General features: G+C 48.8%; 1 protein-coding gene across 3 annotated transcripts; it reads left to right on the top strand.

Moving 5' to 3' along the window:
* Window positions 1-14,243: 14,243 nt before the first annotated feature.
* Window positions 14,244-98,768, top strand: SYT6 (synaptotagmin 6). 3 transcript variants are annotated; one of them, XM_054024635.1, is made up of 7 exons: window positions 14,244-14,626; window positions 50,861-51,191; window positions 55,645-56,203; window positions 86,159-86,279; window positions 88,792-88,963; window positions 89,679-89,829; window positions 96,470-98,768. In XM_054024635.1, the coding sequence occupies exons 1-7, from the start codon at window positions 14,473-14,475 to the stop codon at window positions 96,539-96,541; spliced, it is 1,560 nt and encodes a 519-aa protein (XP_053880610.1). In that variant the 5' UTR covers window positions 14,244-14,472; the 3' UTR covers window positions 96,542-98,768. The 3 variants fall into 3 exon arrangements, with proteins under 3 accessions (XP_053880610.1, XP_053880612.1, XP_053880613.1); XM_054024637.1 differs by having other exon boundaries at window positions 14,557-14,626; window positions 50,944-51,191; XM_054024638.1 differs by lacking the exon at window positions 14,244-14,626 and adding an exon at window positions 15,674-15,704 and having other exon boundaries at window positions 50,944-51,191.
* The last annotated feature ends 44,652 nt before the right edge of the window (window positions 98,769-143,420 follow it).

Raw genomic sequence — 143,420 nt, forward strand, 5'->3', positions numbered from 1 at the left:
AAACTGTCATGTGCCATGAGTGCCCAGGCCCATGGGAAGCTAATGAGGCACTTAATGGCCATGGATGCCTTTTAGAATCTCCCTCTTTTTCTCCATCGACCCAGTCACCTTCCTGTCCAAGAACAGAGTCTAGCTTTGTGGGCCCCAGCCTGCTTGGAGCCCTCAGCACTTCTATCACCCAGATAATAAATGCTGCTAATCACCGGGGAAAGGCTGGAGTTTTGCCACTATCAGCTCCACGGGACACCAGCAGAAATTCTGAAATAGAGAAGAAGGGGGATTTCTAGCCTAAATAAATGAATGGCGCTGAATTCCCTTTTGGAAGGACAGCATCCCGGACAGCGGGCGACTGAGTCAATGAGGTCAAGGCGTTTCAGTTATTCCTTTGACCGTTAATTGGAGCCCTAGAAGTCCTCTTGGAAGCCTGTGCTTCCTGCAGCCATTGCCGAGTGTCTCTGATTCATAGCCTGGGTGGGGCTCCTTTCTCCTCTGCTGAACACCTGATTCATCAGAATGTGTCCCCAGCACCTTTCCTTGGAAAGTGTTTTCTCCCCCAGACTGGTGCCCTGAGCAGTGGAAAGATTTTTATGTTGACCCAGGATCTGCCAGCCCCATTCTGCATCAAAGGATACAATATTCACCACGCTGCCTGCTGGCCATGGACATGTCAAATTAACTTACTCTTCCACCCAGTTACAGCCAATCTAATCCTCCTCCGATACATGCAGCACTGACATCCTTTTAATGTCTGAGCAGAGCCTGGATGTGACAGGCCACCTTATTTGCTGCTGGCTATTGGAAACTAGGGTCTGTGGAGAAGAATTCAGTAATGTTACTGCTGGAGCTGGAGATGTGGTCATCCTGCGCCCCTGCAGTGAGCCTTCCCCATCCTGCCCTGCCTGTGTGAGGGACACAGCGACTGGCCCCTCATGGAGGAATATCTCCATGTATCTGTCTGAGACAATGATTCGGCCGCGCCCAATTGTAGGCGGTGGAACAACGTACTTGGATTGACACCTGCTGAAGGTCTGCCCCTTGATCAGTTATTGAATGAGCTGCTGCTTCCTTGAGAAATGATCGTCCTGCTCTGTTGAAACCAAACCTATTGCTATGTATTCTCGGAGTTCAGTAAAAGTCCCTTTTGCTGCAGTGTGTTTCTGACAGGGATGGGTTTGGTGGCGCAGACCTGAGGTGGGCAGCACAGTGTTCTCCACGGGGAGGTTACCCACATAGTTGGCCGTGCCTGAGGAGAATGCCCCTGCAGTGACAGAGATTATCCTCTGGTTGGCTGGGGTGACAAGGGAGAGGATAAGGCACTTCTGTTTGGCCAGTTCCTGAGTCCATCTCCTCCTTCATAACTATGTGCCAGCAATTGCCCCCTCTGCTTCCCTCCTTGCACCAACTTTTCTCTCCTTAGTTAAATGGTTTGATATTGGGGCAGTTCCCCGGCACTGAACTGCCGCGGTGATGGACAGCAGAACAAAACGATCAACAAGAAGATCCTTTCCCCCACTCTGCTAGCGGCACCTCCCCCAGCTCAGGTTAAGCCAGGGGTTCTCAAACTGGGGGTCATGAGGTTATTATGGGGGGAGGGGTCGTGAGCTGTCAGCCTCCCCCCCCAACCCTGCTTTGCATCCAGCATTTATAATAATGTTAAATGTAAAAAAAATGTGTTTTTAATTTATAGGGGGGGTCGCACTCAGCAGTTTGAGAACCACTGGGTTAAGCTCACGCCAGGCTGCTGAAGACTCTGGGACATCAAAGGTGCTGAAATGAACACATGACTTTTTCTCAGCTCTTTGGCCCCTGTGATCCATAGGCTGCCTGCTAGAACGCGCCCTTCCAGTGCTCAGCCTGGAGCTGACGTTAACAGCGGGCCAGGCTGCCAGTCTCCATGGGGCAGAGTGTCAGATTGGCAGAAAGACGGTAAGAAACATTTTTACACAGGGAGCTTTTCCAACACTGGTCCTTGGTTTTGGTCAATCCTACACTACAGCCATTTCCATGGAAACAGGAATTTGCAGCCCGCAAACCGAGCCTAACAAGAGTTGCTGGCAACAAAGGGAGAGATGCGAGCAGCTGTAACTCCTGCATCTGCCCAAGGATTCGGTGGGTGGCTGGAGTAGTGGATGGAAGCTGGCAAATTGCCAGACTGTGCTGTGTGGGGCCTGCGAGCCACGCCCAGGTGTGTGAAATCTCTTTTGCATTTCCTTGTGGTTGGCAGTCGAAAGGCTGTGGTCTGGCAGAATGAAGTGTTGTCATGTGGGGTCTACGTTGGTGCCCAAGCTGCTCTACGGAACGGGCATTCGTGGTGTTTTGTGGCTGGATGGAGAGTTCTGCCTATGGACTGGCACCTTCCCCTGTGCCGATTTGTAGAGAAATTCCTTTTCCATCTTGGCTAAAGTCAGTGAATGAAAGATGGCTGCGCTGGATTGTACAACTGAGTATAGCTAAGTGACGCATAGCATTAGTGGTGGCTTCAACTGCCATTCCTTCACTCAGCTTGATTCTGATCTCACGTGCACGGGTCTTACACAAACTCCATTGACTTCAGTGTGGCTACTCCTGATTTACACAGTCAGAACCAGGTCTGGCCTCTCTCTTTCTCTCCCCATCATATGTGCACATCCTGGAGGAGTACTAACTCCTAGTCTAAGTGCATCTTCACTGGTATTGATTAATTTTCACCTGCTTACACTAGGCCCAAAATTTGGCCCACCGCTGTGTGCTAGGACTATTCATGATGTATTTGGTTCTGGTATCACTCGCAGTGGGCTAGGCACTTTCCAAGCAGAAAGGAAAGCGCAAGACCCTGCCTCCAAGAGTTCACAGTCTAACAGACATACACACAAAGGACGCGGGGAAGGGCGCAACGGGCATGTGGCCAAGGTGGCAGTTGCCACATTAGGTATTTTTTAAAAACTTTTTTTTTTTTCCCCGCAGAGATTATGCCCAAGTACACTCAGCCATAGTCATGGGATCATGATAATGTTGACGGTGTGACAACAATAATGCAGACAGTGGGTCTATTCCGAGTTTTCCCAGCACTTTGCAAGGATAGGACGTATCAGTGTCCCCATTGGAGAGAGGGGAAATGAGGCACAGAGAAGCTGAGTGACTTGCTCCAGGTCAGCCAGACAGTGGCAGAATCCTCTCTCCCTCTAGAGAAGGCACGTACAGTGCCACAAGAACATGTACACTACTGCATAGTTAATACAATGGACCCAAAGGTAGGAACCTCAATTCAGTAACGTTTATCTTAACTCCATAAGGTTTGGTCAGGTTAGTGCGGACATTGTCAATCCCTCGCCCTGCTTGTCGGGCTGGGGGCGTTCTGCTCCAACTGCTTCTGGCCACTGTCAGAGACAGGAGATTGGGCTAGACGGACTTAGGGTGCAGTCTGGCCTGACAGTTTCTACATTCCTAACCCTGGGATGGAACTAAACCCCAGACCCGAGCGCGTGGCTGCCGGGGTTTGAAATCTTTCCTAGAGCTCACAGGGCTTGCTGGGGCTGGGCAATGGGGACATGCAATAACTGTGAGCTACAGCTCCGGGCTTCCCAAAGGAATCGTTATGTCTGGAAATTGCTCCCAGCGTGATGCAGTGCTCGGATCAAAGGCTCTGGTTTCATCACTTCTTGAAAATGCAACTCCTGAAAGCTGCTCTGGCGAACTTCCATTAGAGAGTTTGAAAATGTTCCCGTTCCTTTGAAAGTTGGCAGTGAGGCTTCCAAAGAGTTTACTCTGGATGTACGTTCTGGGGGGTGAACAGCCAGGGGTGGAGTTGCTGCCTTCCCAGCTCTTCTAGTCCTGTCTAGTCAAGGAGTTCATGATCTAAATTCAGATCTCTCCACGGCAATATTGTTATGTGTCCACCAACCTGCCAGGAATAGAGATGTGCATACAAATGCTGGTGAATAGTCGTCCGAGGAATGTTCTCAGCTGTAAACTTTTCATATATACTAAAGCTTGTCTTTTCATCTCCCACAGGGACAGGTGGGGGCAGAGGATCTGATGGTAAATCTGTCCTAGGTGCTTCCAAGGAGAAGTCACCTTAAATAAAATTATGCCAGATTTACTTAGGAGTGACCTTTTCTTCAAGGGGAAATAAAGATGACTCTTGATTAGATGGTGGAATCTCCTTCCTTAGAGGTTTTTAAGGCCAGTCTTGACAAAGCCCTGGCTGGGATGATTTAGTTGGGGATTGGTCCTGTTTTGAGCAGGGGTTGGACTAGATGACCTTCTGAGGTCCCTTCCAACCCTGATCTTCTATGATTCTCTGTATATTAGTAAAACACAGGCATCTTAACTGAACTGGCACAAAGCCAGAGCCCAGTTGTTTTTGAAGAATATCATGCAACTGAACATAGAGTTTATCGTAAATCCTCTCTTTGTGGGAGGGAGGGATGGATAGAGGCAGGATGTGAGCCCAGAAAATGCCTTTTGCTTGGAATCTGACATGTTCCTATCTGCTGGGGTGCTGCTCTCCCCATGGGCCCCCAGGATGGGTGGAGGACCCCACAAGGAACATAGGGCCTTAGAGGGAATGAATGCTGGGGTGCGGGGAACATTAAACATTATGGTGACAGTGAGGCTGCTGTCCTGTGGAGCAGCTATTTGTGCTGGGATATGCGGGTTAGGTAGGGGAGTAGAATAGATGGGGCAAGGGGGACCTGCATGGGAGCTGGAATTCCAAGGTACCTGCCCTTCAGGTGAGCTCTCCTGCCTATAGTGACCCTGGTGAGGCGATCACTAAGTGAGATTATTACATTTGAGTGAGATAATTATTTTGAATGTTGCTTTGTGCTCATAGGAGAGATCTTCACACATGGAGCCATGCTAAACGCTAGAGACCAGCTAGCTAGAGATGCATTCTCTCTCTCACACACACACACACACACACACACACACACACACACACACACACACACACACCTCTGCTGGTCTTCTCTGCCGTGCTGAAAATTTTGTAGTGTGAGGTCCAAATGCTCCCCTCTGGGGTGCGTCAGCTCCGTCCTCCTGTGTGCCCTACCTGGTACTATTACCCATATCTGCTGGATGAAATATGGAAGGTGCAGATGGACCTGATCTGCCTGGCTACCCAACAATGTGAAGAGACACCTGTGCCTGAGCAAGTGCCCAGGTTTGTTGTGTGGCGCTACAGCTGGTCGTTCAGCACCATGGACAAAGCCCAAGGCAGGCAGGAAAGCTGGGAAGTCTCAAACCCAGCAGAGAGGGGAGAGAACAGTGACAACAAACTACCCATTGGGGCAACAGGGTGGAGGGTCAGGCCCGAGTCTGAACACCTTGGCCCTTGTCAGTTTTCTTAGCAGTCTTTGAGGAAAACCCTCTCTAATCTTACTCACAAGTAACACAGAGGCACAGGCATTGCCCGGCTGGCCAGGCTGTTATCCAGCTCACCTTCTCTGAAGCAGCTGACAAACAGGAAGGGGCAAGAATCCTCAATTAGGTAATTGTGGAATAACTTGCTCATGGGGCACCTTTTGGCCTAACTCTGACCGTTTGTGGCTCGCATATGCCCTGAAGCAGGGAGGGTTTATAGCCCTTGTACACTTGTATAAGGTCTCACCTAACTCTGCATATTTTGATTAGCCATAGAAATGTCTAATCTTTTTCTGAATCCTACTCACCTCTTGGCTGTAGGTCTATCTAGTGGCAATGAGTTCCACAGGTTATTTGTCCTTTGTGCACAAAAGAATTTCCTTCAATAAGTTTAAAGTTTTGCTGCCTTTCACTTTCATCCCTAATCCCCTTCTCCTTGTGCTGTGAGAGTGGGCAAGCAGCAGTGCCTGGCTCACCATCTCTCTCCCACTCACTATTCAGTATGCCTCCATCACATGCCATTTTCTCCCCTCCTTGCTGAACTATCCCAAAATATCCCAAATCTTTTCAGTTGAGCTTTCTCTGGAAGTCTCTCCAGGCCCATAATCATTTTCATCACCTATCTTTGAATCCCTTCTATTTCTGCTATATCTTCTTAAAGACAGAACTGAACATAGCATCAGAGGTGAGGGCATCCCATCCACTTAGCTATATTGGCATTCTAATGCCCATATTATTGTATCCCATTTTTCATGCAGCAAATATTCTCTTTGCTCATGTGACTTGCTGCACTTTGAGCAGAGGTTTTCACTGAAATGTGGCCTGGAACCAGGCAATGCAGGGCCGAAGCAGAACTGCTGATTACCTCGCCTCACGTGTTAGTGGAGCTGCGTGCGGGCGTGAGTTTAATGGTGGGGTTAACACATAAGACATCGATGGAATCATTGGCTAAAACTCGTGCTGCTCTGGAAACGTTTACTGCCACTGGAGAAAGTCAGAGGACTTGCCACACTTTGCTCCTCCTGAGTTATAGTGATTGAAGGAGACTCACAAACCAAGGTTTACAATTTGTATTTAGTAATAAAGTAATAATCTATCTTCCATGTTCTGACGGCCATGTTTTATTGGCTGTAGAGAAGAGTGGTACCTTGGTAAAACAAATTATACTGCAATACTGGTAATGTCTGCTGGCTGTGAGAGAGGCAGATGAAATGAGACCATCAAAGCAGCAGCGTGGCAATACGTTTTCAGAACAAGGGAACCATTAGTGTGTTGCATTAATATTTATGTAAGGCTGGCTTGGCCCTTCCGAGGGCGACACATCAACCTTTGGGCCTTTTACAGCCTCGTGGAAGCAGGGTTTAGACCCAGAAGAGGCCCAGGCTGATTTGATTAATTCAATTAAAGAATGTAAATTGCTCGGCACTAACCCACTTTTCCTGTTCTCCAGGAAGCAGCCCTGGGACTGGGTAACTGACCTGCTGCCACAGTCTGCCAAAACTCTCATTCCCAAATGACTCTGGCCAGTCGATCCTCCAAGTGTCCCTCTGCCTCTGGGATGTGGGGGGAGCCGAAGTGCGTTTTGGGTGATACTTTTTTCAGGGCACCGACCTGAATTCTGTGTGCGCTCATTGAGCCAAAGCACTAAGGGCTGAATAGCCTCCTCTCCCCATACTAGGGAGTGGAGCTGGGCAGAGGGGCCTCCCTCACCGCTCTGGCCTTTCCAGCTGCAGCCCTTCCACACCTGCTGTGCAGAGGAAATAAATGTGCTGTTTATCTGCAAACAGCACATCTAGCCAGTTGCTCACAGCACAATCCAGATGCTGTCACTTTGGGCTACAGCTGTTAGGAGTATATTGAGCGTCTTTTTCTCCCCATCGGTTTTTATGTTGCCACAAGCCACAGTGTCCAAGCGGAGGAGATTCTGGAATAGAAAGAGAACAGCTGTCACTGAAATCAATATGGAGACAGTGGGTGACCAGGTGAGAATGTTCCCCAGCATGGAGGTTGGGGGCATGTCATTTCCTTTGTGTGTTTTAGCATAGCATTGTTTTGTGTAGTAAGTGGAGCCTTCATAAGGCTTTTGTAAGCTGACAACACAAGGGACCTGGCTCCAGGAGATCCTTCCTTCTATAAAAGGCTCCTGCACAGACAGGTCTTGGACTTTTTCACCTGTGGTCAGTGGGAAAAGGCGAGCCACTTGTGTATGTACCCGGCGAAGAAGGTGAATCCTGGCTTGAAGCGCAAAACTCAAGCGTGAGCAGTGCTTCCATGACAAGAGGTGTTTAATTCCGTTCCATTGTTCCCAGGGAATACGCAGCAGAGACTTACGCTCCAGTCCGGCCTCCTGTGCCTTGGGAATCAGAGAAACATCACTCTCCATCTGCTCTCCACTGCAACCCCAGCCTGGAGCAGAGAACAGGGACGCTGATTTAAACACTCTGTTTTACCATGTTAGCTTGGACTCCAACTTCCACTGCATCTACTGGATTGAGACTCTTTCCTGGCTTCAAGTTCTGGGGCTAGTGTGCAGTAATTTCCTCCCCCTTGCTGAGTGCTGGTATTAAGTGAGGATGTTGGTTTCACGTCTGTTTTGAGTCAGACAGGGGTGATCCCAGCACATCTGCATAGCCAAGTGGTATCTGTTGGTGCACAGAAATACATGTTCCGTTTATACACAGATGGCACATTGATGTTGCCAAAGGACCCAGATCAGAGTAGTTTTTCACTATCAGAAGCTATGAATCATTTTGGAGCCATTTCCAATTATCATTTCAATGGAGAGAATAAACAATATTACACTACTAGTGAGAACTGGCATAAACAAATCCTGCTATTCCCTCTCCAGACTCCGTTAGTTTAGAAATTCAGTTTCAAAGAAATTGTAATTCAAAGGCAAACAAAATGTGATATTTTCCTGAAGAAGCTAAGCGCCGAGGTGGACAAGCATACATCATGAATGGCTTCCCACGAAGGACACAATTCCTTTCCCATGTCAGTGACCAGACCCGTTACACATAAAGTGTACTGACTCATACCGAACACAGCTCGTGCCAGTGTGTCCTGTAAACAACATAGCATGGCATTAGATCGATTGGAAATATATTGTGTGGTGATGGGACTCATAAGAGTGAAATACACACAGGAAAGAAACTCCCTGCCATTCCCCATGTTTGTACTCTCTGGAACCTGGAGAACGGTGACTCTGTGACACTTGGAATGGGCAGCGGTGCCAGTGTGGTGTCCTAGAGCATCTCAGAGAAGGACGTTGCTTACCCATTTGCTAAGGTTATCTCTGACTCATTGGTATGCCCCAGGCGTCTTTTCCCAGTCTCCCTAGCCCTTTGGGTCTTTGCTCTGATGCATGAGTCATGCTTTGTCCTGTCACTTTGAACTCCGGACCTGTTTGGTCAAAGGCCTGTTATGTACAAACAAGCATTGCAGGGAAGCTCAGAGCCTCAAGAGACAGCACCAGGGGCTGAGTCAGTGGTGGTGCCACATGCAGCTTTCTGGGTAAGAGGAGATGATCCCCCAGTCAACTGAGAGTGCCAGCTGCCAGCAGCATGCTCGTTAAAATTGCTCATTCATTAATATTCAAAACATAAAGACTCAGTGGTTAGGGTGAGGGAGAACAACTGTGCCAATTGTTTCTGATGGATTTTGTATCTAGTGCTCTGTTTTTCCTCAGTTGTTTATAGAGATGTAGATTGCAAGATATAGATGTCAATGAGCTCAAGGTACAAGAACTGGCTTTGACTGCCACAATGTATGGTTGCTGATTCTCTGTTGCCCGTATACGCTTTCAAATGTTCATTGTAATGATTTGTGCTTTGGTTTTCATGTATTACTTTAAGGATGAAAAACTCTAGTCCTTCTGTGAGCCTGTTCTCTCTGGCTGCATTATGAATATGGCTGTCTTTAATCTTGGTTGCTGGAGATTGTGTGCAGCCCTATATCCAATGCAAATTACATCCGGAGCTTTCTGTTCATTAGTTCACCTTTCGGTCCTGCTGAAGGGATTATTTACAAGTGATCTGAAGATCTGCATTGTTGCATACAAAGCATTTCTCTAGGTTACCCAGGTCTACTAGGCAGTTTTCACCTTACGTTTTAGAGACTTGTTAAATCCTCAAGTCTGAGCTCAGTTGGACTAGCTGGAAATGCAGTGCTGAGCGTGGACACTTCTGTTTAATGCTCTCTAAACGTAACATTGAGGCACTTGGCAATAAAGGGGTGAGAAAGAGGTGCTGTGCTCCCCCAAACACTGTGAGCACATCTGCGCGGAGATGCTTGCCAGAGTGCAAGGGCAGACATTTGCTGGGCATATAGGTCGGATCAGGGAGGGAGTCTGAGATTGCGTCATGGTTCCTGCCTGGGGGAGATGGAGGCACCAGACGCCTTCACTGGTCACCTCGAGGAATGGATGTTTGGCTGTGGGGACCACGTCTGGGTTCTGCTGTAGTGACAGTAAGGGCCTGTGGGAGTTTGTGGGCATAGACAGCGTCTCTAGACGCTCTTCCTGGTGCTCAAGGGAATGTCTGGATGTCTCTTTCAGAGAGTTGTTTTGGTGTTCTTGCTGCCTTCAGCCCTTGCACACAGCTGGAGGCAGACTGGATCCTGGGGGCAGCAGGGAAGGAGCTGGGATAGATGCAGAGGTGAGCTAGGGACGCAGAGGTTTGGAAGAAGAGGGCAGGATCTTCCAGTGTTTTCACCAAGCAGCTGATTCTCACTTTCCCACATGGGCATAACCTCTCCTTTCCCAGAAACAAACTGAGAAAAGGACAAGTGTGACCCTCATGCCTTTCAGTAGGAAGGGCCCCAATTGGCTTGGGCTGCTTTTCGCTCTTCACAAGAGGAGATTATATATAACTGATTGTTTGGACAGAGTCTGCCACTCTGTATGCATTTCCCAGACCTTTGACTAAGGCACAGTCTGCCTCTCTTCCCCGCTCCTCAACTGCACAGGAGTTCATGAATTGCAGAAGACGTAACTTAAGGCTGGATCCTGCAGCTCTTTTTTAAAAATGGCTTAAACCCTCCTTCTGCAGAGCAGAATCTAGCCCTAGGCCTAAAACCCCTAGATCTGGATCATTGCTGACAAGGCCAACAGTTGCACATGTTCCATCTCTGCCCTGCCGAGCGGCTCCAGGATATTACGTGTTTAGATCTAATCAGCCTGGAGAGTGTGTTGTTCTCCTGGAAGCCCAGGAGGATGTTCCCCAACCCTTGTCCTAATTACTTGTCTGCATGCTGCTCCTGATTCTGGAGTTGCTAGCACTAATAACTGACGCAAAGGCCACAGACCCGCGTGCTGAGGAGCACTGAGAGTAGAAGGTGCCAGCCCACTAATGGAAAGAGATCAAGTGTATAGAAACCGTTGACTCAGAAGAGAGAGACAAGAGGCGCTAATGGAGAGGGATCAAGTACTGAGTGCAGTTTGGTTATAACCAGTATATACCGTCTCTTGTTTCCTTCTTTTACAGCCAGCGATATGGTCACACATCTACACTCTGTCCACTGCAGCTCAGCTGATGGCACAGCCAGTAAAGAAAACCAAGCTTGTGTTTTTTTAAAACCGGGAGGGCTGAGTCCGGCACACCCTGGGGGCATAGCTGCTGTGCATTGAGGGGAGACAGCTCTGAGCCACAGACTTGCATACATCCCCCTGCGGTGTGCGTGTGTGTCTTGTGGAGGCTTTGAAGGCCAGCGAGCCCCTGGCTGGTTGCAATGGCGAACCTCCTTCCAAGCTCCTGTCCCACCCTGCATTTTTCTCAGTCACAGACCGGGAGAACAGAAAGTGGGTTGCAGTTGTTCTGAACCTTTCCTGACACAGTGTATTTGGTTTCACTTTCTTGACCCTCTTCACTTACACCAGTGTAAACACAGGAATATGCCCTCTACTATGGGAGGCAGCAGTACCCCCCCTGCCCATGCAACGTCGAGAGCATCCCATGCCCAGTGGGCAGCCCTGCAGGGAGAGAACTTTATTATAAATGTCCTGGTATTGTGGGGAGCCTAAAGCCCCTAATCAGGATCAGGCCCCCCTGTGCTTTGGGCTGTACAACTCGCCTAACAAAACAAGAGGTCCTGCCCTAAAGAGCGTCTAGTCTAACTAACGCCGAGATGCAAACAATGGGGAGGGGCGCGGGCGGTGGCTTGGTTACATGGATGAGCTCTGTGGATAATTTGCAGTTTTCAACATGCAAATAAAGACTGGGTGTAGTGAGGCTGTTATGTAAACTTTAATGCAAATTACACATGACTCTTATGCTCCTGGCAAATTGCCATGCGGCTTCCAGTGTTGCAAGTTTGGGCTCCCTGCATGGTTTGCAGAGTCCTGTGTGCTCTATACGAGACCCTAGTAGGTTGCTGGTGCTGAAAACGTTCTGTCTTACCCTTGTGTATGGCAAACTATTCCTGAAATGTCTCTGATCCTGCGCATATTCCTGGCTGTGCCGGCCAGGGTGGGGGAAACTCATTAGAAGTGTCTGTGTGTGGCTAGCCACAGGACACTGCTTCTCAATAAACAGATTCAATCATGTTGTCATGGCAACTGGAATTTTGACCTGAGAAGTGCTTGGTGTCTTGCTCCATGCGGTACACTAGCTGCTGAGCTCCATACCGCACTGTCATGGCAGCCTGCGCACAGGCAGGATGGTTGGAACACTGTATCACGTTGTCATGGTGAAACAGTACCTCTCGCACAGTTAGAATTGTACACGCAGTGTCGCCTGTTTTAGATGTGTAGCAAGGAACAATGCGCCCGTGACAATCCTGAGCACAGGATGTGAACCTCAGAGCCAGTGTCACTGACAGCACTCGATTGGCACATGCACCTCAGTCTGGGGCGGTTGTCACTGCCATTACAGAATCCGCACGGCATGTCTTGGAGGGAGTTGTTAACCTGCCATTCCAGGGATTTATTGTGCATTTTAATGGACTTGGTTATGCTCTGTGGCTGTCTGACTGACTGATTTTTGTGCGTCCTTTCACTCTGGGTATCTCGTTAACTCCCCGATGGCATTTATGATGTATGAAATAGTCAGGCATCCCTCCCAAAAGCGGCTCTTGAATTGGGAATAGATTGTTTTTATACATAACTAAATATTTGGAACCTCTTCCAGGGGGTTGCAAATACCTCCTATTCTGTGACGAGCAAGGATTTTTCTAGGCCTGGGAAGGCACAGACCATGGGCCTGACAGAGCATTGGATACTTCCTGCCTTTTTCTATTGGGGCCCCACAGCAAATAGCTCTGGTAGCAGTTGTCTCTGAACTCGCCGTCCATGTCCCCTGAGACAGAAGGTGAGAGAAGTTAGAGAAAGAAATGGCCACATCCAGGGGTCAGCGCAGGCCTGGCCCGTTTTCTAGTGTTCTATTCAGCCCAGTGAAAAAATACAATAAATATTCCAAGTGACAGAGCTTCCCTCAGAGTAGGGGCACCCCTCAACCTGGGGTCATGACCTCCAGCAGCATCACAAAGAAGGTCAGGGGATTGTGACCACCCTGCCCTCCCCTCACTGCTGGGTGGGGGCTCCTGGCTAGATGCAGAGGGGTAGTTCCCAGGTTACTGTATGGAAAAGAGTCAGAACTACTGCCCTAGGGACTGACCATTCTACAGTCTAGATCTCACCATCAGGGCAGCTTAAACTCCTGGTCAGCATCACTGTTACTGATCAGGGAGATGAGAGCATGAAGGCCAGTTAAAAACGTTACTATCTAGGGCTGTTGCACGTGTTACAAGATCTTGAGGCCTTGGCTACACAACAAGCTGCATTGTTTTAACTAACGATGTGATTTTTAACTGATTTTAGTTAATCCGAAGCAAACCAATGTGGACACTCTTATTTCAGATTAAACCAGGTCTATTTCAGTTTAAGTATTTGAGAATTATTCCACCCTAGCTATGCCAGGCAACCCATGTCGGTCCATCTGCAGTGCCATTTGGCAGAACAGTGCCAGTTTATTCTGTGCCCCCAGGAGTGGGCGTTGAAGGCCCTGATAGTTGGCTACAGCGTGTCTTTTAGTTTGTGCTGTGTGAGGAAACACGGCTGCAGAGGTGCCTGACGCTTTGTGTGGGCATTTGTGGAGCCCTGAGCTGAGGCTCCCATTGTGGTGTTGCTCGGAGAGCGGCAGCCAGTAATTACCGGACAGGACAAGTACAGTGGCATGGATCCAGACACACTTCCTATTCCGCCGTGAGATGGAGGCTTAGCACACCAGCCAGCTAACTCTCTGCTTTTCTCTCCAGCACCTTCATTTATATTTGCATTAGCTGCTCCTCTCCAGAAGCAGCAAGAAATGATTCCGCTGAGGATAATTGTAATTACCTCATTATGTGATCTGCTTCTTTGCTCATGCCTAACAAATGTGTTTTCTATTAGAGTAGCTCTGTCATGCTGCATGACCTATCTGTTAAATTACAATAGGCGTCCAAAAGTGACACCATCAGACATTTAAAAAAAATCGTCTAATTACACAACATAACAACGGCCGCACTCCCTATCGCTGTCCATAGCCTGGTACATTAGCACTGGCACAAGCCAGTAAATAAAACCTGTTTCTTTCTGTGTATTGCTCTCTGCAATTGGAAGCAGTGTGTAGCACACTCCCTGCTTTCCGCTAATTCTGGTGACAAGCTGTTCCTGGCTGGAGGATTCCAACGCTCATTTTTGTGCACAGAAGCTCTTAGGCTTGGATTTGAGCTATGCACCTGGGCAGGGGAAATGTCTCCTCACGTGCTGAGAGAGAAGGTGCAGCAAGTAAGAGGTTAAAAAAATGCTCTGGGCTGCAGCTTTAAAATGTAACATGGAAGGTATCAAACTGAATTTGGTAGGAGGTTCCTTGTCTGGCACACGCCTTGGCGGCACAGAGCTATCTGATCTCAGAGGCAATCAGACAATCAGACACTGGCTGGATCACAGGAAGCTGCCCTCTGGCAATCAAGTCCTAACTCTGAGAAGGGCTCAGCTCCCTGACGTCTCAGGGGCAGTGTGCAGCCAGGCACAGCACAGGAGCACCAGGAGGCAGAGTGGGTGGTGGTGCGCTCCTGGAGATAAATACGTTCTTTCCCTAGTTTGGTTTTCCTAGACAGTCAGCTAGGGGGAGAGTGAAGGATGCAGTTTGGGAGATGAGTGCCACCAAGGAGGACAACCGGTGTCAGAAGGCAGTTCGGATTGTCACCGACCTGTGCCGGAAGAAAAGCCTGCCCAGCCTGGATTTGGACACCTGCAGGGGATTCCTCCTCCTGCCTTCAGACCAGAGCCTGAGTATCTCGGAGCCAGGTACAGTAACCCTTGCCCTGCAGGGCTGAGCTCTTCCCGTAGGTAAGAGAGCTACTGCACACCAAGAGCCAAGGCAGACTGGCATAGGAGGTGACTTCTCCAAAGGGACTGGAGTTGGCACAGATGTGTAGCTAGCAGCACTGATAATCCCCTTGCCAGGAGCTGAGGGGCTGTGTCTCTGTCTCTGTGTATGTGTTGCCATTGACCCCCATCCCGTAGTTCTGCTGTCATGTTCTGTCTGGAAATTCCAAGGAACCTGTTGCAAGTTGGAAGTTCTGAAGCTAGCAGCTGCAAGGACAGCTAGAATGGGAATGGAGAGGGAGGGGATGTTACCAGTGCAAATAACAGAGGGACAATCCTGCTGCAGAGAAGTCTTGTCTGTTAAAGTTTCTGTGCAAGTCCCAGGTTGTACTGACAAGTTAGATACCTGTAGTAAACACAGCAGTGGTTTCAACGACCAGAGTAGCCTGTAGTGTTTGTCCATATCTCTATTTAAGGAGGACAGGAAGGGCTTGAATCGATTTGTTTAACTAATGAGGCGTTTAATAGACTTTTCTGTATGTGTTTGCTAGCAAAAGCAAGTGCAGTTGTAGTTTCACATCTGTCCCCAGTTCTTCCTTGCCAGCCGGCTAACACTAGAGGGACACCCGGGCATTTCAGAGACTAACTGAGTCTTGGGCGCTGCAGCAACAAAGGGGTATTTCACCCTTTAAGTGAGGTTAATTTCCTGCATCTCTCTGCCTATCAGCTGGTTATTCCAGGGGCTTCTAGATTAAATGTCTCATTGCAGAGGAATCCTTGCACCCCACCTCCACAGTTGGGCGAGATCAACCAGGCAACCTCTTTTGAGGTTATAACGCTGTATTTTAGCACTATCCTTTTTTGGAATGCGGCAGGTTGCCCACAAAGTGCAGAATCCGTATTCAGCAATATCTGTCAGCTGCTGAGCGTCTTTTAACATCTTTAAAGAGAACGTTCTGCCATCACCAGTACTCAGCCTGCGCAGATTGCGTTAGGCAGTTCTCACAGACTTCTTGGGCCAGATTCATTCAGTCCAGTGGCGTGATCCCTGGGAGGGGTAAGTATTTTGCTATATTGTTTCTTGTTCTTTTAAACAATTCATCTTATTTAAAAGCATCACTATTGTTATTATTTAACACTTACATGGTGGTGGTGCCTGGGCCCCCATTGTGTCCCAGAGCATCCCAAATCCTGCCAGTCTTGCAGGCTGGTCCAGGGGATGTGCTCAGAACAGGCTGGCAGGGCAGTCATTGTAGCCTTAGTAATGGGGCCTTTGGTGTTCAGCACAACCCGTGCAAGGCGCCAGCGTACAGGGCAGCGGAGAGTCGCGTGCTATCGCCTGTCTCCCGCTTTGTGTGTTTGCACAGTGCATGCCATGTGTAAAAGCTCTGCCAGATATCATGTCTGTCTACATCTTTCTGCTGCCCGCAGCACTACACTGTTAGCATGCCAGTCGGAACTGACGTCTCTATTTCACAGCTCCTTATTGGAGTGTCTGTGTATTTGTAGAGCATAGTATTAGGGATTGTTGGCTTAAAACAAGCCCTAGGCTAAACCTGCGCCGAAGGGGTGAAGTGAGTCTGTTAGGAGGTGGACAGGGTAACATTTCCCTGGTTTTGGCCATAAGTGGAATTACTGGAGTCTCACCCAGCCCGTGACACTGGTGGTGTCTCCAAGCAGAGCGGCACTGGGAAGTCCTGGAGAATGCTATTCCTACAAGCATTTCCACACCCAGGAGCCCTGGTTCAGAGACTGTTAGCGTGCGGACAGTTCTCTAACCCCACCTGGCACTTGGGACCCTTTGAGATTAGCCCAGCATTAATTTTCTCAGTTTGAGCTGCAGACTCTGGGGACTGCTACTGGTCTCTGCCAAGAGAGGGCCTGTATCCCCCTGCCGGAGCAGGGCAGCATGGAGCTAATGGGTTCTTCTGCCCGAGGCAAGATAACACATCTGTGTCCCCAGGGCAGTGCAATGAGTGGGCTTAGGGCTCTCGGACCTTGCTCTCAACAGTAGGAGATGCTGGGGTGGGGGTGTACAGAAGAGGGGAACCCTGCAGAGCCTGCAGGAGGATGGTGTCACCACCTTCCACTCAGCTGCTCCTGCTTCCCACTGCAGCCAGCACGCTCCCCATGTGCATAGGAGCAGTTTGTGCTGGCTCTGTGCCCTGCACTGGGCTGATCCTATCTGTGCGTGTTAAGCAAGGCAGCTGTGCTGCATTGGAGTTTCTATCCATTATGTATGTGTGTGTGTGTCTGTCTGTCGGTCTACCTACTGCTGTTTTGGGCTACGTACCTGTATGTTAATTCGAGTCACTAATGTTACAGTGGCACATTGCTACCCGGTGTTTATCCATCAGCCATTTAAAACCCCATTAGCCCCCCCACACACAGGGAGAACTGCAGGCAGTTTTTCCTTGCCGTGGCCTGTCCCATTTTAACCGTTCGCAGCATTATACCCCTTTGAGGGTTCAAAACTCTGTCTGATAATCACTGCAGTGTTCCTAGCTCAGACTGGAGCTACATCCTGTATGTGAACCTGGCTGTAGGAGAGGATCATGCTGAGCAGATTGAAACATGAGCAGAGGGCTTGTTAATAGCTGCTTCCACTGCCTCTGCTCACTGGTCCCTGCGTGGGGCAAGCCAGGGCCATGTGTATGCCTACAGAGCACTCAGCACACTGGTCAGTGCCCAGCTGAGCTGGCAGTGCTAATTCTAGAATGTCTGACTGCAGAACTTCTCCAGCCCAGCAAATGAGCATATTTGCATATTGACCTGAGTACAAGCAGCTGCAATCTGTCTGGGGCCTTCACTTTCATAAGAAACTTCTCCCAACTACTATTATTTATTATTTGTGGTATGCCTCAGTGCCTCTCTGAACAGTCTTAGCCTGCCTGCTACACGTTTTGAGTTAGAGACCTATGCTAAGCAAATCTGTTGGCAGCCACCTGGAATACTGGGCTCAGATCTGGTCACGTCTCCTGCATGAGGATGGAGCACCAGGCGAAAGGGTCCAGAGGTGGGCAATGAAAATGCTGTGTGCAGGGAGAGTGCGATATGAGGACAGGCTGAAGGAAGAGACTGTGCAGGTCAGAAGGAAGATGAATGGGGGGCCATTAGTGAGGTGTTTACACTAAGGAATGGTGTAGAGCAGGTAAACTGGGCCCTTCTCTTTACTCTCTCTCATTATGCGAGAACAAGGAACACCCAATGAAAAGAGAACCTTTGGTGGAAGGACGTATGTTTTTACACAATGTTTAACATTCTCCTGTGGAACTCCCCACTGCAAAGTGTCAATGAAGCTAAGGGCTTGGGAAGATTAAAAATAGATTAGACATTTATATGGATAATGAGAAGATCCAGTTCCATTAGAGAGCATCAAATGTTTATAGGGGATATTAACCTTCCTGATTCGAGGCATAACCCAGTCACTAACTGACGGGGGGGTTAGGAACACGCTGCCACATAATGGGCTATTCCATTAGCGGTGCTGGATGCTGTGGAGGGAGGATACTGAGCTAACCAGATGCCCAGTTGGACTTCTGGGTTCTAGATGCTCTTGTTTACATGTTGCACTTGGAACACACAACCCCTCTCCGGTGTACGTCCAGTTAACTCGGGTATTTAGCCCATCACTGACTTGGGGAATGGTAGTTCTGCTTATTCTGCACCACATAGGGTCATTTATCAATCCAGCACAGAACAGACTGAGCCAGACAATCTTGTGTGAAAAGTCGGATCCAAGCCCCAAGCAAAAGCCTGCAGATTGTATGGTAAAGACGATAAAGCCTTGAGTATAATTATAATGGTTGGTGCAGTAAAGGGAAGGCAGCAGCTGCAGGACTTTTCTTCTGCGTTACCTGTTGTCACCGAGACAAGACTGACTCTTTCTCTAATCAGATTATCTCTGGAGCCATTTCTCTATCAGAGTTTGATAGTTTGGGTCAATCTGTTAACCAAGGAATAAATCAAGCAGTGTTTGCAGTTTCTGTATCTGTTTATCTATCAGACTTTGATTTGCTACGTGCCCATCACCGATGTTTAGGTGCAGTTTGCACCTTTTGTGTAGACTCCAGAGACAACTGAACTAACGCTACAAGGCTAGGAGCCATGGCTGTTCTGCATGGCTGCTCCTGCTTGTCACCAGGCCTGTAGGAAAGAGTGGATTTGGGGATGGGCTTTCATAAGCCAATGGAGAGCAGTATGTGCTGGGCAAAACTGCAGTTACACAGCAAATGGCCAGCCTATACTAACCCTGTTCAACGGCTTCTGGTTGCCCTGGTCAGTGTCTAAAACTGTGAAGGCATAAACCTTTGCCAAACCGTTCGTGAGCTGGAATAAAATCGAGGATAAGCTGAGCAGGTTTTTATGCAGGGATCCTTTGCTAAAGTGCTTTGGGGGGTGTGCAAAAGGTGCTACAGTATATAAAAGCAGATGTTGTTCCATTGTATGCACTTAGGGTTATATATCAGGTATTTCTCCCCTAGTCAAAGTGCACGGGTAAATGCAGCTGCAGCGTGTTCCCAGTCCATTCTGCAGTGTTGTTTACACACCAAAGGCGTGCTGCCGGCTGCTGCTGGCTAATACTGCAAACAGATCATTAAGTCAGCTAGAAAAATCAAGGATCTGAATGGGAATTTAGCAGGGGAGAGAGCATCACTGTGCTTTGCCTGCCTCAAATCCCCCCTGCAGCTCCATCTGGAAATCCCGCTTCTCTTCAAGTCTGAAGCTGTTGTGCAGTGGTGCTGTGAGCTGTTAAACAGCTCATCTTGCTCCACCCCAGGGGCAGCTGCATTTAATGCTGGCAGAAGTGAACTCTGAAATATCAGTTCATCTTTATCATGGCACTTGGATACCCCGGTAATAGGCACCTTTGCTGATGGATAGATGGGTTACCTATCTCACTGTGGCAGTGTGAGGCTCAAAGTTAGCAGAGCACTTTGAGATACTGGGGAACAGGCTCCAGAGAAGTGCAGAATATCGATTGTTGTTTGTTTGTATGGCTCTGGAGTCAGGATTGATGCCCGTTGTGCTGAGTGCTGGACAGGCGTGCAGTGAGAGAGTCCCCGCACTGAGGAGCATACGGGCTGAGAATTGTGCCCTCTCCGCAAGACTGCAAGTGACAATGTTTAATAGAAACAGAGGAGCAAATGCAGTGTGACAGTGTTTTACTTCTGCCCATCGTCACAGTGGCTGAGCTGGGGATCTGGGAAGCCATAGCAGGTCTGCCAGCTAAGACAGCAACCCTCCAGGCTCTGCCATACCGATGTCTGAAGTGCTCTTTATTATTATTGTTTGTTTGTATTATTGTCGTGCCTCTCCAGAGCTGGCCGGAAGCTTTCTGCCAGTGAGAGGGCAGGAGGAGAGCTAAGTCCGGGGTGCATTTCTCATCAGGTGAGGGGTTGTAGGCTAAAGCTTCCTCATGCCTGCCATGGAGTGCAGCTTTCCATGGGGAAGGGTGTCTCATTCCTAACCCGCTTCCCCTGTGCCTCAGCGAAATGGACTGTCCAGCCGGGAGAAAGGGAGGGTTCTAGGGTCGCTTTGCTGCAGGTGGGTGTGCCTTATATTGTAGAAGTACAATGCCCCGCCTTCCTTTGGGCTGGTGTCTCGCAGTGACGTGAGAGCGGACCAATCAGCGCACACTCCCACTGTGACATCGCTCCCTGAAGTGCCCACCTGCAGGGGGCCATGCACACAAGCAGGATGGCCCTGGGGTGAGGCGGGTTTGGAGGCTGTTCTGTGGGCACCTATGTCAATACAGTATCTCACACCCAGGCTGCTCCCATCTGCAGCTCCAACATGCTGCTAGTCAGATTCCCCGTGACATGGCTGGCGTGAAGTGTGACACGCCGCTGGCCACACGTGCAAATCCCATCACGGGAGAGCAGATGTGCCATGCAGCAGGCAGGCCACGTAGCTCTCGACAAAGCCTGTCAGAGGCCAGCTGAACTGCAGCCAGGCATGAGCGTGTGGGACTGGGGGTACATTTCACCCAGGGGGGCACTTGCCTACCCCCCCCCCCAAGCTTCCTCCGGGAACTGCTCTGTCAGGGTTTGTCTGCAGGGGACGTGCACCCCTGGTTTGCCTGGCCTTTACGCGCCCTCCCGTGCTTTGTGTGACAGAGCCCAGGGGCCGGCCGGCCTCCTCACTTGTGTCCCTCCAGCTTTATGCTGCTTTCATGCCATTCACCCCAGGGAGTGACACAGCTCTGCTGGCATTAGATTGGAGAAATGCAGCTGGGACTGGGCCCCAGGTTTTTTACCTAGAGGGCATGCTGTGAGCCCCCTGGGGTCCCACTGCTGGGGACGGGGGCATGCATGGGGGCGCACGTAGTTCGTGATGCTGTGGCTCCGTCGTGTAGCCTGATCCCATGACACGTTTGGGGTGTGTTGGCTTGTGTCAAGAGCAGGCAGTGTTGGGTGCTGTTACATTCAATCGAAATCCCCCTCTGTAAGCTACACCCTCTGTTTGCCTTTCATAAAAGACCTGCCTGTGCCACGCCAGTGCCACCCACCCCCTGCCCCACCCCAGACAGCTGGGATCGCTCAGTCGCCTGCTTTCTTGCCAGTAAAAGCAGCTGTGCGCTGGTGTCTGATGCATTTGGTGCAGCAGCTCCCACAGCAGCCTGGGGACACTGGTTGGTTAGACTACCAGCTGCTGACTGTAGATTGCGTACCTGCACCGAGGCAGCTAACGAGCCCCTCCTGGGGGGTTGGTGTGTGCAGAAATGGCCCTGCCACAATGCAGTCTGAGCAGTGCTCCAGAATTGGTCTGTGGACAGTCAGGGTCCCTTGCCCTCCCATTGCTCTTAGCAGCTGAGCAAGCTGTTCTTGGACTGAGAGGTAGATTCTGTGCTCACAATAAATGTTTATTGATTTATGGTTTATTACTACATCCCTTTTTGCAAGCTAGACGCATCACATGATGCTGTAGTTGCGACAATGAACCAGTAGTGGGCCTGATCCTGTGTGGTGCTGCGCACCTGCAGTTCAGCATCTTTCAGGAGCTCTGCAGTGCCCTGAGGTGCTGCCCCTTAGTGGCACAGACTCAGGTTGTAAAATCCCGGCTGTTATATCTGTCTGTCTCTCAGTCACTGGGGACAATACCACCCTCCTGCCTGGTGTTCAGGCCTGTAACCTGGGCAGCATCTTCAACTCAGACCTCTCTGGATCCTCACCTCCAGGTTAGGTCTAAAACTTGCCGATTCTTCCTGCATAGACACAGCCTTTCCTATCCACCCTCCTAGCCAGAACTCTTGTCCATCATCTTGCATCTTGAGTACTGCAACGTCCTCGTCTCTGGCCTTGACAAATGGGCTCCGACACCTTTCCTAACCATCAGAATGCTACTGCAAAAGCCATTTTCCTAGCCTGTCACTTTGGCTACATCACCCCTCTCTTGTTATCCCTCCACTGACTCCTCCTTCTCTGTCACATCACTGCTGTCTTCCCTTGTGAGGTTTTTCACTGCCTATTCCCACCCTACTGATCTCTCCAGACCTGGGCTCCCACCTCCTACCAGCCCATGCTGGCAGCCTCCGTCACCCACCTGTTCAATAACATTCAAGTAAGCATCTTTGTGCTTTCTCCCATGCTGTCCCCCACGGGCTCCCATAAACACCTGCAACACTAAGGAATTCCTTCAAAGTACTCCTTAAAACTCTCTTTGGAGTGACTCACTGATACCACTGCCCGTCATGCTGACTAATACTGTGTCCCTGATCCCTTGTGCTCCCCCATCAGTCTGTGGCTTGTTTGATACTTAGATTGTTTTGTTCAGTGTTTGTACAGTGCTGAGCACAACCGGGGTCTGCTTCATAGCTGGGCTTCAGGACACCACAGTAACACAAATAATAACAACAACTCTACTTCTCTGTCAGCATTACTCAAGGGCCAGGGCTCTGGTACTCAGACGGGAGTTGGTACATGACTGAGAATCACAGTGAGCTCTCTCCAAAAGAAACCCCAACTCCTTCCTTTAGGGAATCTCTCCTGTCCGGTGCCTGGAGGCAGCAGGTCTGGCCTGAGGGAAGAGCGGAATTCAGCTAGTAATCTGACCAATGTGTTTGGAATTCCCCAGTCTGTGAAGTTGGTGGGTGCAGACTTGGGGTCTTTTTGCTTGGTGGCCCACTCTGGAGGTACCCCTGGCTTTATTGCCTGGAGACATAAAATTCCTTCTGTCAAATGAGCAGAAGCCCTTGGGGGAGAAGAGCAGAGGAATCGGTATAGTTAGAGTTGAAAGCGCAAAGTGAAATCCAATGATGGATCACACACACACCCCCAGCAATGGCCAAAGACAAATGTCATGGAGCTGTGGGGGAGCCCCAAGTGCCCAGGTTCTGGGCCACTGCTTAGAGATACTGCAGCATTGTGTGACATCTGAGAGACTGGGCAAAAGCCAGTGTGTGAGAGTGTGTGTGTGTGTGTGTGTGTGGGGGGGGGGGGGATGGTCAGTAGAGTCTTGAGAAACAGGAATCTGCAGTGGCAGGTTCTCAGTTCATTTAACTGAACCGTCCATCAGAAGGAAAAGATCTAGTTAGGTCACAGCCATCCTACCTCTCCCAGGGGCCAGTGCAGGATTCAGAGTCCTCATTGTCAGCTTCACAACATGTTATTTTTCTGTGGCACGAAAATGAGCTCCTCTGGCGGCCCGCAGACAAGTTTCCTTCAGAGTCTGACAGAAATCCGCTGGTCTGCAGAATTAGGCTGCCCCTCAGGGCTGAATTGTGTTACTGACTCACTCCTAATGTCCTGGGGGAGCAAGGCCCAGAGGCCTGGGGCATTCTGGGAGCAGGGCCGCCCCCTGGAAGGCAGGGTTACCAATAAGTCATGGGCAGGCAATCTGAATGGATGTGGTGGGTCAGAAGGGGTGTGAGAGACAAGCAAGATATTGAGAGCGTGAGTCCAAGGCGGGATGAGAATTATAAAATGGATCCAATACTGGACAGAGACCCAGTGGAATAAAATGGGAAATAGGTACTATGCTAGTGTCTTAGAGGCTGGCAGGAGGGTGTTCATGTGGGAAAAACATTGTCTGGTGGTTAGAGAGCTGAGACTCCTGGGTTCTGTGTCAGGCTCTGAGAGGGAATCTGGTGTAATGGTTAGAGAAACTGGCTGGGAGCCAGGATTCTGGGCTCTGGTCCCAACCGTGGCTCTGAGGCAGGGCGTGACCCTGTGTAAACCAATTAGCTGCTCTTTTACCTCAGTTTACCCATATGTTAAATGCATCCCTGCCTCATGGGGACGCACTGCAGCTTAAGGACTGAATGATTGCAAGGTACTGTTGAGATGTTCCCAGTAAGTCCCCACCACAGGTGCTGGGCGCTAGTCTCAGTAAAGCACATGGAACCTGCCTCAAAACTCACTTCTTCCATGCACCCACTCCTGCTGACTCACTGCTGTTAAAACGCTTCCCCGCCCCCTGGGATACCAACGTGGAGAGAGGAGGAAGGAAATGGCGGGCTTGGCAAAGCGTAAAAACAAGGAAAACAGAAGGCCCTAGGCTAAGCTCCCAGTTCCTGGCACACGTCGTCTGTCCGTATAGGCCCGGTCCTGTTTACCTGTAGCCCTGTGTGTAGTCCTGGGGGGTGCCCCGTGTAAGCTCCGGGGGCAGGCAGCGGGCCTTGGACAGTGGGGAACACCCTGTTGGCACTAAACAAACACTCATAAACAGTAACTATTCTAAACACCCGCACGTGAATGTCTCTGCTCTGTGGCTGGTCCCTGCATACAGACATGCGGGTGCCTCTTCATGCGCTACAGCTCTCCGCATTGCATAGACGTTGCTGGGCACGGACGTTGCTTGGGGTTTTTCTATGGAAAATTTGCCTCTGAAATTTGTTGGGAAAAAATTCCGCTTGAGATGGCGCATGTAGCAGGGAGACCTGACGGAAAAGCTGCATAGAATTGTGGCGTCACTCCTTGCTGACGCTGTGCTGCTACAAGCAGAGCTCTGAACGAGCAGGTGTGTGAATTACATTAGTGCACTGGGCATAATGGATTCATTCGAACCATCGTTAAAAATGTATTTTAAACAAAGACATTAATACAGTAACATGCCGTGCCATGCGAGTCCTAATCCTCCAAAGCAAAGATATTCCTTGCTTACACTTCCACCGCCAGCGGCCACGCAGGTGAGGAGGAGCATGTAGGGGAAAAGAGCAAACAGGGGAGACACAGGGACAGACACCTACTTTATCTACACATTGTGTAACACACTTGTAAGAATGTATGTTGCGTTCCCCTTTAGTGGCTGGTCCACATATAGACTAAGAGCCTACTGCTAGCTGATGGAGTTCTTCCTTTAGTTCAAATAATAGAGGGCTCCCTTTTGATGTTGAAGGTTCCAGGTTCAAATATAGGGTGTATTACATTTGCAGGTTACATCTTTAATCAAACGATATTAAAAGAATATTCAACCTACAAAACCAGAGACATGCAGATAGAGACAATAAATGGATCATCTATTCACACGTGAATGTTTGTATTTGTGTGTGTACCTATATATGTAGCTGTATTTGTGTAGTGTGTTTGCACATGTAAAGAACATGCACACACAGAGCCTTGTGGCGTGCGTGTGTTGGTAGCATCCCTCGGCACAGATGTGGGTTTAGGTTTAGCTGATTGTTGTTGGCTGAATCATTCCTGAAGCCGTACAGTGAGGCTGATCATGTTTGTAGACTTTTTTGTGTACCTCGGAGCCTATTCCAGTGCAGCTGCAGTAGCCTCATACATAGTCAGGAATCAGAATCTAAAACTCCATAGAAACAGCCAGCCAGATCTCTGCCAGTGTTAATTGTGTGTGTGGAGTGGGCTGCGGAAGGTGGCTAGGAATTGGGCTCAGGAACAGAAGCCTGGTTGGTAAGTCCACACTTCCAAAGTTGCTTTCTTAATTTTGGTTGCCTTTCTAAATGTAATGCTAACCCTTCCTCTGCATTAGCACAGTTTGCCTCAGCGGTTTTGTTTGAAACATTTTCTTGTGCTTTCAGATATTTTGCCTAGATTGTGTTGAGACCAAGCATGTGCTTTTAACTACTTCATATCAGAGCAAACCCTTTCTATCCTCTTCTCTGTTGTTGGGCAAAATGAAACTGGGAAGCGAGTGATTTTCTATTTGCAGATGTTTGTTGGTGCTTGACATCTTTTGCTTGTTAAACTAGTCTCAGCGTAGCGTATGCCGCACTTTCATGCCGGCTATGCACACATTCCAACATGTGTGTATGTATCAATGAGAGATACAGAAACCTCAACAAAACCAGCCCTGGATCTCATTGCCTGACACAATTCTTCATTTCACTTTATAGCGGAACCCCTGCTTGCTTTTTTATCCCTGCTCATTTTCTCACTGTTCACATATTTGGTGGAATTTCATCTTTTCCCTGAGAAACCCTTGTTTTCGTCTTACATTCCTTGTCCAGTTTGATATTTTCCCTCTTCCTTCTTGTCGGAGGCAATGACTGGTGCTCTTTCTACCTGGGAATTTTGTCTGCCATAGATGTCATCATTTCACTTTGATGAACTCACTAATCTAATAGTCACTACTAATGAATAGCAGTTGTTCGGGGGAGATAGGAATCCTCTCGGCACCATGCAGTGTCTTTAATTAGACTTACACATTGCAAAATGGCATCCGAGTGGGGCTGAGGAGGGGGGAGATTTGGAGCTGTTGTGAATGAAATTGTAGACAGGGGATGCAAAGACGAAGTTACTCTCTGGGGAGTGCTAAGCATTTGGAAGCTGTGGATGCTAATTAGGGCCACCTTGAAATTTAGTTCAATTTGTTATAGTACAGTATGCTAGTGTTTGACAACATCTGAGGAAACTGTGCAGCAAAGACTGCAGGCAGGCTGCCAGGAACTCAGTTCTTCACATACCCACCGGAAACCTCATTAGGACAGAAAATCCAGGTCCTGTCTGAATAGTAATTGCATAGAAATTCCAGTGTCCTGATGCCTGCTGTACTGTAAATCATCGTTCTGATGTTCCATCCATGTTTGCAGCTGATGCAAGGAAATGTATTTACTATTGAAACACAGTCTTAGGTCAACACCTCCAAACCCCACTTGAATGCACCTTTCTATGTGCAGTGTAGTTTGTCTGTCGGCCGTGGGCAAGCATCTGCCCGAGAATCATCTGGCCGAAGTGCTGCATCTGGTCTCTGGTTAAAAGGTTTATTTTGCTGGGAGGTTACGGTGCATGGCACAGAGCCACACAGCTCATTAGAAAAGGCAAAGGAAGCTTGGCATCTGCCTATAAATCTCCAGGATCAGACGGTCCTGCCTGCATGAGCTGCTGCTGTGTAGCACATCTAGGGGTTAAAGAGCTCTGCCTTTGCTACAAGCTAATAAAAACAACAGCAGCCTCTCACAATAGGAGCCAGCGGTGCAGAGCAGGAGTGGAGAGTTCTCAATCCCTCAGCTGAGCCTGAAGTCCGCTCTTGAGCCTTTCTACCAGAGATGGTTTCCGTAATTGCTGCATTACCAGGCCGGGCGATGCCGGGTGTCGGGAGCAGGGAGCTGGGGCCAAGAGAAGCACTGACCCTTGCACAGAGCTCGGCTGGGGTATCCTTCCCTGCAGCCTGCAAAGAGGCTGTGTCAGTCACGTGCTGGGGGGAGTCTTAGTGTAACCCACACACCTCCTGGGTGGGGTTTTTCTGTCCCATCTAGTGGCACCAAGACCACTTAGAGAGAGAGAAAATGAGTCTGCTCTACAGCCTTCGCTCAGAGCTAGTTGGCTTTTAACTCCTGCTGTAGAGGCTCATGCACTAAGCTCCAGCGGTCCCTGGTTCAATCCCGTCAGCTGACGACCGGGGTCTCTGTTGGCGTTACATTAGCACACCGCCACAGCTAGTGCCGTTGGGAAGTCACGTCTGATCATCGAAAGTGGGACTTCAGTGGTGACCTAAACCCACCTGGAGCCAAACTGCCCCCCTCCTGGATCCCCCACACCAGGGGAGGCACTGAGACCAGAAACAGCCACTTGTCCTTTGGAGCTGTGCCAAGAGAGGGCGCCCTCAGCACGTAGTTCCAGCCTTGCCCCGGCACGGAGGGGAGGTTTGAGCAGGCTGCCTCTCGGCTCGGCAGCGGGGCGGAACAGTACTGGTGACATGTATTGCTGTCCCAATGTGCTGTTCTATCCAAGCCAGAGCATTTAGCAGAGCGGCAGCGGTTTTGAACTAGCTTGCAATGGGAAGATTTCTGAGGTCCTGGGCTCTGCTCACTTCTGGAGAGAGAGAGAGCCAGAGAACAACTCTGCTTCACACAAACTTGTGAGGTTTTGAAATCTCTTTCCATTCCAATGTGGAACAAAAGCAAAACCTATTGAGCATTTTTGCAGAACGGGCACTTTTGGATCCACACGGTCAGATCGATCTATCTATCTATCGAGATCCGACCGTGTGGATCCAAAAGTGCCCGTTCTGCAAAAATGCTCAAAAGGTTTTGCTTTTGTTCCACACTGGAATGGAAAGAGATTTCAAAACCTCACAAGTTTGTGTGAAGCAGAGTTGTTCTCTGGCCACTTCTACTCAGGTCCCAGCAGCCAGGGCCGGCTCCAGGGTTTTGGCCGCCCCAAGCAGCAAAAAAAAAAGTCACGATCTGTGGCGGCAATTCGGCAGAAGGTCCTTCACTCCGAGCGGGAGGGGCCGTCCGCCGAATAGCTGGACCTGTCGCCCCTCTCCGGAGTGGCTGCCCCAAGCACCTGCTTGCCAAGCTGGTGCCTGGAGCCGGCCCTGCCAGCGGCCTCGGCAAAGAGACATGGTGTGCACGGATTATTTAGCCTTCACTCAGGGGACACCACTGTCTCTCTCTCCTCTTTATCCCAGCAGAGTTCACAGATCAAAGGGCCTCTGGCCTTCTCAAGGGAGTGAGCCTGCTAAAGTACGTGGGGCATTTTGCGGGAGGAAAGTTGTGAGGTTCAGTTGCAGCTATTTAACATGAGCCAGGGACAGAACAGCAGTCCTGTGTATTCAGTATTACTGAGTCATTTACAGATGTTGCTACAGCACATTATGATAAAATGTCATGGGGTTAGCACACAGCCCCATACTATAATTATACTCAGCATGGCTTATTATAGCTTATTAGATTGGCATCTGTTAGGCAAAAAGCATTGACAACTGTTACGACTACATTTATAACCCTCTGGAGAGCAGCTGATTAAGACAAGACACCCTAAATCACTGAGGAATTGTGTTCTCCCTGGATGCAGGAAGAAGGGTTTTTTACCTTTCATTTTTTATATTGGAAAATATATTTTGGAGCTTCTCTTAACTAGAGATGCTTCTACCGCTTCACTGTAGTAGCTGAGCACCTCCCAGGAATGAATTACACAACATTCCTCACACCTGTCACGTGTGGTTTGTCTCTTCATCCTCTCCGCAGGGGAGAAGTGTGCGCTCAGAGTGGCTTGGTTTGGTAAGGTGTGCTTTTCGGGGGCAGGGTTTGGTTGGTTCTTGTTTGGGTTTGTGGGGGCTTTGGGGGCACGGGGAGATTTTGTTTTGTTATTTGCATCTTGTAGCTGAAAACTATCCTTCTGCTTGCCCACCTCGGCCAAACGGCAAGCCGCGCATATGCAGGGTGCCAGGATTCCAGAGGCAGGGTTCTTACTGGGGCAGTAAACTTGTGTTCCTTGCATTGAACCATGACTCCTTGATTCTCACATGCCTTGTATCATCCGTGTAGGGGCCTTGCCTTTTTGCGAGCGTGGCTGCCCATTGAAATGGCTGCTTGATTCTCTAGATACTTGTCTGAGCCCCACTCCGTTAGTATCTGCTGCCTCTCAATGATTCAGGGATTTATCCTTGCGACACCGCTGTGTGACAGGGAAGGTCTCATCCCCACTTCACAGATGGGGAACTGAAGCACAGGGCAGATTAAGGCCGTGGCTAAGCTACGAGCAGGGAGTGAGTCCCAGCTCATGTAGACACACTTGCACTAGCTCTCATCCGAGCTAGCGGGCCAAACATAGTGGGGCAGCTGTGAACAGAGCATGGGCCAGCTGCCTCAAGTACAACTCCACCTGCCCTCCGCCCCTGGTGCAGCCTGGGATGTCACACAGGGTGGAAAGAGGAATTTGCAGAGATCTGCTACACTTGGAGCCCTTATGGTAAGAACAGCTCCGGATTTTAAAGGAATTTCATTGTACAGCAAGTGTGACCGTTTGCTTATTACTTGGCTTGTGACTTTTCTATAGCCCTTGATGCCAGATTAAGAAATTACACATTTCACTCCATCCTCAGTCTTGAACTTTCCATTTTCTTCTTTGTGGCCTGAAGCTTTCCAGTAGAACAGATTGCAGATTTCTTTCTATTGCTAATCTTTGGCTTGTCAGCCATGATCTGATTCAGGCCATATAAACATATCAGGGTTTTGTAACCTTTCAGTGTTTCAGTGTGCATCTAGTGAAGACGAGAGGAAGGGAACTTGCTGCTTTATGACAGACAGCCTGCCTGCCTAAGCTGGAAGCCAATTCCCCATCCCTTTGGGAGACAGGTGGGCCTGGCTCCAGATACCCCGGAATATTGGGGAAGTTTGCAGTTGGAACAAAGCTCTTCATCTTGGGCCTGTCTCAAAAGCTGTAAATTGTACTTTGTGTGTGTGTGTGTGTGTGTGTGTGTAACTATAAAGGGAAGCTATGATCAGTGGTGATGCACAACAGTGAGTCAGGGATGGCTGCAGAGTTTCTGAGGGGCAGAGCCCAGAGCCACCCCATATGGACAAAAATACAAAGCACTTACCAGCTGTGGCCTGGGTATTCCACTCACACCAGACACAGGTAGAATCCTGCAAATTAAAGATGGCTAAAGGCAGACTGATTTTATGCTTGTGATTCGATTTTCCCCATCCTGCTAGGTGAGGCACTGTACTTGCAACAATCTAGAGGAGCAAAAACTAACTATATCTCCTCTTGAACATTCAGTGTCGTCGTCCCCTCCCCCCCCCGAAGCTCTGTCGCTTATGTGTGGTATTGCTGCTTAGTAGAGATGTCTTGGAGAGAGCCAGGATTCATTAGCTGCGCTTTGCCTGGCTGGAGCCTGATAAGACGGAGGCTTTTCATACATGGAGCAGGCACACAGAATCCTTGTGCTCGTCAGTCATTTATGATCCTTTGCTCTTTGCTGGGCAATTAAATCCTTCCCTGCCTCACTCCACCGGGTGGGGCCCAAGAGCCAGACTAGAGACTTGAGTCAGTTCCCATTATAAATTAAGCTGCCTCTGCGTTTGAACCCTCCCCCCCCCCCCCCCCGGGTATTTCCCTGGGAGTTACTGCCTCTGGGGTTTGGTTTGGTTTTTAAAGCCAGAGCACAGTGAGCCAGCTGGCCACCCCCATGAGCTGGTTCGCTAGCTGTGCCTGAATGGCACTCGTCAGGGAGATTAGTGGGCTCGCTGTCCTGTTCTAAAAGCATCGAGCCACATGCTGAAAGGCGCTGGGTACGGGGGGAACGTCAGCCTTTCCCCCAGTTCTGGGGTTCATTTATTTCCCTAAAACACACCATTAAAAGACAAAGGCTATGTCTACACTACTACGAGGCTTTTAGCAACATGACTGTGCTGCTACAGCCGTGCCGCTAAAAGCCGTGCAGTGTAGCTGCTGTTTGTTGGCAGGAGAGAGCTCTCCTTCCACCCCCCATGAGCGGCTCTGGCTTTGTCGGCAGGAGAGCGCTTCTGTTCACACGGGCGCTTTTCGTCGATAAAACTATTGTCGTTCGGGGGAGGGAGGTGCCGACAAAGTGCCAGTGTAGACAAACCCAAAGAACGCAGGCTCCTGCTGACAGACCTGAGACTGGGAAACAGAAGAGGCAATTTCAAGGCCAGGTGTCACGTGGTAGCTACTCTGTGCTAGAGAAGAAGTGAGCGTGTAATAGCCAGCTAAGATGGCAAAGGGACCTGCAGCCCCTCCCCCTGCACAGCCTCCTGTACAATTTGCTCTGAACCAGGAGCTCAGCACCAACCGAGGCCTCAAGCTGCAGCCTGAAGGTGGAGATGAAAACCCCTGATCTCAGCAGCATCCAGAGATGGTGAGCTGTGGCTGCTGGGCCAGGCTCTGAGCCTTGCGATTGCCTTCTTTCCTCAGCAGAGAGTCGGGGGTGAGACAGGCGAGAGGGAAGCGATGGCATGTGCCGGAGACAGAGCATGGTGTACAGGTCCATTGCTGTGCAGCTCAGGAAGTGTCCCTTGGTTTGAGCATCCAGGCTGATAAGCTTTGCTGGTGCAAAGGGTTGTATTCACAACAAGGTTAATCCTTTCTCCCAAGGCTCTGCTCAGAGGCCTTTTAGAATGCCACTCGCTCACGTTCTCTGAGCGTCCCTGCTCCCAGCACGTTATAAATGACAGCAAAGCAAGCAAAGGGCCAGCCAATCCAAAATAAACATCGCTCCTGGAAGCCAGCGGCCAGGTCTCTCCTCTCCTGTGGTAGAGTCTGGCACTTTCGTTTCCAGTCAGAACTGAGAGGGGGCATTGTCCGAGCAGCAGCTCCCGAGGTGTTCTGGTGCCTCGCTCGGTAATCCTGTACTTTGGCTTTGCTGCCTTAAGCTAAGCCGTTCCCCCGTGCTAGAATCGAGCTCTGAAGGTAGAGTAACGGACTCAGGGAAAAGTTCACCTTCTGTCCCACTGACGGTTGTGTTCACAGAACGGATCCTTAGCAGGGATGGGAGAATTCCTAGTACTGGGGCGGTTATGGCCGTGCAAGTGCAGAGCTGTTGTGAGCAATTCCCCAAGGTTTAAATCCTGGCGCCTGGGCCCCAAGCCCCGGCCCACCTGGGGCTAATCCTGCCAGGCTAGTGGTGGGGCCCCCTCTTCTGTCGGGCTTCTGAAGAGAAAGCCACGCGGAATCTTTCCTTACATTTCTGTGCCTGCCTATGTTCCTCTGCGTCACCATGTCTCCAGCTGGAAACACAGCTTGTCCCCCTTGCGCCTGCCTCATTCGTCTTTCTCTCCTCCAGCATCCCCTCACTAACACGCAGGAGCCATGCTTTAATCCCCAGGCAGCATTCTGGCCCAGCCTGCATGAGACACAAGGGATCAAATAACGCTGGGTGGGGTTTGCTCCCATGTGGGCAAAGGGCTCGAATGCCTGGGTTGGGTGTTGATCTCTGAAACCTGATTCTCTGGCCTGTCAGACCTTTGATCCGGCTCTACGGTCGCTGCCTAGGTGGGAGAGCTGCTGCCAGCCAGAGCGGTGCTATCCAGAGGAGCCCACAGCAAGAACCTGCCATTGGGTCTGTTGGTCCCCAAGCCCCGTAACTGGAATTCCCCTTCTGCAGGTGAGGGAGAGCAGCTCCGACTGGGGGAGGAACCCAGAGGAACAGCTCATTTTCCAAAACCCCACATGAGCTCACTGCAGTAGAAAGCATGTGAGATAAAAGGGGGGTGACTGTGCTGGACAGCCAGGCTACGGTGCTGCTAAAAGCCTTCAGCACTTGAGAAATCACTTTAGTGCATCTCTCCCTATAGACTGTTACAATAAAATGGCAATAAACGGGTTTCAGACACATAGCAAAGCTGCAGCTGTCACCAGCCTCCCTCCCCCCAGAGCCTGAGGACATGGGGGGCATGTCGCCGTCCAGTGGCATAGGAAGAGAACCCTCATTCAGCTGGTTGGGTTGCATTCAGTTTAGTTTCTTTGCCATTTGCTGGGAAGAGCAGCCAGTGCCGAGGTGCTCTAGGAGATGGCCCGCAGTCCTGTACTGCCAGGTGGACGGTGTTCTTATTGAGATAGGTGGGGACTGATGCTGACGTAGTCACTGTGATAGTCTCCATATGGCTGGGCTGTAAGTGTCCTCCAAATGTTTGCTCATTTCCCCAGCGCACTGTAGCTCCACAGCTATCCAGACTTTCCTGCTGTTCTGGGATGGAATTTGTTGGAAGTCTCTGCTGCTGCTGAGAGGTGCTTAACTGAAGAGAGGACAAATGCTTCAGCGGGTCTGTTCCAGCTGCTTTTGAAGCGCCCATGTTCTTCACTATTACATGTGCTTGGAAGCAGAAGCTCCTTGGCTTCCATGTGAATTCCCTTCTGTAGTGCTGGGCATTGGCAGAACGTGGCCAGGGCCTGTCGCTTTTGTCCTTTGAAAAGCTCCAAACTTATGTCCTCGCTCTGATTGGCAAAAAAGATTTAATTCTTGCCCAAGCCCCCAGACTAAATTCAGAACAAAGTCTTGCGTAGAGTTAATAATCTCTGCAAATCCAGGCTTGTCTAGAAGACGTGGCCAATCGGGTCTCCGCCCCGGAAAGTGCAGGAAATAGGGTACCCTGCTGTTAGCATTCAGGCAGCTGAGACAAACTGAGGCAGGGACCAGCCAACCCTAGTTACTACGGAGGCCCACCTGAGCAGCGATCAACTGATTCCCCTATAAGAGCAGCAGGAAGCTCTCGAGAAGGGAAGATGCTCAGGGAGAGACGAGCAGAGGCCTGCCAAGGCAGGGAGTGATGAGATTCCAGCAGGGAACCGTGAGCGTCACGTGGGGATAGAGAGACTCCAGAGATTGTGGGGTGAATAGGCTCCAGCAGGGAATACTGAGGTGTCAGGGAAAAGGCTCCAGGCAGGGGAGGCCTGTCAGACTCCCAGCAGGAAAAGTGGGAGTCTGAACTTGGTGGAAATCTGAGAATTTCCTGTGGGAAATTTTGTTATTTTACTAAATCCAGCCCCACGGAGGGGAACCAGAGGAGAGTTTGTTTGGGAATTTGTTTGAGAAAGCCCTGAAAGAGGGGAAACTGAGACAGGTGCCGCAGAGCCACCCTGAGCCACGAGGGGCTGTTATAGAACTGCCCAGGAGTGGCATGCCTGTGACGCTCCCCTTTCTTTGCCCACTGCTCTGAAAAGTCCCAGGAGGAACACCCATGGTACAGGCACTGCCTGTAAGCAGCAGAGGAGAGGCACAGCAAAGCAGCCAGCACTGTGTGTATCAGCAAGGCAAGCAGTATGGGGCCCGTCCGCACAGGTTCCCCTGCCATATCTCTAATAAATGTTTGCTCCTAGTGAATTTCGTCTCAGTAAGTGGCGCTATGCATTTCACCTCCACAGAAAGACACCGAGCAAAGTATCAAGTTAATGAGCACTCCGGGCTCCCAGGCTGTGCTGAAGAACAGTTTCGTTTATGGCTAATATTGTCCTCTATTGATGAACATTAGAGGAGGTGCATTCTCTGCTCTGCCATGTGCTCCTCTTCAGCCTCCATAGGAGGGGAGATAGCCACACACACAGTCTCCCAGTCCACTAATGTGTGTAACTCCCCATTACCTTATCCTCCACCTGCAGCAATGGGTGCGCTGTGCATTGTCACTGTCTTAAACCTCGATATCCGTAAAGGCAGGGAGCATTCTCCATTACAGGTAAGTTCAAACCAGTGGGTTTATCTTGGTAGTGACTGTTCAGCATCCCCACTGATGCGGAACCCCAGAGGCAAGAGACCAGGGCCTAAATGGAGTTTATGCAACCTCCATCCCTTGTCCTCTGTGACTGTGGGAACTAATGCATTTCATAGCGCCTAAATACCACAGAGACGGGCTCACCAAGGCCCCCATCCAGCAACATACCAATGTAACAACGGCCAGACTGGTCAGACCAATGGTCCATCTAGCCCTGTTTCCGGTCTTCCAGCAGTGGCTGGTACCAGGTGCTCCAGAGGGAATGAACAAAACAGGGTAATTATCAAGTGAAAGCAAAGCACTTAAACTCATGCATAACTTTAAGCACATCGGTAATCCCATTGGATCTATGCACAGACTTAAGTGCTTCGCTGGACTGGGGCCTATAACATGGTAGAGACAGCTGGAGGCCTTCCGAAGCTCAGCTTTCTCCCATTTTCTGACTATGCTAGTGTTAGCCCTTCCTCTTCAAAATGAACCTCCAGCTACATATTGGAATACAGTACGGAGAACCCTGCTAATAATGCACTAATGTATGCGTATATACTGTCTGTACTGTGTTTATCATACAGCCTTTCATCTGAGGATCTCAGCACCCTTTACAAGGTTGAGTTAAGTCTCACATGCTCCTGTGAGGTTGGTATTATTTCAAGCTCGCAGAGAAACTGAAGCAGAAAGAAGTTAACTTCCTCAGTGTCAGGAAGTGAACCAGTGTCAGTTGGGAACAGGACCCTGAGCCTGGACCACTGCTCTGTCCAGCCAAACACATGGCCTGTCTTCCTAAATAAAGGCACTGCCCACTCTCTGTGAACAGCTGCCACCAACAGCTAAGCATAGTAGTTTTTCTTTTCTTTTTGCTTGCAAAGATCCAGTCTTCTCATGGAAAGACCCTGTACCTACTTGGCATTAATGATATGGGAGAACTTTCTTGGAGCTACCTGGTTAGATCATCTGTGTATTCAATCAGCTTTGATGTGAAGAAGATGGTACTTGAGTTTTGATATCCTATAGCTGTTACCAGATTTGGATCTTTCTGGCAGGGTGGATGATGTTGATACACTTTGTTGCTATATGTAAATACACTGCAGGAACTGAACCTGTTTTGCATTAGCCCCTTAATTATACAAATATGTGTTTTGATTACTGCTTTGTAATTAACAATAAATAATGGATTGGTTTAGTGCCTCTGTGGGCTTGGGGAATAGCACCATATGGTAGAGCAGAATTGTACTACTTGCTTAATTTTCTGCTAATGGCCAGTGGGGCTGAGTCACAAACGTGAGCAAAAAGGGTTGGCAGCTCATCAAAGAGATGGAAACCACATAAGCAAAGGAAGGGATCGGGGTCAAGTTGATCAAGTTCACATGTTGCATTAAAATCTGGTGCGGAGGTGGGGGCGGATCCATTGAGGACTTTGGACAGCTCTGCCTATCTGTTTTTCTGTTCTACCTCGGGTGTGAGCATTTTTCCATCTTTGCTTTTTATTGGCCCATGTCCTGTTTTGAAATTTCTACCCAGGTCACTAGGTAAACAGCTCTGTGGTTTTCTATCAAAGCAGCAGCTTCAGTTTGAGCTGCTAGGTCTCCAGCATATCTCCGTTTATCTTCCTTGTGTTGCTTTTCACAGCTTTTGTCTGTTTTCTTATATGCCTCCTTTGCCTTTTCCAGGAGTTCTTTGGTCTTAGCATTCTGGAGTTTTCTGTTCAGTACTTTTCTGTTCTCTATGAGAGGCCAGATTTCTTGGTTTATCCACTTCTTCCTTTGTCTATTTTGATATCCAGTTGTGACGGCTGCAGCTTGAATCACACTGTCTCTGAGCACTGACCATTCTCCCTCAGAACCAAGCTGTATCTCACCTTCCTCTGCCTCTGGCAGTGTCTCAGATCTGTCCCTTACTTCCCGTTGGGATTTCTCACAGTACTCCTCTGTTTTCAGTTTTATACTCTTAATGTTCTCTACCACCTTCTGTTTAAAGCTGATCGTCTCAATTTTAATTTCAGGTTAGCAGTGGAAAGGTTGTGGTCACTGCGGAATATCTACAGCGTAATAGGACCTCATTCTGGGACAGGTGACCTGATGCTCAAGCTAATGGAGATGCGCTCAATCTTGAGTGTTCATTTTGCCATCCGGTGAATTCCATGGTTCTTTGTGTGGGAACAGGTTACTTGCAGGAATGAGGTCAGAACCAAGTGCAGCTCACTGAGTCTTTCCCTGTTTTGGTTGATGGTCCCCAGCTGATCCATCCCCGTTGCTCTTTCCATGTCTTCGTTGTCACAGCCTACTTTAGCATTACAGTTGCCCATCACCATGCTGATGTGCCTAGGTCCCAAGTCTGGAATCCAGGGCATCAGTGAGATTAGATTGATAGGTGTGGATGAGAAATGCTGCAAGCAAGAAAAGAAATATCTCATTTACTCAGGTCATAGTGACAGCAAACCCTCAGCGGTAATACACTCATTGTGGAAAAATCACTCATTAATTGGGACCCTATTAACCAATGCATCATATACGCTTGACTCCAAACCAGAGTCCAAGAGATGTCAATCGTACAGCGCTGTGCACCAACCAAGGAACAGAGTAGTGGGGAAGAGATGAGTTCTGCAATTGTATCCAAAGTGTGATTGACAGAATATCTAAACTATTCATTGCCTGCTAATACTGTTCTGTGGTTTGTGATTGGTTATCTAGGCACATGGTATGATGTCTGTTTGCTGAATGAAACTTCTGAAGCAAAATAGTTACAAATAATGAATTATGCAATTGGATTAATCATAATTCAAGTTGAAATTCATTAACCGTAATAAACCAGTGTCCAGACTCATGAAGAAGGAATAATCTCACCCTCTGCATAACCAATCTAGAACTCAGAACAGAACTTTTTCACAAAGTTGTTAATGAGCCACTTTTCCAATTATTCTACCAGCTCTAGAACTCATGGAAAGGACCTCAGTGGCATTCAGGCACTGGAGTCTGTAAAACACCCCAAGAAATAATATATGGAGATATACCTATCTCATAGAACTGGAAGGGACCCTGAAAGGTCATTGAGTCCAGCCCCCTGCCTTCACTAGCAGGACCAAGTACTGATTTTTGCCCCAGATTCCTAAGTGGCCCCCTCAAGGATCGAACTCACAACCCTGGGATTAGCAGGCCAATGCTCAAACCACTGAGCTATCCCTCCCCCCATTACAGAGGGTGGGAAAAACTGTAGCTGCCTATGGAACAAGGGTGGTTTGGACTGAAAATGTGAGGTTGCCTCGTATGCTCTGGGCAACCAAACATAATTGGTTAGATCCAGCCACTAGCTCCCTCCAAGATCTCTGTAGAAAGCAGGTTGTCTCCACGCTTAGCTGGCAATAATTAGGTGGTTTTGATGCTTATAATCTTATATAATTACTCTCAAAATATCCTCTGATTCATCCCAGTCTTTGAAGTCGGCGCTTTGCATTCCAATAAGCCCTCTTGTTGAAGGAGCATCTTGTAGTGGTAAATTAAACTTTTCAGAAGTCATTTCTATGTAATTGAAACTTTGGTGTAGCTGACTCCAGGGCCTGGTGTCTCCATAGCAGTGTGGGACACTCTTTAGTAGGGACAAAGGGTGCTCTCTCTGTGTATGGAGCTCTGCATTCCTGCGCCAATGCCCTTCCACTGGGGCCCTGCATGGCTGGAGTCACTCTTCATGGTACTGCAGAGCCCCTGGATTGCCAAGTGAGAATCTGGGTGGGAGTTTAGAATCAGCCACAGGGAGCCAGGCTTCCAGGAAGGAGGGGTGGGGTCCATGCACAATGGCTCGTGGCTCCAGGCTGAAGGAAGGTTCCTTGCCGCATGGATCTCAGATCTGTAATGCTTGGAAGGGGCCCTTGAGCCTCTCCGAGCAGGATATCAGTGAAGTTTTCCTTGTGGAGATTTCTACCCCACCTCTTGGGAAGGGAGCTCCAGCCATTGGAAGATATGCACACAGCTAAACCTTGCAAGAATGCTTCATATAAAGCTATCCGGATCAAATTCTGCTCTCATTTACACTGGTATCGATCCAGTTGAACTGCATTGACTCCTGTGGAGATACTCTGGATTGACCCCAAGCGTAACTGAGAACGGGATTCAGCCCACATTCTATGATGGGGAGCCGCTGAAACCAAGACTCCCCTTCAGGCTGTGACAGTTTGAAAATGTGCCCTGCTCCTTTGAGACCATGCACGGTGCATCTGAAGCAGCCCCTCTGGGTTCCTGGGCTGCTGTCCCCAACAAGCCCGGCATTCATCCCTGGCACCTTTTGGTATCTCTGTGGCTACTGCTAACGCTGCCCTGCACTGGGCAGTGAAGTATCTGATTACACTCCTGGGGAAAGAAAATCATTGATTTCTTTTCTTTGCCTGGTCACACTGGCAAAGAACTCGGTAACTGGGGGGTCCCAACTGCCTTTTACTAAGGTCTGCCCTGTTGTCCATTCTGGGAATGGAAACACTTGCTCTTCGGCAAGCTTCTCAGATGGCTGGGCTGTGAAGTACCTCACCTTGCCTGGAGTCATAAACCTGTGCTAGTTCCAGTTGCTACCGTGGGAAAGATACAATGACTGGTGACATTTGCTCTTGTCATTCGAGTTACTGGTGTGAACAGAAGCTGTTCTGAAAACCAAGTGCACCCAGCTCAGCTGGGGACCGGTGGGGCTGTATCTCAGTTTGCATTGAATGCCCTTTGTTGGCGGAGTGGCTGCTACATGGAGGCTCCTTTCAGAGAGAGGCGGCTTTGCATTCCTTATTGCAGCACACAAGATGAGAGAATGTCTGAAGGAGGATAAAGCTCTGTCCAGCCCCTAATTGTTTTCTAACCTGTTTTGCTGCCGAGAACTTAATGAAATATCTCCCCATCGCTTGTGACCCTGAGTCGCCTCTATCTGATGGGGGCTTGTTTCTCCAGGAGCACAGATTTGGTGCTTAACAACACATTCACATCAGGCATCCAGCCTGTTCGGTAGCTTGTGGAAAGCAAATCAGCAGCAGTTAGACTTGGAAGCAACAGATGCAAATGACCTTTCTAGTTCAAGAATGTTTCAGGAGATATTTCCGTCGCTTACAGACACCAAGAGAACATGGCCGGTTAATTAGAATTAGAAGCGTGATTGAAGCACAGGACACCACCCAAATGGAAACAAGTAGCCGAAGGACACAGCCACAGAACTATCGGCTGGCTGACTGGCACCTGACGCTAATGCCAACAAACAGCTGCCATTAGAGAGCAGGTGGGGGATGCTTCTCACCCTGATTGGGCCCTATGCGGGCCTGAAGCTGGGACTCCACATTCATAATGGGGGCAAAGGTGACTAGATTTTCTTCTTAAATGCCCTGGTAAAAAAAGCTCTTCATTTCACATTGCTTTCGTCCCTCCCTCCCCTCCCCGAGCCTTCCAGAGCTTAGTCCAAGCTAGGTTCCTGCTTCCAAAGAGTCCATTCCCTATTTCCCAGGTGTTCTGGGATTGCTGTTCCTTGGGGTGCTCTTCTGTTCCTCTTGTTAAAATTATGCTTCTGTCCCATATTTTCCCTGCTTTCTTGGGTGTCTCTGCACAGGTCACAAGGCAGAGCTCTGATGGCCAATGTTTGTGTATAGCTGAGATTTAATGGAAGAAGCTAGTGTTTCACTTCCCAGATAAATGCAAGATGAGCTCTTCTCTTCCATTAGCCCATCTGTGCCTGAGATTTCCAGCAGCTCCTTGTGCGCAGATTACAAAGTCCAGCTTTTCAGATGTGTAGTGCTGGTGCTTCTTGGTGGAAAAAGAATTAAATCGCCTGTCGGTGTATGTCCCACAGGGGCTGCCATAGGCAGGGCCGACAAAAGGGGGGGGAAGCCGGTACAAATTACCAGGGCCCGGCGGTCCGGAAGGGGGCCCAGGGCCCGGCTTCCCCCCCGTCTTGACAGCCCTGTTTAGCCAGTCCGCCCTGGCTGGGGGGCCCAAAACAATTTTTTCACCTGGGCCCGAACCCGCTCTCGGCGGCCCTGGCCATAGGAACAGAGCGTCTTTGCCTCTCCCCTAGCCATAGACCCTCGTAGTAATCTGACAAAAACCCACAGTCTGATTGCCAAAAGCTCTGGAGATAGACCCATACATCTTCATAGCTGCTATTGTGACAGAGAGGCCCTCACATGACTCCGCCAGGCCCTGCCATGTCGGTAGTGGTGGTGGCTGGCTTGCTGTACTGGCATCCTTGCCCATGGACAGTGGGCACAGTGCAGCCAAGATTCTGTTTTGCTTTGTAAGGTTTTTGTAATGACTTGTGCCGTCCAAGGTCACTTGACAGGTTTTTGTGAAGACTAATTAGTTAACGTCTTAGCAGAGCTGGGAGGCTAAAAGGTGCTGTCTTATCCTAACTACTTTTATTGATCAGTCTCATTGACTTGAAAGCATCCAAATCCTTTGGAATCACATCAAGACAAAGGGCTCTGAGGTTATTTCTTAAAAGGAACCACCTGAGATATTCTGTCTCTTCCTACTCTTCCCTAGTGAAACAGTGGAGTTTGGTGTTCCTCAGCAGGTGGCTCTCACATCCCAGCATAGCTCCGAGCCAGTTCTTCGTCTGAAAGAAAATCTTAGCTGGGAATGCGCCAGCCACACCTGCTCCCGGTGCCAAGACTTCTCATTTCTCACTAGGCCATTTGCAAGGTTACCAGGTGAGAAGCATTCCCAAGAGAGATGTGCTCTCTCTCTCTCAACACACAGATGCAGGCCAACTAGAAAGTTGTACTGGCACAAGCTCGGTCAGTGTAGTACCACCAATGAAACTATTTCTGCAGCGTGCGTCACACTCAGTGCGTTGTGTCCACACAGAGTCCAGTTGTATTGGCAAAAGCATGTTGCACAGTTGGTAGGCATCCCACAGTTCCTTGGGAGGCATGCAGGCATTCCACAGTACACAGTGACCCTTTCCCACGTGGCTAGAATGACCCAGAGATGCTACAATGTGGTGTGAGCTACCAAATTTATTTTCTTTTCTCTCTCGGGGACAGGTGGGTGAAAAGCTAAATGATAGCTGGTGATATAGTCAGGAGAACTCGTCACATCAGACTAAGAATCATCTATGAATCTTGATGGTGAAAGCTACTTCAAAGTAATAGAAGTCAGTGTTGCCATAATTAGTCGAGCACTGTCTTGCGATAAATAGACTGGTGTAATTGGGGCTTTGTCCAGAGTGTTAATTCGTTTTCTGTTTGGACTCTGCTAATTATCTCCATTGGTAACTCAAGCCTGGGGAGCATAAAATCACCAGGGACATAAAAACTGCATTCTAATCACACCATCTTCTCCTAACATGTTTCCATCCAAGGTGAAACAAAACGGAGCATTTTATTGATGAACTGCTTTCAGGAGCTTCAGAAGGCATTGAGCCTGGGGAGGTGGGATGGGGGAGCAGGGAAGGGCTTTGACAAACCCAACAAAGACCCTGCCTTTGCCTCTGCAAATAGCACAGACTTGCTTTTTGATTGAAGGTGGAAATCTCCAAACTGTCCTATCTGCCCGCAGGGTTCATCCCATCTCCTGGGCACCCCTCCTGGAAAAGACCCACAAGATGGAATAGAGAATGGAAACCTTCCCACAGGTTGGTTGGTTGGTTTTCTTTCTTTTGAGTAAATCCTGTAGGGTTTACTAGAGAAATCAATCGCAGGAATGTAATTCTCTAGGATGGCTACAGATAACTAGAGAAGAGAGATCATTCTCGGTTCAGTTTGAACGATTCTAGCACCATTTCTCTAGATCCCTGTTACATTCCTCTAGGGCTCTATTGGTTTAAACTCATTAAATTCTATAGGCTGTTTCCATGACAAAGAGATTTCTTTATAGGACATTTTAGTGTGTGAGTCTCCAACCAAACATTATCCCAGTGTCGCGGAGGTTGGAGGTTGCGGTTGGGGGTGGCCTGCTCTCTGATGCACAGCTTCTAAGCCACGTTCCTGCTCCCTGTAGGGCGATCCCATGACATGGCCCCTGCGTGGCTCTCCCAGTCACCCCTGCTTCTGACTGTGCCAGGTGCCATGTTGTCGTGCAGGGCGTGCTGAGGCAACAGCTGATCACGTGCTCCGTTTCTCAGGAAGGAGAGAATACTCTGGGGCTCTGGACTTGCTGCTGTTTCCTTGGCTTTTTGGAGGTCATCTCAGCCTCCTCGTTTTTTACTGGCATCAGCCACCAGAATGGCTAAGCTCTGTCTCTGCCAAGGTCTCCAAACCAGCGTTCCCATTCCAGGACTGCGTGCCGCAGGTCAGGCCTGACCTCAGGGGCAGCCTTTGGACAGGGGGTGGCATGTGAATGTGATGAATTCTCCGCAGCCAGGAGCAGCCCTGGATCAGGAACCAGGGACATTGCTTGTAAGGGGGGCCAACCTGCCATATGTACTTCCCAGCAGAGTCACTGGCTGCACATGGGAGCAGGTAGGTGACATGACAGGCCACCTGGCAAGGCATTGGAGGAGCAGTTTGCACTGACTTTTGTATCAGGGTGCCGGCCCACGGACACTGTCGGGCAATCTGAGAGCTGCTTCATTTGGGCTGCCTCCTCGGCAGCAGACCCCAGGGAACTACGCCAGTTTCTGCAAAGAGCAACGCCTGAGTCATGATGCTGGTTTGGTTTGGGTCTGGCTGGGAAGTGACTTAGGGGAGATGGACGGTGCCCTCTGAGATCATTCGCTAGTGCAGGGAGCCCCTGGGGGCATCGGGTGGCTTGACGGCGGCGGTCTGCAGCGCAGTTAGAGCTTCTTAGCACCTGTACAGAAACCGGGTAGAAAGAGGGGCCAGCTCCTGCAGCGACCCCGCCTGCAAGAGGCTTACAGGGAGCTCTGTGCACCAGTCCCAGCAGGGTTCTGAGTGTGCTGTGTCCATTGGACAGAGGGAGCAAAAGGGACCCAGAGCTTCCTAGGGTGGCTCCAGCTGCCCTCACACAACATGCACTGCTCCTGAGCTGCACCCCTCTGGCCGCTGCTCTGTTAAAGTGACAGCTACTTCTGCAGGAAAACAAGAGCGCACAGTGGTGATTTGGCGATGCGCTGATCCAGATAGCTCTTTGTTGGCTCAGAGGACTCCTCTGATTCATTGTTTTCCTTAGCGTCAGGATGCAGGTGTGGGAGATCAGAAACAAAATTGACTCAATGTCTTTGATGTGTTAACTGTTCCTCCTACTGCATAAACAGTGATAAAAACACATTTAGCAGCAGCTTCCTCGGCACCACCTGCCCTCCTCCAGCCAGTGAACATCCCCTCACCCCCTTCTCAAAACCAAAGCACATAGTGCAGAGCGAGAGTGTGAGTGAGACTTTCCTTGTGCTCCCAGCAAACAGCTGAGGCAAACAACATTTCCAGTTAGCCAATTTTCACTCCTCTTGTACCATTTAACAGGGGGGGCTTTGTGCTCTGTAATCTTCAGCACCAGTATCTTACCATCATGGTGCCAAGCTGCTGCCGGCTGCCCCAGTGTGCAGTGTGCTATAGCCCCATCTAGTGGCTTATCCTGAAGCTCTACTCTGGGGTTACTGCTTTAGCTCAGGTGGTAGCAGCCTGTGCTCAGAGCTGAAGGTCCAGGGTTCTTTCCTGGTGCTCAGTCATCACAGCTTCAGGGTTCTGCAGGGTTCCTAAACAGTAAGGAAATGTGACCCTAAAGAGCCTGCACTACCATGGGTGGTCTCCAAGAGAGCTCTCCGTGTTCCAGCGGGGTAAGGCCCTGCGAACAGGAGGCCTTCTGCTTCGGGGTGATCCAGTCAGTCTGCCTCTCTTATGCACTTTTCCGCATCAGCATCTGTTATGGTTGGTTACTGGGACATTGTATATATTTGTAGGCCTGATTATGACAACCGTCCCACCACAGGGTCACAAGAGCCTCGTGATACATTGCCGATTTTGGAATTGTACATCCTGCTTCCCCAGTAATGAAGTGTCAATACGGCAGATAAGTAGTTTGCCTTAGTTAATAATTCACTGTCATGTCTAAGGGGAAAAGGTGAATTTCTCTGAGTAGCAGATTTCGCGGAAAGCTGTGAACTGCCCGTCTCCCCCATGCATACTTGGCAGCCAAGCAAATGCTGTAAGAGAGGGAAGACTCCAGGGAACTCCCACGTGTGGCTGGGGAAGTGTTTAAGCCAAAGCAAATGGCTGGACTATTTATGCTGTGCTTTGAGTCACGAGGAATCTGGCTTCGTTACTGTCAGACCTGGAAGCCCACGAAGGCAGCCCCGAAGTGCTGCGCGTGGAGGGCGATATGAGCACACAGGATGATCGTTTCCCCAAGCTAGAATTTCCTCTTGTCTCAAGGGCCTCTCAGGAGCAATCTTCATGCAGTTCCCATCGACTCTGATGGCAGGAATATCCTAGCAACCTCTGTCCACAGGGTCCTGACCAGGAGTTTCTGTTAGGCAAGGAATTTCTGATTTTTCGTTGTAGATGAAAGGATATTGAAGACGTACCTTGTTGAACACTAAATGTCTTTTAAGTAACTTGCAGTGTTGTAGCCGTGCTGATCTCAGGCTATTAGAGAGACAAGGTGGGGGAGATAATACCTTTTACTGGACCAACTTCTGTTGGTGAGAGAGACAAGCTTCCGAGATTACCCAGAGCTCTTCTTCACCTAGTGCTCCTCCTGCTTCAGGTGATTGGAAGAGGAGCTCTAGGTAAGTTCAGAAGCTTGTCTCTTTCACCAGCAGAAGTTGGTCCAATAACATTTTTAGAGGACCTGATCTTTTCACAGCCCCAGTTTAAGACTCATGGACTCAATTATGGTCCAACTCCATCAAATCAATCTTTGTTTGATAAATCTATTCTCAGATAATCCAATGTCATCTTCAAACAAGCCGATGTTTTTCTGAGGCTGGCTCTTTTTTTAACACCATCTGTAAACTCCTGGTTCCATCCTCCTTTGTTTTAGGTCAGCTGCTAGAGGAAGGATTTTGGAGCTCATGCATAAAAGCATCCCTAAATCCTGTCAATATCTTGTGAATGCCAGCTCAGCAAGGAGACGTGTGGAGCCCTCTCAAATAGGCAACAAGTTTTCAGAGTTGATTCATTATTTCTGAAGCTTTTCATTAACAGCTATGGCGCGTTAGCAGATTTGTGAGTCCTACATAATTCCATGGCATGAAAGAAATGTCTTAGGAGAAGTTTCCTGCAACACAGCCACTTCCATCGGTGATGACTTCTGCATTGCAGCTCTGCTTATTCCCTTATAGCAGCCTGCACTGTAGGTAGTTTCAATAATCAGAAGGAGGAATGCACATTAAGGGGAGGAATTAGGATTATTATTTTGGGTTTCTTGACGGTAAACCCAAAAAGCAGCTCGGTCCTGAATGCAGCCGTTGGATTTTGTAACTCTCTTTTCCTTTCAAAACTTCCTGTCACTATATTCACAAATCAAGTCTGACAGCTAAGCTGTCCGAGGATTTGCTCTCTCGTTTCTGCTGTCCCCTTGCAGGGTGGTAGGGATACTCCTGATTCAGCCCCAGGGGCTTAGCTCAGGGCCAGCAACAAATGTCCCGTATTATTTATCCTTCAAACCTTATTTTTGTTGCTAATCATAGGAATAATAATAAGGATAAAGATGCTTTCAGGGGATGCACCACATGGTAACTCCTTGTCGTTGATGCTAATATGCCATGTGTTCAGATTTATATCTCCAGGCTGAGGGCTAGAGACTTCTGACAAGGATTTGAAGGAACTGTAGTGGAAAACATTTCTTCATTTCAAAAACCATTTGCAAAGGAAAGTGCCAGAAAAGGAGCCACAGAGACACATTTTCAAACTTATGTTTTCGCACAGAACTGTGTTTGACACTGAGAACCCTGAGAAGAATTCTAGGACTTAGCTCAAAATACAGTAGAGCGGTGTCTCCGGAACCCTGCGATGTTGAGAACACGATTAGCCAAGTATCCTAGGAAGCTCCGCCATCTGTCTTGCAATTCTATTTATTATTAAATGAGACTAAACCCATTCACTCACCAGCCCATGACACGCCCTTTCTCTCAAGGCTCTGGTTGCAATGGCTTGAATAAGATAAACTGTACAGTCTGACTCAGACATGGCCTGTTCATGGGGCTGCCGAAGGAGAGCAGCTGGGTGCAGGAGGTTTCCAGTATTCAGAGATGTGACGTGGGTGCTTCTGCTCCTTCACTCTGCTGGCAGCTTTTACATGCCTCCTTCAAGGCAATTAACCTGAGGGCAGCTAAGAAGCTTTCCCCTGCTCTCCTAGATGGCCTGCCAACCTAGATAGTTAATACCATTGGGATGCAGCTCCTAGATGTTAACACAATTAAGATACATGGAACAATGGGAACCACAAAAAGCTGTGTCTCCTGAAGAGGTTTCTTTATCTCAGTGGCACTAGCTTATTGATATCCAGACGTCACATTGTGTATATATAACACTTGTTTGAGAGTTGTTTGTTTATTTCAATTGATGTTAAAAAATCTGGTAGATCCAATAGCACTTGTGTTCCCAAACAGCAAGCCAGCGACAGCTAACAATATGAACAGGTTCCCTCATTACGCCAACAAAGTGATTTTCTTTATTTCATTTTTAGATTCAGGTGTTTTGTCAAGATGAAAATTTAAATCCCCTTCATGTTTTATAGGGTTTTTTTCCAGGCTTTAACATCAAAGATCTAATTATGGCTAGATCTAAAGTAAAACAGAATCAAAGGAATAGAACTCATGGAAAGACCTTGTATTTTATGGTGAGACATAGTTGAAGGCTTATTTCGGTAACAGCTGCAATGAAGAACAGATGCGAGCTGCCTGGATTGTCTGATAAAGGCTCAGCTGCCTAATAACAGATTTTGAGTGATTTATTTTTAAACTGCAGTTTTGGGGTGAATTAAGAACCTTTTGGAGCTCAAGAAAGTGAGAAGTGGTTGGCATTATCTAGATTGAGGCATAGTGCAAACAGGTATTGTAAACTCATATACATTTATGCCGATTGTAAAAAATAGCAAATAAATTTCTGCCGGTGCACTTCAATCTCAACCAGCAATAAACAGGCTTCTTTATCAAAGGTACCATTTTGCTATGTGCTTCCTTCAGCACAGAGACCATCTGTTTCTTTACGTGTCCTAATCCTGTGATTAACTCAAGCAGTCAAAAAATCAGGAGTGAGGGCAGAAGGCAAAGAGCTGTGCATTCTCCTTCACACGGGCCTGATCCAAACTTCCACGGAGAGGCTTCCATTAACTTCAAGGTGAATCAGGCTGTGAGTGTGGGTCCTAATTCCAGTTGCTATTAATGGGATTTACACACACTAGTGACCGTCAGCCTCGTCCGCTTGCTGCGGAGATCCCCAGGGACCGCAGAGCGAGGAGCCAGCTGTGGCACCTTGATTCTGGCTCCAGTGCAGATTTGCGTTGCTGTGACCTGTGCCTGTTGGCTGTGGAGCCCATCACGCGCCTAGTCTGCCTCCTATGCCAGGGCCTTCAGCGGGACATAGCAGCCTATTGAGCAGCTGGGGGGACTCCTATCTGCTTTCTGGCCACTGTGCAGAACCCCGGCGTAGAAGGCAGGGAGACACCTAAACCCAAGCTGAACTGTAAATCAGTGGGATTTCAGCATGGACCTAAAAGCAAGCCCGTACTTCAGTGCTGTCCCGAATGGGGCCCAAGATTTGTCCCATAAATCCATTGTCCCTTTATCACCACTCAGCAGGGTGCCCCTTGTTAGCAGTGCGTTCTCTGACTTCGGGGAGATGTGGTGGGCCTGGTGGGATTAGCTCTTTGAATTGCAAAGGCTGGTTTGAAAACCGCACACTCTCCGGATTCTCCGTTGTGTGTGACAAGCCCAGCAGTAGCAGAAAATAACACCCCAAACTGGGGCTGTAGGCAGGGTTCTGATCAGCCCTAGCTCTCCTGGCCAGCTGCTCTCTGTGTCCTGTCCTCACGTCTCTTTATTCTGTGCCATCCTCCTGTTTATTGTCACAACCTTTGTATACTCTGCTCCTTCCCTCAGCCGTTGTACCCACCCTCCCTCCTCCTAGGCGTCTCTTTACCTGTTCTTGTCAGTGCCCGTCCCCCTCCGTCTCTCCCTCTTTCCATCATTCCTGCTCTTCCCTCAACACCTGGCCTGGGAGAGCAGGAGAGTCCTGCCCAGGGATGGCCAGTTACGGTTGCTCTCTCAAGGGCTGTTCTGACCAGTGAAAGCCCCCGGTCTCTTTGCTTCCTGGAGCTGCACTGTGCTGGCCCCTTTGGCTTAGCAGAGTCCTGGCGCTCCTCACGCAGGTATGGTTTGAGAGAACTGGGCAAGGAGCTCAGAGTCCGCCCCGCAGTGCAGTGTGGGGAAAGTAGGCAGGTACCCAGTGGAACTGGTTAGTCCCACTTCTCACCAGATGGTTTGAACTTCCTCTGGTATATTCCTTCGAGTATCTCAATGGCTTGGTTGGGTTTGTGGGATTCAGCGAGCGTTAATTTTAGCTCTGTAAATAAATTAACAGTACTGTGGTAGCCCAAGTTCTTGAGAGCTTTGGGTACTGTCAAGCCTGAGCTTTATTTTCTGCATGTCAACCCACGGCCCGAGTGTCTGCACGGACACAGGACAACAGGGGGCACATTTCACTTCAGACGACATTTTGGAACGTTGAGATTTTTTCCCTTTTTGCCTGTTTTCCTGTTACCCATTTTGCACCTGAGAGTCTTGGCTAGATCCTGGAATAGAGCTTTAATGGTCACTAATACAAGATGCACAGCTAGGCAGGGGAACAAATTTGCAGTTGCGTACTCGTATCCAAAACTACCAAAACTGTTATTTGCAACTCCATGCACAGACCTACCTCAGCTCCCAAAGTCCCAGAGCACACATCGATGCTGAGTGGGCCATCTCTTCTTCGTATATGCCACAGTGCCAGAATCTAGGCTATGGGGAGGAATCTTCCTACAATGTTATATCAGTGATTTGTCCAATAATATGCTGCAAAAAGTGATATAAAAATAAACTGTCCTATCCTGTTCTGAGATATTGTGGATCATATTAAACCCCATGTCATGTGCATGCTCTTTATTTATTCCATGATTCTTCCACCATTGCTATAAACCCTTTACCCTCTCCAGAGAAGAGATTTAAAACCTGAAACCTGCAACATATAAGGGAAAGTGACCAAACACCCAGAGGACAGTGTCAGCTTTCACTTTGGGTTTGTCTGTTTTATTTAATGCAGGGGAGAACATGTAATGCCTGCTATAAAACCTCCCTCTCTATTTGATTTCACTGTGTCAGCAGCCTGTGGTTTTGTATTCTCCATGAGCACAGCTGGACGGAAGGTGCACTTTAATAGGCCAATAACCAGCCTGCCTTTCACAGTCATGGCAGTGGGTTTTTAATAGCACATCGGAAAGCCCGTGTTTTGCAGTGGAAGGCACGTTCTGCCATACCAGCAGAAAGGTGCCTCTCCAGGGCGGTTTATCAAAGCTCGGTCCCACGGCAGTTCTGCAGTCAGGCTTGCGGCTCAGCGGCCTGCTAGGGACACAAACCCAAGTGCGAACTCAATATCTGACCGTGCCAATAAGCCAGATCAAACTTCGTTTTATCACCAAATCTTTCTGAGCGTTCTGAACCGTTCACAGCAGAGATCGCCATTGCCTAGTAGCTTTGCAGCCCCTCCCCCCCCACCTTTCTGGTCCCTGCCTCTCCTGCTGAGGCAGTATGTCCGAGTCCAGCACTTGGCAGGGGAACTGTGCGTGTTCACTCGTCACACGCAGAACTGCAAGGGCCCGGGGTAGAGACGAGACAAGCCAGCTTGGACCATCTTTTCATTTTACCTTACAGCTTTCTCACAACCATCTTTTCTTTTCTTTTTTTCTTCTCCCTCCCTGCCCCTCCTGCTCCCTGTGTGTCCCCGTCCCCTCTCCTGCCCTTAGAGCTCTCCATCAGCCTCCTTGCAGTGATAGTTATTGTGTGTGGCCTCGCCTTGGTGGCAGTTTTTCTCTTTCTCTTTTGGAAGCTGTGCTGGGTGCCCTGGAGGAACAAGGCCATTTCTTCTAACGTCTCCCAGAGCGAGGCGGCCTGCAACCAGGAGACCATGGCAGACAAGCTAAAGGACACAGGCACGCTTGGCTTCCTGGAGGCAGCTGTGAAGATCAGCCACACCTCACCGGATATCCCAGCCGAGGTCCAGATGTCCATGAAAGACCATATCATGCGGCACGCACGGCTACAGAGGCAGACGACAGAGCCGGCATCGTCCACCAGGTGAGTGCTGCATTGTGCTCCGTGCAGTATGGAGACAGCGTGGGTCTGTGCAGATCGGCGCCATGCACGTGGCTGAAATGGCTTTTCCATTTAAATTTGGAGAGCTTTCCATTTAGGAAGCCTCGCAGTGCCTGGGCTGATCTGAGGCCTTCCCAGATGCCCCACACCTTGGAGACTGCTGGCACTTAAAGCAAGAGGCGTAAGTTCAGGCTTGGGTTGGATTCTTACTAGCATGAGCCTGCAAGAAGGGACAGTTTTGCCCCACACATAGGAGAGCTATAGGTCTCCTTGTTAATACGGCACCTCCTGGTGGCTGGAAGTGGACCTGTGTTGTTGGCCATTGGTTAAAGGCTATTTGCCCAGTAGGTGGTCAAGGATGGAGTTAGCAGCTCTTGGGGGGAGGTTGGGTTTCTCAGGGAGAAGTCGAGTAAGTGCCCATTCTGTGATGTCATGCCCTGAAATTACAGAAGGTACAGTAATCCTGAGCACAGGCTGGAGAAGAGTGGAGCCTGGCCAGCAAACCAAGAGAGGATTAGAGATGCTGTAGGCATTCATTGAAATGGTCTGTGGGCAGAGGCTGTTAGATTATCTATCCCTCATGTACGTCCCAGCCCATGTTCCCCCAAGACCAGTCCCACTGCACTACTCCTTGGGAATGGCTTTGACTAAATTTACCAGATGGTGCCTTTCCGTAGGGGAGAAACGCTGTCTCTGGAAGTTCAGTAGTAAGCGGGCACTGAGCTGCCAGCAAAAGCGAACCGTTGTTTCTAGTGTCTGCCTGGCTCTAGAGAGAAGCCCTAAAAACAGTAAGTTAGTACAGTCCGCAGCTTCTTGGCTGCTGTGCCTAAACCAGGGGGGCTCCATGGGTCCCTGAAAGAATCGCCATGCTGTGTAATGGGGGCGTTCTCCGTGTTCAAGTTTAGCCTGGATGATTCATTCCATCTGATCCGTCCCGGAGCTCAGCAATGGGAAATCAGACTTTCTAAAATGGCTATTTACTAACTCACAAGGAATCAGATATTATATCACTGTACGCTAACGACCCTAGATATGTGTACGTGTCTAGCTTACACCCAACAGGGTAGTTATACCCTGGGCTCAATACTGTGTGATTATTGAGAATGAGTGATAACACGTATCTCTAGTCTCCAGCAAGAGGCTTGCCTTGGGTGTGTTCTTAATAAGTATTTGTTGTTCGATATGTAAGAGCTATATCATTGAGCCTGAGGGGAGATGTACCCAGTGGGGCTGAAGGCAACACACCCATCCACATGCTGGAGTGTTTGCCAAAGATTTGCTTGGTTTCGAACCAGCCGACGTATTAAGTCAAACTTAAGGTGGGCCCTTGATTAAAAGTAAAAGATTCAAACCATGTTACTGTGGCTTGACCTCATTGTGTCAAGCTGTCAATATGCTTGTGGCCACTTTAATTTTGTGACAGCACAGACAGGGCGAGGGAAGGATTGGTGACACGGTATATTGTCAGATAGAATTAGACCCCTTTGCTCTCTTCTTGCTTCTCTGGCTCACAGCAGAATTCATTGGATAAACAGAATTGACGTATCATTCGCTGGCCAGGCGTAGGAGTAGCTGCATGCCAGTGCCCCGCTCAATGCCTCATTGCTGCCCCAGCCTCAGCCCACAGGCCTGTGCATGAGAGTCATTAACATTAGAGGTGAGATGCACGGGCCTTGGATGGCTAGTCTGGGGGAGAATCCAGAAATTCTCCCTGAGTCCGGAGTCTGTGTAACTAAGGCAGGAAGCCGAGTCCTTGTTTTCCGGCTGCAGTGCTGGCCACAGCCCCAGTGAGGTTGCACTTGCACCAGCGCCCAGCATACAAGACACACACCTCAGTCTCCCGTTTGAAGGGGAACTAAAACTCACCTTGTGACCGCTGGAATTATGCCAGGCATTGTCTGTGACTGAATTGCATTGCTTTTCGGGCAGCCCAGTCACGTGGGCACATGACACACATGCAGCATGTGCGCACACTCACACACAAACACTGCACACACGCCCAGAACCCCCGCTCTGTGCACACACAAACACACGCACGTTCTGCTTCTCCAGAACTGTTCATGCCCAAGAGAGGGTAAAAGCTCGGTCAGGCTGAGCGTGTGTGGGGACAACTTGCCAGGGCCTGCCCACGGTATGCCAGCTCTGCTCGTTTTTCATAGTCACTTGCATCATTAAATTCACCCCCAAGCTGTAACAGAGAAAAAAATTAATCAGGAATTTGTGTCAGACTCCACTGGCAAACGTCTCATTGCACCCTGAGTTACAGAGGGGTGTTTCGGATAATGGTGCAGATGTGTTACCGTCACTCATCTCCCTCTTGCACCTTCCTCAGATGTATGGAGGTACGAAACTGCATGGAAAAAATCATGTACAAACCTCCAAGAAAGAAATGCAGCACGTTGGCCTTTGGGGTAACACTCTCAAAACTTACCCGGGCTCCAAGGTTTGCGTAGTGGAGAAGGCCCCCTGGGTAGCAGCCCTGTTTCTTTTGTGCACCTTAATCATCATCCTGTCACATCATTTCTGGCCCCTGAGTGCCACATCAAAACCAGAGATCAAATTGCTAACCCTGCCCTCCTTTGTTTGATTCGCTGCCCTGCGGCTGCCTCCTGTACTGAGTATTGCGTAGCTGGGTATCCTCTTGAATCCCTAATAAATGCATGTGAATGATCAAATCAGGCACATGAGCCGTCTCTGTGGGTGCAGGTAGGGTAGAGACAAGTGCTGGAGCAGGGATTGTTCTTGGATTTATTTCCAAATCACTCCTTCCTGTGCTATCTGAGTGCCAGGCACACACATTTTCATTCTGTGCCCTCCTGGGGCCTGGTGGGATCTCCATCCAGCTCCACACAACCACAACACACTCACTGCTGAGTCAAAACTCCCCCTAGCAACCGGAAGGGCCCTCCTGAGTCCAGTCCCCTGCTGTCACAGGCAGCCTTGCCACATAACCCTGTTCATAAATGTATCATTAGCCACCATCGTAAAGCTGGTTAGCTGGTTGGCCCCACTGCTCCTATTGGGAGGCTGTTCCGGAGCCTCCCTCCTTTGATGGTTAGGAACCATCTTCTCATTTCCAGTCTAAATTTATTCATGGCCAGTTCATTGCCATTGGTTCTTGTGCCCACCCTGTCCTTCACTTAAACAGCACGTCTCCCTCCCTGGTGTTTACCCTGATGGGCTTACAGGCAGCAGCCGCATCCCTGTCAGCGTTGTGTTGCTAGGTTAAACCCGCCAAGCTCCTTGTCATCTTAGTAGCCCTTCTCGGTGTCCCTTCCAGTTCGAGTTCATCTTCCTCGGGGCCTGCTATATTAACAAAGGGTAATTCCAAAGCCATGCTACATGACCCCCAGTGTCAGCCTTCTCCCCTGTCTTGGATGCTCCACGGTCCCCAGGCCCTAGAGTCCTCTCCCCTTGTATTCGGGGAATGTCTAATGAGCCGTACCTGCCCCAGTGATTCGGCAGTACCTAGCCTGCTGCCCCAGGGGATCCTGCCATGCTGTCACACGGCCTCTCACACCCCACCGGGCAACTGGCAGGCTCAGCGCTGTGTGGTTATGGGTAATCAGGCAGGGAGTGGGTTCTCAGTTTTTAGCTACAGTTCTCAGTTTTTAGCTACAGAGCAAAAGGAAGAACTGAGGGGCATCACCCAGCTCCCGCAGGAGCAGATTCTGCAGCCCTACAGAGACAATTAAAGTGAATAACAACAACACTAGAGCCCAGCGAACCTGTACTGGGAAATCAGCTGGGCCTCTCTGAGCCCCTTCCCTTCAGAGTGAAACATGAAAAATGCATCTGAAGTAGCATGAAATGCTTTTAATGCTGAGATCCCCTGGGACTGGAGCTGCTTCCATGCGAGACGGGGACCCAGCCTGCCAGGTCTGCATGTGCCACTGCCCGGCTGGCATCTGTTGGGGAGGTCCGGGTGCAGCAGGGCCCGGAAGCAGCCATCTTAGCTAGTCCTGCCTCTGCTTGCCTGGCTTTCACAGTCCTGTGAATTCTGAGGGGAAGGAAGTTTAGTGCCAGGGTCTGGCAATGGAAAGGGGCAAGAGAGCTGGAGAGTCTCCCTGGCCTGTGGGCTCTGGCTTGGACACAGTGTATTTGCTCTCATTTGTGTCACGGGGCATGGAAGGAGAACAAATGAGAACTGGAAGGACCCTGGGCTTCTGCTTGTTATCTGGGCTCCTCAGTTCAGGCACGTCTGTGTATGTGAGGGGGAGGCGGCACCTCTGCATGCTAGGGCGGGGATGTTTCCATTGCAGATCCAGGAAGAGAGCCTAATGCCCCAAGCCCATAACCAGCTCAGAGGTTCCCCACAGACAGCACAAGCACTTGTTCCCTCCTTCTCCCATCCCCAGCTCTGCTTGGGCTCATCTAGGGAGGGAGCAGTGGGAATGCGCCAGACAAAGCGTACAACTGTCCTCTCCCCCTGCAGGCACATTTCCTTCAAGAGGCACCTGCCTCGGCAGATGCACGTGTCCAGCATGGACTATGGCACAGACCCGCCCCTTGAGGCCGAACAGCCAACCAGCATCGGCAGGATTAAACCAGAGCTTTATAAGCAAATGTCTGTGGACTCCGAGGACCCGGAGAAGGAGGCGGCAAAAACCTGTGGGAAAATAAACTTCACCCTCAAATATGACTATGAGAACGAGACGCTGATTGTGCGGATCCTCAAGGCCTTTGACCTGCCGGCCAAGGATTTCTGCGGTAGCTCAGACCCCTATGTCAAGATCTACCTCCTGCCGGACAGGAAGCGCAAGTTCCAGACGCGAGTCCACAGGAAGACTCTGAACCCCACCTTCGATGAGTCCTTTCACTTCCCTGTGCCCTATGAGGAGCTGACTAGCAGGAAACTCCACCTGAGTGTCTTCGACTTCGACAGGTTCTCCAGGCATGACATGATAGGGGAGGTTATCTTGGAGAACCTGTTTGAGGCCTCGGACATTTCCCGGGAAACCTCCATCTGGAAGGACATTCAGTACGCGACAACTGTGAGTATCTGCTGCAGAAGAGCCACGTTGGCCTTCAGATGGGTTGAGATCTATGCAGATATTGTGCATCAATGTTGTATGCACTGTCTGTGCACATTAAACTGGATAGTGTGTCTAGCCACCCACACCAGGAGAGTGTGTGTCTTTGTCCTCTCTTCCCCCTCTGGCTGCTCCACACCAGTAATAAGAGTCTATTAGAGTAGCCAGCTAACGGAGTTTCTCCATTAGCACAAGTGAGAAGGTCTTGTACTTTTAGCACTGAAGACCCACGGTTTAAACTCCACCGATGGTGACCCAAGCATAGTGGGGAGGGAGGCTGTTGTGTGCACAGGCCTGTCAGCTCTCATTTATTGCAGACCCCGTTCTAGCGTCACCTGCCCCATCTTGCTGTTATCTGCCTGTTCAGTACTGTGTGTTGTGCCTCACATGTGGTGAGTCACGTACTCAGTCCATGGTAGCTTGAAAGCTCTCAATGTCTGCCATGTGCACAGGATGGACATTAATAAATTACTCTGGAGGAACATCCTGGTCCATCAGATCACTTACCACCATTTTGAGAAGTTACACCCGTCTTTATTTACTGGGTGACCTGTTTCCACAGTATCAGAAAACATCATTTCGGAAACGTGTAGGAATTGCTAGGTTTCCTGGAGTTTTTCTTTTTACCTTTTTGAAAAGTAACATTTTCAAGCCCTCTAAACAAAACAAATTAGCAAACAACTCCAACCTCCAAGCTGATCCTGCGTGGAAAAGTCAAACAGAGACGCTCCAGCCGTTATTATTGTTCAGTATTAATCTGGCTCTCTCAGAACCCCCTCGGAAATCTACGCCCAGAGGGATCAGCTGGAAGCATAACTTTTGTTTGCTTTTCGTTTAGAGGGTTGCATCATCATTTCACCTCTTTTAAAGTTCAACCAGAAGTTGTGGGATTAATCACTAGGTAAAATTCTATTCTGTGAGTTGTGCAGGACAGACTAGAGCATCGTAATGATCCCTCGTGGCTGTAAAATCTGTGAATCTGGGGATAAAATGTACAAATAGCGGCAGCTTCCTCATTCAGACACTGCCCTTAGCCCCGAGTGCACAGTCGGGGTTTAGTCTGACGGGGTAATAGCCCATCAGCGCTGCCTGGCAGTGTCACTTCTCATTGCCCCCTGGCTATTGGTGGGGCTGGTCTGGTCACATGAGCTCTGGGAGTGTGTGTGTGTGTGTGTGTGTGTGTGTGTGTGTGTGTGTGATGCTGACCAATGACTCACGCAGTGCTACCCTCATCCGCTCTTTGGCAGTGGAGCAGTTGCAGTAGTTCCCTCCCTTGTGCTGCACGGGGGAGAGTACCTGCAATAACGGTGATGATGAGACAGGGGCAGCACAATGAACAATGGCCTGTAAGAGGCTGCAGTGTTAACCCCACGCCCTGTCAGCAGGTGATGATCCTGCTGGGAAATAAAGCCTATTGTGCTGGCTCACTGAAAAGGATGCTTATTACCCCCTGGGGATAAGAGGACATGGAGGTGGTTCTCTGCAGAGAAGATCTAGTGTGTGAGCTGAGCAGGCCGGAGGGAGGACCCTTAGGAGCAGCGGAGGCTGGAGACTGGAATTTTGGTGGGTGTTTTGAATTCCTTTAGTGAATGAAGTGGGGTGGTTCTGACCCATTGTGACTGGTCAGACTGTGGTTATGGCCAGCTGGGGGGCGCCACCTGCCCACACTGGCTGCTCAGTTCAGAAGCGTGCACATTAACCCCCACATAAATCGCTGTATTTCTGCTCTTCCCATATCACCTCCAGGAGTGCCTGTTTGGAGATAGTGAGTCCTGAGGGCTAACAACAAATCAATCTGCTTTGTAGGTCTGGAATCGACTTGCTCTTTTTCTGTCTCATGTCACAGCCTTATTTCTAAGGCTGCAGAATATGGGATTTCCATAGCCCTGTGGCCCAAAGCAAAGGCCCTGCCAACCCTGCCTGGCGATGAGCATATCCACCTGTCTGGCAAATGGAGTGAATGCTGTGTGTAATCCCGCCTGGAATTCCCTCAGGGTTATTTGGTCTCTCAGCTCTCTTGCTTTCTGCCCGGGGACTGAGTTCTTGCATAGCAATAGCTATTCCACAGGGGCCAGCAATATTAAAGGACACCTATTGGCACTGCTCCGGGACCTCTAGCAGTATTGCTCTCGCTCTCTAGCCACACCCCCATCTTGCCACTCGATTTCTGCCAACAATATCACTCCATCATCGCACTGAATTCTGACCTTTCCTTGCATTCTCCTCAAGCTAGGGCTCTCCTTGACCTACAAGTGCCACCCATTTGCTGGCCACAGATACCAAGGGCTGGTGAGACCGCCCCTAGCTGTGCTCTGCCTGGGGAGGTGCAGTGCTGAGGGAAGGGAGAGAGCTGCATGTTGCTAATGCAATTGCCGGACAGCCCAGCTGCCCAGCATGTGTCCAGAGCTGGAGTTTGACTCTTCTGTGTAGGAAAGGATGGAGTGAACTGAACTGAGCAGTCAGTCCCCTGAAGTGTTTCTGAGGCCAGGGATAGGTGAGGCGTTGCGGTTCCTGTTTGACTCTGGACTCCATCTCATCACACTGCCGGTTCTGACCCTGACACGCTGGCACCAGAGACTTGTTTGTCTGGATTCCCAAAGACAGAGCCCTTGGGAGCCAGGGCTGCCCGTAGCTGTACCAAACCGGGGTGTGGCTGCGGGTCTCAGGTACTGACGTGCACCCCCGGTGTGTGGCTGTGGGTCTCAGGTACTGACGCAGCATCTGGTAATCTGTAGCGCATTTATCTTCACACCAGCCCCTGTGCAGGGGGGGAGCTGAGGCACAGAACGGCTGAGTGACTTGCTCAAGGTCACATGGGGAGTCTGTGGTAGAGCAGGGACTCCAGATCTCCAAGTCCTACACTAGTGCCTCCTCACTGGGAGACCCTCATGCTCTGGCTGCCTCCGGCAACATTGTCTGCATGGAGATTGGGCGTATTTGCACCCAGGTGGCCCCTGCACTTGCTGTTTGCAGCTGGGACACTCACTAGGCAGAGTTCTGCGGGATCCTCTTTGTTCCCACTTCCTCTTGGATTTCAGTTCAGCCAGTTTCAGAGAAATCCAGGACCTGTGATCAGGTCCTTCCGCACTGCCCTGCTGGTGCTAATCCTGAACGGTCCCGCGGCCTGGGCTTCACCTAAAACTCAGGTCAGCCTCCCTATGTCACTCAGGGTTGTGCAGAATGTCCCGTCCGGATGGCCATAGTTAGGTCGACCTAATCCCTGGTGGGGATGTGGCTAGGTGGGCAGAAGGATTCTTCTGTCAACCTAGCTCCAGCCTCTAGGAGAGGTGGATACCTACATTGGTGGAGGCGTCTACACGACAGCACAACATCTGCGCCGCTGCAGCACCATGACTGTGCCACTTGTGGCAGCTGTAGTGCAGACATACCCTCAGTGTGGACTTGGAACCTGGTGTGTGTGTGCGCGCGTGTTGTGCATGGTGTCTGTGTGTGTGCATTGCAGCGCACTGATTCTGTGCACTGTTCAGGGGCGATGTGATTGCTCATAACTGACAGCTGTCAATGGGCTGCCTGCTACTCGGTTCCGAACAGGGGCGTTTTTAGAACAATGCCTATGGTGACTGTTTCTCTGACAAGAGTATTTTGTTGAGCAGTTGAGGTTCTGATCCAATAAACAACAGGCACCAGTCAAGCCAGATGCTCCCCAGCCCACCCAAAACACCAGCCCTTTTTTGTTTATCTTCATCCATCGTCCTTCTATTTCGGCACTTAGTACTCCCGCCCCCGGCACTCGCAGTACTATCCCTGAATCTACTTCTTAGTGCTACTCCAGTCACTTGCTCCAGAGTTTGTTCAGTTTGTGAGTCTCCTGGCTCAGGCCTATACAGTTTTGCATAGATTCTGGGGTGAATTTCCTGGTCCCAGGGTGTGCAGTCTAAATCTGCCTTGCTCATCAGTTATTTGACATGACTAGTGTATTGGAGACTTAAGACACAGAAGTGTTCTTCTGCTGATTTAATGTTTCTAACTTCAAATCACTACTAGGGAATAGTTCTCTGCTTTGAAATCCTAATACCAGCTTTGCACTCCAGAGATTGCTATGAAATTGCTTGCTTTTCCCACCGTGAGAACATGCTTCGATTTCTCTGTGGCCACAGCTGGGGTTCTCTAGCTAATCTTTACCTACCGGACAAAAAGAGTTGATTAGGTCATTTCATAGCCAGAGTCTGCCCTTACTCCCCACAGGCTGAGCCAGCTGGCTTGAGGCTGGATTGAATTTAATTTTCGAATGGCTTTGAAAGGCTCTTCCTTATTAAATGTTCCTTATAAGAGGGAGTTTAAACAAAACCACTGAAATGGGTAGTTAAGAAATTTGCCAGATTAACTGTCTTGTTTGAGATTGAAGTCCTTTGTGTACTGGGCTGCTTAGGAAGGGTGTCTGTTATCTTTAAGGATCATCACATGCAGGCTTTATCTTTCATCCTTGAAATCCTTCCTATTGTACTTGCACTGGATAAGACCATAGCAGTTCCTACAGCCCTGGAGCAAAGACTCATTATTTCGGTGTGAAACTCCACATTTATCATTAGAATGGTGGAGCTGTCGTGCATGTTGCAAACATCTCCATAACATTGTAATTATTGCTAAAAATCCACAGCTCACATTGCTAATTTACTGCGGCTGGCTTATTGCAAGGAATAGTAGCCATAATCGGCATAACAAATATGCATCAGGTCTCAGGCAGCAGTAGCCCCGGGATGCTAGCATTTGGCCTAAATGAAGTTCTTAATATTCTCATTTCGTGATGCAAACAACAAGGCCAGGCTTAGCTTCTGTTAATGTGACACCCATGTTTAAGCCATTCCTGACACCTAGAAGAGAAAGGTAATAGGTATAGGTTTCAGAGTAGCAGCCGTGTTAGTCTGTATCTGCAAAAAGAACAGGAGTACTTGTGGCACCTTAGAGACTAACAAATGCTCTAATAAATTTGTTAGTCTTTAAGGTGCCACAAGTACTCCTGTTCGTAATATGTATAGACTGCTTGAGAGAGCTTTTCCCAAAAGCATATTCAGTGGCTGGCGCACTGGGCTGCTGTTGCTCACAGACCCTTGTGTACCATAGATCACTTGCAGTTCTAGGTGCAAGTTATTTAACAGGGCTCTGCTGTGACTACCAGAGGCAGGTGGCTCCTTACCCTTACCTGGACATAATGGACTAGGGCAATTCTGGGGTAGGAAGCTGAGGTGCAGCCCAATTGAGGAGGAAGGCTTAAACCTAACTCTGTTATTCATTTCTTTGGTAATAAAGCCAGCCCTGGTTGGGACAGGCATCCGCTAGCACACTGGTCAGCGCTTCGGAGCTGAGGCAGATGATATCGGATTTTTATAGCGCCTTCCAGCATGAAATCTGAAAAATACAACACAGTTAAAGAACATCAAAGCCCAGAAAGAAAAGGTATTTTTCTTTCCTTTTCTCCAGAAGGAGGAAAACGAGTTTCCTCTTTATTGTAAAAGTGTCAGAGGGGAATGAAAGGACGGGATCGGCAGTGGAGAGGGTCTGTGACAATGCCAGGTGTGTAGTGTGTATTTGACTGTGGAGCAGAGATCAAGGTTGGGTGTGCAGGAAGTGGTAAGGCTTTCTCATGGGAGAGAGAACGGGGTTAGCTAATGGTAGGTACAGGTCTGTCGCATCTTACGCCCATTTAACATGCGCGATTTCAACTTTACGCGGTCAGCAAAAACAAAACAAAAACAAAAAAAGAGAAAAACAGTTTTAATACTATACCTGTAGTGCGGGTGATTTCATCCGCCATTGAACTCAATGGGGTTTTGGCTATATGCGGTTTTCGCTTTACACACTAACCGTGGAACGGAACCCCTGCGTAAGATGAGACAGACCTGTACTGAACAAGCAGAGAATGCCTAACAGAGGGATTATTAAAGGACGGGCTGGGAAGGGGTCATATTGGCTACGGGATGAGCAGAGCAGGCTATGCACAGACAGGAGCATCTAGCAAGCCTCACAGAACTCCCCCAGGACAGTATGGGACAATTGCTTGGCTCTGTCCTGCCATCCTCTCCCTATCACATACATGGTCCCATTCATTTCCATGGGAGTGCTGCAGGCACTGGTCTGCCGTAGCCAGTTGTAACTACCCAGGTACACTTCTGTTTTAGCAGAAAGTGGGAAGATAAAATGAGGTTCTCCATCCTACAGTACCAGCAAAGGCTTGAGCCGCGAAGAATGTGTTAGTTTGTTCATGTAGGTGGAAAAGCAGAATGTGCCCAAAGGAGGATGTACAGCCATTCAGACAGTGCCACTGCTGAATGAATGAACTGTAGCTTACGAACCTGTGAGCCATTCTGGTCTCCGTGTTTGCAAAGCTTGTTGATCCAGCCTCTCCGCTAACTCTGCTGAGCTGCTGACGTGAAGTTAGGAAATGGCCCAGTGTCTCAAATGTGCAGGCAACTCATCCATCCAGTAGGGCCCTTCTCACTCGTCTCATTTGTGGTAACAGAATAAAACCCTCCGGACCATGCTCCCAGTCAGTGCTGGTAGGGCCGGGTCCATGCCCTGTGCAGCTTCTCGCAGGGCAAGGAGAGGAGGAGAAGGTGCTTTTCGGATGCTCTCTCATTCTAAAGGAGATCTCTTCTAGCATCTGTGTCCATGGCCTCCTGCTAGAGCTGCTCCCAAGTGAGCCCTTTGACTAATGCATGGAATGAATCAAGGCCAGCACTGTGCCCTGCCCAAATGAGCAGTCACTGGTGTGCTGCACAATCCAGTCAGGCGTACAGAACCAGCACCAAGCACAGACGCTTTCCCACTTATTATTTGTCTGCTTGGGCATGATAACAAATGGTCCGAGCCAGAATGGCTGTTCCCCAGTATTTGTGTGTAAACTCTTTGCTAACCCCCGCCGCCTCCTGCTGGGTTCCGGTGTGCGCTGCGTGGGTGGAGCTGCAGTGGCTGACGCAGATGTACTGTTACCGATCGCAGTGCTGGGGTACTGTCAGTGCTTGCGAGGCTGTTCCAGGGACGTGGTGCAGAGCACTTTCCTGCAGTAGGCTTTTTCTGAGCTCTTTGGCATCTGTAAGGCACAGGGCCAGGTAATTTCCTGAATCTCACTTTTTGGCTGCTGAGCTTGAGACATCTTCAGGGAACCTGATTTTCACCTGCCCCAGGGTCTCACACTGTCCCCCCCCCCCAAAGCTAAGGAATTATAATTACCAGTCGCAGGTGACAATCTTGCTCATTGACCACGTTGGCAGATCTTACAAGGAACCCTGGGGAAGCTTTGTTAGTATTAATTAGTTATAGGGCACCATAAAGCATATGGACTGGGCTGGTTCCCAGACACACAGGGGAAGGACTGGGCTGGGCTGTGAGTAACATTCCTCTCTATCTACACAGAACTCTTGCCCAGATTTTATTCTGAAGCCTCCTTGGACTCGGCAGGCGAGATGGGGCTAAACGAGAGCCAGAGCATGCTCCCCTCTCCCTCCCCCAGAGCACACCCTGACATTTGGCATAGTTTGGGTTCACAGCTGGATCCAGACTCCCCAGCTGGAGTAATACACAGTGTTATCCTTTTACAGGAATCAATTTGGCAATTTCCCTTTCAAGATCTCCATTTGCCCAGAAAGCAGGCCCTGCTAAGTCTTGTAATGCCCGGATGTGTCAGTGGGGTTCTATGGTCTCTTGTAGGTGCCTTCAACTGCAGTCTGTAAGAACCTTCACCTCCAGCTACTGACTCGCAGAAGGGTGTGAAATTCTACCTTGGAAAACAACAGAAAAAACTCATCCCTGTTGAATTCTTCCAGCCAAATGTCTCACTAATCTGTATAGACAAGAGCAAGTGCTTTGACACCTATGCAGTAAGAGGGATTGGGAGCTACCTTGAGCCACCGAGCCAGAGGATCAGTACAAGCGGTGATCGCTAAGCTCTGTGTAGGGAGCCGGGCCCCAGTGAGGGGTTTCTGAGGGATGTAAGTGATGTAGCGAATGGGGGCTGCTGTCATAGACCCGTTCCTCAGCACAATTAGGGGGTGCAAGTCGGGTATTACTGAGCTGCCCTTTGCATGTTCTCAATGACAGTCCACATTTATCCTGGCAATCCCGACATGCGCGGGGGCTGCTTTGTGCAGCTGGGAGTTCCTGGCATCACGTCTGGTGCAGGAATATACTATCTGATCTGACCCTTCTGATGGCAGCACGATATCCAGTCAGTCAGCTCCACCAGATCCCTTGGGGTAGAATCGATGGCCGTGACACCAGGCTGCGACGTAGAGCCGAGCTTGGCTCTCTCAGCAGGAGTTCACTTTCAGGAGCAGAGCTGGTGCGGTGCATTAAAATTCACAAGCTCTAAAGCCTGTCCGTACAACCTGGGAGGAGGAAGGTTTAAAGCCTTGCTCACATTTTCTCCTGTATTTGCTGGGTTGGCTCCTAGCATTTCCCCCCCATCTCGGCTGCATGGAGGGTCAGAGCCTGAGTGGGCGCCTCTTTAATGTGTGGCTAGCTCTTTGCTGTCAGCGAGGAGCAGCTGGGCCTGTGCCCACCGGTGTCCAGGAAGAATGGGTCTGCGTAGCTGTCCGACTCCTAGCGGTGCCATGTGCCGAGTTAGACGTTCTCCAGTCCATGCTCCTTACTCTCGTTACACCAAGCTCCGCGGGCGCAGATTGAAATAAACCAGTAGAGAGGAGACAGGCCCAGCGAGCCTGAAACAGCCCCTGCCTGGCCAGCCAGGCGCAGGAGTCCCTTTGTCTGTCCGAATGTTGCCGCATGCCCTCCCCATATCACGCTGTGTCTGGAGGGACGGCGGGAACCTGGAGCCCCGATCACAGGGAGCACCTGGGCTTTGCATGGGGGGCGTCTCTGCTTTGACTTGGCAATTGCATGGGGTTAGGGGTTGAGCTCTGTCGAACACCCCCTTGAACCATAAACCAGCGGCTGTGGAGCTGCATGGGACCCCCTGAGCTCTCGCCTGGGGCTGGGTACACGGAAGCCACAGGGCAAAGCCCGAGGGCAGAGCAGGCACCACTCCCCCACTAGCACCCACTGTGTGGAGGGAAGCTGCTGGGGCGTTCCATTGTCCCTGCACGGGGGGTGGGGAAGCTGCCATTAAATGACTTCTTAGCACAATATTCTAACTGAAGCACCAAGTTATCCTGCTGCATCGCGAGAATTAATAACAAGAGGAAGCTCTGGGCCCAGAGATAGAAAATCCTGTGGCAAAATCCCCAAGGGGCCATGGTCCCCCCCTTCCCCCCCCCCACTACGCAGGGGCCAATGGTTCCATTGCAACGCCCGCTGGGTCTCTCCCAGGGCCTCTTGCCCTCTGTCCCTCACAACCCTGGGGCAGCTCCAGCTCTTGCAGGCGCCCAGGTGCTTCTCCGTGCAAGACTGGTCCCTTCTAGAAGGGGCTACCCCAGAGGGTACAGACACCTCATGGCCATGTTGTCTGTCCCCAGCCTGTAGCACCTCAGCTGCAGTGCGTTAGTGACGGGGAGGTGGTGGGACGTGCCCTTGGCGGTATTGGGGCAGCAGGGTTTATGGGTGCCCAGCTGTGTATTACTCTCTGAGCCCACTGGCTTCTGGTCTAGGGACCAGATGTTTAATAAAAATGCCATTGAATGAAGGCAAAGTCTCTTGCCTGTGGCGTGGGTGGTGCTGGGTGGAGGGGCAGGCAGACACCCTTATACTTGCCCAGTCTGACCACTGTTTGCACAAAACTGGAGCTAACATGAATGAAACGTTACCCCTGGGCAGAGGGCCAGCACATGTCTGGGTGCTTAAGGGGGACTTACGTGGCAAGTAGGTCTTGTTCTGACGCTCTGCACAGGGGAGGGTTTCACTTTACAAGATGAAAAATAAAGCAATGGTATTGATGAGTGCCCTTCTCTTGTGCCTTTCTCTTTGCATATGTTCATCAGCACATGCTCTGTTGTATTCATACAGTGGCCAAAGTCTGTGCAATGAGCTTTGCAGTCATATAAACCCTACACCCTGTAGCGCTTACCCTGCAGCTGGGGGTAGGACGCAGCAAGTGAAGCAAACAGACTGTGCAGGGTGAGAGGGGAAATAAATAACACTGCCTGGTTTAAATGGGGAAAACAGAATAACATTCTTAATAGAACATCCCCCAGGGAGCACAGGTTCAGTGACTCTGCGAAGGAACGGGCAGAGCGGTGGAGGTAGTTTGCTGGGCACTCTTGTTACAGGTTAGAAAGTATCTTAGCCTCAGACACTATAATTAAAATCAGAGTTCCATTCTCTTCAGTGGGAGGTTTGCTGAGTATCAAAGAATCACATAACTCCACTGGGGTTCCTCAACAAAAATACTTAATTTTTATTAAACCGAGGAAAGTTTTCCACAAGTGAAAGCAGACTTAAGTAGTTCTCCCTCTTAATCATACAGTCCTAAGAACTCAGTGGATGTGTGGACTAGGAAAGACTGACACGTTAACCAGATTCCTGTTCCAAACATCCCGTCGGAGGATACGCTGAAGAGCTATATAGTTTGTAGGAGTCAGGGATGTTCAGTGCAGAAGGTGATGTGAAGCACGGTATGCAGACTGCGGATGGGCAGGCATATATATCTGAACCTGAATACACAGCCCTGATACTGCTCTCACTCCTGTCAAGTTGGAGATGCAATACGCACAAGCTCTACTTTAGTTTAGGATGCCATGTTTTATGTTTCTAGAAATACCTTGACTGCATTCTGTAATATAACAGATACACACTATTGTCCTTTCTTCTCCTCTTTCTGGAAGTGTCCCTCCCGCTCAAACCCACTTGCGGAAATCTGCTCTAAATCACACAGCTGAGCAACTACTCAAGACATTCATTAGAATCCCACTCTACTTGAATACATCATTTCATAGCCTCTCTGTAGAAAAAAATAAAAAAACTCCACCCCACAGATTTACTGTTGTGATGAAGAGCCGCAGAGCATATGGTGTAGCCACCCTGTGTCTCCTCACCTCATTCAAAAAGAAAAAGGAAACAAAAGAGGAGTAGATTATCAGATGTAACTCTTAGTGAGCTTGGGAACATTAAAGTAGAGAATGACTCTTCCCAAGAATTAATGACTAATACAGCTGTAACAATGATTAGCGTAGCTAATGGAATTAAGAGCCAAGCCATTACATTGCCTTGAGAGAGAGTAAAGCTGCTAGCAGGACAGCCTAAGTCTTCACTGAATGCAGATGATATCGCACAGGATAACGGGAATAGAAACGAGCAACATTTCTGCAAGTGTCTAAGCACTTAGGCAGCATTGTTCATTCGTATTCTCTCTCTGAGCTCAGCGCCCTCACTCAGAAGCAGCTATTATTTTCAAGCTATCTGCCTGTCTCATCTCTCTGGCTGGGAGCAGTTGGACTTCAGTCAAGACCCTGAAGTCACAGAGATTCTAAAAGCTGCAGATGATATGCAGGGAACTCTGATGCTTTAATGAGGCCCCTTGTTAATATTCTGGGAAGCTAGAAATTCAGCTCCCAATGGACTTGTCAGTAGGTGCTAAGGATAGGGCAATATAATAGGTGAAAACACCATTACTGGGTTGTATCTCATTGACAGTGAGATTGGGACTACGATGTTTTTGTCATGCCATTAGACTAAGCTGTGTTTGTCATTTTGAAGGGAATGGTCTTTAGGAGAGTTGGTATTTTAAGACGAGAGAGATCCTGGAGGGAGCTCTGAATGGATTGGTATATCAAACACTTTTACAAGCAACTTGCATCTTTTGTGACAGTATGTCTTTAGATTCTTACAAGTCTAGTCATACATCCCCTCTATCCAGAAAGCGTTTAGCTGTCACTGCTTCTTTCATACTCTTCGTGTTTGAAAAGATTTGGGATTTATTTGCTAGTTAAGAGAAGTCTAGTGCCAAGAACCAATACTTCAATACATCACTCGTTAGTATTCTGCACCTCTAAGTGCAATAAATATCTAATCTTTTGCCAGAGAAAGAGTGGGAAATCATTTGGCATAAATCACATGTATCAACAAGACCTAGTCCTCTAACACATGGGCATTTTACCTTTCCCCAATGCAGATACTTCTCTTGCTAGTTCTGTCACTTGGATACTAACAGCTGCAATTTCAAGAGATAATTTTATCGCAGTGGAAGGAACCACATACCCCTTCTGCAAGGATAAATGGATTGTATGCCCTATGCATGAAAATAAGCAAACTTGTAACCATGCTCTGTATATGTTTGGGGATTTTTCTGCTTAGTTCAGAGTATAATGTTTTTCCGCAGCCTGAGCAATACCAATCTGTTATAAACTCAGTTTGGCTTCACTTTTACTTTAATTTCCCATGAGCAGGACAGCGATACACACCAGACTATGCTATTAGAAGGTGTCACCGGGTGGGCTGGGCCTGCAAAGGGTGTTAAGAGCTGTGTGTAAAGAGCTGCACACAAGAATCCCCATTTGCTGTGCGCAACAACACGTGGTATTGGTCCTAGAAACCCCAGGAGCTGTGCTACATGTGCCTGAGCCCCAGCTACTGGCACCGTATCTGTTAATTAGCTAGTTACATGTATAGCCATCCTAGAGTGACCAGACAGCCCAATTTTAGGGGCTTTGTCTTATATAGAATGCTATTATTCCCCACTCCCCATTTTTCACCCTCAGCGCTCCGCTCATTTATAGAGCACTCACAACAAGGGGTTAAAACCCCAGTGCAGCCTGCAGCTAGATCAGGTGACTGGGTCATGTGACAGCAGCCTGGAGGCAGAGCTACTATAAAAGGCAGACTTTTCCACAGGAGCAGAGATTTGAGAGGTGGCTCTCTGGCAGTGAGGACTGTGTTTGGCTTAGGGAGAGTCAAGCACTATCAGGAATGGGGGGAGAGGAGCCTGTGACTGCAACTCAGTGCAGTAAAGTGGATTATTTGTGCTGGGAAAGGAAGAGTTTGCACCTGGCATGGCTGAGCAAACTGATTACATTAGTCTTGTGTTATGTCCTAATTAAGGGCGGGGGAGAATGTGAGTAGGCTGCATGCAGGTCAGTGGAGAGTCAGAGGAAAAATGGAGGCCTGGCTGCCAGATGCTGGGATAGAGCAGACTGGCCCTCTGATGGTAGGTTGCTACTACAGCTTTCAGCTCTCCATCTACCCCGTTCCTGAGATTCACTTACACCACTCTGGCAGTGTAACAGGGCTGTGGTAATACACGCTGGGCCTGATTCTCAGTTCACTTCGATTTTCTTAACTTCACTTGACTATGCGTTATGGAGCTGTAACATTCCTGTTCATTCTAATGCTTTGGGTTATGCCTCCTGAACACTTTCTCCTTTGCTAACCTGTCTCTGGCCCCCTTTAGTCTTGACCAATGACTGTGAAATGTCAACAACTGTAATGGCAGTCATTGCATACCACCATCTGGGATGTGTCTCCTTTGCCTGCTCTTTCCAGAGCACTTGGTCACCACGCCTGCCTCTTCTGTTGGCTTGAGTGCCCTGTTTCTAGAACTCTTCTTATATAGAAGATAGCATAGGTAATAGGGCTGGAGAGGGGATTATGGGCTAGCCCCAGAGGCACCTGAGCATTTGGCTTTACAATTACACCCCCCGCTGATCTGGCAAGGCAGGAGGATGCACAATGTGTGTTTCCTGGGTACCCGGGAATGTTGGTGTAGAATACCCGGGAAGGAAGTAGTAAGATGACACAATAATTAGTTGTGATTCTTCTCTCTGTTTACCAAGTACCAAGGGGCCAGTGAGCCATTAATCCACTCCTGACAGAGCTGAAGCAGATAACAGATGACTGGGTGGCAGAGGAAACCAGGGAGACCGAGAGAGGCTGTAATTTATCAAAACAGTGACCACTTCCTCCAGGAACTAGCTGTTTGGCTCCCTTGGAGCTGGGGTGGCAGAGGAGCTCCAGAGTTTGCTTCAGCCCTTAAGTAGCTTTCACTAATTTGATGCAAAAATGTAGCTACTAATTGCACTGTTAACTACTGGTTCTGCTACAGCTAGTTACTTTCTTCTCCTCCTGTGCCTACCATTTACTCTAGTATGTGTCGGGTCAGCGTACACGCTCATACACGTTCCGGTTCTGTGACTAGTTCACCAATCTCATGCTGTGTAATTGTGCTCCTGCTACTAGCAGTCTCTGTACTTAAAACTTCTGAGCTTATAAAAGTGGGGGCTGGGTAAAGGTAATTCACATCGTAAAGATGCAGAGGGAGAGAAGTTCCCTGGCTTGGGGCTTTTGCATGCAGCAGGACAGCATGTAATCCCTTTGCGTACGTACTGACTTCCTGAAGCCAAAGGCAAAGCTGAGGACGGAAGCCAAAGGCAAAGCTGAGGACGCTCCAGGACACAGCCAGTATGCTTTTGTTGATGGGATAACAGTGTGTGGAAATGGGAAATAAGCATGAATAACTGTCCCGAATGTCATATGGACAGGCTCGTATCTATGACTTGCAGCACATGGCTATAAGAACATTTTTTCGTTATATTAGCAGTTGCACAATTTGGTCCCCTCCTAGCCAGCATGCACACACAATTGAAAACAATGCAGTGTGCTTCCACAGTGATTCTTGTTTTGCATGTGTCTTGTAGTGTTCTATTAAACTGCTGCTCTGTGCCACCCCAGAAGTGGCTGCATTTTGTAGTGGTTGATGTAGCCCCTACTTATCTCACAAAGACTCCGTTAATATTTATGTAGCACTATTTTTGCTGAGGATAAAAAGCAGTGTGTGGAATAGAAAGGGCAGGGCTTTTCCATTCAGACATGCACAAGATCTGTAGGGGGAAGTGCCTTTGAGTATGCCCGGGGGGCACTGGGGATGGGATAGGGAATAGATGCAGACCTCTAGGATTACATTTGAATCTGGTCTGGGGGGCCTGTAACTGTCTGACAGCTCTTTAGTGGCCTCTCTCCAGATTTTATTAAACATCACAAAGCCCCAAGCACAGCTGGCACTAATGACCTCCTTACTGGTAGCCTCAGAGGAGAGACTAAAAATGGAATGTACTATGGCAACTTAAGTCTCCTTTCTCTCACCATTTCAGGGTAACTGCCCCTGAATTTCCCCCCTCCATGGCTCACTGCAGGAGTTCCCAGGCAGTCTCAGATCTCCAACCATCACCTGCCTGGGCACTGGGCAGGGACACCTGCCCCTCTTCTTCTGATGGAGGGCTTGTAAGGCTGCACAGTTTCCTGCCTTACACTGGGATAGCCCTTAAGCCCATCCTGTGCTTTATCCACTAGCTCCCACAGCCTCCCAAGTGTAAGAGGGGGTGATTCGCTCATGGTGACACAACAGGCCAATGGCAGAGTGAGGACTAGAACCCAGACTCCTGACTGCCAGTCCTGTGCCTGCCCCATTGGCCCACACTGCCTTCAGTAGGGCACCCAGCCCACAGCCTGAATAGTCACTGTAACAAGTTCAGTATAAAGTCAACACCAAGTGGCTTGTGTCTGGCGTATGCAGAGGTCAGGCTGGGACCATGTAATGGTCCCAGAACTCCATAGCAACGCTACTGCCCTGCTGCCCCTCAGAGGCAGGCCCTCCTGCAGGTCCTGTCAGGCTCAGCATAGCTACAGCCTCTCTGAGCAGCATCTCAAGGCCAAGGCCATCATGTTCGTCTAGTAGCTGAGCCAATTATGCCACATGAAGGTTTCTGTCATTCCCTCCCCTCCCCACTCAACTGTATTAAGAACGTAAAAGTTTACTGACTTGTGTGCTGTAACCTGAGGGGAATCTGGATGCCTAATATTCTTGGATAAACAAAACCTTCGGTTTCTATTAAAAGCTTTGCCTATTGACTTTGTCACTTGCCTACAAGGGTTTTCTCCTCTGGGCTCTAAGCGTCCATATGCAGAGCAGAAGCATTTGCTCTGACCAAGGGAGGAGGTAGAACGTGGCACAAAAGATCTGCGGACTAGAGACATTTTAAAATGGTTTGTATGATATGTTTGCAGTGCGTTAGTAACAGCTCTCATTCCTTCACCTTTATATTCAGGATGACTGTTTGCGTCAATTAGGCAAAATAACAAGATTGTTTCATGCATTCTAAATAGAGTTGCCAATTGTAGTTGGACATATTCCTGGAAGTTTCATCACGTGACATAATCTTTAATTAATTCCAGGGGACTACAGGACAACCCTGGAGGATTGGCAACCCTAATTCCAAATCTTTCAGTTGGTTTGGCTGTTTTAAATACTTAGGAGCTGTTTCTAGACTTTGCTCTTTGTCTCCTCCCAAGGAGGAAGCATTTTACAGGAAAGGGAAGTCCTTCCTGCAGGCACGGTACATTGCATTGAGTATTATTGTTTGTCTGGCATCTGTAGGTGAGACCAAAGAAAACCAATTGGAAGGCTAATATTGAGGTAGGTCCAAAGAAAGTTGGATTAAAGTTTCTGGGGTTTTAGGTTAGATTTCAATTCCACAGCATAAGAAGGACTGAGTGCTTTATTGAATGTCTGCCAGCATGCATGATGGCAATCCAAGAGCTTGACAGTCTCGGCGTTTTGAAACACGAGCATTTGTTTCCTTCCCAACTGGCCTGGAATCAGGAATCTTTGTGACATTAAAGAGCCAAAACATAGTATAACAATGTGGGTTGAGCCAAAGTCAGTCTGTATTTCCTAGGAGTGAAAGACACTGGGAGTGAATTACTACCCCAATCATCTTGATGTCTATTTCTGTCGCATCAGAGGTGCATTGTCCTGTGCAGGCAAATGGCAGACTATGGCATGGTACCTCGTCCAGCACCCATCAGGCCTACAAGATCTCACACCTCGCCAGTGCCTATAGCATAATAGAGGGCAGTCGGTAGGTACAGTATATGCAGGTGAGACACAGCCTCCAGGGCGACTGTACAGAGAGCAGAGGAGGAAAATCCAGAGTGGAGAAGCCCAGACTAATGAGGTGAAAATCGGTAACAAAAAACTCCCAACACATTTTCTGCCACAGTCTTTTGGCAACGTTTGTTTGTTTGTTTGTTTGTTTGGGGGGGGCTTGCCATAACAATACCTAGCTCTTAGAGTGCTTTTCATCAGTAGATCTTAGAGCCATATCACTAACATATTTATCTTCACAAAACTCCTGCCATAAATGTGACCCACTAAGAAACCCCCCAGCAAGGTTGTGTGGTTAATTGAGTATTTGGTTTGGGTGGGGTCTGAAACACTGTGGGTGGGAGGGAAACTTGTTTCAAAGTGAACATGTTTCAAAGTGTTCAGTGAACAGAAATGTTGGGAAAAAAGTTTTGTCGTATTGATGGGAACGTTTTGGTTGAGCCCAAAATGAAATTCTTCATTTAGATTTCAAGCTTTTTATAATGTGTTAAAATGGTTTTTAAATAAAATTGAGGAAATTTCAAAACAGAACATCTTTCCAAAATGAAAATTCAACCAGTTTTTTGGTTTGGAAATGCCAAAATGAACCTTTTTTGACATTCTCGTTTCTTTTAATTTACTTCCAAAACAGTTCGCTGAACTAGACTCAACTTCACAAATTGTTTTGGTCAGCCTGAATCTGTGTTTTTTTTGCTTGAAAGTTTTGCCCAGCTGCGCCCTCCAAAGGCATCTCTTGCCTGAGGGCAGGCTGGGTTTTGCTCTGGTTACTAGGGTGACCAGATGTCCTGATTTTATATGGACAGTCCTGATTTTTGGGTCTTTTTCTTATATAGGCTCCTATTACCCCCACCCCCGTCCCGATTTTTCACACTTGCTGTCTGGTCACCCTACTGGCTACACCAATGGAGTGGAACAATTAGGTAGGAGCTCTGCCTTGTTTATCACATTATCCAAACTTCTGAGATGCAGTCAGCTCCCTAAGTTGAAGTGCTCACATTCTGTATTGGCTTTTCCTGTCTCTGCTCTATATTCCTGGAGCAGAGGAAACAAATGTCACGTGCTTGGCAAGGGAAGATATAGTAGTAGCTGGCGTAGCTTGAATGTAGAGCATATAATTTTCCTAATGGTCTTCACTGGGCATTACATGTCACTTCATTTCTGTATAAGCAACAACAAAGGAAAAGACAAGTGCACTGGTTGTAACAAAGAGAAGTAAGTGTTGCCCTGTGAAGGGACTTGCATATTCCTTGGGAGGCAGAGCGGGGTTAACCTGAGCTGTGGGATAGGAGTCAGGCTACTTTTTATGTCTGTTCAAAATATTCAGCTCTTAAGAGAAAGGGGAAATACATGGCTGGGGCACACTGATACACATTCCATTACGCCAGGCATAATAATATAGTGCCATAGAGGGGAAAAAAAGAATAATAGGCTAGCTTAGTGAAACTCCTGGGTGTATCAGTTTTATCATTCAAGAGGGACAGACCAAATTCTGTCAGGTTAATGATCAACTAATTTCTCCTCCAATGTTCTCTTTTCTTCCAGAATAAAACATTTAACATACACCAATTAGAGCTGTGTCCCTCACTTCAGACTTTGATCCTGGAACAAAAATATTTGAGTTTAGAAATTAGCTTTATTACAAAATAGGTTTGTTTTTGTTCCAGGCAAACGGCTGGCTGGATGCAGATTGTTAGAATGCCAGGCTGTCAGGTCGCAAGGTTTGTCTGACTCCTACACATACTGCAGACTCTTGAGTACTTTCTAAACCATGGCAAAATTCTTTGCTTGGAGCCTTTGCCTGGAGTTCTGCACCCCCATCACTGCACCAAAACCAAATCGTTTTGAAAGAGCCTTCCAGGGTAACGTCCATTCTGAATTCAGCTCTTCATCCTGTTAATAATTTAATTCACATTCAACAACAAACGGCTTCTGAGTGCTCTGGGCCCATGTCACAGTTCGCACTGTTTCCCTCACCCTGCAGTGGGCTTGCATTGGAGTGAATCCTGCCCATCACACTGTTGGGGGAATTGTGTGCCTTCTCTCCGTTTGACTGGGTTCTTCTCGCTGTCTGTTCTGAGCCCTCACTCAAAGGGGCCAATGTGTCCACTTATATAACACAGGCCAGAGGACTTCCCTGATGGGAGCAGATCTGTTAGAAAACCATCTCATCTTGGTATACAGACTTCCAGTGATAGTGAATCCACCACAACCCGTGGTACGTTGTTCCAATGGTTAATTACCCTCACTGGTAAATATTTGCACCATATTTCCAGTCTGAATTTGTTTAGCTTCAACCTCCATCCACTGGAGCTTGTGATACCTTCATCTGCTACATTAAAGAACCCTCTATTCTCAAATGGCTGCTATCCATGTAGATACCTGTAGACAGTGTTCCAGTCATCCTTAACCTGGTGAGCTCCTTTCACTATCAGGCAAGCTTTCCAACCCTACTGTAGTCTTGTAGGCTCTTTTGAACTCTGCAATTTTTCAACATCTGTTTTGAATTGTGGCTATCACAGCTGAACACAGCATTCCAGTAGTGATTGCACCAGTGCCAAATACAGAGAGCATATAGCCTCCCTTTTCCTACTCAGTATTCCCCTATTTATACATCCAAGGATCACCTTAGACCTTTCAGCCACAGTACTGCTCCGGAAGCTCATGTTCAGCTGATTATCCACCATGAGCCCAAGTCTCTTTGAGTCCCTGCTTCCCAGGATAGAGTCATCCATCCTGTAAGTATGGTCTGCATTCTTTGTTCTGTGAGGTATATGGTTTTACATTCGGCTGTATTGAAATGCATGTAGTTTGCTTTTGGTCAGTTTCCCAAGCAATGTGGATCTTTCTGTATTGGTGACTTCACCTTTTTGTTATTTCCAACATCCTCAGTCTTTGCCATCTGCAAACTTTCAGAGAGTGTTTGTGTTTTCTTTCAGGTCATTGTTATCAATGTTAACTAGTGTAGGGTCGAGATCAATCCCTGAGGGATCCTGCTAAAACAGACCCATGTAATGATTCCCCGTAGGTCTCAAAATGTATTTGTATATCTGCTCAGTTTTTAATCCATTTAATGTGTGCCACATCAATTTTTGTATTTTAGTTTTACTCAAAATGTCTTGTTGTACCAATGCAAGTCTAGGTATATTACATCAATTCTCTTACCTGCAGTGGCATCTGGACCTATTTCTTCTCTTTTGTTAGACTGACTCAAGCCCCATTCCAGTCAGGGGTGGCTCTATGTATTTTGCCGCCCCAAGCACGGCAGTCAGGCAGCTTTCGGGGACGCGCCTGCTGGAGGTCTGCTGGTAATGCGGATTCGGCGGCATGCCTGTGGGAGGTCCGCCAGTCCCACGCCTTCGGTGTACCCACCGCCGAATTGCCGCCAAAGCCGTGGGACCAGTGGACCTTCCGCAGGCACGCCGCCGAAGTCAGCCTGACTGCCGCCCTCACGGCGACTGGCACGCCGCCCCCCGCAGCTTGCCGCCCCAGGCACACGCTTGCTGCGCTGGTGCCTGGAGCCGCCCCTGATTCCAGTAGCTAGTTCTGCCTTCTGGGAAGGTCTGGTGCAGTGTTATATAAGGTCAATTCCTGGTGATGAGTCTACAATATGATGCAACATAAAGGCAAGGAGCCTAGAGCCTACATGAGGAAAATTATCAGAGTTATCAGTCTGGCTTATGGCCTTGAAATCCATAAAATTGAGAACTAAGGGCTAGTGCTTCATGTTTGAGTTTCTGTTTGCCAGGTTACCCCAAGACCACTCTTTAAATACCCTCCCACACATGTACATGGGAGGGTTTGGGGAAGAGATGGGGCTCTTGTCTCTGCATTCCTTGCCTTTGGGAATTAAAGAAGCTCCTTCACCCTGTTAGCGTTTATTTTTAAAATAAAAAACCAAGCCCCCCAAAGCAGCATCTTCTCTAAGGCAGCTCCAGCTGGACCTGCTTAGGCTTCTTACAGTGCAACAACCTACTGGAAACTTGATGGCCCATTGTGATCATCTGGGGCATAATTAAAATGACAATGGATAAAAATGGGCCAAAGGACAGCCACTTGGAGGGTGGATGAAGTTCTACTGGTGCCTGGAAACATCCACTCATGTTCTCCACCCCAAGCGATTGAACACGGGGAATGACCTTTCCATCTTCCAAAGGTGGGGCTATGCCCACATGGACCTGTTTGCCATGAGGAACAACAGAAAGTGCCGGCTGTTCTGCTCTTTTCAGAACCACAGCCACGGCTCCATAGCGGACGCCTGTCACCTCCTGAGGATGGGTCACCTGTTCTAGGTATTCCCGCCCTTTCCTCTCCTACCCAAGGTCCTCCTCAAGGACCAGCAGGACAGGGCTTCAGTGACCCTCATAGTTCGCAGGGCCATGCTGATACACTGGTTCACCACATTGCTGAACGTACAGTATCAGTGGACAGGCCGGTAGCCCTTCCTGTGCTCCCAGACCACATCACACTGGACCACGATCAACTACAGCACCCCAACCTGGAGTCCCTCCACCTCCTGGTGTAGAAACTCACTGGCTGAACCTGTTTGAACTGCAGTGCTCGGACTCAGTTAGGGAAGTTCTGTTGGGGAGCAGGAAGCCCTCCACTCGCACAACGTACCTGGTGAAGTGGAAGCGTTTCTCCATTTAGTCCCTACAGAAAGGTACCTCCCCGCAGCAAGCCCCTATTCCCCTTGTGCTAGACTACCTTCTGTACCTGAAACAACAGGGGTTGGCGAGATCATCTGTTAAGGTGCACCTGGCTGCCATTTCAGCCTTCCATCCAGGCATGGTGGTTAGTTCGGTCTTTCGACATCCCATTTTTGGTTGGTTTCTCAAGGGCTTGGATAGGCTTTATCTGCAGGTGCAGCAGCCCGTTCCCCAGTGGGATCTCAACCTGGTACTCTCTAGACTTATGGGGGGCCTCCTTTGACCATATGGCGACCTGCCCTCTATCCTACCTGTCCTGGAAGGTGGTTTTTCTGGTGGCCATAACCTCGGCCAGAAGGGTCTCCGAACTCAGAGCACTGACTTCCAAACCCCTCTACATGTTTTTTTATAAACACAAGGTGCAGCTACACCCTCACCCAGCGTTCCTACCCAAGGTAGTCTCACACTTTCATGTAAACCAGGACATGTTTCTACCGGTATTCTTTCCTAAACTTCATGCCAGCAACAGAGAGTGAGTGCTCCATTCTCTGGAGTTCAGGTGTGCCCTAGCCTTCTACATTGAACCCACAAAGCCATTTTGTAAGTCACCACAGCTCTTTATTGCAATCGCTGAAAGGATGAAAGGGCTTCCCATCTCATCCCAGTGCATCTCATTGTGGATCATGTCCTGCATCAGAACATGCTAAGATTCCAGCCCCAGCATTGATGGCACACTCCACAAAAGCGCAGGCTTCTTCCGCTGCATTGCTCGCACAAGTCTCTATTCAGGACATATGCAAGGCAGCAGCATGGTCTTCCATCCACATCTTCACGTTGTGCTATGCCATCACCCAACAGGCGAGGGACGATGCAGTCTTTGGCAGGGCAGTCCTGCAATCAGCACCTTGGTGAACTCTGACCCCTCCTCTGTGGAAACTGCATGGGAGTCACCTATTGGAATGGACATGAGCAAGCACTCAAAGAAAAAATGGTTACTTACCATGTCGTAACCGTTGTTGTTTGAGATGTGTTGCTCATATCCATTCCAAATCCTGCCCACCTCCTCTCTGTCAGAGTATTCCAGCAAGAAGGAACTGAGCAGGTGGTGGGTCAGCAGTGTCCTATATACACTGCCATGAAGGCACCACTCCAGGGGGCTCCACTGCCGACCCGACTGGTACCCCTAGGCATAGGCGCCTACTTCCCTGCTTTCCCCTGGGTGCTCAGCCCCACTCCCACTTCACCCCTTCCATGCGGCCCCACCCCTGCCATGCCCCCATTTCAACCCCTTCCCGAAATCCCCGGCCCCGCCTCTTTCCCACCTCCTCCCCCCTCTCACAGCATGCCGCCAAACAGCTGTTTGGCGGTGGCAGGAGGGAAGCACTGGGAGGTAGGCAGAGGAGCGGGGATGTGGCGCACTCCGGGGGGGGGAGGAGGTGGTGGGGGGAGGGGAACTTGGCTGCCAGTGGGTGCAGAGCACCCACTAATTTTTCTCTGGGGGTGCTCCAGCCCTGGACCATCCACGGAGTCAGCCCCTATGCCACTAGGGTAAAACCTTCTGCCGATCATGCACGTGGTGCGTGCACACCTATTGGAATGGACATGAGCAACACATCTCGAAGAACAACAGTTACGAGATGGTAAGTAACCGTATTTTACTTACAGGGAAAGTGAGAGGCAGAGATGGGTCTTTCTGCAACAAAGGAGAAGCGTCCTAAGGAATGTGTGTCTGTCTGTCTGTCTGTATGGAAACAGAAATAATTCCTCTTTGGTTTTGTTTTGCTTCTTCAGAAATAAGATCATCAGACAAATAATTCTTTCCAAGGCCCCCCCAGGGTGTCAGGTCTCATTGAACAGGTATCGATAGGGGCAGTGAGCCATTGAGGCCAGCATCCTAGCACCAAATTCTGAGTGAACAAGAAACTGATGCTTTCACAATTTGCAATTCAATCTGACGCTATCAATTTGTCTCATTTAGACTCTTACCACAAACAGTGCCAGCTTTTCCAGTGATATGAAAGGTCTTAATGTGAAAGCGCACATGTCTGATTTTTGTCTGAAAAAGCACAGTATTAAGTCAGCTTTAATTGCAACTTGCTGTTAGCACATTGAATTAGGTAAATTAAAGTGAGTTGCTCTGGTTAATGTGAGCTATCCAAGTGAGGCTGCGTAAATGCTATCTTACCAACAACTCATTCTGCATGATTGAGAAGAGAGGTTGCAGTTTACCTTCTAGCCAGATGCAGAAAATCTCGTCTCTTCCTTATGAAGATCCAAATCAGGACATGGAGAAAGATGGTGTTACGGAAACTCTGCAAGAAGAAGATAAGCTGGTTGTGTGGGGCACTTTCTCCAGGGTGAAATGTATGCTGGCATTGAGGGACTGCCAAATGCTGACTAACCATCTAAGAAGCAGTGTGGAAGCCTGGTGCTAGCCCTTGGCACGGGGTGAATTTTGTCCTCTGTGAGGATCGGGGGTTCGGTGCAATCTCAAATGCTAAATCAAACTAACTCTTCCAAGGAAGGCCTCCAGGTGTTCAGAAAAACCCTCCTCTCATTCTGTTCATCCTTTGCATGCTGTTCTAGGCCTGCAGTCTCACACACACACACACGGAAGAAGGAAATGGGCTGTTTTGGGGGTCTTAACAGATGCCATATATTGGATAGTTTGTGTTCTCTGAAGCAAACCCTGTAAACTAGGAATTCATGTGCCAGCAAATGCCAGAAATAAAGGGCCTTCCATCTTCACATCTCTTCCAGAAAATATCCTGTCTTGCATCAGGTGTTTCCACAAGTACTGCAAAGAAACAATGTAACGGAGGCGGTAAAGTCACATTCCTTAGATGTTATTAACCCTAAACATTCACATGAAGTGGTGAAATCCTGTTGCTCATAGAATCTAGTGTGAGCTGTGCAGCATGCAGTGCTGTTGAGACGGGACATCTGCAGTAATTTATAGACTGCTTTTAGAATCCAAGGATGGAGTGTCCAACATCCCTTGGCTTTGGCATTGTTCCTAATAATCCCCTCCTGTGACTGTTGCCCACCGATGCACTTTTCTATGTCTCACAGCAAGTCCCTCCAAACTGCTCAAATAAGAGGCTGAAGGTTGGGCAAATATTTTCAAAATAAAGTAATACGTTTTCCTGAATGGACTGAAAGGTGTTTGACTGCGTCCTGTGCTCCCTTCACAGCTAAGGGCTACTCATGATACCCAGGGCTGAAGGTACCCCCAAAATCAATAATGCATCTTGTGGAGTCGGGGGCTACACAGTATGAGTCAAGGTGCCCGAATCTAGTCCTGCATGTGCTCAAAGGGAACAGGAAAGCTGCACAGAATCTCAGAAATCTCTACCTGCTTCAGCTCCATCAAACTGAGGTGAAAGCATCACTTTGGCTGGGTCTGGTCACTCCCTTTGTGTCTGGAGGAATCATAGCCCTGTCTTGGGCATCAAAGTCAGTTTATTATAGTCTCCCATAAGATACCTCTATGCCCACACTTGCTGTTCTCTCATACCATACCACTGCTCTTCAGAGTGAAAAACAAACTTCTTCAGCTCAGATATATACAGTGGAGGGACGCCACAAACACAGCAACCCCGAGAAGAGAGCAACCACCCCAGAGTGTGCAGCATCCCACCATGCTTTGGAAACCCAGAGGTATTTGTGCAGAGTTCCCTCTGCACCCTGCTAGTCCAGGTGGGCTTGGAGCCTCTCAGCGGGGAGACACCCATTAAATAGGATCACTACACTTCAGAACAACCCCCAGTTCTGCATTGGCACAGCGGAGCTGGCTTCCCATCAGAGCTTCCCTGTCCACACCAAGAATTTGAGTCGTGGTCTCCGGCTGGCTGCTGCTTGTATTCAGACACACAAGTTTCTCCATCACTGGAACAAATATCAATCAGTGATTTTTACAAGCAATGGACATTCACGTCTCTTTCCTGCTGTCTGCATTCAGAAGAGGAAAAACTCAGGCCGTGGCTTTCCCTTGTATGTGGTCTTTAGGGACAAGAGGATTTTAAGTTAGTGAAGTCTTAGGATGCATCCATCCAAAGGAAGAGGAATAGACATAGGTTCTGGAAGCCAAACTTCAAAGTTTGGCATAATCAATACTTGGAGACTCTTGTCAGTTTGTACCTTGGGGAATATGCGAGCTATTTGGGGCCTTGCTTTATTACTCAGGGATGTACCTCCTAGATGCTAGACACTTTCCAAACACTCCAGACATGGTCCCTGCTTCAAGGAGCTCGCAGTCTAGGGGAAGGTCAGCCTGAGGAAAAGCTTTCCAGGTTCATTGGCCCAGAGCAGCATCCCCAAAAGCCAATGGAAACACTCAGAACAGTGATTTCCTTTATAGTGCACCCCTCACACCATGGTTTCCCAGCACGTTGCAGACAACTTTATTAAGCCTCACAGCATCCCTGGGAGATGGGTCCCCATTGTACTAATGGGGAAGCAGATGTGCTCACTGTCTCAATTACATCTAGGAACTACCAATAGGTGAGGCTGGCTGTTGGGTCCACACCCGCTTTTCAACTAGCCTCTGCAGATTTGGTGATTTACTTAGACTGTATTGTTTTATGGTTTGGATACAGACTTGCAGCCTCTGCCTCCTCTGAATGCCAGGCTCCAAGTCTTGGGGATACTGATGTCATAGGAGGCAATGACTCTGGTACATGTTCTTCTGCCTTGTCTAGCTCTGCTGGCTCAAGTCTCATTGGTTAGGTGGGGTTACAAATGAGTCTGAGTGTCTGACAAACACATTCCAGTAGCTATGTTTGTAGCCAGCTTCCCCACTGCTGATGCTTAGCTTGATACATAGGGGCAGATGGCCTATCAGCAAACCCAGCAATGCTAAGGAAAGAATGCATACTTTTGGCAGAGCAAGCCGGGCTGGAAAGAACAACGTTTGGAGGTCTGCATCTGCTCCCTGGGTCTTTTAATTTGCAAAGCATCTCCTCAGTTGTGAGTTATTTAATATGCTCCAGTTTCACGCATTACTGTACAATAAGGATGTAGTGAATCCAGAGATGTCTCTTATTCTCTCTAGGACCCAACACATGTCATTGTTGCAACTCTGTTTTTCAGCCACCAAAATCCTCTTTGTATCGTATTGCCTTCCCCCCCTGGCATGGATTGTCAGCAGGGCTGGAAACCAGGAACTTCAGAGCTGCACCAGACTTCTCACTGCTTCAGCTAGAGAAGCAGCTCCATTCAGAGTCCAAGGCTAGCATGGACCATTGACCATCTGTCTGACCCCCCTACTCCCCCCCGCGTATCGCATAGGCCAGAGACCTGCCCCACAATCCTTCTGAGAGCAGAGCTCTCAGAAAAACATACCCACTCTGGATTTTAAAACTGCCTGTGATGGAGACTCCACCACAACCCTTGGTAAATTGTTCCATGGGTAATTGCCCGCACTGTGGGAAACACATGCCTTACTTCCAGTCTGAATCTGTCTGCAAGATTGAAGAGCCCATTATTAAATATTTGTTCCCCATGTACATACTTATAGACCATAATCAAGGCAGCCATTAACCTCCTCTTTGTTAAGCTAAATAGATTGAGCTCCTGGAGTCTAACCCTATAAGGCGTGTTTAAGTGGTAGCAGTAGTAAACTGTTGCCCTCTAGTGGCCCAGCCACTAGAGAGGAGATGTTGCCATTCTGCTCCTCCCAAGATAACTGAGCTCTTTTCAACTCTACCAACAAGTCAGTGCTGCTCCTGAAAGGAGCCAAGACAGCAGGCTTCCTTCTGCCTCCATCCTGAGCCAGCTCCCCCATCATCATTACTAAGGCGCAAGAGCCTTTGAAAAGCTAATTACAATCTGGAAGTTCCAAACACGATGCTCTTCAGAAATTAAATCAGAAGCATTAGGCTGTTGATCAAGTGCATGCTCCTCTTCATGCCCAACATATGGACATCTCTCTCTCTCTCCCTCCCCCCGAATCTTCTTCAGAAATACACATTACCGTGCTGTCTGGAGTTGCCAGAGCGATTACTCTCCAATCACGTAAATCCTCTCTAGTTGGGATAAAAAAGAGGCCAAAACGTATGGTGCCCCTTTACAAAAGAGCAGCTAGACAAGGTGAGCCGACTGGCAGATTTACTGCCTGGCAATTTCCTCAGCAGAGGAAAGTTAGGTTGGAATTTAAAGGCAAAGTGGAGGAAAGCTAAATACTCAGAGATGAGGGCTTGGCAGGCTCTTTGCTCAGTTCTTAGTCCCCATTCCTTGTATTTGCTGAGAAACCTCATTTACCCCATCCATACCTATAGCGACTAATGAGCTCTGTGTCTGTGCAGGTGAGGGTTAGCTAGAAGTAGCCTGTGGACCTGTTCACATCCTGTTTCATGAGCATACAAGTAGCAAGCTTTGGGTGTCTTGGTGTTTAGACGTAGGGAATGAGCAGAGTCCAGCAAACGAAAGAGAAGCCAGGGAAGATCTGTGATTGAATAATGATTGTCACATTGGCAGCCCTTCCCTGAGGCCCTTTAGAAGCACTATCTGCAAATGGCTAGGCTTTCCACTAGCAGCCATGAATAATGCAGCATGATTGCAAGAGTTGATTAGAATGAACTATTCTGGTAAAACCCTCTGCTGGGAATTGGGCTCCATTGTAGAAATACTGTGTATTAGGCAGACTAATACGCTCATTCAGATCAAACCCAAGCGAAGTGTAATGCTGTGATGTGCAGCTGATGGCACCTTGCTGAGCAAGGAGGAGTAGTGGTGTTCTGTGGGAACCACCACCACACTGATACGGAGGGGACAGTTCCGTAGCTCTGTGAGGAACAATGTCCCAGCTAATAGCAAGTTTGCGCATGACACCCCAAAGAAGTTCTCCAAATGATACAGCACTAGGGCAAGATGATATCCCAGGCCAGTGAAACCGAATCAGGAAGGCAAACGAAAATCACCTTGCGTCACATCCAGAGGGTGCGGGAATTGTGTGGTATGTGAAGCATGTTCGTAATGGCCTGCAGTCTGTGCTTTCCAGGCTGTCCGCAATGCAGCTTCACATCAAGTTAATGAGATTGACAAATAGCATAATGTGCAGCAGTCCTGCCCAGGATAAGCAGTGTCAAGGGTCGCTGTCATGGTGATGGGCATCTCCCTATCTGTGTGGTCAGGGTACTGGATGAGGCATCAGAAGACCTGGGTTTTGTTCCCAGCTCTGCCACCGAGCTGCTGGGTGACCTTGGGCAAATCACTTCATCTTCCTGGGCCTCAGTTTCCTCTCCCATTCTGTGTCCATCTTGTTTGTTTAGACTGAAAACGCTGTGGGGAAAGTGCCGTTCTGACTAGATGTATGGGCAGTGCCCAGCACAATGGGGCCCTAATCTTGGCTGGGCCCTCCAGGTGGTGCTGTAATGTAGTGTACAAATACGGATACGGTCTGAGGCTGCGGCCTAGGGTCACAGGCAGCATCTCAGCTCAGTTAGAACGCAGTTTTTTAGCCAACTAAAGCTGTGCTTGGCCTGGCCTGAGATTTTTAATGGCTGTCCTTTGATGTCGGGTGCTTAGCGTGGGGTTTTGTACAGCGGTTGGAGTCAGAAAAGATATAGCATCTGTTTAAAATGGGATTTTGGAGCCGCTGACTTAGATACAATCCAATTTGCAAGGATTCATGAAGAACAGTGATGGCAGAGCTGATAGTGTTACCTCTGTCCCTCCCAAACGTGGGAGTTCTGGCTCATTACACTCCATACGTGATTTAATTAGTTGGCAGGGCAGATGTGTAAGGATGTGTCTGAAGAAAGGGAGGGGTTCCATTGCCACCTAGAGGAAGTCTAGTGAACCTCGTTCAAATGGCTGTGGAAAAGCAACATCCCGGCAGGTATTTACCACAATAAGAGGAGTTGACTCATTGTTGAGAAACTAAAAATAAAACCAGCGTATGGGTCTGAGTAGTGGTGGTAGCGGGGTGGGGGGAATGTTGATCCCTTTGTATCAGTTCGTAAAACAGAATGAGGGAGGCAAACTGGTTCAGATGAAGAAAGTCTGAATCCTCGGCAAAGGCTCAACTTCCCAAGTCTCTGCCCCCTACCCAAAGAGGCCTGTGTACTGAAGCATTGTTGGACATCATGGTATCTGCCTTGCCCCTCACATATTGGTGAGTGAGAGAAACTTGGGATATGTTGCAATTTGAGCAGGAAGCTGACTGGTTTCTTTTTCACAAGAAACCTCGGTTGATCAGAGAAGATTTGCAAAATTAGGATTTTTAAACAGTGCTGACTTCCCCAACAGATATTAACTCAGGAAAACAGGAGGCTTTTTAGTCCATGGTATCTAATTCAGGTGCACCGCTAGCATTCAAAATGCATTCCCCAGAAGTGGGTTTCTGGGGTGAGAGAGCAGTGAAGCAGTTCTGCAGAGTGAAAAAGGAAAGAAGGGTAAAAGTCAGAAAATGCAAAGAAAGGACAGACCTTGGTGCTTGGCTGGATCTTACACACGTCTAATGCTCTGTCTTCTCTTTTATTCAAGGAAAGCGTGGACCTGGGAGAGATCATGTTTTCCCTTTGTTATTTGCCAACTGCAGGTCGCCTCACCTTAACAGTCATTAAATGCAGGAATCTTAAAGCTATGGATATTACTGGCTACTCAGGTACGTGTGCATTTGCTCAAAGAGTTAGTGTCATTCCCTTTTACTTCCCCCACCTGGCAGCTTGCTGGCTTTGATGCTGGGCTAGTTTGTGTTGTTGCTGAGGTGGCCTGACAAAGGGTGTGGGGTGTTTGTGTGCATACAGATATATGGAGCTATACTCACAAAGCTTTAAGCAATAAAATTAACTTGGAAAGCCAGCCCCAGGAGAGCGACGGGTGCACGACCCTCTCCAGAGCCACGCTCCACTCCGCCCGGGGAAGTGGGGAGGCAGTTACGGTTCCTAATTCTCTGCTGGGTGTGCCATGCTGCATCACCAGTTACAACAGTGTGGTACTGGTGGATTGGAGCTCAGACACGTCCCTCCAGCTTCTCTCTGCACTCCTGAGACACTGGGGGCCTGGGGAATGATGCAGGCACTTGCTCGTGCTCCAACTGCTTTATGCCAGCAAGGGCGTTCCCCTCCACCAAGGGAAATTTCTGCTAGCCACTTGCTGCCAGAATCTAGCCGTTTTGCCTGAATAATCTGACCGGTGATGAGCCCAGGCGTGTGACTGGGAATTCCACTACACGCACTGCCCTAGTGCTCCAGTGTGAGAGAGTTTAATCACCTAGCAAGGTTTTGTGCGTTCATAGTTCCAAAAACCAAAATCTTGCCTGGGAACTCACCATGCACAAACACTAGTGTTGAACATGAAAGCCAGCCGAGTTTCTTACCTGGAGGTCTATGGAAGAACTTGGATTCTTCTGACAAACCTTTTAGTAAACAGTCACGCTAACTGAAGAGATCTCGGACCAGACTCGGATCTGCTCAAATGGAACTTGCTGCAATGTGACACGTCTGAGAATCCCAGTTTCAGATGGAAGGCAGCTTAGTAGCTCTGCAATAACATGTTGTTTGTTTACTGGAACTTCAAATGCATTGAGATTTCCCCAGCAGTCTACATAGCAACCAAGCTGTGCTCATCACTTACAGGCACTCTGCCAAAACCAGCCACGGGTGAAGCAAGTGAGGTACAGCTGCCCTACCTCCTCTTTTTCCCCCTGACATTTCGCACCAAGAAAAAGGGCTTTTAAATGCTGCTTCTTGCTATCAGGCCCCTGATGTGATGGCCAGTTATTTCCTCAACATGCAGACATGTCACTTAGACAATAAACTTGTATGTGCAAGTTATGGAAACTTTCCTAGAGGATGGTCCAAGAAATAGGACATTTTTGGCTAAGATACAAAGGCATTTTGCTTTATCTAATTACTGTATGCTGAGTACCTGGGTGTCTCTCTGTCTCTCTCTCACACTCCTTCCTTCCCCCCCCCCATCATATTGGCACTCATAGCTATGGCAGCAAAAGATCTCTGTAAGTTAAGTTCCACTCCATATTTTGCTCTTCAAGGTGGCTGTGTTACATTTTTACTCTGTTCTACAAGTGCTGAAGTTGTCGTTTTGCTTCAGGAAATGTTTTGGGGTGGCTGTATTGTCAGATGCATTTGCAGATTCAGTTCAGCTCCATTGTGCTAGGAGCTGTACAAACTCGGAGGAAGACCAGATTGTTTCCCCAAAGAGCTGACAATGTAAAATGACAAAAAGTAAACGGGGATTGAAAGCAGTGGGATGAAGGTGAAAACTGGCACACGGCAGGCTTGTTCTGTGGAACATTCCCTCCACTTTGAAATATAGCGAGGATTTTATGGTAGGCACATGGCACCTTCCTGAGGTAACTTGGACTCTGATGTATCAAGGATGAAACCTAATGGGGGGAAAAGTATAAAGAAAGATTCTGCTACCTGAAAAATTCTCCTTAAGAGACAGAGTTATTCTGAACTGATGCAGACAGCAGTTGAACTGTCTTACTGTTGCAGAGAAATGAGTCATTGCTGCTACATATCATATGTAACTCATTGGCAAAATGTATGTTGGGTCCCATTCTATTAGTTGGTCCACTACAGGATAATAGTCTACTACTTCTACCAGCTTCATGGAGTTACTCCTTTAGTTAAAGGGGTAGAAGGCTTTACTTTGGTGCTGAAGATCCTGGTTTCAAACCCATGTAGGCTGAGTTATTACACATTCATTTCCCTGGGGTGAATTGGTGAAGAGAGTAGTTCTTTTGGGGCCCCTCGTCCCCTTGGTCACAGTGGGTAGATTTCTGTCATAGCAAATGTCTGATAATTATTGCTATAACCAGGGAAATTCGAATGGGGTTCTTGTTCATGCTATTCTGGCATTGTATAGAACATGGGTTTAAATACGTTTTCTTTTTGCAGCAAAACATCACCTCCCTTGTTTAATCTCAGTTTGCTGCTCACTCATGTTACTGAGCCCTGAGCTAGTGCTGTGGGACAGGTACTGGAATATTTGCAGGTAGAAGAAAAGGGTGGAGTTTTTTAATAAATTAGCTGCATGGAATGGCCTCTTACAAACATCCCGCAGCGGTGGTGTTATGCATAGTATTTACCTCCTATAGAACAAAATGTTCCTCCGTAAGCAGTAGGTTTTTCCCTTCCACTCTTCCTCAGATCCGTATGTCAAGGTGTCTCTGGTCTGTGATGGGCGGAGGCTGAAAAAGAAGAAAACCACCATTAAGAAAAACACTCTTAATCCTACCTACAATGAGGCAATAATCTTCGACATTCCCCCAGAGAACATGGATCAAGTTAGCCTTCTTATCTCCATCATGGATTATGATAGGTAGGTGGGAGTTTCTGGAGAGCAGAAAGACGGGAAAATCCCATTTGGCCTGGTTTTCCTGCTCCATTCCAAATCGCCTTGGTATTGCTGTCTGGATTACACAACCGGTTTGTGTCAACATGCGTCCCATAACGATGCATTGCAAAATGTCATGTATATTTAATGCTCTGGATAATTATGTTGCTAGAAACATGAGTACAGTAAACCTGATCCTTAGCTTTTAAGTCATTTTCTCCTTGAATGAGTACAATATGCCCCGTAGCTGCAGAGTGTTGAGTGCATTTCATCTGAGCCATCACCCCCGTTAGAAGGCAAACCGCTTCCCCCAAAGTGGAGCGGTCAGTGTCTGAGGGATCTGTTTATTAGTGAGCCCCAAGCACCTATTCTCACTCCTCAGTTATCAGAACACACATCCATTGGGATCCTGTCTATTGACCTAGTCTGGAGGTCAGCCCACATACAAAATCCCAAAAGGCCTGTGCTTGGATAAAACCATCAGCATGACTCTTAGTTATATTTTGTAGCTCCCAGAGGCCCAACTGCAGTCAGGGCCCCGTTGTGCTGGGAGCAGCACACATGTTGCAAGAGACAATAAGAGATTGTCTTGGCAGTCCATGGGAAATTTCCAGAACTCGTAGGCAGTGTGGCTGTATAGGCAATGTGCACATTCACTTTCTAGTCAGGATAATTACGCCACTTTCCCATTGTCTTTCAGAGTTGGTCATAATGAGATCATTGGAGGCTGCCGTGTGGGGATCAATGCTGAGGGACTGGGCCGAGACCACTGGAACGAGATGTTGGCATACCCTCGCAAACCGATCGCACACTGGCATCCATTAGTGGAGGTGAAGAAATCCTTCAAGGAGGTGCGTGAAGTCACTGACTTCCTTTGACTATGTATGCCACGCATGGCTGAGCTGGTGCAAGGATTGCAAAAAGCTTCCACTCTCACTTGGGGAATTTCTGTGATGGGCTGAGTGGAGCTTTTCGCTGGAGGTGGACCCCAGAGAACTAGCATCTCTGCTCCGGCTTGAAATAGTTCCTTGGGCTGGCAAGCAGGAGTGGAAAGAGATGGAATTTACAGATCAGGTTGTTTTTGTGGTTTTCTTTTTTTATCTGAGAGAGAACAGACAGGAAAAGAGAACACTGCTGTGATCCAGAATAAATAGCCCAGGCACACCACGTTTCTACTCTTAATTTGTGTCCCTAAAAGATTTTTGTTGACTCATTCTCAAGCCTTTCCAAGAGTAAACAGAGCAAGTGTAACTGCTCCAAACATCTTCAGAGAGCATTTCACTCTATCTTTGTATCACTCAATACGGTGACTGGACTTTAAAAGGCTGGACAACTTCCTGACGATCCACAAGGTTTCCCTTTCCGTTGTTCTCCATTTCCTCCCCTTCCTCACGCAGCCTCCTGGTCTCCTTTGCTATATGTCTAATTTGAACAGTAAATCCCTGGGGGCAGAGGTGCAGTTGCCCACCTGCACAGTGCCAGGCACATCAATGGCACTTTAGTGATGATAGATAAAGCCACCATTCATAGCTATGCCATCTAAAGCAATAAAGACGATAATATCCCCAACCGGGCCAGGACAGCATTCCCCTCCTATGCAGCATTGCCCAATGGCTAGGTGTGGTATAAGGAGTATTTTGTTGTCCTCTGAAGTGTCAAGGATTGAGTTCTGCTGGAGGCCAGATGCTGGGCCCCATGGATCACAGCAGTGGCCTGAACTAGTGTGTGTCCATGGAATTTGTCTGACAATAGCAGTGACTTTGGGTGGTGAGCTGTGCTGTGATCGACCATTCAGACTAAAACTGCAGTATGTCATACAGCCCCTCTGGCAGGAACACAGGAATTCTTCCTGTCTGCTGGGATGGGATTTAGTGGCTACTAAGTTTCAGGATAAATATGCAGTATTCAGTGATCCATTAGCCAGGAAGCTTAACCTCTGCAGTCTCAGTAGCAGTCGCACAGCACCTGGTTCCAGCTGTCATGTCTGACGCAGGAGAATAGAATCATTTCTCCATTTGGTAGTTTGCATGATTTTATTCCATTATATTTAAGACCCGGATTGCAGTTTCAAGGCTCAGTTCCTATAAAATTTCTGGTAACAAACAAGGAAAAATTCAGTTATTTACAGGGAAATTCAAAGAAACAGGCACAATATGAAACCCACTTAAAATGAAAATCAAAATCCACTGCTCGGCCACCCAAATGTTGAAAACAAAAATCAAATGCATCATTTCACCCTAATGCTGGGCAGATCAGGGGGACAAAAACCCAGCATTATTGAGTCCTGTATTCTTGCCACAACCCACTACACACAGTCAGCAAGCAAATGGTCGCTTTTATTTGTCTATTTTTTTTAGCTCGCCTGTGTGCAACTCTTTTGTACAGGAGTGCGTCTAAAAACCAAATAAAAAAAACACAACGAAAAATCTACCAGAGTCCCAAGCAGCAATTACTGGGGAAATGGTTTTGCTATTGCAGTAAATATAGATAGTCTTGTAAGAGAGTTTAGGGTCAAGGTGTCTTTGATTTAATCTCCCTCTGCGCATAAAAACAGCTCTGCTGCCCCCCTCCTGGATCCACCAATCACTTGCCGACCGAGGATTCTCTGGAGGTCAGGACACGATCCTTGTGTAAAACACAGGAGTAAGGATGCCAAACTCTAGAAAATGCCTTGATGAATTTTGGTGGCAAGTTGTTATCCTTAGCTGCTTCATCCCTGCACATCCCCCTCCTCCCACTCCTTAATGGGCTGTTGTGTGGTGTTGGGCCTCCCCCACTGTCATGTTCGCCTACGTCAATTCACAGAAAACGAGGTGGGTGGCAAATGAAAGGTTTCTCCTATAACTGGCGGGTACCCTGTTCCCAGAGCTTGCCAGCAAGTGTGCCTTTTCAGATCTTGCGTGGGAGCTGAGCTTTCCAACAAGGGAGCTGATCGACTCGGTTCTCATAATGTACAGTCTTAGCAAAGCTGATGACTCAGATCTCTGGTCGCACTTCTCAAGACGGAGGCACTTGTTTGAGATGTCACTATGCAGTGTACTTGGTGCGTGTCACCTGCGGCATAAGATCCTTTGGTGAAAACACCTAGGCAGCGTAAATTGTCACAATAAAGCAGCTGCTGTCTCCCCCTCCTGCCCTCTGGGGTTGGGTGAGCTTACTTTGCATTATTGTGGGGAACAGTAATGACCAGGCTATTCAGGGAAATGTCACTATGAGGAAGCTTCCATTAGAATATGCAAGTTCTGGATTCTCTTCTCGCCGTCCCCCAGGTGTGTTCCCTCTAATGATGAGGAATATCAACAACTTTAGAAAGAAATGGAACAATCTGTCATGTGACAGTTCCTTTCCAAATTCAGACCTGGATCTTAAGTCAAAAGCAAGGAAACCAATTTGAATTCTTTTTTTTAAAGTGATCTGAATTGCAAAACAGACAATTGTGTCAACCTGGGGGAATTTGAAGTTATTTATACCATTCAGTTCTGTACGTCTTTCCTCCCCTCCTCTCAGATAGAGCTCCTGCCCATCTCATCTTCCTTTCCCAATTTGACTGCACACATGCAAACCGAAGAGGTCACTTTCTTCTGGGCAATGTAGAATTCCTTGCTAATTGTTATACATTCTCTAATCTGCATTCAACTAGCGCCTATTTTAGGGGGAGGGGGCAGAAATCTGTCTAAAAGGTGCTCCTGTCACACTTTGGACTTAGAATAAGATCACAGATCTCAAATAAATAATCAGAAAAAGAGACTTTCCTTGCTAGGAAGCGGAAGGACTCTTTCTTTAATGAAATGAATTAGTCCCTCCCCCAGGTTTCCTGTCCTCCAAGGATGCTGCTGCCCGTCCCTGTACAGTTCCAGCTGCTGGTGTCTGTTCCAGACACAACACTGCTCTATGGTTTCTCAGTGAAACTCTTCCAGGGCAGTGTAAAACTTGGAGGCCTCTTCCAGGGACCTCCTGCCTTCCCGTTGGTATTTCCTGACTATTCAACTAGAGTATGGCCATTGCACCAGTCTTATACAGATGGCTCCCTGCAGGAATTGCACTGGAGTAGTAGAATGGTGAATCAGGCCTGAGTCTGCTTGAGCCAAGATCTTGCTCTCCCTTTCCCTCTTTCATGGAGATGATCTGCAATGAACCATTGTCAATAGCCACAGCTCTGTTCACTCTTTGTTTTGCTGCCAGTAAGTGAGAAGCTTGCACGTCTCTGGTGACTTTCATCGAAGGATCTCAAAGCACTTTCAAGTCATTAATTAATTACAGGCCCCTATTGGGTAAGGAAGTGTTATACCCCTTTCTCTGGATGAGCACAGACTGATTAAGGGTCTTGTCCACATTCACACATCAACTTCAACAGAGCTGGTCATGGAACCCAGGAATCCTGCTTTCCAGTGCCTTGCACTAATCAGTACCTAACACACGCTTCTTACAATCATCACCACATGGCTAAAGAACCAACACGCTGATCCATTTCTGCCAGGACAGTTCAGCATCTGATGAGTTTCCCCTTGCAGTACTAGGTGTGCTTCAGCCATTCCAATTCCTTTCTCATGCCTTGCTGTCTCCCTCAAAATACTTCCTGACATCAGTCTGGATCTTTAAGTGCCATGTTTACAGGAAGAGATTTTTAAAAATCAGAGTATTTTAATGAACATTAAATGGAACCGTGAAAAGTGGAGATTTGTCTCTGTTACGGAGGAAAGAAGAAAGCTCTATCTCCAATGCGTCTCCAATGTTACGAGTCAGTTTTGACATTCAGCACTTGGGCATTTATTTGTTTTAAAACTTTTTTCTGGAGAAATAATTTAACTTCACCGGGAGCAGGATCAAGTCCAGAATGAAGGACAACTGTTCATCTTTAAAGATATGCAAAGCCAATCTCCTCTAGTCCTTTGAGTCCATCTGGCCTTCCAAGAACTGACACTTCCCTGGCTGCTTTTACAGAAAGAATGACTCATTTCTTTAATTAAGAGAACGGAAAATATCCTGAAGTTTCTCAAGACGCATAGGTCACTTGACCCTGGTCTCACTAGAGCTTCCTTCACTGTTAAGAATAGATAACATTATCATTGTAAAAGCAGGAGAAATGCTGCAATGGCACATCCTAAACTCTACCGAGAGCTTATTTCTGGAGTAATTTCTGATGGCCCATCTTTTTTGGAGGTAATTCTACCATTGAGATTACATCTGCGTCGTGCGTTCCCCTGGAGCTTTAGGTTGTAATGAACAGCCTGGCAGCGGCACTGCAGAATGACTTTACCTTAAGGTACCCTGTGTCTGAGAGACAATTCTTGGTTCTTAACGCAGTACTTTCTGCTGACTTTTAATTAAATACCCACTGTGCTGTGTAGTGGGTTGCTTTGGAAATGAAAAGGGTCTGGTATCTTTGAGGAGAAGGAGTAAATGCCAACCCGTAACCCCCCAATTCTGCCCCTGCCTCCCCAGAATGAGTATTTGTACAGATAAGTCATGAAAGCATGTCTGCTGCTGCTGGCGTAATGCTAGCTTTACATTAATCTGAGTGTTGAGTGTACCCTGCAAAGGCAGAGCTGAGCCAAGGTGGGCAATGGCCAGCGCACCTTCCCCTGTGACCTGCTCAGCACTGACTGGAGACCTCACAATCCAGCCAGGAATAGCTGTGTGTTAGCACATCCGATCCACTCGGGCAGATGGACTGTGCCCATTGCAGAGCACATGGGGAGTCCTGATAAATTCCCCCCCATGCAAGGAGCCATCCCAAGGCCTATGCAACCCCGATGTCCCCCTTGCAGCTCTCTGGCTTTTAGTGTTAATGACCCTTACATGGAAGCAGGATTTTTGAGCATTTCTCTCTCTCTGGTTGGTCACTATCATGTCCCCACCGCCATGCCCTTTCCCCATGACTGACTCATTCTTCTCACTGACAGGCCTGGGCCAAAGCAAGCATTTATTTTCTGAAGAGAAAAACAGGGAAAGAATTAATGAGAACTCTTGCAGGCCAGCGAGTGTGTTCAGATGGCGTGTCTTAAACAGGCGCTTTGGAGCCAGCCCTCCTACACAAAGGGATTCCATCGCTCTGATCTGCCATCCTAAGCTGGTGGCATAGCAGAGTATGTATGGGAGAGAACTGCACATGGAAGGGACAGTGTATCCAGGGTAGCAAATGATGGGTGCAAGGCCTGATTGGCACCTCAGATCACCATTTATACCTGTGCAATGTGGGTGTTCAAGGAAACTGAATCCGAATTCTCCACCCATACACACTTCTCATGGCCTTTCCCACACACTTTGCAAGGAATGAATTACTAGCCAATCAGGGGCCAAAGCTGCAATGACCTCATGCGGACAGGAGAGCCACAGCTAGGTGTGGAACTACATTTGTTTCTCTGTGGCAGTAAACCCAGCCACTTGCAAGGTTTACTCTGGGTCAGGGGAGCAATTCCTCTGGAACTTATCACAGTTATTCTGAGAGTTTAAGTGAGTAACTGCACCTCTCAGATCCTACAGGGCAGGTTGATTCACCAGGGTCCTGCCTTGTGCATGCTTTCCATGGCACAGGGTGATTCACGTGCATGGGTGATAGTCGAGAGCATTGGTCCTCCTAAACAGTGTAACATTCATGTTGCTTGTTTGGACTGGAACAGAGAAACCCTGTGGCAAAGCCAGTCAGTGGTGTAACTTTTGCCTGGATTTATTCATTTGCAGTGATTGGGTGCAAATCAGCTGGTGAATTTTCTCTGTTATGTGAACTTCATGCACTTTGAGCACTAATACTTACATGCAAAGATTTTTGCTGGCTCAGAAGAGGAGAGAATTGGTTTGGGGTGGACAGCACTGCAACAGGAGCCAGTAGCAGGTGCAATGTGAAATACCATGTTCCCTGCAGTCTTTGGGAGATGCATGTAGTTTGTCATTTCCATTCAATAAAATGAGAGAGAAAGAGACTGGCAAGACCTCAAAAGCTCGAGTGATATTGGTTTTAAAGTACACTAATAGCTCCAAGACAAATTGCTAATAATTTATGGTCTGAAGTCCCTGACAATGAAGTGTTTACTACACACTAACCTATCCATCCAGCCCCAGTCTGATCTGATTTTCAATTTGAAAAATGGCTCTGGCACTGGGTCCTGTGGAGTCTCATCATCTCTCTTTACTGCAATGATTTAATTAACTTTGCTGTAGTTCAATATATTAAAAAAAAAAAGTTGCATGCTAAAATGGGAAACAATGAGAGGGCAATTTTTCTCCAGCTAAGGTGCATGAACATGATTTATCTGATGCTCAGTCTCGGCACCGGGGTTCAGGATTACAAAAGTAATAAAATGCACTGGCAACCCCCCATAGGTGGTGTCAGGCAGGTATGGATGCCACCAATGAGGTGTTAATGACCAAATGATGGAAGTAGACAGTCATAAACTAAACCCAGTTCTGCAGCAGATGAGACTGTGGAACGTAAGACAATGGTTGTGACAAGGGAATGTGGGAGAATAACATGCTGCTTTTCTCTCCCACCAGTGGCAAGGCCGAGCAGCCAGCTTCGACAGCCAAGGCTCGTGTCCATCTCCTAAGCCACCTCCCACACCATGAGCCACCGAAGCAGTGGACTAGAATGGGACTAAACAAAGTTCTTTTGCATTTGTCCTACACAGTCTGAACAACTTGTGGTTGAGTGGCACCGGCGAGGCGCTCCAGGCCTAGTTGTTCCAATGTAGGTAAAGGCAGAAGAAATGCTTTGTGGTCAAATTTGTCTTGGTTTGTTATGTCTCCCAAGGTGATGATGTTTGTGGCTTTCATTTTATGGGTCTGCTGTCAGAGGAAGAAGATGGAACGAAACATGAGCTGGAAGGTTGGTCTTTAAAATAACCTGTACAATGCTGGACCAGTAGCAGAGACCTTCTTAGCCTCTATGAACATCGATGACATGCCCCAGGGAAGAGGCATGGGGGAGAAGCATGCGGCTGCATTTTCTGCCTCTGATTGGAACGGTATAAATAGAAGCCTTGATTAGACTTTGTGTGACCAGCTCTTTATTATTGTGATCAATCTGAATTCAGCCACATGTTTACAGGTTTCTTATTCATGTAGAAATGTTCATGAGCCTTTCAAAGTTTATGCTGTGTGTACCCCAAACTTCCTTCTGTGACGTATTAAAGATTTGTTGATTCCTCAGGGAAAACGATCCATTTTCTGTATCTGTATTCTCCCTATGGCCATTTGCATGAACAGTTACTTAAGATCTTGTCTGCGCCTGTTGCTCATTCCTCTGTGACATCACTTGTCTGATGTGGAGTGAAGAGGACTGTATTGACACAAGCAGGGTTCTCATGTGAGGTGGGAAATGGGTTATAGGAGCAGGTGAAAGTCTTGCATGAACACTAGATCTTTATTTTATAAATAGTCCTAGTAGTACAGCGTGAGAGAATACAGGGGAGCACAAAACATAAACAAGTGGGTTTACAAAAAAAAATTTTTTTAAGCTTTTAAACTAGGGCTGTCAAACAATTTAAAAAAAATCACAATTCATCATGAAATTTAAAAAAAAAAAGTTGTGAATAATTGCCATTTTAATTGCACTGTTAAACAATACTAGAATACCAATTGAAATTCAGCATGGAAGCATGTCCTCTGGAATGGAGGTGAAGCACAAACAGGTATACAAATGTGTAGCATATTGGGCACATAAATATCTTGCAACGTTAGCTACAACAGTGCCATGCGAATGCCTGTTCTCACTTCCTGGTGACAATGCTGCCTGCTTCTTGTTTACAATATCTTCTGTAAATGTAAACGATCTTGTTTGTTTTAGCGATTGTCTGAACAAGAAGTAGGACTGAGTGGACTTGTAGGCTCTGAAGTTATACATTGTTTTGTTTTTGAGAGCAGTTATGTAAAATAAATTTCTATATTTGTAAGTTGCACTTTCACAAAAGATTACACTACAGTACTTGTAGGAGGTGAACTGAAAAATACTATTGTTTCATTTTTACATGGCGAATATTAGTAATGTAATATAAAATGAGCACTGTACACTTTGTATTCTGTGTTGTAATTGATATCAATATATTTGAAAATGTAGAAAAACATCCAAAATGTTTATAATAAATTTAAACAATAGATATCAATTTAACAGTGTGATTAAAACTGCGATTAATTACAAGTTTTTTAATGTAGTTAATTTGTTTTGCGTTAATCTCTTGATTTAACTGACTAATTGACAGCCCTACTTTAAATTTTTCCATCAGTTGTAAGCAGCTATTTAATAAGAAAAGTGTCTAAAATCTCAGACTTTTACCTGGGTTTATATTGTGAATAATTAATGGTTGCTAATGCCATTGGCTGCAAGATCTAGAAAATGTTACCACATCTCAGTGTACTATGTTTTTGAATCCCACAAAGTTGACTGGTATTTATCAGCAAATAGACTTTCTGAGACTTTTCATCTTGGACGTCTGTTCTCTAAGTTGCTAAATGCATTAGTGTTTGTTTCACTGATATTAAACAATTTTGGGCAGCCATCCCCTTCCTCTCTAATCACCAAGGTACATGGATGGTGACTCAGGTTAGCAAGCACCTGAGCGAGCAATCACAATTTCCAACTCAGCCTCATTTTTCCTAAATGTTACACCATGCATTAGTCTATACTGTGCATTATGATTGACTGATCTAGACTTTTGAGTGTATGTCTTTGCTGGATGAGAGGGAGCCGTTGTTCAGTGAAGCACAAATACCTAACTTCTCACCAGACTTTGTATCTTAATTCTCTGTGTGCCACATGCTAAAGGAGCAGAAACTCAATAAAAGATTTGATTTGTAATGCCTGTTTTACTGGCCCAAATGCTTGTTTCTCTTGGGAAAGCAGTGACAGTGTCTATCCATTTCCAGATGTTCAGCCAATCAGAGCACACCCCAAAAGACCCCCTGTGTGAATTAAACTTGAGTGGAGACACCCTGCTGAAAATAAGAGAATCCAATGATAGTGGCAGTGGTGGTGTAGCCATGTTGGTCCCAGGATGTTAGAGAGACAAGGGGGGTGAGGTCAGATCTTTTATTGGCCCAACATCTAATGGTGAAAGAAGAGCTTGAAAACGTGTCTCTTTCACCAACAGAGGTTGGCCCAATAAAACATAGTACTTTGCAGTCCGCTGCTACTTACAATTTGTTTTAAAAAGAGAAACAGTGGAACTGCAGTCATGGTGCGGAATTAGGTGTGGTGATTGGTGCTAGAGACTATACGGCCCAGGCGGTATCCTACAAACACCTTCCAGGCAGTAGATCCTTTCTGATTGTGTCCTGTGTCTTCTAGTAGGAAAAAGCTTTAATACTTCAACTATTGACTCACAAGCAGGGCAAGCCGAACCCCTACAAACAACACAAAGACTGACCTAGCCCTTAGTCTAGAAAAGAGACACTTAAGGGGGGAGTATAATAGAGGTCTATACAATCATGAACGGAGTGGAGAAAGGGAATAGGGGAGTGTTGTTTACCATGTCACATAATACAAAAACTAGAGGTCACATAATGAAATGCTGAAACAGCAGGTTTTAAGCAACCATAAGGAAATCCTACATCACAACACACAATCAACCTCTGCAACTCCTTGCCTGGAGATGTTGTAAAGGCCAAAACTATATCTGGGTTTAAAAAAGAACTAGATAAGTTCATGGAGGACAGGTCCATCAATGGCTATTAGCCAAGATGGTCACAGACACAACCCCATGCTCTGACTGTCCCTAAACCACCAACTGCCAGAAACTGGGATGGGACAATGGGGGATGGATCACTTGATAAATTGCCTTGCTCTGATCACTCCCCCTAACTCATCTGGTACCCGTCACTGTTAGAAGATGGGATACTGGAATAGATGGACCATTGGTCTGACCCAGTATGGCCGTTCTTCTGTTCTAAACCATGATCTGAGCTGAATTGAAACTGTTGAGGGTCGCTATCATAAGTTTAAAAGTGCCTCCCACTACTTTCAGAGGATCATATTAATCTTCTGCAATGCATGCATGCTGTTATCTCCTGATGGGCCTTCTGGGGACACTGAGGGTGTATCTACACCAGAAATGGTGAAAGCTTCCTAAAAGTGTGGGGGGGGTCACTGGTACCTGAACTGTGGCCCCACCTCCCATGCCACCCTTTCCTCCTAAGGCCCCGCCCCATGCCACCCTCCTTCCCCCTCCCCCAAGACCCCATTCCTGCACTGCCCTTCCCCTCCCCCTCGACTCTGTCCTCGCTTGCTCCTCTCTGCCTCTCTCCCCCATTGCTTGCCTTTAGGGCTGGTAAAAAGTGGCCATGCCCCCACCCCCCCCATTCTGGCACCCCGGTCTACATTGCAATGTGAGTCCAGGGTTCAAGCCCAACCCCCTTCTATCTACACAGAGATCATGCTTAGCCCCCTGCCACAGGGCTTGAGGGGCCAAATCTGAGTCAAGCCCAAGTTTCATGCCCTATTGCTCTGCAGTGTAAATGTGGCCCCACTGGACACACACTGAGATTTGGCCAACAGTATCCCACAAGCCCACGGACCATCCTCTGGACAGTTAAGTTTGGGTGGGCAGGCACGTTTTCTCATGCTGCACCATAAACAAAGGGCTAGAGTGGCCATGTTTTGCGAGGGCGCTAGGAAGTCTGGGCTGTGGGCGGTTGGACTCGGGCCCATATAACACTGTGTAGACGCTGTCAGAGAGGAGTGAGGCTGGGCCCCAGGGTTCAACAATTCCTAACCTGGGGGTTACAAACGAGTGTGGATGTGCAAGATAGGGTAACAAACACAAGCACTGCTACCGCTAGTTACTAACCCTAGGCTTACTCTGCAGGCTATGGCTACAGTGGGCACTGAGACAAGGTTCTGGCTCGGTTTGAACCCAAGACCCAGGGTTTAAATTCAGGCAGCGAGGGCCAGAGTGGTACTCTGGAAAATATTTTCCAACTTGCCGGGCAGAAGCCCTGAGCCCCAGTGCCTCCTGGGGGCCCTCCTGCCCTGCAGCTGAAGCCTGGAGCCACATAGCCCCGCAGGACAAAATCCCCTAGCCCCAGGACCAACCCGCCTTTCAGGACAGAAGCCCCATGCTCTCCCCCCCAAAGTCCCTAGCTCCATGGCCTCCCCCCATTTGCAGAGCTCCCCCTCTTCCCCAAGTCTGGTAGGCAGAGAATGGAGGATGTCATGGGGTAGGGGGGGAGGCTGGGAACTATTCTATGAGACTTTAAGCCCTGCCAAGACCCCATTCTGACCACTCACAAATCAGTCTGGCTACCTACTGGGGCAGGTCAGAGCTCAACTCCCACTGAGCCTTGAACCCAAGCCCTGGCATGTTTGCAGCATGGCTGCAGCTCAAGCCACAGTCCCATCAGCAGCTCTGCAGGACACAGTCTGGCCACGTTAGCACAGCTGTGAGACCCAGGACCAGCACTAGGCCACGCAGGGTTACAATGAAGTGGGGATGCTCAAGTATAGGCGAGGAAACAGTGAGTCTGCAGGCCAGTTCCCGCAAAGCTGTGGGCACAAGGCAGCATAGGGATGGGGGAGGGATAGCTCAGTGGTTTGAGCATTGGCCTGCTAAACCCAGGGTTGTGAATTCAATCCTTGAGGGGACCATTTAGGGATTTGTGGATTTAGTTGGGGATTGGTCCTGCTTTGAGCAGGAGGTTGGACAAAATGACCTCCTGAGGTCCCTTCCAACCCTGATATTCTATGATTCTATAGACGCACCCTGAGTGTCGTGAGTCCTATGGTTGGATTCTGCTCCCCAGTACACCGGGGTCACTGGCTCTGGTATAATTACTCCGGAGTCACCGTGCTGTAACTTAGATCCGATGCAGACCCCTGCTCCACTCACTCCTTTCAGAGCTGGCCTGGGTCCATTGCTCAGTCTCTTTGGTGACTGAGCGAGGTGCACGGCTTGCCCCTGCCCCTGCCCCGTTACAGTCTCCCCCCAAACACTCAGCTGCTCATCAGCCAGCACAGAAACGATGGTCACGTTAGTCAAGTTCCCGAAGAGCGCGGCTGCAAGACCACTTTATTCATGGCACACTGGGGTGTGAATCTACCCTGTGCTAGCCGGCCATGGCCTCTGTGTCCATGTGGCTCCCGCTGACGCCTACTGGTGTTTTTTAAATTGCTTGGATCTAACCAGCTTTGACCCAGGCCACGTTAACTGGTGGAGCCCAGGTTCTGCTTTCATGCAGGCTGGTAACCTGCTCCCTCTGCAGTGAGAATGCAGGCGAGTGCTCAGAGCCCTCCAGTGGTTCCTGCTAGCCCACCCCCAGCCCCAGATCAGTTCTCTCACAATTCCCTGGGCAGGAATCAGGGAGCAGCTCAGCTCACTGCCCAAAGAAGCCAGGTCTGTGCTCCCAGCGAGCACAGCCCCAGGGAGGTCACAGCAATGCAGACAGGGCCTTGCAGCAGGGCAGCTCACACCCCACCTAGGCTAACCCGGGGCTCAAACCCAGGTGCCCATAGTGGGGGTTACGGTTGCAGGGAAGATTTACCCTCTGGGAACTGCATGTCCAGTTTCAGCTGGAGGGTAAGATGTTGTCAGCTAAACATGTATTAATATCTCTCTCTCTCAGTCCCTTGCTTCCTTAAGCCTCTCTTCTCAGGTGTTGTGCTTCTGTACAAATCACTGCCTTTCCATCACGTCTCTCATTAGCTGGGACTTAGTCAAAACAGATGTGGGGTTTGGCATCAAGCTTCTATTTTTAATCCCTGCTTCACACAGATAATCAATTTCCTCTCGCTATTGATTGTCAGCGGCATTGCTGAAATGCTGCCACCTTGTTACTGACTAACACCCCCAACCCACCGTGCTACGAAACCCACAGTTAGACCGGAAACGCCGCAGCTGAGCTATGACACTTGGTGAGGGGATAATGACCCCACTGTATGTTCCTCAGCGCCTGACCTCAGCTAGGCCACAAGCTGACCACACTAATGCGTAAATGCACAGATTGTCCAAGTACGAACTATTTCCCTTCCTCCCAATGGAAACCCTGTTCTTCTATCTCTGCGAGCAGCTTGGGCCAGCACATGTGGAATGCAGAACCATTTCTTTCTTTCCTCGTGCAGAGGGGCAGGCCAGGGCCAGGCGCCACGTACGCCTTGGGCTTAGGTGGGACGTCAGTGCTACATTGGCCAATGGTCACCCACGGCACAAGGGTGAATTTCACCCTCTAGTACTGACTCATGCCAATGGCCCATTAAAATCAGTGGGACAGCTCCTGGGCCTGATCAAGCCAAGTCACTGACAGTCTTTCCAATGGGAGCTGGATCAAGGCTCGCCTAAGTACTCCTCAAAGTATGCGTTGCCCCCTCAGGCTCCAGCCCCTGATTGCGTACACCCTCCACACAACAGAGACACGTAAGTCTTTACAGGGCACGTACCAGTTACTGGCAACTTTGCAAAATTGGAACAGTAGCCACAAGTGGTTAATTTTACTCAGTGTAAGGGAAACAAGCTAACCAAACCCTGCCAAACGTTCCCAGGCCCTGGACTTGACCTCAGCCTCACTGTTCTCTTTGTTACGGCCTCACATGGCTCCTGTTTTTCAGGGCAGAAAAATCGGTGAAGTGGTGTTGCCTGAGGTGCAGCGTAATTACCAGCTGCTCCTGTGGGACTGTCTGAAATGAGGCTAGAAGATATTGTGACACACTGGGTGTATCTAAATACTTGGCCTGCAAATATGTTTTTGCATGACACACTTGTCATGGTCTGCCATCAACCCTGCCTTTATTTTGCACCATATACAGGCACTTTAGTGTTCAGACACATGTGGGAGAGAAAGACCTCTGTGCATCCCTCACTGGGGGCATGTCTTCACTAGCTGCTGGGGCAGCACTTTAACGTGGCTTGTGTAGTCGCGCCAGAGAGCTCTCCCAGCACTATTAAAACCCACCTCCACAAGGGGAATAGCTCTCAGCGCTGGTGCACTGTCTACACTGCCACTTTACAGCACTGAAACTTGCTGCACTCCGGGGTGTGTTTTTTCACACCCCTGAGCGAGAAAGTGGCAGCGCAGTAAAGTGCCAGTGTAGACAGGCCCTGGGTTATAGCATTGATTTCCCAGTGCTTTGTGGAAGGAAACATTTCAAATGAATACAGCTGATTTTGTTCATCGCCGTTAAAAGCAGATAACAGTCACAGTAAGAAACATCTATTGTCGTTCCGGACTGAGCTTTACAAGCCTGACTCCGCAGCTACACTAGAGCTGTATAAAGGGGCCACAGTTAAATGAGAATCAGGCCTGGATCTCATACACGGTTGCAACTCTGAAGTAACCCTAGTGAGCTTAATGAAATGAACTGCCGTGAGACATGCAGGACTGAACGGGACTGTGCTAGGTCATCTAGTCCAGTCCCCTGCACTGAGGCAGGACTAAGGATTATCTACCATCCTTGACAGGTGTTTGTCCAACCTGTTCCCAATGATGGCGAGTCCACAACATCCCTAAGTAATTTGTTCCAGTGCTTAACTACCCTGACAGTAAGTTTTTCTTAATGTCTCATGTTAATCTCCTTTGCTGAAATTTAAGCCCATTGCTTCCTGTCCTGTCCTCTGTGGTCCTGTGGATAAGGTGAACAACCTACCACCCACCTTGTAGTGAGGCAGTGTGGCCTCCCTCCAGCACAGAAGGGGTTAACTCCCCCAGGATGTGCAGGGCAGGGCAGGCAGTATAAGAGCAGGGCTCTGCAGCTCAGTTGGGGCTGGACCAGGGAAGGAGGCAGACATCCCTCCCAGGGAGCTGAGCCCTCAGCCCCGCCCACTGTCCCAGGAGATTGAAGACCCCAGGGAGAGACTGGAGGAAGGGCCACCCGACTGAGACTGAGAGCCAGGTCCTAGTGGTGAAGCAGCAGCACCAGCAGGAGCCAGTAGGAGGTAGCCCAGGGAAAGAAGACTTTGGTCCGTTTGTGCTGCCAGGACGCAAGGCAGCGACCGTACGTTTCCCCGTTGGCCCGATGGTGGGATCGCCCATCACTTCTAAGGCCCTGGGCTGGGACCTAGTGGAGCAGGGTGGGCCTGGGGTCCACCTACCCTCAGCCCCGTACGTGGGGCTGGTTGCATGCTAACCTTTAGGCCAGAAGGTCAGCGATGCAAACTGTTTAATTGCTCGGCCCACGCCAAAGGGCCAGCACCCCAGTGTATTGCTGCCCACCCAGCCAGGAAGCCGGGGCTACAAGCTGACTGGGAGTGTGCTGAATCCTCCTTTCTGTACCTTGAACTGTCATATGGGCGATTGTGCAGCCACAAGTCAGACCGCCTGGCAAGCTCCCAGTGGGCATACCAACTGCCCAACACCATCAAAAGGGGTCGCCCTGGCCCCGAGAGGGAGGAACAGTACACTCCTCTTCATAACACCCTCTTACGTACTTGAAAACTGTTATCATGTCCCCCCTCAGTCTTCTCTTCTCCAGACTAAACAAACCCAATTTTTTTCAATCCTCCCTCATAGGTCATGTTTTCTTGATCTTTAATCATTTTTGTTGCTCTTCTCTGGACTTTCTCCAGTTTGCCCATGTGTTTCCCGAAGCATCCTAGAATTATGTTTGCTTTTTTTTCAACAGTATGACAATGTTGACTCAAATTTAGCTTGTGATCCACTATGATTCTCAGATCCTTTTCTGCAGTGCTCCTTCCTAGGCAGTCATTTCTCATTTTGTATGTGTGCAACTGATTATTTCTTCCTAGATGTAGTCCTTTGAATTTGTCCTTATTGAACTTCATCCAATTTATTTCCGACCATTTCTTCAGTTTGTCAAGATTATTTTGAAATCTAATCCTGTCCTTCAAAGTGCTTGAAATCCCTCCCAAATTGGTATCATCTGCAGACTTTGTAAGAGAGCTCTCTATGCCATTATCCCAATCATCACCATAGATATTGTATAGAACTGGACTCAGGACGGATCCCTGCAGGATCCCACTTGATGTGCCCACTGATAACTACTCTCGGAACGATTTTCCACCCAGTTTTGCATCCACCTTATAGTAGCTCCATCTAGGTTGTACTTCCCTAGTTTGTTTATGAGAAGGTCATGCAAGACATTATCCAAAGCCTTACTAAAGCCCAGATATACCACGTCTACCGCTTCCCCCCCCTTCACAAGGCTTGTTTGACAAGTATCCCGTCAGCTGGTTGCCCTCCTTCCCTAGGCCCCCAAGGACTAGTTCACCGCAATATCTTCTTTTCCTTTTTGAATAAATTGTCCTTTTTAGTCGGGGAGCTTGGCCATCTTCCTCCATCTGCCATAGATTCCAGGCCCATTGCTGTGTCATGAAACTCTCCTAAGCACCAGTAACCCAAGACCTGCTGGTGACAGGAATTTTGTCCTAACAAGTTATCATTACATCTCAAGGAAGTCTTTGAGCCCTGATTTTAGACTGTCACAGCTGGGCAAATTAAAAAAGGAGACCAGAGCAGCCACAGAGGCTTTACAAGGCCGTAAGAAATAAATGAAGGTTCTGTGCAGTTATCTGAGAGAGACCAAAGCAATAAATACAGAAGACGAACTTCAGTGCTGCCATGCAGTGAGTATGTCCCCCGCTGTCTAACTCCCTGCAGCTGTCTTGGGAATGTGGTGAAGTACCTGAGCATTCCTTCCCCCTTGCAATCATGGGTCCCTCGGGTGAGCGAGAGCTCTCCCAGCAAGCGTCTGTGCCAGTTTGGGAAAGTTCCAAAGTCTGCTGCCTGCGATGCCAGGAGCCAGGGAAAGGTTTGTGCACTTGGGACTTTAGGCCCTGATCTAGTAAAGCACTTTGCACATCTGCTTTTCCTAGAAGCCAATAGGAAAATAGAGCTGCCAGACTGGATCTGACCCAGGGGCCATCTAGTCCAGTATCCTGGCTCTGCCAGGGGCATTGGCTGCCTCAGAGGAAGGTGCAAGAGCACCCCCAAGTAGACAGACCTGGGATCATCTCTCCAACACAAATATTAATGACTCTCTATTTTGTAGCAAAGCTTTGCAAATAGGCAAGAAGTGCAACAGGTCTGAAGAGAAAATGTTCCTGTGACGTCCAGCATGTGCGATCAGTGTCGGTCCACACATTGGTGTCTGAATCCAGCCCCGAGGTCTGCCAGAGCAGAGCTGGCAGCAGTTTGCTACACATGGATTTCTGCTAGAGCAGAAGCCCAGTCAGAGGCCCATATTCTTCAGCAATCTGGACGTAATTCTAGCGGAAACCTGACGGAGTTCATAGAAGGTCACTCTCACCGAGTCTCATCTCTTAGGTACCACAGGGCAACTCCTAGCTAAAAGGCTGTAACGGTTTCTATTATAAACCTCTAAGCTCTGCTGCTGTCAGACTTTCTGAAACGTTCCCTTTCCAGGCGAACATATTCCAAGCTTACTCTCTGTCCAGAAGAGCTTTTTAAGGGTGAGCAAAAATGGCTCAGCTCTTTGTTGGCATGAGCAGAGGGAAGATACTTTCCCCTTGATGAGAAACATTCTGGTCATTTCTTTAGCAGCTCCACAGTAGAAACGACAGGGGGCTGGAGGCCGAACCTTGGCAAGGAAAAAGGCCTCCCAAGTGAGAAAAGCCTTGAGGCACCCTAAGAACAATTATTTTAGCTCTAGCTGCGTTGTGAACATGTGGGAATCCTGCGGCACAGTGTGCAGTCGAGTTGGACTGTGCCTTTTTTGCTAAGTATGCATGAAAAGGGCATGTGCTGTGCAGACTACCCGTGGCTGTCATACTTACACACCTCCCGCAGTCCATGCACACGTTGTGAGGCAGTTGGAAGGAAATTGCCCTTACTGATTCCAGCATTCAGTCAGGACTTTGATGCCCTGGGTCTTCCTTAGCCTTTGGGTTGTGCTCTGTCGTCAGTTCCAGAAATGGGTTCGGTCTTGGATCACCACCTTATTCCGCAGGCCCGGCTGAGAAGATCAACTGCAGTCTGTGTCTGTGCATGGGGCTGGAGTGGCTCACTCCTAGAGTGACCTTACGTCCTGTTTTGGCCAGGACATTTCCTTTTTTAAGCCCTGTCCTGGCTGTCCCGACTTTTTTTTTAAAGGAGGCATTTGTCCCATTTGCTCTTGCTGTCTTGATCAGTTGGCAAAAGAAAATGGGATAAACGCCCACTTTTGTCAAAAAAGTGGGGTGCAGTGTGGAGGAATTTGGGGGGGAGGGAAGGGTAAGCAGAGATGTCAGCCCCCCGCAACAGGGGATGCAGGGCTGGGGATGGGAGGCAATGTCCCAGCATTGGGGGGGCAGCAGCAGGGTTCCAGCAAGGGGACAACAGCCTCCTGAGGGCTCCCCCCACCCCACCCCACGCAGGGGTCTAGCCATGGGCAACAGCCTTGCGGAGGGAAGGGGGATCCTCGGGCGAGCAGCTGGGGGTGTCCCATTTTCTCTTTGGGAAATATGGTCACCCTACTCACTCCTCATTGTGCAGAAGGGAAAGATGTAGACTGGTTCTATTGCCCAAGAAGGAATGCTGCTTCATGAAAACGGCCAAAACTAGGCCACTGCGCCATTTAAAGTCTATTTTGTGGTAAGGTCAGACTTTATTCTGGTCATCTGCCCATGGTGAACTTGGGCCTAAGAGAAGCAGGCTCTCACTCATCGTTACAGTTCGCCTGGGTTTACAGAGAGTGGCACTTAGTACATGACTGCATTAAACATCTTGGGATAGTTCTTATGCCTTACATCCTCAGTGCCCCATCAGTGGCAATTTTACTTGAATCTCTGTGTTATGAGGAATGTTTATTTCCTGTAGCTAGACGTGTAAAATAATTGCACCATGCAGTGATTGTCTTTGTCTTTAGAGCGTCTCTATATTTTAAAACAGGGCATTAAGCATGCAACTATATGTGTGTAGTTTATTTTTTCCATTTAACTCCGAATTAAAAAGAAAAAGGAATTTACGATACACTTTATTTCCGAAATCTAATCTAGACATGCATTCAAAAATTTAGTTTATTAAATTTAATAAAATAACTTAGAAGGGTTCATTGTGAGTTTTAATCTTAATATATGTTCTGTTGCCATGGAAAACACCCGTGGTGATGAGCATAACCTGCAGCTTTGTCAAGTACAAAATAAAATGAAAACAAACAACCCACAATTCCCCCTGTTCCTTCCTGTCCCACTGTGAGCGTCTGCCAGTGAGGCTGCAATGCCCAGCTGAGCCCAAGTGCACAACAGCCAGTCTCCCCTATAGTGTCTTCCTCATACCACCAGATGTGGGTTATAATACATTTCTGTTGGGCCCTGGAATTTCCCTCCATGTGCAGCGTGGTACAGCTGGACAGGGGCATTTGGAAGATTTTTTCTACCTCCTCCAAAGCTGAGATGCCAGACTGTACGTTCCAGTGGTTGGAGCTGGTGGAGAAGGTAGTGAGCTAGCTGACTAGACAGATGGATGGTCTGGCACAGCAGGAGACAGGACGCCAGACTCTGTGGGTTACGGGATTGATCCATTACTGCAAATCCTATATTCCTGAACAAAGAAAAACTGAATTTCCTGTACCTAGGACAGTGTCAAACATCAGGCCACCAACCTAGACAGAATGCGGGTCATTATAACTGTAGAGCTCCTGCACCCCAGGAAATCAGGGCCTTTAGATGGATTTGATTTCCAAACAGCGCTGGAACATTTAGGGACCAGACTCAGAGTCACCCCCCAAGAGTATTAAATAAACTAATGAACAAGAGCAAAAAGTCTCACTGGAAAGCTTAGGGAGGCAAGAAAATTACCATAAAGTGATGGAAGCATCTTGCAGGAATGTCAAAGGGGCACATTCAGGGCACTGCTTAGTTCCCAAGGACATAAGCCAAGCTTTGCTCTTGTTTCCTGGGTCTTACACGACACATGTGGATTACAGCTTCCCTGGTTATTAGGATAATGATTTTGGGTGCCCAGTTTGAGACACCTTCGAGGGGTCTGGCTCTCAGAGGGTGGGTGCTCAGCATGGCCTGAAAACCAGCTCCTTTATGGTGTTGCGTATTGGGCACCAACTACCACTGTCACTTGGGAAAATGCAGGCCTGTGAAGCCAAGAGACCGGTAAGCAGAGCATTGAGTCTCCCGCCCACAGCCGAGAATCCTGTGTGTCAATGAGAGAAGGCGCTGACATGTAGCCAGGCACTGGACCTAGCACTCTCACTGGCAAATGGAAAACTTAATGGATAAATTATTTCAACAAGGCCACAGCATCACTGTACTGTGGGAAGGACCGTCAGCAGCACAGTGTACAGAGATGCCTAAGCCATATGTGAGGCAAAAAATTCCCCAGGCTGATCTGGGACAGATGGACAATGCTGCTACTAAGGGCCAATAACAGCTGGAGCAGGGAGGGTTTTAATTCTGGTGGGTCCCGTTCACTAATGGACATGAGATTTTTTCCCCTGGCTTTTTTTCCCTTGGTGCATTGCCCCATGAGTGACTGCTGCACATCTCCGCATCTGCATATTCTGGGTCTCCTGACTCCCAGGAATCTATCCCAGAGCATTCAGTCACCCTTGGGAAAGATAGTGGCAAGAACTAAAGCTAGGAACTCAAGAGTATGAAGAGGTTCTCACCTGATGTGCCATGTATGGAAAACTCCCAGGCCTTGTCCTCACTGCGGAGCTAACTTGAGGAATAACTCATGTGTTGGCTCTAATTCAAGTCCTGTCCACACTCCCAAGTGTGGTGGTGCTTTGAACTCAAATTGGCTGGCCTGCTGGCGGGTGTAGGCTGCAGGTTGAGTTAGCACAACTTGTCAGCTGCTTACGCTCTCTGTGCCGCTCGCGTGTTCTTGGGCGGTGTGGCCACTCTTGAGCGAGGCTAGCTCGAGAGGAGTTAGCCGGAATGCAGCTGACTCATGTTCACTGGGCAGTTAAGACATAAGGCTTGTCTGCACTTGGGATTGACTGAAATAGCTTGTCCAGAATAATCATCCATATTGGAGGTGGATTAAGCTTTTATTCCAGAATAAGCGTATCCACCCGGGGTTTATAGTGCAATAACTATCCCAGAGAAAGGATTCAGAATAGCTAATTTGATAAATATCCAGCCTGAGCCATCATGACCTAGTGTAACGTGGCCAGCACTTTACCTCCATCATCCCCTCATTTTGGAGCTATGCATTAGGCCCAGCCTAGGAAGCCCTGGTGCCAGAGTGGATTGCGTATGGCTCTCTGCAGGCACAACCACCTATCTGTGTGGGCAGCTTGCAGGATCAGGCACAGTAAATGATAGGCTAAGGCTTGGGATGTTGCTCCAGCGGGGAAGAGAGGGAATGGGCTGGAGATCTGAACGGATGCTTCTCTTCCACATGAGTAATAAACGTGTTGCGCTCCAAACAGTTCTGAGCTGCGGCATGAGGCTGGCGGAGGGAGAGCTGAGTAACACAGGCTGAACAACCAGCTGCTTGTGGAGCAGGAGGGACACAACACTCTGTCAGATGTGCCATTAGGAGAGAAGCAGTTGAGGGGTGAGAACTCGCCGCCCCTGGACGCTTTTCCCTATCAGTGTACAAAACAGGCCTTTTCACAAAGCCCTCTGGGCACCAAGGCTCCTGGCCCCGACTGCACATGGGGTAACAGCAGCCTATCAAAGGTAGCGGCTTAGTCACCCAGCCCCAGTACATGGGACTGGGGCCAGAGAACAAAATCCAGCCTCCCTCTTACCCAGAGGCTCTCTGGGGTCACCCCACTCGTAAAGCGACAATTCCTGTTCAGTGCTGTCTGAGTCTGACCCCCAAAGCCTATTTTCCAGCGACAGGGTCACAGCACGACACGCTGTGATAGCAGCTAGGGCTGCTCGAGGCCAGGGAAACGTGGCGGCTGTGCTGAAGTTCGCGATAATGCACTTGCTGCCGGCGCAGAGCCGGGGACAGGACAGGTGGGTGCCCGACGTGGTGTGTGCGCAGAGCCGTCTGACAGGTGAGGTGCTGCCCTACGGATGTTGGGGTAAGGGGACGGTTGGCCCCTCACTGACCCTGAGTGGGGGTTTTGGTGGTCGCCCAGTGCCAAAGGAAAGGGGCAGGGCCAATGAGAAATCAGGAGCCTGAGACTGACAGTCCCCAGGGCCAATGGGGAGAGGTCAGTGCTCCAGGTCAGCCTGATTGACAGGGCAGACAGGCCAATGAGGGAGTCAGGAGTCTGGGGTCCCGTCCTTCGAGTGGGCTGGAGCTGCCTGAGGCAGCGCAGGGCAGAGCTAAGGGGAGAGCAGGGGCCGGGGCCGGGCCGGGGGCAGAGCCAGAAAGGAGCAGCCCAGAGAGCAGAGCCGGGCCGGGAGCAGAGCCGCGCCGGCCAGAGGGGCAGCCCGGGGAGCTGCGCTGGAGGCAGAGCCGCAGCCACGCTGGGGCAGGAGCTGGGGCCGTCCGGAGCCGAGTGCGGTGAGCAGCTGGGGAGCGCGAGGGGGGACCCCAGGCAGAGGGCCCAGCGCAGGGAGAGGTCCCCAGCCAAGGGGTCTCAGAGGCCGGACTGGGAGGGGGCAACGCTGGGGGGAAGGGCCCTGCCACCTAGAGCCTGAGGGCGGCCCCAGGTTGCCAACTTTCTGACCAAACAAAACCGAACACCCTTGCCCCGCCCCTTCTCTGATGCCCCGCCCCACTCACTCCATTCCTCCCCCCCCCTTAACTCGCTCATTTTCACCGGGCTGGGGAGGGCCCTTTCTCAACCGGGTGTTCGGTTGAAAACTGGCAGCCCACCCGCAGCGTCCCTGCCTTATTTTGTTTGTTGGTTGCTGTTTAATCAATCGTGTTTGCTTTGAACTCTATGTAATGAGCAGGGGGTCGGGGACGTGGCCGGGGCAGAGAGCGCACCCCGCCGTGGGGACACCCTAGCCACTGTCTTTAGTGACTACAACGAGACTGGGGGTCCAGCCCCCGAGGGATCCTGGGCCTGGCCTTGTCGGGGTTACAAGAACTGTGCCCCATGGGAGGGAGGAAGGGGACCCTCAAGGGCAGGCAGGCTCCTGGGTAAAGGGAGTGGGAGCGAGGACTCAGATCCTTTCGCTAGCCAGTTCCACTGGGGTGGTGTCTAGGCCAGGGAAGTTCCCCACGATAGCAGGACCATTTCTCTGCTTACATTTGGGTAAGACCTAGGGGCTGTGGGCAGGAGGGATAGTAATGCTTGGATGTTACTGTATAGACTCTTCAGTGCAAGTGAAGAGCAGATCCTGTAATTCAGAATGTGAGGCTAGACGGCTGGGCCCAGTTAGCTCAGACAGAGATCAGAATAGCTGAGGAAGGTACCATGAGGGCTTATCCGGTGCCTTAACACTCAATAATATCTGCAGGTGCACACCTTTTCATCCATACATCTTGCAGCATTTACACAGGCAGGTCGCTGTCATTGCTCCCTTTTACAGTTGGGGAAACTAAGGCACAGAGGGGCCAGGGGGCTCATTTCAGCTCAAAGAGGGGTTCAGTGACAGAACCCAGAGGCTCCATCCACTAGGGCATGCTTCCTCCCTAGGCCAGTGCTGACTGGAATTCTAAGGACAAGGAGGAATCTTTGTTCAGAACCAGGTTAAATGTTTAAGAAGTAGTTGGGCTGCAATAGTTGGATCCCCTCCAGGCTGAGTTCCAAGAGGGAAAATCCAATAAACCGTTCTGTGTAATGAGGATTCTAAAGGAAGGCATTAAAGCTGAACAGGAGCCCTTTCAGTCTGCTAACGAGGTGGATTGGGAGACCTTGACGCATGAACCAATGTGAGGTAATTAGAGGAAAAGTAAACAGAGGCTGTCCAATCTCTGCTAATATCACCCCATAGAACAATCAAGGGGAACTAGAGAGCAAGGGGCGGGACAGGGCAGAGCACAGGCTGCAGAAGGTTAATGGAGGGTTAATTGCTGGGCTCCAGTTAAAGCCGACACAGGTGCATGGTGTTCCAGGGTGCTGACTGGGCTGCAAGGGAGCTTATATAGGGAGGGTCACCAGGCAGGGGTTTGTAACCTGTGTCCAGCTGAGGGCAGGGCGTTGTTATGTTTGTGCACTGCAGCTTCTGCTAGAGAGATTCCTTTTCCAGCTGCACTAGGGGAAGATCCAGGCCTGGGCAAACTGGAGTGGGAAGGGCTGTAGCTGCCTAGAGGCCAAGGCCAGGACTCTGAATGGAAGGGAGAGCAGGTGGCAGGGAACTGCGGCCTCTAGAAGCTCCCACATTCAAGCAGTGGGTTCAGTGCATCTGAGCTTAGCTCCAGGGACACCCTGAGAAAGTGGAGAGAGGGGCTGCTTCTAGAAGGTCCCTTTCACAGGGTGTTTAGCCTGCAGGGCTGGGGCTCTCTGGTGTAAGCTAGCTGGTTGTGACCCCTCTTAGGAGAGCAGCCAGGAGAACATGTGTATAACTAAGAGCACTGCACTGGGCAAGGGGAATGGTGCTGCCTGACCAACAACCAGAGGGGCTGCTCAGCCCAGTACGCCTGTAACAGACCACAACTGCCGGCTAGGGAACATGAGAGCAGGCAGCAGCATGGAAAGAATTGCTTTATGGCGGGGCTGAAAATAGGAGTTCAAACTCAACCTAGGTGGGACAAACTGCTGTGCTCAGAGCTCTGCCCGTGGAGTCAGCTTGCAGGGCGAGAGCCTTGCTGAGGAGCTGTTTGCTCTCCTGCGTGGAAGTTGCCTTTGACTCAATGGATAAGCCCTCGTGGTAGACAGTCTGTGCAATGTTTCAGTAGAACTCTTTTCCTAATACATGCTTCGGTGATACCAGAGGCATTTGTAAAACTTGTACAGGAAATGTCAGGACACTTGATAATGCTACCAAATTGGTCATCCAGGTCTTTTTCCAAACATATTTGGAATACTGTGCAGTATTTAAAAAAATTATGGAAAATAAGAGTAGAAGTTTACAAAAAAGTACAATAATTAGTATTTCACTGTGTGCAAAAAAGCGTGCTGTTCTTTGTAGTCTTATGTTGCAATTTTGTAAACTATAAAGGTTTTTATGGGGTTATGATTTGGAGGTTAAATGCCTTAAAAGATGCACAAAATTCTAAAAAACAAACCAAAAAAAACCCTCCTCCTCCTCAGGCAGCCTCTTGTAACTCCGCTCCCACGCTGGCTCTGCAGAGAAGGGACAGACTCAGGTGAAGTGCAGACAGCCTACCAGCTCTGCCGGGTCTGCTCACAAAGGGGAAGCTCTTTTCTCTTCGGGAAGGTGCCCTACTAGCGCTGAACAAACCCACATACTATATATAGCGGTAGGGGGGGAAATGTACAGTGACTGCTTCAGGCCAAACTGGGCTGCAAATGGCTGGTGCTGCAGTGTGAACAGCCCTGTGTTCATGGGGCAGCAAGATTTATATTTCCAGCCGTGCTTGTGGCCCAAGGGAAACTAGAGAGAAATGCCCAAGGATTTCTGCAAGCAGGGAACAGGGGATTTCCTAAACTTTGAGAAGCACTTTATTCTAATGCCATCATGATCTAGATCCACAGAACAGTTAGATTCAGCTAAGGCACGTAGTGACCTGCAAACAGGTTGGGTTTGCTTCTGTGTTGTATCCCCATTACTCTGCCTTATCGATGTAGCTTGTGAGCACTCAGGGACAGGGACTGGTTCTTCCCAAGCATTTGTACGGTGCCTACCCCCTGACTGGAGTAATGGGTCTGAGGCCGAGCAACACACCTCTCACCCCCGCCCCACAGCAGGACAAATCACAGAGAATCTCCCTGTTCTGTCTGCTTGGCAGCTGAGCCGTGCCATCCAAACACTAACTTGTAAGAGAAATGCTGGGCAGCATGTCAATTCCCATGTAGTTCATGAGCGCCCCACTGATTCTCGCGCGTCAAAGGGCTGGCATGCCCGTGGGAGCAGTGCTTATTGAAATGTTATATCTGGCCATGTCAAAGAAATAACCAGGGTGTAGAATGGAGCCCCCTTCCCTGGCATCTGGGATGGGGGCTTCCAAATCACTTCTCCTGGGGCAGCGTTTCAAATGCAGAACAACTGGGGACAGGGTTTGCTAGAGCTTGGTGCATGTCTCTGAACTCTTCCATGCAGAATCCTGCTGCAGGGCGTTTCCCTAGTGGGGGAGGTTGTGGCCTGTCATGTGCTACGTGATCATGATGGTCCCTTCTGGCCTGAAAATGTCTCAGTCTCTGCCTGTGAGAGCCACATGGCAGGGCCCTGGGGGATGCCACAGCTGGCAACAGAATGTTTCTTCCCCCAAGCCCGTATGGAAAGCAAGGGGAACTGCTGGTGGCTTCTCTTTGCAGGGCTCCAATGGTGGATGCTTCTGATGTAGCAATTCCTTCCCTTCTGCCCTCTCCTCAGACATGAGATCATCCCCTGGCCCATCTGACCCTTGGCTGTGTCCGTGGGTAGTGGGTATCATAGGCTGGGGGAGGCTGTGCCTCCCCAAACAGCCAGGTGCGACCCCTCTCCCTCCTGCTTCCCACTCCACGTGCCTGGATTCCTGTCTCCCTGTGGGGTGGCCCCGGCTTGGGCTGTGCCACCCGCCCTCCCGGCGCTCTGGGGCTGGGGGAGCTAGCCTGGGGCGGGGACAGGTGGCTGCAGGGTGTGTGGCTCTGGACTCTGGTGAAGGGATGCGGAAGGGGCAGGCCTGGAAGCTAGCCTCCCCGAGCTGGCAGTTCATGCACTGCCCATAGTGTCCCACCTGGGCTGGTTCTGGTTTCTCTGGCTCTGCAGGAGACAGACAGATGCTGTGGCCAGCTGGTCTGTGTGCTGACCTGCTGCCTGGCTCACAGACTAACGGGGGTGATCCCACTGGGCCCCAAAGCTTGGGCCTGGATTTCAAATTCCAGAGCTGGGGTGGAGGAAGCTCTCAGGGCGGGCCGCTAAGGTTCATATCCCTGCCTTGCTATAGGAGGGGTGCGAGCGCTGGGGGGTGAGCAGCTGGAAAGGGAGGAAACCATGCGCCCTCTTTACAGCACGTTGGCATTGTACACTCTGGGCTCAGAAAGACACGTAGCAAACCAATACACAGGAAACCTGACCCAGTAATCAGTTCACATCTGTAAATACTTTCTGGGCGGTTAATTACTTCCAGTGCAAAGGGGTCGTTTCTAATCTCCCATTAGCAATCACCCGTCTCTTTCCATTCTAAACTGCCTCAGCAAATGAGTCTTGCTGCCACAAAGGACAGGAAGAAGAGCACTAATGACTTTTTTTTAATTAAGTCAGTTGCTGGTGCTACTCTAGGATAAAATGAATCTGTTTTCATAAATGGAGTTGGATTCTGTTATTGCTCTGCCAACTTCCTCCGAATGCTGCAGTCCCAGCTGCCTCACTCCTGGTTTGCAGTCCTCCATTAAGTCTCAGCGCGATAGGCAAATCACTGCAGCGTCACGCTGCTAATGGATGACACTTTGCATGGCTGTTGGGAGGCTAAATTCATCCAAGCGGGCAAAATGCTTAGGTACTAGCATGGCAAGTACTGGAGTTTCCTCTTCCTGGTCCAGCTGAACGTTGGAGACCGTTATACGTTATTTGTATTGCGGTAGCACCTAGACTCCCCAGCCCCGTTGTGCTAGGTACTGTACAAAACAAAGCTCCTGTTGCCATTTCCGTGTGGAAGGAATACCCCAGTGTCACGGCTAGAATCGGCTCAATAATACATTATTCTGCTGAATTCAGCCTTGCTTTCTGTTCTTAAAATGCCCAACAAGAAATCACAGATTTTGCAGATGTTTGTTGTTGTTTGAAGGTTTCACATGAAAAAGTTTTAGCCAACGGACAGCTCACAAACTGTAGCACTATTGTTCTGTGATTGGGTCTCTGCTATTCCAACCATGGGACTGGTCAGAACACAGGTTGTTCATGAAGGTCTGTGCACCAATCATGGTGTTTTCTGTAAATATCCACCTGGCCAAAATCAGCTCAGGTGAATGGGGAAAGGGGGGAAAGGCTGGTTAGTGGCAATGCAGCTCCAAGGGTTTACAACTACTTTCCCCCACATCCCATCCAGGCTCCCAGTCCAAGGCCAGGTCTGTGTAACCCAGGGTGGATTTGATTAGGGTTACCATATTTAAAAAAATAAAAAAAGAGGACACTCCACGGGCCCTAGCCCCACCTCTTTCCCACCCCCGGTCCCGCCCCAACTCCGCCCTTTCCCCGCCCCTTCCCCAAAGTCCCTGCCCTAACTCCCCCTCCTCCCTCCCAGCCACGCGAAAAGGGCTGCCCGAGCGCTACCGGCTTTACGGTTTGCCGAGCAGCCTCCAGACCCTGCGCCCCCGGCCGGCGCTTCCCCAGCGCAGCTGGAGCCCGGGAGGGGAAGCGCCCAGCTGGGGGCACAGGGTCTGGAGGCTGCCCGGCAAACCATGAAGCCGGTAGCACTCGGGCTTCGGGCAGCCCGTATGCCTCCGGACCCTGTGCCCCCGGCCGGGCACTTCTCCTCCCCGGCTCCAGCTGCTCTGCTCCTCCCCTCTCAGACTTCGGCTCTGTTTAAGAGCCAAGCTGCCCGAGCCAGCGCTACCGGCTTCGGGCAGCCCCCTTGCCTCCGGACCCCAGCCGCCGGCCGGGCACTTCTCCTCCCCAGCTCCAGCTGCTCTGCTCCGGTGGCGCAGGGTCCGGAGGCAGTGATTGTTATGAAAACCAGGAGGACCTTTCTGGCTATCGTGTAATCTCTTCTTTATCTAATGAAGGCTCTAATTACTGCATGCTGGGCCCTGGCTGCAGGGCCTCTGCCATCACGCTGCCTGCTTATTTGGCAGCTTGTGTTCTCCTCTGGCAGAGCTAATCAGGTGTAGGTAGCAGACTGGGCAGGGCTCTGTCCATCCCTGGACCCTCGGCCAAGAGATCAGAAGGAATTGTCCATCCGCTTCCTCTCACACTGATAATGCTGTTTGCAGGCCTAAGAGGCATTGTTCTGCCACCAAATCAAGTGGCTACTTCTCAACATGTACCCAGAAGCACCAGTCACCCTGAAAAAAGAGCTTGCATGGTGGGTCATGACCTAGAGAAGAGGAAAAGTGTGTGACTGTCCTTCCCAGTGTAATTAGCCATTGGTACCAAGGGCGGGACGGAGGACAGTATAACCTGCCCTTATCCAGCTGGCCTTGTGAGAAACTGAACAGCGGGAGTGGATTTATAAGTTCCTTTCCTGTTTGTGCGCACAGTGATAATGGCTCAGGTAACGTTTACCTAGTGCCCGTCATCCATCCAAAGAGCTCAAGGCATTTTGCAAATTGATTGCAAGCTCCTGTGTACAGGGCTCACATCACCCATTACTGAAACAGTGCCACCTCTCTTTCCCAGCACACAGTAACACCATGCAATAGTCTAGGAGAGAGAGGGAAGAATATGGTGAGGGATTTTGGGAGGCATAAAGTCACTGGCCAGTCTATAATTTGGCCAGACAATAGGGCCGCTATTTGCTCGCTCCGACAGAGAAAGCCGGGGCGGCTTGCCTGTCCAAACAATGAATTACTTTCCAGCATGAATTAAAATTTTGGCTGAAGCAGAAATCTGAGTTTTCCAAGTAGCTGGAAACAAGGACAGGAAACACCCGTGAAGGACAGAGGTGGTGCCACAGATTCTGGCATCCTGGGGCCTGTAAAGTGCAGCTTTATTCTAAATGAACTCATTGAGAACGTATCCACATTGCCCTTGCAAAAAATCCACCTTCAGAGGAATAGCTGTGGATTCTTCCAGCTGAATACCAGCTTGCCCAGCCCACGTCAAGGCCTGCCAGTTATTGTCCAGGTTTGCACATGTATTGAAATCAAGGACTGAGGACTGGCTGTATTACTAGGGAACAAATTGGAGATGTGGTGGGTAAGACGGTGTATTGCCTTTATCTGAGAGGCCTCAAAATTTTTCCAGCCATAAGGGAGAGATAGAACTGGAAGCCCTGCCTCGATGTACCTAGATAATTGGGAGCTGTTCCTGGCTGGCTTAACATAGAGCAGGCAAACTGAGAGCAGCTGAGAATTAGTCGTACATTTGACATTTAATGATTGTGTTGCTGCCTCCATGCCTAGCATCAGACCCCAGATAATGCAGAGAAGTTGAATCACCAACATGCTTTACACGTGTGCCATGAAGGCACGTCCAATGATGCTCATTAAGGCGTAGTCAGGACACAGCCGTGTGGAGCAGCTCTACGACCACCATGCCTGGATCTGCCTCCACTTGTAGCAACTACCGTCAGCTAGAGCTGTGGATCACTGCAGCACGCTGACATTGACAAGGCTGTGACACAGATTGGGGGCTAATTCTGTTCTCACCAACCTGTGTAAATCAGGAGTGATTCCATTAAAGCCAGTGAGGTTACGCTGGCATAAGTGAGCTCGGAAGCTGCCCTGTAATGTGTCGCACAACAAGTTAGAGAGAAACTGGGGTGCGACGCTCTTCTTCCCCTTCCACGCGCGTTTGTGTAGCTGTGTTAGTGCAGTGCAATCTGCTCCAACATCTGATACAGTGTGTCCCCAACAACGAAGCATAGCGGGGAGAGAGAAGACAACCCTCTTTCCTCTGCCCCAAAACAACTTGAAAAGGCACAGAAAGTCACGGAGGGTGATTCAGCTCAACCCTCCTATGGCACCGACTTTGTGGAGAACAGTAAAGGCATCGGGGCAGGCTGCTCCTCAGCTGGTGTGAACTGTCATGGCGCCATAAGTGTCTGTTACTTCCCACACATATGCTAGCACCAGCCTCATTCTAGCAGCCCACCGGCCCCTCTGCAATGCTGCTGATCTGCGGGATCTACATTGGAGACAAGATGGCCAAAGCATCGTGCCCCCTGCCACAAATCTGCATGTCAAAGTAGCAGCAGCTTTTCAAACTTGCACTGGGAATTAATGGATGGTGCTTATTCTGGCCCACGAAGCAGTGGCCTCTCTCCTGTCTGAAACACAAGTCACAGGAGTAAAAAACATTGAAATACCAGATGGCATTCTGCAAACATGAGCCGAGATCATTTATATTCCAAATAAACAAGAGGGGAGCTCACACTGACCCAGAAGGACCTGCTTTCTTTGACGCTGGTCTTCCAGAAGCGATGTCATTAGTATGGGTAGTATCACCTCTGGGGTTCTTGCAAGATGCAGGAAGTGAGGGAGCTTCTAATGTCATTTCCCTGGACCTGGGGCTCCGGAGTTTTCACAGCAACGTTTCATGAGCTGCAGTGTCTGCCGCCCTTCATAGCAAATACATTCATCCCCCCCGGTTCATCTAGGGCCACGTGGTCGTCATTGACAGTCATGACAATGCCCAGACTGCAGCCAAAGGGGTCCAGAATCATGAACGATTAAGTGAACTAATAATGTATGGTTACAAATTAGTCCCCTTGATGCAGAGTTAATCTTGTGATGAGCAGGTAAATCTGGGATGGGTCATTCAGATGTCTATGGGGTCCAACTCTTCATGGAGGGGATGTGGAAATTAATTCAGATTTACAAACCTCTGTGATTCAGGACAAGTTCAGACTCTGTCAGGAGCAGAGCTACCATGGGATGAGCTAGATACAAAACAAGGTCGTCCCAAAGCACCCAGAACAGAACAGTCTCACTCTCTCTACCTAGATTCTGGAAGCACTTTGAAAGCTAAAAGAATTATCAGAGCTTCTCCAAGCCCAGAGATACAGACTTAGATTTTGAAGGTTTATCTGCATGATGGGGCAGGTTTTCATAGAATAGCCCAGTACTTGGAGACTGCGGTACAGTCTCATTGTGCATTAATTAAAAAGGCAACAGCCATTATGATTTCTTATCATGTAGGCTAGCAGAACGTCTACTGCATCCTTAAAAGCTTGCTAGAAAGAACTGTCTCTTTGTCACTGACAGAGAGATTTATTCCTTGCATGTCCAACTTGGCACCAATCAGCCTCGCTGTGAGTTGTTCTTGTATCATGGCAGAGTTTATCATATATATGCAAATCATAGGTCAGCTCAGAAGTCAACTAAAGATTACTCAAATCCCATACCATAGTCTTTCTGAAAGGAGACTACTTGCTTATTCTATTCTAAGGAGCGTATCCAAGAAATGTCATACAAACTGCATGCCTGGAATTAGTGATAATCACACTGCAGAGAGAAAAAACTGCATACCAGAGGTGGCTTTTAGGTTTTTGGATATCTCAGAGAATTTTTGTCTCTAAAAGTAGCACAAAGCACTTAGTGGTTAGACCCCCTTCTCTGAATCCTAGCCCATGTCAGATCAGCCCCACATTTGTGAAGAAGAGATTAAAATAGCTCAAGAGAAGCAAGCAGGTGTTATCTGTGTGCACTAGTCCTCTGCATACAAACTAGCAGCACCCGATGAGCCGTCTATAAACTAGCGTCCTACTGAGAGCCGAGCAGCCACGAGTCTTTGGGAGTTTGTGCGACTGCCCATCACAACTCCAGGGCTATCTGGGGAAGGAACATGAAGAACTGCCGCTGGCAGACTGACTCCACCTGTGTCAGTTCTCACAGGGGAGCCGTAAGCTGCTGGTGGGTTCCCCTGTAACTAGTGGCAGTAAGTAGTTATAGAAGGCTCCATAGGTCCCAGCTGGGATCGGGCCCCGCTGTGCTGGGTGCTGCATGAGCATGGAAGAGACGCATCTCACACCCACAGAGCTTTCACTCTAATGGCCCTAACAGGCAAAGGGCAGGGGATGCCCCAGACAAGCTCAGGCACCCAGGGAGCTCAGCCCTGTGAATGCCACGAGCAGCAGGTGTTGGCTTTAATCGTTAGGAGCAAGGGAACAGCCCCAGCTTGTCATCTGATGTTACCGACAAACACCTGAGCTCACTCCCTGGTCCTGAGGAGACCAGTGCTGCTCTTCCTGTCTCTAACTCTCTGGTGTCAGTCAGTCCTGGGGGGCAGGGTGATGCCGGGGGGCACTGGCCCAGAGCGCTCTGAAATGGGGCAGAGCCAGTGTCCATTCTTACCAGGGGCCCAAGGGGAGCCCCTGACTTCCAGCTGGAGGTGACCACTGGGTTGGGACGCAGGCACGTCCCAACCCACTCACCCCTAGCATCCATGCCTGCACCAAGGACCCGATCAGCATGCAACCACCCGAGTTTAGCCGAGGCCCAGCATGTTGTGTCCGAGGGGCCTGGCAGGCCTAGAACCTGAGCACCCTGGGACCCTTCCCCACTGGACAGGCCAGTGAGGAAGCATTCCCTCCAGTGTGTCTGTGACCATGGCTGTCTTGGTCAGCACCAGAGACTGAAACCAGCCCCTGGAGAACTAAAGCAGCAGCTCCCACGGGACCAAGCCCCCTGGCAGGGCGCTGTCCCAACCTGGTACTTCTGTGGCTCAGGCACTGAGGGGTGCATAGATACCTTTAATAGAGCTCTGCCAGTCTAGTGTTAAATGCCTTGAGATGGGATCTCCTGAGTCCCGTTCATTGCAAGACGATCACGGCATTAGTTGTTCAGCCTCCTTTCACACTGAGATTTTTAATATCTGGAGCTACAGTAAATCACAGCTGACTCAGGTATAATCACATGAATCAGAGATCCAGATAATGAGATCCTCTAAGCAGTTTCCCTTTATAGGCAGCTGAGAAAGCATATTTGTCACTGACATCTGACGGAAAACAGAATCATTATCTAGTCCTTTGATTAAATTATATGAACCACACATTTATCCGTCGCATTGGACTGCAGCAGTGACAGAACCTGAACAAATCCCCTTAAAATGTACATCTTCATTGGCATGTTTTATCCAAAGATAAGTTGAATCCATACAGCACATTTATAACCCCTCAACTCTCAACCCCGGCCTGTGATGTCTCTGCAAGGTAGTGGGGGAGTGCTGGGGAGTTGTTAGGAACCAAGTAACCCAAGCGAGTATCTGTCTCCGTGTACCGAATGCCAGACCTTGTCCAACACTGCTTAACGTTGGGCAGTGACTCTTAGGCCCCCATATTCCATCTACATTAATATAACAGCAACTTGGGCTCTATCAGCTAGGGAGAGCAGGTCAGGAGTCTGCCTCGTCTCAGTGGTGACAGCAATGCTGTTTATAGCATGCTGCCCTGCTGGGGCGCTCAGGGCCCTGGAGGAACCATTTGAAATCTAATATAATTAAACCTGTAAACAGTCAATATAAAAACTGACACAACACTTTTAACAAGCCCCACCATGTGGTGCCACTTAAATGAATCCACCAACCAACCATCCTGGGGCAACATCAGCAAAAGCAGGCTATGTAGTGACAATCAGATTACAGCTTTCCACACAGATCTACCCACAGTTACACCATGGGAGGAAAGCACAACCCCGTTCATACTGGCTTTGGGAACACCTGCTAACAGGTCGGGCAGAGTGAGAATTCCCTGGTGCAATGACTGCCTCAGGACCCCAGGTGCTGCAGTGCAGTGCAGTGAACAGCACCTGTCTATCTCCCGCTATCCTGAGGATTGGGAGCACTGACTAGTATTTGGGATTGGTTCTGGACTCCGCAGGTGGAAGGTGCTCTGGCCTTGCACGCCCGATGCTGCTGTTCTCTGTGACCATAGTTAGCGCAGCAGCTTGATGGGGACCAGGCTCTGACACAGACAGCCAAGCAATCATGTTTGTGAACATACTTAAATCGTTTTGGTTCCCCCTTCCAGTCACAGGCACCAATTTTCCATTGTGCCAGCAGGGCTTGACCCCTGGCTCTGCCCCAGGCCCCACCCCATGCCACCCCTTCCCTCAAAGCCACACCCCGCCCTGCCCTGCCCCACCCACCTCTTCCCATCCCCACTCCACCCCCACCCCGCCTCTTTCCGCCCCCTCCTCCGAGCGCGCCATGTCATCGTTCCTCCCCCCCCCAGCCTCCTGCATGCTGCGAAACAGCTAATTGCAGCAGGCGGCAGGAGCAGAGAGGGAAGGGAAAGTGCTGATCAGCGGGGCCCACCAGTGGGCAGGAGCCGTTGTGGGGAGGGGGAGGTGCTGATAGGGGGGCTGCCAGTGGGTTCGCAGCACCCGCCATTTTTTCCACATGGGTGCTCCAGCCTCGGAGCATCCACAGAGTCAGCGCCTATGCTCCCAGTATTTCACTGGCATGAAGGACTCCCCCCAGGTGTCCTGTGGATGAAAGAAAAAGAGTAGGCATGGCCCCGATACTCCTGGCTTTACCCAGCTAAAACAAACCAACCCTCTATCTGTTGGCCAAGTGGGGGAAAAACTCGCCTAGGATAAAATTAGTACAAACACCCGTCTGCATGGGTGAATATCTAGCAAGTGGAAATCTTTGGTTCACTCACAGGTCTGCAGCCAATGAGTCCAATGCGCAGGAAAGGAGAGCAAAGCAAGGCTAGGCCCTGAGGTGCTGCAAAGAAGCACCACCCATGCTGTGATGTCCCTAGCCAATCCATGTTAATGGATGTGTAGTGTGAGGCCCATCCCAGCCAGCTCTCCTGGAGGAGAGTTCTCAGCGGTGTCCTCTAAGGCTATGTCTACACTATGGACCTTACAGCTTCACAGCTGTACCACTGCAGCTGCACCGCTGTAAGGTGTCCTGTGTAGCCGCTCTATGCCGTTGGGAGACAGCTCTCCTGTTGGCATAATTAAACCACCCCCAATGAGCGGCGGTAGCTGTGTTCGCAGGAGACGCTCTCCCACCGGCATAGCGCTGTCCACACTGGTGCTTTTGTTGATGAAACTTATGTCAGTTAGGGGTGTCTTTTGCCAACAAAAGTGCTAGTGTAGACATAGACAAAGTGTCAGTTCATCATAACCAATCAGGCGTTAGCTGCATGTTTCCTACTAATGTTGTGTTGAGCTGATTTCACAGCAAGCAGCATTTTCAATAAGTGTTAAATTAAAGTTTGGGGAAATCTCTTTAAATTATATCTCAAATAAGCATTTAATGTCGATGTTAAGATTTGCTTTCTCTGGGAGGGGAGGAATTTAAGGTCCATTATCTTTGCAGCAGGAGAGAGAGGTACATTTTCAATGCCTTGACTATGAAACCTGTGTTGCTGTCAGAGGAGATAAGCATAAAATGAATGAAGGGAAGCGATGAAGGTTAGGAATGATACAAAGTGCTCTAAGCCCCCAAAACAAGGGGAGGAGGTGCTGGAGCTGAACATTGGGCATTATCTTCAGCAAAATAAAAACAGTCCTTTCAGGCGACAAACTGCAAGAAAATCAATTGTTTCATGTAGCTCTTAATGGTTTTTGGTAAACTTTCCTGGTCTCAAGCCAGAGGCTGCTAATGTCATGTAATCTTTCATTATTAACTACAATAGTCACTGATTTCAAGAGATGTATGTTGCGTTTTCAAAGGTTAATCAATAGTTTATAATTGCAAAACCATTTCAATCAACAGGAGCCAAGATGACTGGGGACTGACTGTATCGAGGGTTAATAAAACAAAATACAAATGCAATCCAGCACCTGAGTATAGATAAATAATTACTAGGGGTGTCAAGCGATTAACCAAATTAATCGCGTGATTAAACAATAATAGAATACCATTTATTTAAATATTTTGGATGTTTTCTACATTTTCAGATATATTGATTTCAGTTACAACACAGAATACAAAGTGTACAGTGCTCACTTTATATTTATTTTTATTACAAATATTTGCATTGTAAAAAACAAAAGAAGTCGTATTTATCAATTCACCTAATACAAGTACTGTAGTGCAATCTCTTTATCATGAAAGTTGAACTTACAAATGTAGAATTATGTACAAAAAAACGGAATTCAAAAATAAAACAATGTAAAACTTTAGAGCCTACAAGTCCAATCAGTCCTGCTTCTTGTTCAGCCAATCGCTCGGACAGACACGTTTGTTTACATTTGCAGAAGATAATGCTGCTCGCTTCTTGTTTACAATGTCACCTGAAAATGAGAACAGACATTTGCATGGCACTGTTGTAGTCAGTGTCACGAGATATTTTGATGCAATATGAACTAAAGATTCAAATGTGCTTCGACCACCATTCCAGAGGACATGCGTCCATGCGGATGACGGATTCTGCTCAATAATGATCCAAAGCAGTGCAGACCGATGCATGTTCATTTTCATCATCTGAGTCAGATGCTACCAGCAGAAGGTTGATTTTCTTTTTTGGTGGTTTGCGTTCTGAAGTTTCCGCATCAGAGTGTTGTTCTTTTAAGACTTCTGAACGCACGCTCCACACTTCGTCCCTCTCAGATTTTGGATGGCACTTCAGATTCTTAAATCTTGGGTCGAGTGTTGTAACTATCTATAGAAATTTCACATTGGTACCTTCTTTGTATTTTGTCAAATTTTCAGTGAAAGTGTTCTTAAGACGAACAACATGTGCTCAGTCATCATCTGAGATTGCTATAACATGAAATATATAGCAGAATGCGGGTAAAACAGAGCAGGAGACATATAATTCTCCCCCAAGGAATTCAGTCTCTTTCCTGATTAGTTGTAGCTAAATTAGCCCCCATCATATTGTATGTATAGTTGGGGTTATTTTTTCCAATGTGCATTACTTTACATTTATCCACATTAAATTTCATTTGCCATTTTGTTGTGCAATTACTTAGTTTTGTGAGATCCTTTTGAAGTTCTTCACAGTCAGCTTTGGTCTTAACTATCTTGAGCAGTTTAGTATCATCTGCAAACTTTGCCACCTCACTGTTTACCCCTTTCTCCAGATCATTTATGAATGAGTTGAATAGGATTGGTCCAAGGACTGACCCTTGGGGAACACCGCTAGTTACCCCTCTCCATTCTGAAAATTTACCATTTATTCCTACCCTTTGTTCCTTATCTTTTAACCAGTTCTCAATCCATGAAAGGATCTTCCATCTCATCCCATGACAATTTACGTAAGAGCCTTTGATGTGGGACTTTGTCAAAGGCTTTCTGGAAATCTAAGTACACTATGTCCACTGGATCCCCCTTGTCCACATGTTTGTTGACCCCTTCAAAGAACTCTAATAGATTAGTAAGACATGATTTCCCTTTACAGAAACCATGTTGACTTTTGCCCAACAATTTATGTTCTTCTATGTGTCTGACAATTTTATTCTTTATTATTGTTTCAACTGATTTGCCTGGTACTGACGTTAGACTTACCGGCCTGTAATTGCTGGGATCACCTCTAGAGCCCTTTTTAAATATTGGCGTTATATTAGCTATCTTCCAGTCATTGGGTACAGAAGCTGATTTAAAGGACAGGTTACAAACCATAGTTAATAGTTCTGCAATTTCACATTTGAGTTCTTCCAGAACTCTTGGGTGAATGCCATCTGGTCCCGGTGACTTGTTACTGTTAAGTTTATCAATTAATTCCTAAACCTCCTCTAGTGACACTTCAATCTGTGACAATTCCTCAGATTTGTCACCTACAAAGGACGGCTCAGTTTTGGGAATCTCCCTAACATCCTCAGCCGTGAAGACTGAAGCAAAGAATTCATTTAGTTTCTCTGCAATGACTTTATCGTCTTTAAGTGCTCCTTTTGTATCTCGATCGTCCAGGGGCCCCACTGGTTATTTAGCAGGCTTCCTGCTTCTGATGTACTTCAAAAAATTTTAAGTACTTTTGTCATTACCTTTTGAGTTTTTGGCTAGCTGTTCTTCAAACTCCTTTTTGGCTTTTCTTATTACATTTTTACACTTAATTTGGCAGCGTTTATTTTTTTGAGTTAATCGTGTGAGTTAACTGTGATTAATCAACAATCCTAATAATTACCCAGCAAATATCTGCAGTTTTAGCACAGAGGAGTGAATGCTGCAGTTTTAGCGCAGAGGAGTGAAAATGGCTCTCTGATGAGTAACATGAAGGGTTGCTCCAGGCACAGATCAAGGAAGCCTCCTAATGCAGCAGCACTGACACCTCTGCATTGTACCCTTCACTGCCAATGATGTTAGAACGGAGCAAGTCTGACAAAGGGAGAGACTCGTGGTGGAGAGAGCAGAGGTGAAGTGAGGTTGAGGCCATTCCTATCTGTCTGTAATGGGCTGCCCTGGTGGGAATTTAACAGACAGATTATCTTTAGATAGCACCTTTTCATCCCCAAGTGCTTTACAAACGATTGAAGTACAGAAAGCAACCCAAGTGCAGCCATCTCTGGGGCACAATCTCTCTGTCTAACCTAGGCCTCTCAGCACCCGGGACAACGTTCCACAGTAAAGTTATTCTTCCAAGAACATCTCGGGAGTCAGCCCCGTGGGTTCTGTGGCATAGCCAAAGTGCTAGTATTAGTCAGCTGCAGCACCAAGAAGCAGATACTATCCTGGTGAGAAAACTGAAGCAGGGAAATGCAGACAGATGTGTGTATTATTTTGTCAAGAGCCGTGTATCCCTCGTGCTAAATACAGAGCAGCAGTGTTTAGAATAGCTGTGCACAAGCTGGCTGTCTGCCTGTCCGTCCATCCATCTGTTGGCTTTCATTGTCGTGTGCCCTTGACACATTAAACTGCAAACCCAGAGCACCCACATGGCTGGAGTTCTGAACAGGAGTGTGTAAGTAATGGGAAGCCTTAGGGGTCAGCACTGGGCTCCGGAGCCGGGGGTTCCAGCTCTCCTGAGCGGGTACTAGACAGAGACACTGCACCCTGAAAACATGCTAGAGACCCCGCTGCGGGCAGGGCCTGGACTCAGGTCGGAATCAGGAGGCTCAAAGAGCACATGGGTCCAGCAAGGTGGGCGCCAAACACAATAGACATGGGAATGTCCGTCCTGACGGGAGCTTACCAGGGCTCTGTGTGTGTGTGTGTGTGCATGTGCAACACAGGGTTTAATGGAATATTATTGGTTGTAGTTAGGTTAATTAGTCCAAATCAGACCCATTATTTCAGAGAGCTACAGAATATCGCAACTCCATCGCACACATCTCTTTCCCTTATGCTTAACATTGCTGTTCACTGTGCCTCTTTGGGTTCTTCACTTCAGAGATAAAGAAATAAACCTCAGCTTAACATTGTATGGAAAAGAGATACATCCTTCCTGGTTCTCTGAAAAGGGTAACAATGTGGCAGTGCATAAAATACTACAGGAGTTTATTTAACTAATGAATGATGGGGGAGAATGTGAAACTTCTGAGCGTGCGCTAGCAATCACAGGGAGTCGGGAGAAGACGCTAGCAGGCAAGGCAGATGTACGAGAAATATCAGACAAGACAATTATGTCCCCAGACTGCTGAAAATTAACTGGCTGCTTCACTGCTTTTCCCAGGGAAGAAATTATTTTCTTTTTGCCAGCGGTTGGGTCTCCGTGGGATATGAATAATCACCAAGAAAAACAATGACTGATACCCATTTGGGTTTTTGCTGAGTGTATTTGACCCCGGATGAGGGCTCCATAAGCATTTCACTTCCTTCCACTCTATTTTAGTGGGAATATGAGCCTCGGGAATGGTGAACAGTTACTTGGCAAGAGGGCACTGGTCCAACCCTCTCAGCGGCTCTCAGGATGTATTTACATGTTGGTTTCAGCCAACAAGAGCTCTGTGAGGGGCTTCTGCCCACTGGGTGTATTTCACTAAGGGACTCAACTCGGACTGTCTCACATTGTCTGTTCTAATCCTGGTGTCGCCATCTCCACTGGAAAGCCTGCGTCTCCCCCTTTGAGTCCAGCAAAGCACACAATAGAGACTGAAGTGTGAGGGACATAGCAGGATGGGTGGGTTGGAGAGGGGACACTGTGACTGGTCAGTGACTGAGGAGGGGAAATGGATGGCGGTGAAATACAATGTTTTCCTCTACATAAAAAAACATCTTCTGAATCGGAGTACACAATTCCTCTCCCAGACCTGGTGCTTCAGCTTTCCTTCTCTGGGTGAGGTTTTGTACCGGATTCTGTGGTTTTCCCCTGCAGATTGCTCTGTGGAGGAGTTAGATGGTCTCCTATTAGAAATCCACAGGATGTAAATAGAGTCCTTTTCTAAACCCAATAATTCATCTAGAATGTGTACGCTTGCAAATGAAAACCAAGACTTGTTCTAAATTACATTACCCCCTTCCATGTGTGGAACTGCCTGATGATATTTCCCTCCTCTCTCTATCTTGTTAATTATCTGTACGTGTTCCTGGCTTACACTGGAAACCCAGCCCTTACTAGATTTGTAAGTAATAAACTAAAAAGAATGACAGCTCCTGATCTTCCCTGGAGAGCGGCCTGGAGGCTACAATGCCTCACTGCAGGACTTCTTGACACATGCCGAAGGTGGATGTGTTCATTTTGGGGAGGCGTTACAGAGCAGCAGGAAAGCGCCTTATCTCCACAGGGGGTATTAGCTCTATTATCTACAAGAACACGGCACTTACTGTTCCCCTGTGATGTGTCTATAACAGTTCAGCCAAATCTAAAGGCAGTGGCAAAAAGTCCACATCTGGGGACCAGAAGAAAGGGTTTAATTTACAGCTGCAGTGTTAGCTTGTGGCATGGAAGGAGAAGAAAGGTGCTAAGAAGTCCAGGAAGACTTTAATAGATGCCATAACTAGCGATTTACTAACCTGTCTGCTTCCACTCATACACAATTTGCTCTTCAACCTACGGATCAGCTCCGTCAGCAGCCCCAGCAAACTGTGCTCGGTTTTAGGGTTTTGATATCATGCTAATGTGCCGAAGCCTCTTCCGAACTGCTCTGCATCCGTCCAAGGTGCATAGGCTGTCAGAGCGGAAAGCAGCATGTACGGCAATGTCACCCCTTAGTTTGCCACTCCGGGGCTTTGAGGCAGCACCACTTGGCTTTTGCAGAGACCCACCCCAGCCTGTGTTCTGCTTTCTCAGTCCTTGTGTCTTTGCTCTATCAAGCCTCTGAATTGTCCAGTTCCCTGGACGGGAGCTCAGTGTTGACTGTCTGGTCTGCAGAACTGTAATAAAATGAAAACATAGGGCCAAATTCTGTTCTGTTATTCCAGTGTGAAACCAGAGTGACACCACTGCAGTCAGTAGTTACTCCAGATTGATATTGGTTTCGCCCAAACGTTAGGTGGTGGGGTGGAGGCTGTGTTGTGCTGAAGTGGAGCATGGGCGCCCCATGGGTTATCAAAAGTAACTCCCTCCCTGTCAACCAGAAAGAATCCAATAGCATCAGTTCTTCCCTGGCCTGAATAAAGAGACATCCCAAATTTGTGTGAACAATTGAACCATTTGTGACCACTGACTGCACCAGCTGAGAATCTGGCTCAATCCACGTAAAATTAACTTCTGCCAAGTGAAGAAAAAGAAAGGGCACATTTTACCTGCAGAACAATCCGCTATTGGCTAATTTAATCACAGGCCAAAGCCGGATGTTTGCTACTGGGGTTTGCTACTGAAGCTGGTTTCTTTCATCAGAGAACGTGGTGTTTGTTCTTTCAGCCCACGTCTCTGCAAAGCTGCGCAATCAGTACATCCTATCGGGAGCTGCAAGTGTGGAAAGCCTGCAGGGAGCTGGTGTAAGAATTCTCAGAGAGGAAATATTTTGTTGTTCATTTGTAGAAATCGAAAACGGCAGCCAAGGAATTCCCACCATTATTTGAAACATGCACCCCCAGGGCCTCGCAGATCGCACAGGCATCCCAGGAGAGCGAACCACAGGGTTTCAGGCAGGGCAGCAAGAACATCTTCGGTTAAAAGCGGAGTTCAGGGAGACGGAAGGTAATTGCCCACACGGCACCAGGCTTAGCACCCAACTCCATGACACATGTGACAGCGTCTTCAATGACCACAAGCAGCCAGGGCCTTGACTTGTGTCTGGTCAGCATCGCGCTGTCCAATCGGACCAGCCCCATTCTAGTCCAGACTCAGGAGAAGAGCATCAGCTGCTGAGTTCCCACCCAGACACTGTGCAAGGACACTGGATCAGTCCTGCTGTCAGCTGGCAATAAAGAGGAGGAAGGATCTGCTTGTACTGAATAAAAAGGGGGTTTTGGGGAGGCCCTGCACAGACAGAGCCAGGAGGTCTCTCTAGCTCTCTAGGTCCCAGGCTGACAAAGCAGCCTGTGCTGATGAATGTCAGCACACAGGCCTCCCAGCCATGGAAGGGACTGTTAACTGCACTGCATTGCTACTGACCCTGAGAAACACATGCCCCTAATGAGCCCCCAGTACTCCTGAGGATCCCTCGGCCTCGCCCGTAACCTCAAGCTTCCTGGACTCCAGCGTGTTTGGGTTAATTTCCTGAAATCAAGAGTTCCCAGATGCAGCAACAGAGATGGTGACATGATATTAATTAATCTGATTCCCATTTCTTGCACTTGCTTGTTTCTCTGCACCCTTTGAAGGAAGATCTTATGTTCCCTGGTAAATGGAAGCACAAACTACAGTCGTGGAATTATCCAGATTGCTTGGAAACAGTGAAAGAGGGGAAAATGGCCAACCAATAAACAACTTGATACAGTACCCAGGCCCAGCGAGAGCAAAGTTTTACAGGATTTATTGGCTCTGATCCCTTTTGATTAGATTTAATTTATATTCCTTCCTTTATGCTGTTGCAAGCTGAACATTTCCATTTCTCAAGAGGGCTTGAATGTAGACCGCAAGGGATCAGGAGCCGAGCCGGCAGATAACTCTGACATTGAGTTGGCTCAGTTGGGGTAAATCTGGTTTTTCATTTAAAGTGTTACTTTCCTGGAAAAATACAGTAAGGGAAAAGTTGGCAATTCAGAGCAAAATGCAAGGAGTGATTACCTGCATTCACATCACTCCAGACCACAGCTGCGGGGCTGCAGGCTGCAGGCTGCATGCAGTTTGCCTGTTATGGTGCTTTGGGTTTCAAAGCTTCAAGTGATTTTTGTTTCAAGGTAAAAAAAAAAAAACTAGAAAGACTGTAGGAGCCAGATAGTCATGGTCAGGAAGCCAACATTTATCAAGAAAAAGCTTCCCGGAGGGCAGAGATGTGATTTCCATTGCAAATTAGCTTATGTATTAACATTTCTCTTTCTTTGTTCTCATTTTCCTCTGGGTTTTTTTTAAATTTCAGTTTAATTTTTTAATTCTCTTGATTTCCTGCTTGGAGATTGCGCATCTCCCACACGCCGTTAACTCCTTTGTGGCAGGCAATGTAGCACTGGCCTTCCCTTAGCCCTGCTGTAACAACATACTTCATTCTGCCACATCACTTTAGGATACTTCATGGTACAGTGGGGATGGAGCAGCGTTTGGCTTGTACATTTCCTGCTCATATATCATCCCACAGTAACTCCTCTGGGCTGGGCTCCTCCACACAGTGTTGGATGGCTTTCAGCTTGGCATATCCCTGCTCCCTGGGGAAAAGAACAGCTGTGCTCACACGTGCCCTTGGTCACCCCTGATCGCTACCCATCTTTATGAGCATTTCCTGGCCTGGCTAACCTCTTCCAGGAGACACAGTTCTGCTGAGTCTAAACAGTAGCAGGAATCTCTCTCTCTCACTTCTTGAGCTGTGATATTAATCAGGTGCCTCTTCTCCTACAGTACATATAATGACCTGCCACTGTCCCCTCCCCCCCACAATGCACTGGGGCAGCACCACCAAGTGTTTCAAAGGGCTCCATCATATTTTCCCAGCACTCCAATCCAAGGGGTAGTCCAGCTCAGCACATGGGTTTGCTTCACATTTCTCAGCCTTGGGAACATCCAACTCTATCCACCTCTCTGGAATCCTAAAGCTCTCTATTTCTCAGGGACTTTGCTGGGTGTTTCCAAAGAATCGAAATGAACAACAAAGTGGGGCAGATACAGGAGTTTCCTGTATGGGCAGTGCTAGGGCGAGACACGTGGCTTCCCCCATGTCAGACAGAGCACTCTTGAGCACCAGGCAAAGAAGATGGCTGGGTTTCTAAAGACTTGGCAGCACAGCTCCTCCTGAGTTGGTTGTTTTTGGTTTTTGTTTGTTTTTAAAGTTCTTGCTGCACGGTGAGTTTAAATGATAATCCAGTCAGGAGACAGTTCATCTTGCGGAGCAATGTCCCTGTCTCTGGTGAGCAGACAACATCTAGCAAAGAGAGACTATGCAGACTTATAGATAATAACAGTACGAATATGATATAAGCCAACCAGAGCCTTCCACTAACTACGTCGACACCTTTTTCCTCTACTGCAGTCTCCTAAATCCATCCCGATGCTGCAGCTCTTCCCAGCAGCTAGCAAGCAGAATTCCCAGACTCCCGAGTGGCATTCCCTATCAGGTGTGGGTGGTGACCCGCTGTTCCTTTCTTGCGAGTTTTGGGCACTTCTTCCCTCTGGCCTGAAGGGCTCGTTGCAGGGGATTGATGGGGCCTGAGCAGCATGCACGGAATAATGAGGAGACCTGGGCTGAAGTGTCCCCAGAGGACACAAGACCCAGAGGCACAAGGGCAATTACTCAGCAGGGGATACAGGAGCAGAAGGAGGAGATCAATCCATCTCAGGCAGTGAAGGACCCAGGGCATTTTCTCCAGGAATTTAAAAGAACGTATTTTAGTGCGATGGCGGCCGTGCAAACAATCCATATTCCAGGCCTTCGGCAGCCTGCGCCGGGCATGGCAACTAACTCTCCCTTCTCCCACACAGCCCAGACTGCACACTTGGGCCAGCCTGTCGGAGGCTGCAGAGAACATTGTGCTATCGCACAGCACTACCGGAGAAAGTCTCTGGGATCTCGTAATTAACCATTGCCCTATTGTGCTGCCTACACACAGGAGGGCAGGGTTCACGCCGTGTGGGCAGCCTTCCTTGGACGTTCTCTGCCTCCCAAGTGCTTGACTGTCTCTCTGAATAGCAGTGTGATGGAATGAAGTAATAACTAGGGCTTGCAAACACACCGGTTTGGGAGAAACTCAGCAGACGTTCCGCCTTTGGCAGTAACCCAGCCCGGGACCTCTGTGCCCGTGACACTGCAAGAAGGAACCAGATCCAGAGCAACAGCATGATTCTCTGCTGGGCAGTCGCCTGCAAGGGCCAAAGGAGCCTCCACCGACCATCAACTTGGAGGGATGGCATGGCTGAGAGCAGCCCTGCAGTGGGTGTCTGTGCCAAGGACCCCCCAGAAGGGCCCAGCTGGCTGTTCAGCACACACATCCCAATCCTGCCTGGCTGGCTGCCTGCCTAGCATGGCTCAGAGATGCTTTGTCCCACAGATGAGGTACCCAGGACCCGATTCTCAGATGCACAACAGCCCTGTGACGCCGCCCTGACAGTGGGTGTAAATGTCATTGGAGCCAGGGTGGTGTAGAGGGGCCATGCTGTAGCCCTGGTACTGTGGTGTCACCATGGGGCTAAAGAATATGGCTGGCCTGGTTCCCTGTGAGCTGGAAGAACTCTCTAGGTAGCCAGAGCAGCAAAGTCCCTGCATCATCCCTTGCTGATCCTCCCCAGTGGGATTCCAGCGGGAGAACAGGTCAGCGGGTGACAGAGGCTTCTCGGCAATGGGGTTAATGGCCAAGCTGGCTTTGGTTTTAATGCGCATGTCATTTTGGTGCAAAAAGAACAGGTGGTGTTCAGGTCAGTCGGATTTCCTCCCTCATGGGCAGCACTCACCTCTCTGCATATTCCCAGACCTCAGTCTTCACACGTGGCTTTGGAGCTGGGTAATTGAAAAGTCTTGTTAGTCTAAATTAACCCTAACACATCTCCTCATCCACTGGCAGTTATAGCTCCGCTTACAAATGGCTTTGGTCTAAGCTTTTGATAGCTGGGTCTTTGCAGGGTATTAAGAGAGGAATTGCCAAAGAAATGGCTTCAGTTAAGAGAAGAGAAGAGACTGGAAAGAACAAAGTCCTTGTGCAGCTCCATGCTCACACAACCGAGCTGAGAAGAGAAGGGGCTGCGTGTGAGACACACACACAGAGCCTGGAACAGGCCCGGTGCCACTCTGCTAGTGAACCAGTGCCCAGCCGACAGATTAGGCATGGCCACTGGGCAAGGCGAGCCCCACTGCATGAGGGCAACTCCAGCTCTCAGATGCTCCACCACCTTCCTCAGGTGGGGGCATTGGGTTAAACCCACGGTCCTGGCTTCATTTGGGGCCTGATTTCCAAAGGTGCTGAGCATGCTGGGACTAGGTAATGGTGTTCCACAAGCCCCAGTGCACAAGGGGTTAACCCAGGCCCCTTCCTCTCACCTGGGTAACTGGTGGGGGCATAGAGGGGAGGTGTGGGTTCTCAGCACTGCTGCAAACCAGGCCTGGGAAAAGACAAACACCCGGGGTAATTGTCGAGCATTTAAAGCCACTATATTGCAGCCCCTAGGGTGTGTAATGGTCTTTTCTGGAAAGTACGTTGCTCCAGTGTAGGAAATGCAAAGTCCTGCATATTGCAATGTGACTCAGCCCCAGCCTGTGTAAGGAAAGAGACCCCCGCTTAGCCATTGTGTAGCACAGCAGCGTTAGTATGAATTGCTGACAGCCTGCGTGGTGCTGGACAGACACATGCGCCCTGCCCAGTGACTTTACAGTCTTAGTCAGACACTGGTGTGAAGACACACACCACTGAGTGGTCATTATCATAGGAGGAAATTCTCTCCAGTGGCCATGCTGATGTGGTGAGTGCAGAGAGACCCGGGGCTGGGCACTTGCGACTAGGGTGACCAGACAGCAAGTGTGAAAAATCGGGACAGGGGTTGGGGCGTAATAGGAGCCTATATAAGAAAAAGCCCCAAATATCGGTACTGTCCCTATAAAATCGGGACATCTGGTCACCCTACTTGCGACCAGGAACTTGTTTTATGAAACACACAGCTCAGAAAAAGGCTGGCTGGGGAAAGAGTTACACTTTGCCTGCTGGCAAAGACATGGTGAGTCTCACAATCAGTCAGGGCTGCTCTGGTCTCTAGCCTAGGAGAGAGCAAGGAAGCCAAGTGTGGACGCAGGGGAGAGACCCCTCGATTTTATGTCCTGAGGGAGGGCTGGGTAACAGGTTTCTTGCTGATGGAGTCACTCCTCATCCCAGGGGGGTGCAATTACCAGATCTGCCTACACCCAGAGAGAGAGCAATTATTGTGGGAACATTTCTCTCTGTCTGCCCCTCCCTGCCAACTCTAGGGCTTGCTCTGGGTACTCTGAGGGTATGTCTACACTGAAATTGGACACCTGGGGCTGGGCTGCACCAGCTCACTCAGGCTCAAGGGGCTGTTTCATTGCAGTGTATACTTCTGGCCTTGGGCTGGAGCCTGGCTGTAGGACCCTGTGAGGTGCGAGGGTCCCACAGCTCCGACCACAGCCCCTGCCAGGAAGTTAATACTGCAATGAAATAGGCCTGCACCATGAGCCAAGTCAGGTGGCATGGGCCACCCGCAGGGGTCTAATTACAGTGTAGACTTACCCATGCAGTCTTCTGTAACTAGGGGCATTTTCTCTAATGCCCTTGTTTGGCTTTGCACCTAGATGTAGCTTTTATAAACTTCTAAAATGCTGTACATCCCCCAGCAAACTGGGCTTCCTGTAAAGGCACAGAATTACGCTGGATGGAGTTACAGTATGGACACAGAGAACCAGACACATTTTCCTATATGGGCCATACCATATATCATTGAAACCATTTCCACTAAGTACACTGAGTGCCTCTCTTTGATGGACTTGCTGTATTTAGGACACGTTTATTTCAACCACACACAGGGGAGTCTCTTCTGTAACATACTCTAAGATGTATCTTGAGTTAAAATTAGCCCCTGTAGTATTATGCACTGCATCATGTTTGCGTGCTGTTTCCCCCTTGCTGTCCTCAGCACATTTCAGAGGGAATCTTAAGGGTTTTGCAATCCACTCCTTTTCACTTAGCATTAAGTCTATATTTGCACCTTCTGCACTTCCTGACTGAATAATAGGAACCAGCCCTCACCATTATGCTAAGCACCACTGACTCCTGGGCCGCTGAGAGACTCACATGCCTAAGGAATTGCGAAAGTACACAGCACAACAAGAAGATAAGTTCATGCTCTGGGTTGTGGAGTAAGCAGTAAGTGATGATTTTGTTGCTGTTGTGTTGAAGAAGCAGGTTGATGGCAGCGGTGGCCATGCCCTATCACCCTAGAAAGCTCACAATTAATGCAAGAGAATTAGTAGCGTCTCACATTAGCACTCAGCTCACTGGCCTAACGCAACATGGGTCACACCTGAGCGCTGGGGATTCAGTCCATTGTGGGAGCCACTGGACTGTGTTCAAGGGGCTGGACTCAGGACTGTGCTGTCAGTTCCCAGCTCTGCTGGGGACGCCTCATGTGACCTCAGGCAAGTCACTTACCCTGCCTGGGACCACAGTCCCGCTCTGTCTGATGGGGAAGATGCTCCTAGCCCCCAAGTTGTTGTGCGCATACATTCTTCATTCATTAATGGTGCTGCAAGGCTGCTGACTAGCCCTTGAAAACACCGAGGCAGAACAAAGGAGCTGCTCTTGAATTCTCTTGGAAGGAAATCCTGAGACAACGAGACCTGACGAGAGTGACCATTGGCTCTACGGGAGTCCAGATAATCTCCCTGCCCTGACCCAGCTTCACCGTCGTGTATGCTAGGGGGCTTCCCAAATGTCCACATGGCATTGGGGTTTGCCTGCGTGTTCTATGTGTGATCTTCCAGTCACCCTGCAGGAGGGGCTGCTTCTCCCGCTGCCAAACTGAGCAGTATGACTCTGGACACTCAGGCAGGCGGCAGAAGGGCCTGGATGAGAGCAGTCTTGAAGTGTGAGCCAGCAGGCCCAGGCAGGGGAGGAGTTTGCACATTACGATGCTTCAGTAGAAGAGAGGAAGTTGAGCACCTGTCCTCAGGTATCCTCCTGCCCCTCTGACCTACTGGGTGGCTGCTCTGCCATGCTAATGCCAGAGAGAGCAACACTGCGAGCCCTTGTGGCTGTGGATTGGAGAGATGCACACACACTGCCTCTCACAACTGACACAGCACCCTCAGCCCCTGCTGCCCGGAGCTAGAAGCAGACACAATAATCCATTCCCAGGAGGAGTCCATGAGAAGAGGGGCTGGGGTGGAGAGGTCTGAGCTCAGTGCCACAGCCTGCTGCATTTGGAGAAAGGCTGCCTGGAGAACGCAGTGTGAAAGGCAGTGGGGAAGCAGGTCCCAAGCACCTTCCTCTCAGTCCTTCTCCCCAGCGTCTATGCTCTTCTGATACCCCTCTCAAAGCTGCAGCCTTCAGCATTGCCAGACCAAGGCAGCTGTGCTCTGTGCATTTCATCAGACGTTCCTTCCTCAGCACAGGGCAAGTTTGCATTGTCCAGAGTTAACTGGCAATTTGTGGAGTAATCCTTTTAATTGCTCTGTTAGTGAGTCAATTGTGTGTTTCTCTGTTTCATCAGAAATACACTAATTGGTCATTTTTGTTTATTTTGACCTTGTCTCTCTGACAATAGCAGCAGTTCTCCATAATCACTGGTTTGTGACATGGTGCTAGCGGGTCAACAGGCAGCTCCGAGCTCCGGGACCTCCAGGCTCACAAGGGAGGGTAGTGTTATCCACTGGTGGCTGGCTGGCCTCTTCCTCATCCCCCAGGTTAGCCCCTTAAAAGCATAATAAATTTATGTTTTACTTCTTCGCCTGTGATCTCCCAAATGCTCCAAGAGGCAGGCCTGGAATCTCTTCTGCTGCCTTCCCATGCGCTGGTCTCATCCTAGCCAGGGCCTGGTGAAGGGAGCTCAACAGAAACTGTCTGTTGCCAACTGCAAGGCAAAGCATATGTCTTTCACCATGTGGCCAGTCTACAGCTGCTGCGGTAGTGATTCTGGATCGTTCTGCTGTCTCATTTGTTGACTAGGAAAGGAGCCTCCTCCTGAGGAGGACTGAATCTTTCCCTGAAATGGAAGCTGGACTGGCTGCACCAGGAGGGGCGCCCTGTGCTGACTTGCTGGTCTCAGGGCTCTGAAGCGCCCGTTCGGGCTGGGTTTCTAGCTCTTGCTAGAGAGAGAAAGTGGCAGTTTTGTTAGTACTGTTTAACACCGTGAGTTGTGGGTGTCCTTCACAGAGAACAGGCACATCCAAAGAACCCTTGGTATCTTAGGACCTCCAGTCTTAAAAGGGTTAACAGTGAACCCTGTGTGGTATTATTTACTATCCCTGCTTTGCAGACAGAGACACTTAGTGTCATCCACAAAGTCACATCACTGCATCTAAGCTGGGGGGAGTGGTAGATACGCTGGAGGGTAGGGATAGGATACAGAGGGACCTAGACAAACTAGAAGATTGGGCCAAAAGAAATCTGATGAGGTTCAACAAGGACAAGTGCAGAGTCCTGCACTTAGGACGGAAGAACCCCATGCACTGCTACAGACTAGGGACCGAGTGGCTAGGCAGCAGTTCTGCAGAAAAGGACCTAGGGGTTACAATGGACGAGAAGCTGGATATGAGTCGACAGTGTGCTCTTGTTGCCAAGAAGGCTAACGGCATTTTGGGCTGTATAAATAGCCTGGCCAGCAGATCAAGGGACGTGATCATTCCCCTCTATTCGGCATTGGTGAGGCCTCATCTGGAGTACTGTGTCCAGTTTTGGTCCCCAAACTACAAGAAGGATGTGGAAAAATTGGAAAGAGTCCAGTGGAGGGCAACAAAAATGATTAGGGGACTGGAGCACATGACTTATGAGGAGAGGTTGAGGGCAGGGCCGGTGCTTCCACTAGGCGACCCTAGGCAGTCGCCTAGGGTGGCAGGATTTGGGGGGCGGCATTTTGCCATCCTCGGCGGAAATTCAGCGGCGGGGGGTCCTTCTGCTCCAGGTCTTTGGCAGAAATTCAGCGGCGGGTCCTTCACTTGCTCCGGGACCCACGGCCAAAGTGCCCCGAAGACGTGGAGCGGAAGGACCCCCGCCGCTGAATGCTCAGAGGAGGAGCGCTGCTGCCTAGGGCAGCAAAAACCCTGGCACCGCTCCTGACTGAGGGAACTGCGATTATTTAGTCTGCAGAAGAGAAGAATGAGGGGGGATTTGATAGCTGCTTTCAACTACCTGAAAGGGGGTTCCAAAGAGGATGGAGCTTGGCTGTTCTCAGTGGTGGCAGAAGACAGAAGAAGCAGCAATGGTCTCAAGTTGCAGTGGAGGAGGTTTAGGTTGGATATTAGGAAAAACTTTTTCACTAGGAGGGTGGTGAAGCACTGGAATGGGTTACCTAGGGAGGTGGTGGAATCTCCTTCCTTAGAGGTTTTGAAGGTCAGGCTTGACAAAGCCCTGGCTGGGATGATTTAGTTGGGGATTGGTCCTGCTTTGAGCAGGGGGTTGGACTAGATGACCTCCTGAGGTCCCTTCCAACCCTGATATTCTGCGATTCTATGACTTACCTAGGGTAGCTCAGTGGGTCTGTGGCAGGCAGGGCTGCAAAGAGACTTGGGGGTTCCAGATCCTGGTTCTGGCTGCTATTGGTCTGAGAACAGAGAAAGAGACAGCGACACACTTTGCAATTGATGGGTTTGCGAGTTGAGAGACAGTCTCTCCCCCTGGGAATGTCAGCATTTGCTTTGGGTTTGGTTTTATAATGGAACTCGTGGTTTCAAGAAACACTTGAAAACATGCCCAGTGCAACTGAAAGGGTCAAAAAGCAGAAAGCAAATAAATGAACTGAAGATTTATAATGTTTTTAAATCTCACGATTTTAAAGCCAGTCAGATGATCTCTGAATACTTGGGTTGGCAGTGCTGGCTCCAGAGCTGTCCTTCCCCTGCCGGAAAGGTCAGTCCAGGGCTAGGACTAGGGGACTAAAGGGAATGAGGATTCCAGGCAGCAAAGGAAGGGTTTGTTGCTAGAAAGGATGGACTTAAAGGAGGACTAGGAGCTGACAACAGGGACAGAAAGCCCAGGATTTACTCTCAACCCTCCCGTCAGCAGGGAAAATCGTGATTCTTCTGGAACTTTTAGCTCATGAGAAATTGAGCTGTAGAAAGTTTGTACCAATTCCAGATGGACTCTGGGCTAGAGGCTCCATAACAATAATGAAGAACTGAGCTATTGGGAGGGGAGGGACATTTTAAACAGTTGTGCAGCAGGAACTGCTCAACTTCATATTTGCATGTCTTCTGAAAGCCTCGGTTTAAAAAAATTGCACTAAAAAAACAAAAACAAAAAACAGTCAAATTCTTCAGTTTGCAGTTGCAATAAACCGTGCTCCGGGATGAAATGTAAGCAGCATGGCAAGGATTGTCTCATTGTGGGTGACAGTCTTACTCAATAGAGATGCAATTATGTTATTGCAAATTGGAAACAGTTTATGCAACATAATCCATTGTGATCAAAGCATGGAAATAATTACAAATTTTCAGGCAAGTAATTGAAACTGTCCAAAAAATAATGAAAGATTGTTTCCTTCTGCACACTGCAATGATTCTTTGACAGGGTCACAAGCTCTGGCTGTGAACGTTTTGATTTTAAAACTTTATTTCAAAAGTGAGATTAAAAAGGGCATTCTGAAGAGTAGAAAGATGCCAGAAGGCAAGTCAAAGCCCCGTCATATGCAGCCGTGGGACGGAGCTGGACTATGTTGTTACTGGCCCTGCAGCTTTCCGGAGACCCCATCCGTTTCTGCAGGATATAAACTTCCATGTCTTCAGAAACAAAAGCTTGTAAGTCTTCTAGCTGCTCAGCTCTTGTTCTTGATGCAGGCCTGAGTCTGCAGACAGCCTGAAGCCATAGGCCGTGGGCTCAGAAGCTGCTGGCTGCAGAGGGAACACCGGCGGTTGTGCACAAAGGGCAGGGCAGGGTGTATAATACGCTGTGGAGAGGACGTGCAGGGGCTCAGATGTCTCTCCACCCATGGACGATGCTCCACAGGGGGGTTCCTTTCCCCAAAGCCCCCTTAGCAA

The sequence above is a fragment of the Malaclemys terrapin genome, chromosome 4 (assembly GCF_027887155.1).
Source record: "Malaclemys terrapin pileata isolate rMalTer1 chromosome 4, rMalTer1.hap1, whole genome shotgun sequence".
Lineage (NCBI taxonomy): Eukaryota > Metazoa > Chordata > Testudines > Emydidae > Malaclemys > Malaclemys terrapin.

Bases quoted from the DNA above. Each gene is read 5' to 3' on its own strand.
- SYT6 (XM_054024635.1), top strand. From the start codon at position 14,473: ATGAGTGCCACCAAGGAGGACAACCGGTGTCAGAAGGCAGTTCGGATT. The intron at 56,204-86,158 runs GTGAGTATCTGC...CTTTTATTCAAG, and splicing joins ACATTCAGTACGCGACAACT to GAAAGCGTGGACCTGGGAGA. The intron at 89,830-96,469 runs GTGCGTGAAGTC...CTCTCCCACCAG, and splicing joins TGAAGAAATCCTTCAAGGAG to TGGCAAGGCCGAGCAGCCAG.